General features: G+C 50.5%; 6 protein-coding genes and 1 non-coding gene across 19 annotated transcripts in view; 5 read left to right on the top strand and 2 right to left on the bottom strand.

Annotated features, from left to right (window-relative positions):
• Positions 1-13,175, top strand: part of PLIN3 (perilipin 3) — a 17,813-nt gene extending 4,638 nt beyond the window's left edge. For 10 of the 11 annotated variants that reach the window (XM_054582861.1, XM_054582864.1, XM_054582862.1 and 7 more), the window contains 6 exons: positions 264-462; positions 634-716; positions 2,534-2,831; positions 7,723-7,922; positions 9,495-9,623; positions 12,319-13,175. In XM_054582861.1, the coding sequence (XP_054438836.1) occupies positions 264-462; positions 634-716; positions 2,534-2,831; positions 7,723-7,922; positions 9,495-9,623; positions 12,319-12,705 (1,296 nt within the window). In that variant the 3' untranslated portion in view covers positions 12,706-13,175. The remainder of the gene's footprint in view (positions 1-263; positions 463-633; positions 717-2,533; positions 2,832-7,722; positions 7,923-9,494; positions 9,624-12,318) is intronic. The other variant, XM_054582872.1, reaches the window with a different exon arrangement.
• A 6,391-nt stretch (positions 13,176-19,566) lies between these two features.
• Positions 19,567-20,220, top strand: LOC129078187 (peptidyl-prolyl cis-trans isomerase A-like). The gene has a single exon (XM_054582883.1). It carries the CDS (start codon positions 19,576-19,578, stop codon positions 20,077-20,079), a length of 504 nt encoding a protein of 167 aa, XP_054438858.1. The 5' UTR covers positions 19,567-19,575; the 3' UTR covers positions 20,080-20,220.
• Positions 20,221-20,707: 487 nt separating this feature from the next.
• TICAM1 (TIR domain containing adaptor molecule 1) lies at positions 20,708-28,152 on the top strand. Its single transcript, XM_054582858.1, has 2 exons — positions 20,708-20,825; positions 25,631-28,152. Exon 2 carries the CDS (start codon positions 25,766-25,768, stop codon positions 27,890-27,892), a length of 2,127 nt encoding a protein of 708 aa, XP_054438833.1. The 5' UTR covers positions 20,708-20,825; positions 25,631-25,765; the 3' UTR covers positions 27,893-28,152.
• Positions 28,153-39,007: 10,855 nt separating this feature from the next.
• Positions 39,008-41,775, bottom strand: FEM1A (fem-1 homolog A). The gene has a single exon (XM_054582857.1). The coding sequence runs from the start codon at positions 41,601-41,603 to the stop codon at positions 39,612-39,614; it is 1,992 nt and encodes a 663-aa protein (XP_054438832.1). The 5' UTR covers positions 41,604-41,775; the 3' UTR covers positions 39,008-39,611.
• Positions 41,776-81,462: 39,687 nt separating this feature from the next.
• TRNAG-UCC (transfer RNA glycine (anticodon UCC)) lies at positions 81,463-81,534 on the bottom strand. The gene has a single exon. It is a non-coding gene; the product is annotated as a tRNA-Gly (tRNA).
• Positions 81,535-81,891: 357 nt separating this feature from the next.
• On the top strand, positions 81,892-118,573 carry DPP9 (dipeptidyl peptidase 9). Of its 3 annotated transcripts, none has more exons than XM_054582854.1 (21): positions 81,892-81,954; positions 85,159-85,247; positions 88,774-89,027; positions 94,249-94,361; positions 95,555-95,728; positions 95,811-95,979; positions 96,678-96,791; positions 98,464-98,592; positions 99,683-99,744; positions 100,985-101,085; positions 102,109-102,286; positions 102,493-102,655; positions 105,203-105,282; positions 108,106-108,258; positions 108,688-108,823; positions 110,333-110,478; positions 111,426-111,572; positions 112,362-112,514; positions 113,143-113,285; positions 114,504-114,615; positions 117,436-118,573. In XM_054582854.1, the coding sequence occupies exons 2-21, from the start codon at positions 85,192-85,194 to the stop codon at positions 117,988-117,990; spliced, it is 3,138 nt and encodes a 1,045-aa protein (XP_054438829.1). In that variant the 5' UTR covers positions 81,892-81,954; positions 85,159-85,191; the 3' UTR covers positions 117,991-118,573. The 3 variants fall into 3 exon arrangements, with proteins under 3 accessions (XP_054438829.1, XP_054438830.1, XP_054438831.1); XM_054582855.1 differs by having other exon boundaries at positions 117,459-117,629; XM_054582856.1 differs by lacking the exon at positions 117,436-118,573 and adding an exon at positions 115,631-115,889.
• Positions 118,574-123,839: 5,266 nt separating this feature from the next.
• MYDGF (myeloid derived growth factor) lies at positions 123,840-139,172 on the top strand. The gene is made up of 6 exons (XM_054582853.1): positions 123,840-124,043; positions 125,054-125,104; positions 133,828-133,889; positions 135,624-135,705; positions 137,052-137,124; positions 138,502-139,172. The coding sequence occupies exons 1-6, from the start codon at positions 123,867-123,869 to the stop codon at positions 138,579-138,581; spliced, it is 525 nt and encodes a 174-aa protein (XP_054438828.1). The 5' UTR covers positions 123,840-123,866; the 3' UTR covers positions 138,582-139,172.
• Positions 139,173-140,612: the final 1,440 nt, after the last annotated feature.

Below are 140,612 nucleotides of genomic sequence, written 5' to 3'. Positions count from 1 at the left end.
CTCTTGTCACTCCCTGGCACACAGCAGGTGTCAAAGACACGTCCAAACAAATGAACTGCAGAGCTTAAGACAAAGGAAGCACACAGCGGAACCCTGAAGTTCCCGGGTTGTGCAATCGTGTGGGCCCAAAGCAGGGGTGAGCTGGCCCATTTCCCTGGCCACAAGTGAGAGCGAAAGTACTGGCACCAGAGTTTCGGGCCCAGACCTCCAGCACCCCCCGTCCCAACCCTGGCCCAGCCTGCCTTAGCAGCTTCTCCCTGCAGCCCAGCGTGGTGGGCCGAGTGGCCAACATGCCCCTCATCAGCTCCACCTGCGGCATGGTATCAGCGGCCTACACCTCCACCAAGGAGAGCTACCCCCACATCAAGACGGTCTGCGATGCAGCAGAGAAAGGCGTGAAGACCCTCACGGCTGCTGCCGTCAGTGGGGCCCAGCCCATCCTGTCCAAGCTGGAGCCCCAGAGTGAGTGATGGCCCAAAGAACATGGAACATCCCTTCCTGGCTGTTTGGGGGAGGAGGCCTGCCCCACCCTTGGCTGTGCTAACCCCAAACCAGTAGCTGACCTTCCTGGGACTCCGAGGGATGCTCATGTGCAGTAACTGATGTATTTCTGTCTTGTTCCACCTCCTGTAGTCACATCAGCCAGTGAATACGCCCACAGGGGGCTCGATAAGCTGGAGGAGAACCTGCCCATCCTACAGCAGCACTCAGAGAAGGTAATGGACCTTCGCCATCAGGAGCCCCATAGGAACAGGGACCCACCTGGGTATTGCGTCTGTGGTCCACCTTAACCAGAATAGATAAATGGGACAGCTTACTGCCCGACCACTCTTCCAAATGCCCCCGACACCCCAGGTCTATTCCCCACTGGGCAGTTGGACGAATGTTCTCAGTGCCAGCCCGATCTGCTCAAAACCCCCTTGTGTCTCCCACCTTGCCCGGAGAAATATCCAAAGCCCTCCCAACACCCACATGGCCCCACCACCTCCCTGCCCTCATGACCCACGTCTCTTGCTCCTCTCCAATCACATTGGCCTTCCTACTCAGTGTTCAGTAACATCAGTGCTTGTATATACCAGGCTCAGTGGTTGCCCTTATGGAACTCATTCTGGGGCGGTGCGGGAAGCAAAGACAAAGAACACAGCCAGCTCAGTCCTAACCCAGGACCTTTGCACATGCAGTTCCTTCTTGGTGGACCAGGTTTTCAGGTCTCTGAATCTCTTCAGAGGCCTTCCCTTCCCTCTGAAAGATTCTAGCTCAGGACGACCCAGTAGAACTTTCTCTGAGGTACATGTTCTTTGTCTTCACTGTCCAATGTGGGAACCATCAGCCACATGAGGCTGCTGAATCTTTAGAATGTGTCCAGTGTGACTGAGGAACTCAACTACTAATTTTAATTATTGAAAATTTAGATAGCTACTTTGTAATCTTTGCCATCCATTTTAGAACACTTCAGCACCCCCAAAAGAAACTTCAAACACCTTAGCTGTTATTTTTCTTCCCATCAAACACCCCGACCTCCGGCAAGCACTAATTTATTCCTGTCTCTTTGGATTTGCCTGTTTTGGACATTTGATGTAAACGTGGCCTTTGGGGTCTGGCTCCTCTCACTGAGCAATGTGTTTTCAAGGCCCATCCGCCTTGCAGTGAGTGTCAGAGCTTCACTCCTTTTCATGGATGGACCACATTTTGTCTATTCAGTCACCTGTTGTTGGACATTTTAGGTTGCTTCCACGTCTTGGCCATTATGAATAATACTGCCATGAACATTTGTGCCCAAGTTACATTAGTGTTTTTTATAACATCAAATTTACCATCTAACTGCTTCCGAGTGTACAGTTCAATGGCATTAAGCACATTGACATTATCGTGCAATCATCGGCCCCATCCGTCTCCAGCACTTTCTCATCTCCCCAAACTGAAACTGTCCCCATTAAACACTAACTTCCCACCTCCCTCCCCCAGTGCCCAGCATCCACCGTCTACTTTCTGTCTATGGATCTGTTTCGCTGAGCATAATGTCTTCAGGCTTCATCCATGTGGTAGCATGCCAGAATGTTCTTCCTTTGTAAGGCAGAATAATATCCCATTGTCTAGATGGGCCACGTTTTGTTTATCCATTTGTCTGTCAATGGATTGCTTTGGGTTGCTTTTACTTTTTGACTATTGTGAATAGTGCTGCTATGAACATGGATATACGAATATCTCTTTGAGACCCTGCTTTCAATTGCATTTTATTTAGTTTTAATTATTTTAAATTTAAATAGCCACATACAGCTAATGGCTACTGTGTTAGACAGAGTGGCTCTGGGGGGACTGGGGCACAGACAGGGGGAGTGACTGGCCTGAGGCCATACAGCTGAGAAGGGTCAAGCCAGGGATCCTAGCCAGGCTGACAGACTCCAGAGTCAGTGGTCTTAACTGCGATCCTGGAGTCATGTCGGCCCGTGGGCCTCCCCGGAGGCTAGGGTATGGGTGGGGCTCCCCAGGGGTGGAGGGAGTGCAGAGGTGCTGATGCCAGCCTGCCCTGTAGGTCCTGGCGGACACCAAGGAACTCGTGTCGTCCCGGGTGTCAGGGGCCCGAGAAACTGTGTCCAACACGGTGTCCAGCGCCAAGGACACAGTGGCCACCCGAGTGACAGAGGCAGTGGATGTGACCCGTGGAGCTGTGCAGAGTGGAATGGACATGACCAAGTCCGTGGTGACCAGCAGCGTCCACTCAGTCATGGGGTCCCGCGTGGGCCAGATGGTACTGAGCGGAGTGGACACAGTGTTGGGCAAGTCAGAGGAGTGGGTGGACAACCACCTACCTATGACAGACTCCGAGCTAGGTAAGTGTGACCCATGGACCTGGGACCCCTCCCTGGATCTCCCAGCCTGGGCCTGAGCTCCTCTCAGCCACCTGGCATCTGTCCATTTGAATGAACGTTTAACTGAATAAATGAGTGCTGGGGGTGGGGTGGTGGTGGGGGGAACAACAGAGGAGAGTCTGGGCCATGTTCAGGGATTTAAGCGCCCTCTGAGCACCAGGCCCCCCTCTAGGCACAGGGACACAATCAGTGAGCAAGACGGAAGCCTCCGCTTTGTAGAATGGATGGCAGAACCAATGACCAGTACTTGAGAGAAAAGAAGAGCGTGCCAGGAAGGGGTGGAGAGGGTTTCAGGACACAATGCAGACGAGGAAGTTTGCATTCTTAGAGGTCCCATGGGAAGGTGGCCTTTGAGCACAGAGCTGGAGGTGGAAGGGAGTTATCCATCTGCTGTCTAGGGACAGAATGGTCCAGGGAGAGGGAATGGCGCATGCAAAGGCCCGGAGGCAGGACCTTGCTTGGTGTGTTGGAGGAACAGCTAGGAGGCCCCTGTGGCTGGAACATAATAAACGAGGGGGAAGAGAGAGAGAGAGCGAGCGAGCGAACGAGAAAGAGAAAGAGTGAACGAGAAAGAAAGTGAGGGCAAAGGGAGGAGACAGGGGCAGGTCGTACAGGGCGGTGTGGGCCAAGAGGAGGACTAGCGACCCACTCTGGGGAAGGCTGAGGGGGGCCTGAGGGCAGAGAAGGGACCCGGCCTGACTCAGGTACTCACAGGCGCCCTCTGGTGGCTGCTTCAGGGAGGACAGACTGGAAGGCAAGGGTGAGCGCTATGGGAGCAGGACAGAGGAAGCTGCCCGTCCAGGCCAGTACAAATGAAGACTGAACCAGGCTGGGGCAGAAATGAAGACAAATAGACAAACTGGAGATGAAACCACTGGAGACAAAGGAGCTGGTCCTAGTTGTGGTCTATACTTGTCCTCTTACTCCTGTGGCTCTTGCGGTGGGTCTTGACACCGCGGTCAAAGACAGCCCTCCCTTGTGCACATGCCAGGACTTTCAGTGTGCTGGTGTCGGCCTGCGATGCCCATGGCAGCGGGGCCCGTGGGGGCTGCACCTAAGTAGACACCATGCTCCATCCAGGATGCAGCCTGGCCCTGGCCCACAGGCCAGGGCTCATTTGTTTGAATGAGGAGCCAGGCATTTGGGAGAACAGAAAAGAGTTAAAGACAGGCTAGACAGGATTTCCCAACTGCAGCGTCACTCTCTGTGGAGCCATCCTGGGCACTGTGGGGGGCTGAGCAGCATTTCTGGTCCCTACCTAGTCGATGCCAGGAGCCCCTGAGTTATGACAACCACAAATGTCCCCAGACATTGTCCAGTGTCCCCTGAGGGGCAGAGTTGTCCTCAGATGAGACTCGCTGCTTTGCCTGTTCTGGAACTTATATAAATGGAATCAGGCGGCTCCCTGATGGGCGAACAGCTAATCTTTAGCTCCATCTCTTTTTCTGTCTGGGATTGCCACATGTTGTTCTTAAAAGTGTCACTTCTTTTTCTGTAGCTGGAACACTTCCCTGGAGAAAGTTCTCTGCCATTTTGATTACCCCGAGGTACAGTTTATTGAAGAAAAGCAGGGAAAATGGCGTATTTATTTTGGCACCATGGGCTGGTTCACCGGCGCCCTCCATGGGTCCATAGCAGTTTTTTCATCATACAGTTGAACATGTGGATTAACACAACGTATTCCAACCCGAAGTGTTTATTTTATTGACACTTCATTTGTCCCATTGTTTTCAGCCGCTTGGAATTCCTCTTGAGTTGGCTGTGAGTCCCCATGATCCTCCCTAAGAATTCTCAGTGGAAAGGGGAAGTCCACTGCTTTCTGGAGCATCCCAGTGTTCCAGGCAGTGCTGCAGCATGTGGCTTGAGTATAGCACGTCGCTTGTTCTTTGAGTTTCCAAAACCCAGCTCTGAATCTCTTGAAGGATGGGACCTGGCTGATGTCTTCCCTGCTGAATCCCAAGTTCAGTGCCTGCTGGCCCATAGCAGGTGCTCCGCCTCTGCAAAACTCAGTTGTGGGATGTGGCCCCTGAAGGCAGGAAGACAAAGCAGGGTCTGTTGCAGGGAGGCCTTGAGCCTGAAAGCCACAGCAGAGAACAGATGCATCTGAGCAGCTTTGATTTTCGGCATCTATCCACTGAGGATGAAATCCCTGTGCACACTGGTGCTTAGGGTACTAGGTGGTCTGTAGGTGAGGGTAAGAGGAACTGCTGCAGTGCCCTGTTAGAACTAGGCATGTTAGTCGGGGGCTTGGGCTAGGAGAGCAGCCCTCCACCCCCGACTTGAGGGCTCTCCCCTTTGCCAAGGGCCCCACCCCTCCACAGGGCCTTACCAGCTTGCTCAGACATGCCAGGACTCTGCCAGATATCCTTGGCCTAAATTACAAAGCTGTTTTCACTTCCAAGGGCAGAGCTCAAGGGCTTGTGGAGAGCCGTGGAGAAGTAGACATCAGCAGGGTGGCTTCAAAGTGTTGCTAGTTTTGGTTAGTCTTTGCAAATCCACTTTTGGTGGGAGAATAGGGAGGAATCCATTTTTCTCCAAATGCTTTTATTTTTGCTTTCTCAAAGTGTCCCATGTCTTTTTGTACAGTTTTTTAAATATCAGCATGGAATCATTCTTCGAGGACATCTCTTCCCTAGCCGACCATGAGGCCCCATCTGGCCTGCCACCTGCTTTTGTAAATAAAGTTTTATTGGTACACAGCCACATCCATTTGTTTACATTTTTGTCTATGGCTGCTTCACATTGGTAATGGTAGAGCTGAGTAATTGAGGCATAGTACAGCCTACAAAACCAAAAATATTGGCCCTGGCCAGATAGCTCAGTTAGTTAAGAGCGCCGACCTGATACACCAAGGTGGTGAGTTGGATCCCCAGACAGGGCACATTCATTCAACCAGTGAGTGCATAAATAAGTGGGACAATAAACCAGCGTTTCTTTCTCTCTCTGCCCTTCTCCCCCCGCCTCTAAAATCAATAAGTAAAAAACCCCCAAAATACTGACTGCCTTAGTCCTGAACAAAAAACGTTTGCCAATCCTTGGATTGGAGTGTGCTTCTTCCAGAATTTCATGTTTATTCAAATAGCTGAATTCCCCTGAGTGAAGGCTTACCATGGTTGTGCAACAGGTCAGTGTGGGATTTCATTGCTTTATTTTCCTCTAAGACATTCACTCCTGAAACGGTGCCTGACCCAGAGGAGGTGCACCAATACGTGGCTCACGTGATCTCACTTTATGACCAGAACAGCTCTGCTGTTCCTGGCTGACCAGAGCGCATCTCTCACCTTACTTTCATCGTATGTTTGTATTCCCTGTACTCTTTATTTGATCATCTTCTTTTAGAAAGGCAACTTTCTTTCTAATAAATAAAAGCTATATCGTCTGCTATAATTAATAAAAATAGCTAAACATTCATTTGTGTGCCTTTTTGGAGTACAGGGTCATCCAAATTTCACACTTGAGGCAGCTCTGACTTGGGTGGTGGTACAGAAGGAGGAACCGAGGCTCACTGGCAAAATCACTTCTGCAGAGACCACGGGGTGGCAAACATTTTCTTAACAGGCCAGATAGTAAATATTTTTTGGCTTTTGGGCCTCATAGTCTCTGTTGCAAGTATTCAGCTCTGATGTTGTAGCACGAAAGCATGGACAACTGGTAAATGAATGGCTGTGACTGTGTACCAATAAAACTATAAGAGTAGGTGGCATTTGGTTCAAGCCATAGATTGCAGCCACCTGCCATAGGGTGGTACAAAGCAAGTAAGTTAGTAAGTCTGGATTCAAACCTCTATCAGTTTACTTACAAAGGGCCAACTTTTAATCATTATGCTGAAGTTTAAAAGGAGCAGGGTAAAATGATCAGGATAGGCAGTTTTCCATCCTATGTCTCATGACTTCATGAGCACTTTCTGAACTAGGTAGCACTGACTTATTAAGGTGCTTCTCCTATGGCTCAAAATTCTCCTTTCAGGTATCATGGTTGAGAACATGGAGTCAGATGGCCAGGTTTCAAGTCCTGATTTGCTACTTTCAAGCTGTGTGACTTTGGACAAGTCAGCTGACCTCTCTGAGGCCCAGTTTTCTCAACTATAAAAATGGGAGAACAGTGCCTTCCTCACAGAGTTGTTAGTGTTTAACAAGAATGCCTATGAAGCACCTAGAACATTATGAAATATTAGCCCCTATTACTATTAATATGTTTCAGGCACGCCCTGGCTGGGTAGCCCAGCTGGTTACAGCGCAGGCCCTCTGTGCCAGGGTTGTGGGTTTAGTCCCCAGTCCCCAGTCAGGACACATACAAGAAGCAAGCAATGAATGGATAAATAAGTGGAACAACAAATCAATGCTTCTCTAAAAAAATCAATTAAAAATTTAAATTAAAAAAATATGTTTCATGCACTAATACAGGATCAGCTGACTTTTTTCTATTAAGGACCAGACAATAAGTATTTTAGTTTCTGTTGGGCAAGAGGCCATGTACTCCACTGTTGTAGTTTGAAAGTAGCCAAAGACAATATATAATGAGCATGCGTAGTTGTTGTATCCACCAGTTGCACAAAACCGGAGGCCACTTCGATGTGTCCTGTAGGCTATAGTTGGCAGACCCTCATGCTAGTTTAAGACCTCTCAATCCTGGGAAGTTTGGTTCTCGACGTACCCATTCTGCAGGTGGGGGAAACAAAGGCTGGGAAATCCTTCACTCCAAGGCCTCAAAGCTTGCAAGCATCAGACCCACATAAACTTGAATAGTCTGTGCAAAACAAAGGGCCATCTGCTGGTGTGTGCCAGGGGAGCCTGAGCTGCGTGCTCTGTATGCATCCCCACCTTCATGATGCTTCTCTTGCCTCCCCCTGCAGCCCACCTCGCCACGCCTGTGGAGGGCTCCGACACGGCCTCAGTGCAGCAGCAGCGGCAGGAGCAGAGCTACTTCGTGCGTCTGGGCTCCCTGTCGGAGCGGCTGCGCCAGCGGGCCTACCAACACTCTCTGGGAAAGCTGCAGCACACCAGGCAGAGGGCCCAGGAGGCCCTGCTGCAGCTGGCGCAGGCGCTCAGCCTGGTGAGGCCCTGCCAAAAATAAAACCCCCGGCGCGGAGGCATGGCACGGCAGCGTTCGCTTTCAGGAGCCCTCCCCAAACCTAGTGCTTATACCTCACCAGTCTGCGCATCCGCCTGGGCTGCTGGTTCATGGGGCTGTGGTCCTGGATGAGTTGGCAGGGGCCTCCATAACCAAGTCCCATAACAGAGTTCCTTTTCAAGGCAGCTTAAACAGCAGACATTTATTGGCTCAGTTCTGGAGGCTGGAAGTCCAAGATCAAGGTGTTGGCAGGATCGGTTTTTCTTGAGGTCTGTCTTTTTGGCTGTAGATGGCCATTCTCTTCCTGTGGCCTCACACGGTCATCCCTCTGTGAGTGTCTGCGTCCTAATCTCTTCTTATAGGGACACCAGTTACGCTGGAGTAAGGCCCACCCTCATGAGCTCATTTCATCTTGATCACCTCTTTAATAACCCAAACTACAGATACAGTCACATTTTGAGATCCCGGGGGTTAGGGCTTCAACATACGCATTTGGATGGGACATAGCTCAGCCCCTGACAGGTGGGCTGGAAGCGGGGCCCCTCGTTGTGGGCTCCTCCTTCAGCACGACCCGCTCTTCCTCTGCACGCGGTCTGAGGGATCCACGTGCAGTGAGAACACATGAGCACTTTTTTTTGTTTTTAAAGTCAGTTTCGTAGTGGTGTAATTTATGTACAATAGAAATCACCCTTTTTAAAGTGTACCACTTGAGGAGTTTTATAAATATAAATGGACTTATCACTACCACCCCATAAAGTTCCCCCTGCCTCTCTACAGGCAAATGCCCCCACCCAGGGGTTTTATGTTTGTATTCCCTAAAGAGCTAAATTGCTGTTATTACCTCTGCTAAGTGTATCTCCTCTCTTTTCAAATACTTTTAGTTGTGGTAAACCACAGAACATAATTTACCATCCTAACCGTTTGTAAGTACAGCCCAGTGGCATTAAGCACGTTCACACTGTTGTGCAACCATCCCCACCGTCCCTCTCCAGAACTTTCTCATCTTCCCGAACTGAAACTGTCCCCGTTCAACACTCCCCATCCGCCTACCCCAGTCCCCGACACCCATCATATACCTTCTGTCTCTCTCAACCTGACGCCTCTAGGGACCTTTTCCGAAATGGAATCGCACAGTATCTGTCCTCTGTGTCTGGCTTATTTCGTTGAGCGTAATGTCCTCCAGGTTCATCCCCATTGTAGAAGTTGTCAGCATTTCCTTCCTTTTCAAGGCTGAATAGTGTTCCATCGTGAGCACTTTTGAAGCCTCTGCTTCTGGTGTTCTGGTGGCCAAAGCCAGTCATGTGGCCAGGTCCAGGTGCAAGTGGGGAGAAACGGGCAAAAACAGGAGGAACTGCAGAACATTTGTGGCTGCTTTTGTAGCTATGGAAACTGTGAAAACAGTGTCCCTCCCACCTTCCCTCCCCTTATCTCAGATAAAAGGTGGAGTCCCAGGGCTCCCTCTGCAATTCCCCGTCGCTTGGGATACACAGGGGCTCTGCTGGCCTTGGGCAGACACTAGAGGCAGCTCTTTCACCGCCCTTTCTCTTGCTCCAGATGGAAACTGTCAAGCAGGGAGTTGATCAGAAGCTGGTGGAGGGTCAGGAGAAACTATACCAGATGTGGCTCAGCTGGAACCAGAAGCAGCAGCACCAGGGCGTGGAGGGGGACCTGGCGAAGCAAGAGGTATGCATTGTGGGGGTGGAGGGGCTTGGGGCCCCGACTTCCCTTTCCGTACCTCTGCCCAAAGGCCTAACCTGCCGGAATGCTTCCTCCAGCCTCGCCTCCCTGTAGCTGCTTTCAGGACTCCCCGGCCTAGTTTTCTGCTCTTGGGTATGGGCGCTGCTTCTGAACCTGGGACGCTTGGTAGTGATGCGTCTCAACCTGCTAAGCTATGTCTTGAAACTCTTGTAACCTTCCCTCCCCCATCGTAGTGTCCCATCAAATCCTTCATATTGACTCGTCTGGCTCCAAGTAACTGCTAGCTTTCTCTCGCTCCTCCAGCCTGTCCCGAGCATTGGCCTCTTGCACCCTGCTCGGATTGTTGGCCGCCTGTTCCTTCCCTCGCCTCAGCTTTCATTGAATCAATCAATGCCTTACACAATTCTCACACCTCTTTCTGAACGATACTCCCCGCCCCCCACCCCGAGTCTTAGGTCTGTACTAACACTACAGTTTCTCATCTTAACCTCTCTCAACCTCAGTTCCTCCATCTGTGAACGGAATATAGGACCCTCTGCAGGGTTGTTAAGATGAAATTAGCTGAACTTGTACACGAATGTTCACAGCAGCATTGTCCGCAATAGCCAGAAAGTGGGAACAGCACAGATATCTGTTGATGGGTAGGTGGATGAACAAAATGTGACCCGTCTATACAATGGAATGTTACTCAGACAAAAAAAGGAGTGAGGTGCTGACACTTGATGTGACATGAATAAACTGCAAGTATATTATACTCAGCCATACATACCACATACTGTATGGTTTCATTTACATGAACAGGCAAATTTATGTCCATTTATGTCCAGAACAGGCAAATCCACAGAGACAGAAAGTGAATTGGTGGTTGCCAAGGGCTAGGGGAGAGAATTCCATTTGGATGTGATGGAATGTTCTGGAATTAGATGTGGTGCACAACCTCATGAATATACTAAAAACCACTGAGTGGCATACTTAAAAGGGTGGATTTTCTGATATGTAAGTTAGATATATGTCAGATCAAATGAGTTCATAACTAAAGCACATATTGCTACAAAAGTGATATTTATAAAGACACCGTGAATCTCTCTATAAACGCACGGCTGCTCAGCATTGAGAACCAAACTGCAGAAAACCATCTCCTTTCCCCCCATTGCTGAATGCAACAGCCGGAAGGTACAGATTGTGACTCTCCTCAGTACCTCACTGGCAGGGCCAACTCCAGAGCCCTCTGCCGCCAGTGCTCGGCCAGGCCCACCCTGACCCCCTGCTTGCCTGCAGAGGTTTTCAAGGACCCAATCTAAACTGCTTACAATGTCTGCCTAGAAAGTTCTTCCAGATATTTTTTTTTTTTGACTTAAAGAAAACACAATTTTGAGATACAAAAATGTCTTGTACTTTTTAAAAAAAGTTTTAATTATTGAGATATAATTCACATCTTGTACAGTCCACTCATTTAAAGTATGATTCAGTGGCTTTTAGTACACAGATGCTCCTTGACTTACAATTGGTTATGTCCCAATAAACTCATCGTAAGTTGAAAATAGCCTAAGTCGAAAATTCATTTGATACACCTAACCTCCTGAACATCACAGCTTAGCCAGGCCCACTGTGAACACGCCCTGTGGTTGGACAAAATCCTCTTGTGCAGCCGTCCAGCGCCATGGGAGAGTATCCGACCATACATTGCCAGCCCAGTATAAGATTCAAAGCATGCCTATCGCTTTTGCACCACCTTAAAGTTAAAGAATGTTAATTTGAACCATCCTAAGTTGGGGACCATCTGTACTCACAGAGTGTGTGGCTCTCACCACAATCCATTTAGAACCTTCTAATCACCCCCAAAAGAAACCCTGTACCCATGAACAGTCAGTCACTCCCCATTCTCCTTCCCTGACCCCAGGCACATACTGTCCCATCTGTCTGTGGACTTGCCCATTCCGGACATTTCACATAAGTGGAGTCACACACTCTGGCTTTTTCTGTCTGGCTTCTCTCACTGAGCACCAGGTGTTCAAGGCTCATCCACGTTGTAGTGTGTGTCAGAGCTTCTCTCCTTTTCACGGCTGAGTGATACTCCAATGAGAGACCGCATTGTGTTGATCCATTCACCAGTTGGTAGGCATCCAGGTTGTTTCCGCTTTGGACTGCTGTGAAGGGTGCCCCTAGGAATACTTGGGTGTGGGTTTTTGTGTAGACGAACTGCTGGGTTACATGGTGACTCAATGGTTTAATATTTCGGGGAACCACCAGTCTGTTTTCTACAGTGACTGCACCACTGGCCAGTCTAAGGGCTCCAGCTGCCCCCCCCCCATCCTTGCTGACTCTTGTTATTATCTTTGTGATTCTATTAGCCACCCCAGTGAATGTAAAGTGTTTCATTGTGGGTCTGAGCTGCGTCTCCCTGATGGCTAATGAAGTTGAACACCTTTTCACATGCTTTTGGCCATCTGTGTGTCTTCTCTGGAGAAGTGCCTATGCCTGTTTTTCAATTTGACCAGTGTATATCTCACGGTTCAGAACTGTAAGAGCCAGTATTCCGAACCACAGTGCTAGGCAGCCTCTCCTGTGGAATGGTTTTCCCGAAGGCGGTAGAACTACTGTTTTCTTTTCCCTGCCTTTGGATCCATTTTCCCCCAGAGCAATGGTCCTGATTGCCCTGCACCCCACTCTGCCTTCTCAGCAGGTCGAGTCCCAAATGCTCACCATGTTCCGGGACATTGCCCAGCAGCTGCAGGCCACCTGCACCTCGCTGGGGTCCAGCATCCAGGGGCTGCCTACGCACGTGAAAGACCAGGTGCAGCAGGCTCGGCGCCAGGTGGAGGACCTCCAAGCCACCTTCTCTGGCATTCATTCCTTCCAGGACCTGTCCGGCAGTGTCCTGACACAGAGCCGAGAGCGCGTTGCCAAGGCCCGGGAGGCCCTTGACCACATGGTCGAGTATGTGGCCCAGAACACACCCATCACATGGGTGGTGGGACCCTTTGCCCCCGGAGTCACTGAGAAAGTCCAAGAAGAAAAGAAGCAGGATAGACAGGAAGGGGGCTCTGTGGCTCAGTCCCCCCTCTAGGGGCCGGCACGGAGCCCTGGACCCCCTGCCCTCCAGCTCATCTTAGCTACTACCTTGGGAAGTTGGGGTCCTCCAAACAGACCCGTCCCACCCCCTCTTGGAGCCTGGAGGAAGCATGTTCGGAGCCTTATTTCATCAGTCATTAATGTGATATTTCTGGAAATTTTTTTCTAGAATGTTTTGAAACAACTGTTTTAGAAAAAGGTTCCAAAATTTTGTTTTCCTCCTTAAAAACTAAGGACATAGTTCCCCTATCCCACTTCCTTTTCTACATCAAGGGCCCCAACCAGCAGTCTTTAGGTACTGGACTCCGACCTCTGGCCTGGGAAGTGGGCCTCCCATGACAGGGTGGGGGGTGGAGCTTCCCAGGCGCGTCCTAGAGTAGAAAGGGGCTGAGACCTGCCTGGGAACTCACAGGTGCCTGGAGCTTCAGCGTTGCCTTAATAAATTTTACCTGCAGCTAAATACAAGCATGTGTGTGTGTGTGTGTTTTCCCGGCAGCTGAGCAATTCCGCGGGTCTCTGTGTGGCCACCTTGGCCCCATCTTTGCTTTGCTCACGTGGGCAGGACAGGTCCTGCTCCTGAACTTGAAGTTTAGCACCCATGTTGGTTGTCAGCAATGTGCTCACCATACTTGCTTGGCCTTGAGTCATCGAATTTGGCCCTGGATGTTACAGAAAAGAGCAGGGTGCGAGGGCCTTTCATCCCACCCTGGCATGCCGGAATTTTGTCCCCTGGGTCAGGTCAGGTCACAGGTAGGTATGTAGCAGGAATTAGAAGCTTGCTGTTTCTTTTTTTGCAGTGGAACTTCTTAGGTATGTGGGGAACAGTGTGGCAGGCCTACCCCTTTGAAACATCCACATCCCGATCCCTAGGACCTTCCATGCTTGACAAAGGGGACTTTGCAGACGGGATTCAGTTAAGAATCTGGAGATGAGAGATGATTCTGGATTACCCAAGTGGGCCCTAAATGTCACCACAAGGGTTCTTAGGGCTGAGGGAGGCTGGAGGGTCAGAGATGGAGGAGATGTGAGGACAGAAGCGGAGATGAGAAGATGCTCTGCTGTTCTCCTTGAAAATGGACGAGGCCACAAGCCAAGGGTGCAGGCACCTTTATTAGCTGGAAAAGGCAGGAAACAGATTTTTCCCTGAAGGTCCCAGAAAGAACCAGCCCCACCAACACCTTGATTTTTGCCCAGGAAGACTCGTTTCAGACTTCTGACCTCCAGAGCTGTAAGATGATACGTTGTGTTTTTTCAGCCTGTAAGGTTGTGGTCAATGTTTGCAGCAGCTGCAGGGGACTCACACCAGGTACAAGGAATTCAAGTTGCCACTGAACAGAAAGCTTGTCCACTCATGTCACGGGCCATGTTCCCACTGCTGTGCTGCCCTTGTAACACTGAAGCCAAATCCTTTCCTTGGTGACTCTGGCCCGAGGCTGTTCCCCTCACTTCGTGCACATACCCCTTTAACCTCCTCAACCTTGCAGGTTAGGTCTCCCCACTTTAGAGGTGACAAAATGGAAGCGCACGGCCGGGGAACAGGGTTGCTGCCTCTCAGCCATGTCCTCAGTGCCGCTAATCTGTGCTCGTTCAATTTGCTGTGCATTCCTGAGGGCCAGGTGTCCTGTGCTCTCCTGGGTGCTGGCTGGGCATCGCTGGGCCCAGCTCAGCGATGGGACATGGGTCTACTGGCCAGCTGCCCTGTACTTGGTGTGGGACCCTAGGTGGGGGCCATTGTTTCCCTGTCCCTCAATGTCATCGCCTGAGACCCAGCTTTGGTATAGTTCCGGCACAAAGGCTGCATGGGATTGTGTGTTTAAGAGCCTGGCACTTGTGATATCTCAGGGTCTGTCCCCTGTGACACAGTGCACGTTTGGGGCCAGATCATCTTCCGTCAGGGGTTGTCCTGGGCACTGTGGAGTGTTGGGCATCATCCATGGCCCCCATTCACTCGATGCCAGGAGAATGACCTGCCATGATGACAACCTCAGCTGTCCTCAGACGTTGCCCAGTATCGCCTTAGGGCAGACTCACTCCTGGGTGAGAACCAGTCAGTGAGTTAGTTGGTTTCCTCCCAAACACTCATTTTCCTGCCTTTTGCTTAAATTAGTCACTAAAGTTCCTCAGACAGGGCTGGCAATCTGTCAGGAAGCAAGTCTCTTTTTGTACTAATGTCGCTAAGCTACAGCATTGAGCATGGCTGTGAGTCGGGTACTTTTCTGAGCACTTGGTGGATGTCAGCCTCATCCTCATCTCAACCCTCTGAGGTAGCTGCTACTAATCTTCCCATTTTATAAGTAGGGGAACTGAGGCAGATAGAAAACACATAATTTGCTCAAAGTCTCCTGGTGCATGAGTGGTAGAGCTAGGTCTACGAGCTGGGCAGGCTGGCACTGGTGCGCACAAGGGCCTGGCGAGCAAGCCGGGGCCCTTGTCTTCCTGCGTGCGCCCGGACCTGCTGGAGGAGCGGAGCGGGGCTGACTGGCTCCCCCCGCGACTCATCGTTCTCTCCCCCCTGGTAAACCGGATGTATTAGTTAGTTATTGCCATGTAGCAAGTTTCCATGAACTTAGTGGCTTTCAACATACTTTACAAAGTTATTTTGTTGAGTCAGTTGTGATGTAATGAAACTGCTCTTTTGTGTTCATTCTTATTCTGATGGATGAGCAGACTTTTCTTTGTAAAAAAAAATACTGATGGTGGCCTTGGGGAAATCCCCTCTGTCTTAAAGGGTGGGATGGCAAGAGGGAGGATCTCTTTTTCAAAGTCCATGGCCCACAAAGCCTAAAATTTTTACTATCCCATCCTTCGCAGGAAAAGTTTGCAAGCCTCTGCTTGGGATTCTGTGTCCTGCTATGTCTTATTGCTTAGACTTCAATATTCCTCCTGGTAGTTAAAAGCTGCAATGCATTTTGCCATAGTAGCTGTAAACATCATCATGCCACACTTACGATGCCAAAACCAACAGCGTGGCACGTCTCCAGCAGTGGCTTGCAATGACAAGGTTGGGGCGCAGGATATTCAAGGCTTGATGCTGGAGTGATGGGATGAACCAGCACAATGTCTGCCCCCAGCTGAGGCATGAAAGTGAGAGAGGGACTTCGGCTCACACCCTCTGGGTCCCCTAGAGAGCTAAAACCCTTCCATGCTTTCTCATTAGCAAGGGCAGGGCAATATAGCTTTCTCCTGAGGGCTCCAGGTCTAATGGGGAAGGATTTACAAAGTATTATTTAAAAAGCAACCTGGGACACCTCTCCTATATTCTAGCAGCCCCATTCCTGTGTTTGTACTTGAGCTTGGCGCAGACATCCACACAAAGGCTTACCCCTAAATGTTCACAGCAGCGTTAGTCACAACAGCCCCCAACTGAAACGCCACCCAAGTGGGCATCCAGAAGAGAACAGATAAGCAAATTGAGGTAGATTCACTCTGTGAAATATTGTGCAGCAAGGAACAAGGATAGATTACCAATATTTGATACTTAGGACCACATGGATGAAACTCATGTGCATGATGTTGAGTGAAAGAAGCCAGACAAAAAGAATCCATACTCTGATCCCATTTCAATGAAGTTTCAAGACAAGCGTAACTAAACTATGATGAGAGAAACCAACCCAGTGGCTGCCCAGAGGGTAATGATGGAGAAGGGGCCAATGGGAAGTTCTCGAGGCTGAAATGACCTACAGCTTGATCTGGGTGTTGGCTACAGGGAGTGTGTGTGTGTGTGTGTGTGTGTGTGTGTGTGTGTGTATGCAAACATCCACTGAGATGTTCATTTAAGATTTATATACTTTAGGGCCTGTAAATTACACTTCAACGCAAATTAAAATGAAAGTAACATGCGGTGGTGATGGAGGAAATGCACCCTTTTATTCACTTCCAGTGGGAGTGCAAACAGGGAGCGTCGATTTGGAGAAGAAGCAGTAGTATTTAGTAAGAGTGAGAATGTATCTTTTCCACGTTGTCAGAGGAGAAGTCCCAGAAGTTCCCCTTTTCAGCAGCTACCCTCCAGAAACCCTGCTGACAGGTGCTGTTATCACCCCATGTTCCAAGGGAGGGAGACTGAGGCAACAGTCAGAGGACTGGCCCTTAGCCCCGCTCACAGCTAGCAAGGGGCAGAGCACGCAGATTTCCCCGCACCTGGGCACTGCATTCACAACTACCACCTCGTAAGGCGGCAATGCCTGTTGTGGGGGAATAGTGGAAGCAACCAGCATGTCCAATGGCAGGGGACTCGACAATGGCAATACAGCCATGCTTAATGAGACCGTAACACACTTAAAAAAACAACAACAAGATTAGGCTACATGTATTTGATTAGAAGAATGTTAGAGATGTCAATGGAATAAAGCTAAATATTGATGCCATCTATGACAAGAGTCAGCAAACTATGGCCAGTGTCCAGTCCACCACCTGATTTTGTAAATAAAGTTTTATTTGCACACAGCCATGCTCATTTTTTGACATATTATCTGTGACCGCTACGACAGCAGCGTCACATAGTTGTAACATAGATGACCAGGCCAGTAATGCCGACAGTAATTACTATCTGGTCCTTTATTGAAAAAATGTTTGCTGACTTCTGGCAGATATGAATTAAAAAGCCAAATCAGACTGAAGAATACTAAATATCATATTCATGGGTATGTGTATACATGTGCAAAACTGAAGGAATGGGCACCCAAGTGGAGGGCCCCCTCCCTGCCGCAGGAGGAAGAGGAATTGGATAGGAACGTGGACCTCAACTCGAATGTAGTCTTTCTTTCACTGAAGCAGGGAGGTGTGCAACCTGTCTGCAGGTGGTCAGACTTATCCTTCCGGAGCCCAGAGCTTCCCCTGGAAGATGTCACGCTCCAGCTGTTACTTTCTCTGAGCTTCGGTTTTCTCACCTACAAAATGGGCACGCTCAAACCTCCTGGAAAGGTTAAGTCATGGGTCAGATGTATTAGGAACAGGCACCAAAAGTTGGAGACTATGGGTAGCAGGGAGAGAGGCATGGGGAGGTGGGTTTAATGCACTCTCCCCCTCCAGGTTCAGAGCCCCCAAAGGTGGGGACTACTTCTTTTTTCCTGATGTATCCCTGAAGCCTGCTCATGCCTAGCACACAGTAGGTACTCATTAAAATTTCTCCCTCACCAGAGCCAGAGGCAGGCATTAAGTAAGGGCCCACTGGGGGGTTACTTCCATACAACTTCCATTTGCTACCCCACCCCCATGAACCTTCAGGTGAACTTTGCCCTGAGATCCATGGACATCTTGTAGGAATTGATGACAGAGTTCAGGGTGTCCATGAACTGCTGTGGGAAAAAAATGCACATCTTTCTTTTCACTGACTCAGATATTTATCACTTCCTTAAATTATTAACAAAGGCAATAGCAGGACTTGTGACTTTACCGCAGGTATTTTCATATTGGACTGCATTGCTGCAGATGGCTCAACACACGGCTGACACTCATCACCACCACGAAATCACTGCAGCTATTTGATCTTTTTAGTTAATACAGTGATAAAGGTGTATCCCTAAGTGTTTGCTTCCGAATAGCTTTATTCCAAAAGTATATATAAAGTGATTGTCTTACAAGGTTTTTTTTTTTAAGTTTTAAAAAATTGTGGTAAAATATATGTAACATAAAACTTAGCATCTTAACCATTTCCAAGTGCGCAGCTCAGTGGCACTAAGCATGTTCACACTGCCGTGCAGCCACCCCGACCATCCGACTCCAGACCTTTTCCCTCTCCCCAAACTCAGACTCTGTCCCCAAGAAGCAAGAACTCCCCATTCTCCTCCTGGGTCACATCGTCTTTCTGCCTCTCTGAACCTGACTCCTCCAGGGACTTCATATGAATGGAATCACACAGTATTTGTTCTTCTATGTCTGGCTTATGTCACTGAGTGTCTTGGCTTCAGGTTTCATCCATGTGGTAGTGGGTGTCAGAACTTCCTTTTCCTTGCTCAGGGATACGTTTAGTGATTTTAGAGACAGAGGTATGGAGAGAGAGAAAGAAACACTGGATGCCCCAGCCTACACCATGTACCCCAAATGGGGATCGAACCTGTAACCAAGGCATGTGCCCTAACTGGGAATTGAACCTGTGACCTTCTGGTGTACAGGACGATGCTCCAACCAACTGAGCCACCTGGCCAGGGCAGAACTTCCTTTTTAAGGCTGAACAATACATGGCCCATTGAATTGACATACCACACTTTATCCAATGACTGATTACTGTTTTAAAAAATATTTTAATAAATGCAACTCAACATAATATCCTTGTAATGTCCTGTATTTTGTTTTATGAATCTACAAATGGTATTTTGAGAAGAGGCTCCTCAATTCTCCAGGCAGACACAGAAGCTCAGAAGGCATTTATAAGTTGGTAGGCCCCTTGCTCCATTAGAATAAATAAACAAATAAATACTACATTTTACAACTGCATTGCTATAAAGGTGAATATAATCCAGGCTGGACTGTATTCATTTTTTTCTGATTTTAAAAGAGATGCAAATTTTTTGTGGGCCCCTACAATTCTGAGGGCCCTGAGAACTGTGTCTTAGCAGACTCTGGAAACTGCCTGGGCCTCTTCCCTCCTCTGACGAAGGGGCATTCATTACATCTCCAGCAAACCTTTATGGAGCACCTGCTGTATGCCAGGAGACACTGTTGAGTATGCTGGGCACACAGTAGGGACCAAGTGGTGCCCTCGTGGAGCCCACAGTCAAGACAATAAGCAACAGATATGTCCCTACTGGGTCCAGGACACCTGAAAGGTTAGGCCCCCTGCAAATTCTAAAACATCATGTTTGCAGTTTCAAGATAAGCCATCTTGGCCTTGCAGATGCCGCCGGCCCAGAACTTCCCAGGCCCAGCCATGATCAACCCCACCGTGTTCTTTGACATCGCTGTCCAGGGTAAGCCCTTGGGGCGCATCTCCTTCGAGCTGTTCGCAGACAAAGTTCCAAAGACAGCAGAAAACTTTCGTGCTCTGAGCACGGGGGAGAAAGGATTTGGTTATAAAGGTTCCTGCTTTCACAGAATTATTCCGGGATTTATGTGCCAGGGTGGTGACTTCACGCGCCACAACGGCACAGGCGGCAAGTCCATCTATGGGGAGAAATTTGATGATGAGAATTTCATCCTGAAGCACACGGGTCCTGGCATCTTGTCCATGGCAAATGCTGGACCCAACACAAACGGTTCCCAGTTTTTCATTTGCACAGCCAAGGCTGAGTGGCTGGACGGCAAGCATGTGGTCTTCGGCCAGGTGAAGGACGGCATGGGTGTTGTGGCAGCCATGGAGCGCTGTGGGTCCAGGAACGGCAAGACCAGCAAGAAGGTCACCATTGCTGACTGTGGACAACTCTCACACATTTGACTTTTGCCTTATCTTAACCACCTAACCATCCCTTCTGAGGCTCAGCAGAGCACCCCTTCACCCCCATCTGCTTGGAATGTCCTATAATCTTCGTGCTCTCGCCCAGTTCATTGGGTTCCGTATTTTCCTTACCCCTTCCACGTTTAGCCAGATTTAAGTTTATGATTGTGAAATAAAAACTAAACAACAGAAAAGACATGCCCTCTGGCTTCCCTTCATCCTACTACCCATCCCCAAATTCATCCCCAAATTCCTTCTGGATGGTCATGATTCCCATTCCTCCCAATTTGGGGACACCTCAACGCCCATTTTCCCAGCCCCTGCTCTATTTCCTGGACATCAATGATCACTAATGGAGATGCTGTGATTTTAAATTGTAGCTCTTCTCTCACTAGACTGTGCCCCACCTGGCGCAGGGCAAGACTTGGCCTTTTTGTTCCCTGTTGTGGTTCCCAGAGCGCGGACTACCACAAGCGCCCAAACTGCCGTGGGGCAGCGTGCAGAGCGGAGGAGGGAGGCGCTGCGGGGGCTCCCGGGGACTTTCCGGTCCGCCAGGGAAAGTGTGACCTCATCCAGCAGGCCCCCGCCCCCCATACACGCCCCGGCCGCGGAAGGAGGCAGACCCGCCCACACGCCCTCCGCGCACGGTCCTCTTTCCGCTCTGCAGCTCGGCTGTCTGGCCACAAACCTAGGCCCGGAGGGCGCGAGCGAGCGGCGCGGACCACCACCCCACCACGGGAGCCCCGGTAAGTGGAGAAGGCGCGAGGGCCGGCTGTGTGTCGTGGCGCCTGCGGCGGGCCGGGCGCCCGCGGCGCCTCGCCAGGGCCTAGGCCAGCTGCCCCAGCCCTCGGAGCTTCCGGCGTCGGTGCGCCGCCGCAAGCTTGGTGCCCGCTCAAGGCTGCAGTTCCCCTCACGGGTAACTCAGGTGCTGCCCAAAACTCGTTCCTCCCGCACCCTGAATTCCTTTCCACCACCCCGATTTTTTTCCCAGTCCCTCAGATCTCCTTTAATTCCACACCCCGCCCCCGCCCATTTCTCCCCCCTTGTTTGTGATTCTCAAATCTCAGAGCTTTCTCTGCCGTAGCCCCTGTTCCTCCTGCCCCAGGGGCGCTGCCTCCGCTGCCCCCGCCGCTTCTCCTCTTAGCCCCTTTCGAGTCCTGAATCCCCACCTTTCCTAGGGACCACCCCCCTCCCATGGTCCGTCCTGGATCAGCTGAAATCGGGAATCTCCAGCGCCCGCCCCAACCTCCTGTCATTTTCCGTGGGGGCCGGGATTGGTACTAAGAACTGCTGCAAGCTTGCCCCGTGCTGGCGCTGGCACCTGTCAGAGCCCAGGTGGCCCCGCGACCACATGCCCGTCTTCCTTCTCACCGTGGCTAAAGCAGGGGGTTGGGGGAGGGGCGACTGCAGTGTGACCCAGGCAGGCTGGGGGTTTGGGGTGTGGGTTCCAGAGTTTGGGGGTGGGTAGGAGAGTGAGGCGGACTCCCGAAACTGCCTTGGGCCTCTTCCCTCCTCTGATGAAGGGGCATTTATTACATCTCCAGTAAACCTTTATGGAGCACCTGCTGTGAGCCAGGCGACACTGTTGAGTATGCGGGGCACATGGTGGGGACCAAGAGGCGCCCTCATGGAGCCTTCAGTCAAGACAACAAGCAACAGCTGTGAAAGGTCACAGCCATGTGTGCCAGATGCCAAGAGGGGATATCAGGTGGCTTTCTCACTGTCCTGGTGTGAGTGTTCCTCAGAGCCAGGTGTGGGAAGGGGCCTGCACATAGTAGGTGCTCAGTAAACACTTATTGAATAACTGCCTCTTTGGTTTCCTGTACAGCTTTCAGAGGCAGTCTGGCTGTGTTTTACTTTGCAGGTCTTACAACATTTCTTAGTTAGCCAAAAGGAGTGAAGTGTGCCCCTACTACGCTCCAGTCCTGGTGAGAGCAGATTAGACTCATTGTCTTCTTGGGGAGAAAGGAGTCAAGCAGGAAACGTTTTTGAGCACTTTCTATGCGCCAGATGCTGTTCTGTCCATTCGTTGATGTATTCAGTCAGTAAATACTTACTAAGCATGTGCTGTGTGCCAGTCACCAGAGACAGAATGGTGAACAGGATGGACAAACATCTCTGCTTCAGTGGAGCTCACTCCAGTAGAAAGCGATACATACTCAGCCAAACAAGCAAATGAAAGTGAGTGTCAGGTGCTGAGAAGTTGAAAGAAGGAAAAAAAGAAAAGAAAGAAAGGGATTGTGGGGGAATGGGGCTCAGTGTTAAGTGAGGTAGCCAAGGTGTGACCCTGATGAGGAGGTGACATTTGAGCAGAGAACTGAAGGAGGCAAGGGAGACAGCTGTGTGTATATCTCGGGGAGGGCGGGGTTCTAGGCTGAGGGAACAGCCAGAGCAAAGGCTCTGAGACAGGATCCAGCGTGGAGTATTTAATGAACGGTGTGGCTGGGTCAGAGGGAGCGAGGGGGAGAGTGGAGAGAGGTGAGGGCAGGGAGATGACAGGGGCCTAGAACAACTCTTGATTACTCCTCCTGACCCCAAGTCAGCTTCTTCCACATCGCTCCAGTCTCCAGCATTCATGCCAAAGCCCAGGTCCTCCTGCTCCCTTGCTGTCTCCGAGTTATCCATAGACCCACCGTTCCCATCCCTCACTGAGACCACTGCCAGGTCCGGCATCCATCACTGCTTGCCTGAACCAGTGGTCACCTCCACCTTGGTCCCCAGCACTTGTGCTCCCGTCCTTGCCCCCAACAGTCTGTTCTCCCCATAGTAGCCCCTCTGGACTGTGAGTCCCTGAGTCAGGTCCTGCCCTCTTCTGGCCACAGACCTCTAGGGCTCCTATCTCAGCGGGGTAAAAGCCCGAGTCCTCCCCACCATGCACAAGGTCTGGCACGACCTGCCCCCATCCCCCGCCCTCTTCCCCTACCCCAACCCACTCTGCTTAGCCACGTGGGCCTCCTCACTGTTCCGCTAACATTCCATGCACAGTCCTACCCCAGGGCCTTTGCACATGCTGTTTCCGCTGCCTGAATTATGAATTTTATATATATAATATGAATTACATCTGTAATATATAATTAATATACTCATTAGACTGTGAAATCCAAGAGAGAAGAATCTATATCTATTTTTTTCTTCTTTCTGTCCTGGTATGTTCAATGGTGCCCATTACATGGTTGAAACTGAAACATTACTGCTTGAATGAATGAATACTATGTACGTATCCCTTCCTTCTCCTCACACACTTCATTTATTTATTAAGCAACAAATATTTTTAGCCCTGACGGCTGTGGATCAGTGGTTTGGGCATCATCCCATAAACTAAAACATCATCGGACTTCCCTGGAATCCCCGACCTCGGCCCTAGTGCCCCAGTGGACCATATGGCATCTGCTTAAAATTAATTTTTTTAAAATCTTGAATCCTAGCCCTGGCTGGGTAGCACAGTTGGTTAAAATATCGTCCCAAGGTTGTGGATTTGATCTCATCATGGCTAGGTACCCAGTTGTGGTTTACCCCCAATACAAGAATCAACCAATGAATGCATAAATAAGTGAAACAACATATCACTGTCTCTCTGCATGCCCCACTCTCTCTCTCTTAAAAAAAAAATCAATAAATAGCTTTTTAAAAAATCTTGAATTCTAGACTAGGGTCCCTCAACATCAGCATTGAGCAACATTTGGGGCCAAATCATTCTCTGTGGCAGGCTGTCCTGGGCACTGTGGGGTGATGAGCAGCATTTCTGGCCTCCATTCACTCGATGCCAGGGGCACCTTTACCCACAGTTGTGACAGCCAGAAATGTCCCCAGACTTCATCCAGTGTCCACTGGGGAGAAGGGCTGTCCTCGTTAAGAAGTACGGCTCTAAGCTACTCACCATGGTGCTCGGGAAGCACCAGCAGCGGGCTCAGCCCCGCTGAGCTGGGGGGCAGGTGCAGTGTTCTTGGTTCCCTGCAATGGACCGAAGGCTGTGTTTTTCCCCAGTCTGAACGTGACATGCTTTGAGCACCTGGTGACTTAAATGATGGGGTTTGGGATACCATCTTTGTTATGTGCCCTTGGAAAGGCCTTCTCCTTGAGCCTGTTTTCTCCACAGCATTGGGAGGATATGAGTATGAGGCTGATTCATTCATCAGCAAGTATTTGTTAGGTTTCTGTTTTGTGGCTCAGTGTCCCAGCAGCGCCCAGGAGAGACTCACCCTGCACCCTCGTATGCCCACTGGCCAGAAAGCAGATAGTACATCCAAAAGGTTTAATACACAGGAAGAGTTCTTCCAGGGGCAAATTCTGTTGAGGGGGGAACAGGTGAGGTGGCAGAGACAGACTGGGATGGGGGCTGAGGTGGTTGTGGAGGGCCCCATTGTACCTGAGGTGGTGTCATTGCCCCTGAGAGCTAAGCGATGAGACTAAGGTCACCCAGGCAAAAGTCTGGGGATAAGGTGCTCCACACAGAGGGAATGACACCTGCAAAGAGCCTGAAGTGGGAATCAATGTGACATTTTTTGAGAAATAGAAGAGGACATATCCTCCACATGGCTTGGCAGTGCTGTTAGGCATAGAGCCAGCACATGGTAATGATTAGTGTACCGAACTAACAATGCTACTTATATCAGTTAGCTACATATGTAGCTGTGTAACAATACACCCCAGAACTTTGTGGCTTAACATCAACAAACGTGTGATCTCACACAATTCCTGAGTGTCAAGCATCTGGGGGCAGAGAGGTCACGGGTTCTGTCTTGGAGTTTTTATGGAGGTCACAGGCAAGCTGTCAGCTCAGGCTGCTTCATCTGAAGACTTGACTGGGGCTGATGTCGATGGGAGTCCAAGCTTGCCTCCCATGCGGCTGGTGGCAGGAGGCCTCAGTTCCTCACCACGAAGGCCTCTCCACGGGACTGCTCACAATGTGGTTTACCCCCAGCAGTGTGGCAGAGAGAGTGGCTTAGAAGAAAGCCAGTGTGTTTTGTAGCTTAATGTTATAAATGACACCCCGTCATCTTCTCTCAGTCACAGGGGTTGACTTGGGCACAGTGTGGGAAGGACTCCCCAAGGCTGTGAATACCAGGGTATGGGACTCATTGAGGCCATCCAAACATGTACTGAGCACCTGCCGACCTCCAGTCAGTGGACCCAGAACTTTCCATACATTAACCCAACTCAGTTCCCTGAAACAATGCCCCAAGTGGGCTCATTATCATCATAAGAGGCAGTGTGGTCTTATGGTTAGGCACACATCCTCTGGAGCCAGTCTGCTTGGATTTAAATCCCAGCTCCGTCACTCACTCTCTACATGACTTTGCGCAAGTGACTTCACCTCTCTCCACTTTCTTCATTTGCAAATGAGGGAAATAGTGTCTACCTCTAGGGTGACACCAGGAAAGTGTCAGCTGCTGTCCTGTTGCCAAGGAAGAAACAGGTTGGGGGAGATGACACGTCTTGCCCAAGGTCCCCCTGATATGATAGGTCACGGTGGCCTTTGAAGGCTGGGGTGTCTGGGCTGCTTTCCAGGGCTTCCCCCTTTCTGGTGGTAACGTATTTCCTTCTTCCGCAGGTCTGCTCCAGTAGTCCCCTGGAGTCCGGTATGGCAAACAGGTAGGGGACGCTGGTCGTGCAGGAGGGCAAGTGGTGTGGAACATGCCTCCACCAGCCGGCGCTTCTGCCATCAGAGGCCACACCCATCTTGCCCATGGCCTGCCCGGGCCCGTCGCTCTCCGGCGCCTTTGACATTCTAAGGAGAGCAGACCAGAACAAGCTCCTGCGTCTTAAGCACAAGCTGAAGAGCCCGCGCGCAGGCTGGCGGGGGACGGACCTCCTGCACGCCATGGTGCTCCTGACGCTGGGCCAGGAGACCGAAGCCAGGATCTCCCTGGAGGGCCTGAAGGCAGATGCGGCGGCCCGGCTTGTGGCCCGCCAGTGGGCTGGCATGGACAGCAGCGCTGGGGCCACGGAGGAGCCCCCAGACGTGTCCTGGGCTGTGGCCCGGGTGTACCACCTGCTCGCTGAGGAGAAGCTGTGCCCGGCCCCGATGCGGGATATGGCCTACCGGGCAGCCCTCCAGGCTTGCAGCTCCAGGGATGACCCCCAGCTCAGGGAGCTCCAGGAGGAGGCCCGGGAACGGTGCGGGTGGGACATCGTCAGGGACCCCGAGGGCTTCCAGCCCCTCCACTCTGCTCTGGGCTGCCTCCCGCCATCCTCAGCATCGCCCTCCGGGACCCGCAGCCTTCCTCAGCCTATCGAGAACCCCTTGGACTGGAGCAGAGGCTGCTCCCTGAGATCCACCGGCACCCCAGCCTCCCTGGCCAGCAACTTGGAGATTAGCCAGTCGCCCACCATGGCCCTCCTCAGCCAGCCCCGCGGCTCCCATGGGCCGAGCAGGCTGCGTGATGTGCCCCCGGTGCATGAGCCTGTCCCCACAGGCTGCCAGGAGCCTGAGGAGATGAGCTGGCCTATGTCGGGGGAGATGGCTGACACCCTGGTGCCACCCAATAGCCCAGGTCCCAGGCTTCCTGAGGTTGTCTCAGATGCAAGCCCTGCTGGCCCATCCAGCCCCTCTGAAGCTCCAGACGCCAGCACCCACTACTCGGTGGAGTGTACAGAAGTGTCACCAGCCCCCAAATCTCTCCCCTCACCCTCCAGAAACACCTGCCCCGTCAAGGACCAGAAGCCACTACAAATTCCCGTAGAAGATACCATTTCCCCGACAGCCCAGCCATGCCCACCACCGCCCTTGGCCTCAAAGACATCCCCTTCCCACCCGCCTGTGTCAACTCCTTGGACAACTCAAGCGGCCTCCGTGAACCCGTGTTCCCCTCCTGAGTCAGAGTCATCAGAGCAGAAATTTTATAACTTCGTGATCTTGCACGCCAAGGCGGATGAGCACATTGCCCTGCGTGTCCGGGATAAGTTCAAGGTCCTGGGTGTGCCCGACGGGGCCACCTTCTGTGAGGACTTCCAGGTGCCTGGGCGCGGCAGGCTGAGCTGCCTGCAGGACGCCATCGAGCACTCGGCCTTCACCATCCTGCTGCTCACTGCCAACTTCGACTGCTGTCTGAGCCTGCACGAGGTGAACCAGGCGCTGATGAACAGCCTCACACGGCATGGGTGGCAGGACTGCGTGGTCCCTTTCCTGCCCCTCGAGAGCTCCCTGGCGCAGCTCGGCCCTGACACATCCAGGCTGCTCACCGGCCTGGTGTGGCTGGATGAGCACTCTGAGATCTTTGCCAGGAAGGTAGCCAGAACCTTCAAGCCCTGCAAGCTGCGGGCTCGCAGGGCCAACTGGAGGAGGGAACAGGACGCTCGGGCCCTGCGGGAACAGCGCCAACAGCTAGAGGGTGAGCGGCAGCAGGCAGCGGCATTGAATGCCGCATACTCAACCTACCTCCAGACCTACGTGTCCTGGCAGACACAGATGGAGCAGCTCCAGGTAGCTTTTGGGAACTGCATGACATTTGGGACTCAGTTGCCCTCTGGGGCTCAGGTGCCCTGTGAGGGCCAGGGGCCCCTGGGCGCCCAGCCACCCTTTCCTACCTGGCCCAGCCACCAGCCACCAGTCTTGCCTCCATGGCTGGCCAGCACCCCCAGACCAGCCTTCCCGCAGCCTCCAACCTTCCCGCAGCCTCCAGCCTTCCCGCAGCCTCCAGCCTTCCCGCAGCCTCCAGCCTTCCCGCAGGCCTTGCCTGTGCCCCCTCAGAGCCCGGGGCTGCAGCCCCTCATCATCCACCACGCACAGATGGTGCAGCTGGGGCTCAACAACCACATGTGGAACCAAAGAGGGACGCAGACACCTGAGGACAAGACACAGGAAGCGGAATGACCAAGTGATGAAGCTTATAACCTTGACCTTCAGACCCCCTTGGGCTGGACCTTGGAGAACCCTCATCTCCAGGGGGTGCAGTGGAAGATGGCGTCATCTACTATTTTCAAGACACTGCTGGGGATGCCTTTACGTCTCAGGAAATCGTGCAGAATGGGCCCCAATGACTTTCTAGCTCTTGTGAAGGCCAGAATGAGATGTGGTGTTTACAGACTTTCTGGATGGTGGGGGTGGGGAATGGGCTATGGGATATTAGTACAGTGTTTTAATTATAATAAATATTTATTGAATGCTTCTCTCACACCGTTCTCTGAGAAACGGCTGGGCAATTTGTTAAGATAAGAAAATGCCTACTCTACCCCCCCCCCCCCAAAAAAAGGGAAACTGAAGAGAAACTCACTTTTCTCCATGAATGGTATAAACTGGACATTTCCTGTATTTGCTCGTTTCATTGGCCAGAGCAGTCACAGGGTTCCTCTCCGGCTGCACCGGGAACTGGAAACGCAGTCTTCCAATGGACCATGTGCTTTGCTAGAAGTGGTTCTAATACTAGAAGTGGATATTTAGCAGTTTCTGCTGCAGCTCTTTTGAGGGGTTGTGGGAGTGGGGGGGTCTGCCTTCAGGCGTTCACCCAGGCTGGGCTTAGATCCCATTGTGTGATTTTCAGCAAGTGTCTCCACCTCTCTGAGCATCTGCTTTCTTCGAAGTGGGTTTATGAGTCCAGTGTGTCAAGGTCACCAATAAATCGTCCTGTAACTGAAACACCAAGGGCAGTGGAAGGGCTTATTAACGATGCATGCCTGGCAAGGATGGGATTCATCTTTTCAGAAGAAAAATAGAGTTAATTTCTGAGCACTCACCACGTAACAATTCTGAAGGCTTTACATATCGAAACATTTTAATCTCCCAAAATGACCCCTGAGGTAGAAGCTTCTGTAGTTGAGCACATGTATAGGTGGGGGAAACTGAGGCCCAAAGCGGTGAGTTCTGGACGCAGAAGGCCCTCCCACCTGCCCGTCTGACTCGAACAGTCACTTTGTGTGCCCTTTCCTCCAGTGCCTGCCACCCTGAGGGCAGGCCTGGTGTGAGTCACCCAGCCCAGGCTGCAGTGTACTACTCGCTTTCAGTGGCTGACTCATATTTTCTTAGGGCTCTGCTCCCAGCCTCCAGCTGCGTTGAAGTGAAACCTGGCGGAGGAAATCCTAAGATTAGATTGCAGGGTAGGGTAGTGTAGGGAGGGGTTTTGGAGATACCCTGTAGTAACTGGACAGTGGCAGCAGGTATTTGCTTATCTGACCAACATTTACTGAGCGCCTGCCAGGATTTTCCCAGGCAGTGGGATATTGTAAGGGCAGACGTGATTGTCCCTCGTTCTCTTTTCAGTTGGAGGTAGAGGAGGGAGGGGACAGTGAATGAGTCATCACATAAGGAAGCCAAGATAACAGGGCCAAGCAATGGGAGTATCTCAGGAGAGAGACCTTTTGCCCAGGTGCTGGAGAGGGCCTCTCTGAGGAGGTGGTGTTGGAGCCAAGACTGGGAGGAAGAGAAGGAGCTGGCCATAGAACAAACGGGGTGGGATGAGGTGGGCATGCTCTGGGCAGAGGAAACAGCCAATGCAAAGGTCCTGGGGTACGACCATGTTTGGCCTGTTGGAGGAACAGCTAGGAGGCCCATGGGGCTGGAGGAGAGGAAGGGGGGGAGGGAGGAGGCGAGGGCTGGCAGAGGCAGGTTGTGTAGGGCCTTCTGGGCCACATGGAGGACTTGGGTTCCCCACCCCCTCCACCTGCTAAGGGAGGCGGGAGCCATGGAGAGCTGTGGGCTGAGAAGGGCTGGGACCTGACTCAGATGCTCACAGGTGCCTGTGGTGGCTGCTGTGGGACAGACTGGGAGCCAGGGTGGGAGCCAGGGAGTGAGGGCAGGTGGGCCTTTGTCATTCTCCCAGCAGCTCCAGGAGCTGGATGGAGACCGTCATTGTCCCCAGTTTACAGATGAGAAAACTGAGGTCGAGAGAGGTGAAGTTACTTATACAAGGTCACACAATGCGTAAGGAGCCTTCAGGGGCAGGAGAAAGAGCCAGGTTTCTCTCTTCTACCGGATTCTAGCTCCTACAGAGACTGAATAGCCTGTTCATTCATTGCCTTGACTTTTAAATTATTTGAAATATTTGTGTTAATTTCTTTATTTGTTAATTCATGGTTTCTCCACCCCACCCTGAGAGGGCTGGGCACAGGTCTGTCTTGGTCACTATGGTGTTTTCAGAAGCCAGTATGAGGCATGGCACATAGTAAGTGCTTGGTCATTGAGTGATTTTGATAGTCAGTTACTGAGCACCTGCTGTGTGTGAGCCTGTGGGGGTTCTGGGAGCACAGACCTGTTACTGGTAAGGAGAATGTCGATTCATCTATCCACTTATCCAACCAACATTTATTGAGGTCCTACTGTGTGCAGGCCCTGTGGGCACAGTGATGACTGAATGGCACCCTGGAGGTGACCTAGGACAACCCTGTTCTGTCTTTCCAGTGTGCATGGCCCAGTGCCAGAGACAGAGACTGTTATGGGGTAATTAGGGTTGTGATGGGGAAGACTAGGGAGCTGCCAGAGCTCAAAGGGACCCTTGGCCAGCCTGGGGGGACTGAGAAGCTTCTGGAAGGAGCTGAGATCCGAGGAGTGAGCTATGGGCTGGGAAAAGTGTTTCTGGGTGTGGGAAGAACATAACAAAAGCCTGCAGGGGAGGCCACATGGGATATGGTAACTGGGTGGGAGGGCACAGTTTCCCACAGTTAGGGGTTAAGCTATCATTCCTGCTGCCCCAGCGCCCCCTGGCGGCCACCACCAGCTCCCTGCCCACGTGGGCCTGGGTATTCACCGGGAAAGTCCCACATCCCTGCTTGGCCAAATAGCCTTAAAGAAAAACAGAAAAATTTTCTTGAAAATATTCTCCTTTAAAAACTGTGAAGTATGAATAAATAATAGATAATTTGTTGTTTTGAAGGCAGATAGCTATGTCCTGCTTGGAATGATGTCTTTCTGAGATGGTTAAATAGTGCACGAATGTTCTCCCACCCTCTTGGCCCAGAGAGGGGCGTGCTTTGCCCAGGGTCGTAGCATATGTGCAGCTGCAGCTTGATTTGGGCAGAACAGGGGAAGGAGAGGTGGGCTGCATCTGAATCTCACAAATTTATGTCTCCAGAGCAGGCTGGTTGTCCCGTTGCCTGGCAAGACAGAGGAGATGACAGATCTCTTCCTCCCATCCCCGGCCTCCCTAGCAATCAATGTAGCACTGCCCACAAACACGCAATCAACAGACGTGTATTTAAAATTATTTTCTGTTGAATGAGGAATACATTCCCATGGTTCAAAATTCAAAAGGCACCGGGTAAAGCCGCCCTCTGTTCCCTGTCCTCAGCCGCCCAATTCTCCATTCCAGAGACCATACTGATTTGTATTCAATCCCTGCCCCCCGCCCCAGTGTGTTCTCCCTAAAGCAGCCAAAAGACACATCTGAGTACCCATGTCAGGTCCTGTCCCCCCAACCCCCACTGACAGCCCTCCAGGGCTCCCTCCTCCCTCTCTCAGGATAGAAGCCCAAGCCCTCCCAGAGGCCCACAAGGCCCTGCATGACCTACCCCCATCCCCTCCTTGCCCTCACCTCCTCCTTGCCCTCACCTCCTCCTCTCTCCCCCTTGCTCACATTCCACTCCAGCCACACAGGCAAGGCCTGGACCTCTCCCACTGATCCTTTAACACACAAGGCCTGGTCCTGCCCCAGGGCCTTTGCACAAGCTGTTCCCTCTGCTTGGAATGTCCTTCCACCAGAAACCTCCATAGTTCCTGTCTCACCTCCTCCAGATCTTTGCTCAAATGTCACTCTCTCGATGGGGGGCTTCTCTGAGCACACCATCTAAAATTCATCAACAGTCTCACCCATCAGACCCCCCCCCCCCGAATCTGCTCTATAAGTCATTTATTCATTGGCCAGATTGTCATTCACCTTCTCCAGGAGGATTTGAATTTTGCCTGTTGACTTCACTGCTGGATCCCAGTGCCTGGCACACAGCAGATGCTCAATACATGAATTTGAATTACTGTTCAAGTCTGTTTTTATTTTTAAAACAGCTCTTGATTCCACGTTTCCTTCCTGCCTGCTGGCAAGCAGTTCATTCATTCTGTCATCCATCCATTCATTCATTAAACAGTATGTAATGCACACCTACTGTATGCCAGAGATGGCTTCAGACTCAGGGGACAACAGTGCTGGCTAAAGCGGACTCGGTTACTGCCTTCATCAAGCTCACAGCTCTGTGGGGGAGTCAGACTTAAGACTAAGTGTTTACAACTTAGGTAGTCCTGGGTGTGATAGGCACATGGGAGTTCCTGGAGGGGGCAGTCCAGGGAGGAAAGGTTACAGCCCAGAAAGGCCCTGTGATGGGGAGGAGCTCGGTGGCTCCTAGGGACAGAGAGGAGCCAGTGTGGTTGACTTGGGTACAGGACCTGTGTCTCCCTAGCCTGGAAAACAGGATGTTTCATTTGTAGGGACCCAGGTGCTGTGATGAACACTCAGTGCCACCAGGTGGTGCTAAACATCAGTGCTTCCATCCTCTCCACCTGCCAGGGCTGGGTGGGGGAATCCTCCCAGGAGAAACCTGAGGGGCAGGGATCCCCTGAGAGGGCCAAGTTCCAAGCCACATCAACAGCCAACAGCCCCCCCCCCCCCCCCCCCCCGCCAGCTTACAGCATCCATATAACTCTCCCCCTTAACTGGGTCTTTGGAAATCGTTCAGCCTAATGCTGTTGAGAACCAGAGGCCAAACAGAGCACACACATGCCTTAAGTCACAGAGCAGGTCCTACCCCTGCCCAGCCTACACAGTATCTCCTCCTGGCCCCAAGTGCTCCTGGGTAGGGATCTTTTATTTTTAACCTGGTCAGCGGACACAGCCTTATTATAGCCCTGGGAGGCACCCAGGGTTTCTGATTTCCAAGGGAAGTTAAAAAAAATTGTTTTCTTCTCAAGAAAAGGAGCTGCCTGAGATCTCTTGGGGCCGGGGCAGGGGATGGCCCAGTCTCCTCGCCCCGCTCAAGGCTTCCCTGGGGTTCCCCAGATCCCTCACCCGGCTCTGTGCCTGTCCCCGCCCTGTAAACCCTGCCTCCTTCTCTACCAGCACCTGGCTCTGGAGGCCAGCAGGCTGGGGGCAGGGTGGTGTGCCTGACCCCATCCCTTGCTGGATCTGAGAGGCCCCTCTTGTCATAGGGAGCTGTGATGCTCCTTGGCATCCTCCTGCTGAACCCCAAACTCTGCTGACCTATCCACTGTCCTCGTGATCATTGCCAGCCACCTGCCTCTTATTTTTTTTTCCTATTCTTTGAGTCGTGTGATCATTTTCTTTAAGCAGGCTTTAAAATGAACCTTCTCCCCCTACCCTGGGAATTAGTGGTGATGTTACACAAGAATGTGACTACAGCAAAAGCCACTGAATTGTATACTTTGCTATGGTAAATTTTATCTTAGTAAAAAAAAAAAAATTGTATAAAAATACAAACTCGTCTTTATTTTTAAACTTGCAGTATTAACAAATGCGTACTCCCATGCTGGGCAGAGGAGCTAGCTATGGTTTGTTCCTTAAGACACACTCAAACAAATATATAACTATTTTAAAACTTCATCCATGTATTAATGTGCAAATGGGCATGTGGACAGTAGGTGCCCTATGAGAGCTCGACTGAGCACTTACTGTGTGCCAGGCTGTTTTCATGAGTAAACTCATTTAATCCTTCATACAATGCCAGGATGCAGCTGCTACCGTTACCCCATTTTACAGATGAGGAGACTGAGGCACAGAAGGGGAAATGATGGCCCCAAGGTTATGTGGCCTGTGTCCTAACCACTTAGTCCACACTGCCCAATGAGCATGCCTATTTTCTCAAAGAGGACACTGGACTAAATCAGAGAAATGACAACAAGTTGGGGGCCTTAAAAATGTGAAAGAATAAAACAGCTTTTGTAAATAAAACCTTATTTACAAAAAGCAGGCTGAATTTGGCCCATGCAGACTCCTGCCGTAGATCGTGGATTCTCCATTTTTACTCTCCTCTAAGCATTTAAAGCTATGCACTTCTCTCTAGCACTGCCGTATTCCACATATTTCCTATGTTGTGTTTTATGCTCATTTCAAAATATTTTCTAGTTTTTTTTTTGTGATTTCTTCTTTGACTGAAGCTGGGTCACAGCTGCCCACCCACCTATGCTACCTGCTAGCCCCAAATGACATCTGAATTGGAGGTCCTTTAAAGGTCAATGCTAAGCCACTTGAGCAACTCAAAGGCCTACCTTCTCTGGTACTGAGAGCCTTCAATTAGTCAACAAATACTGATTGAGCGCCCACTATGTGCCAAGTACTTTCCCGGGTATGGCGTATACAGCGATGAACAAGGCAGCTATGTGGGACGCCCACGCGGCCCTAGAGCCACCTCAAGCCCAGAACTCTGCTCTGTTTCCCTCCATCCCATTAAATAGCTCCACCATCCATCCATCTACTGGCTCAGGCTCAAAAACTAGGAGTACATTTTTTTCTTTTTTATCCTCACCCAAGGACATGCTTATTGATTTTAGAGAGGGGAAAGGAGGAAGAGGGAAACCACCATGAGAGAGGAACACCAATTGGCTGCCTCTTGTACATGCCCTGACTGCTGACCAAATCAGCAACCCAGGCATGTCCACTGGCCAAGAAATGAACCTGTGACCTTTCAGTTTATAAGATGATGCTCCAACCAATGAGCCATACCAGACAGAGCTAGGAGTACATTTTTGACTCCTCTCAATTCCCAGTCTCCAAAGCACATCAACAACAGCTTTTGCCAGCCCAACTCCAAAGTAGGTCTGACAAATACACATCCCCTACCCATGGCATGACTTGGTCCAGCCCCCTTCTACCCAGTGCTCACGGGGCACCTGCATAGCTTCTCAGCACCGTGGTCTCTAGATCTATCCCAAACCATCCCTCCAGCCTCACCCACAGCAATCTCAGCCCAACCAGTTTATTCCGCCCCCGCCCCCACCCCCCCCACCCCCGCCCAGCCTGAAACTGCCACAGCTGCCTGTCTCCCTAAGGATAAAACCCAAACAGCTCACTGGGACCTAAAGGCCCTGTGCCATCTGCTTGCGTCTCCCAGCTCCTCCAGCTCTCCCTGTTACTCTGATCTGCCCACGCAGACCTCCTCCCTCTTCTTAGGAGCCACAGGAGTTCATTTATTAATTCAATAAACGTTTAAAGAGCTATTATATGTCAGGGAGAGAGAAAGAGAGGGAGAGAAACATCAATGTGCAAGAGAAACATTGATTGATCGCCTTTTCTACCAGGCCCACAACCCAAGCATGAGCCCTGGCTGGGAACTGAACTGGTAACCTTTCAGGTTTGCAGGCCGGCTCTCAACCCGCTGAGCCACACCAGCCAGGGTGTCAGGTCTTTTAGGTGCTGGGAACACTGCAGGGAATGAGCTTGTGTAGTCGACATTCTAAGGGAGGGACACGATGAGCAAAAGAAGCAAGTAAAGAAAAAGATAATTATAGGAGTTAAGGTTGTAAGGGTTGAGAAGGAAACACACAAAGGGGATGCAGTGGAAGATAGCTAGGGCTGTGCCCTTGATGATCGGGGGCGGCGGGGGGCTTAGCAAAGTGACATTTTATGAAGATCATTGCTTGATAGGCTTTCAGTAGAGGACATTAGAGCATAGGGTGGGGAAGAGGGTGGCCCTGGGGGGTCTCAAATGTCTTGTTCAACACCTAGGTTCAGTGTCTCTTTTGTGACCTACAAAAACCACAGGTGCTGGGGTCAGGGGCAGGAATATTTCTCTCCCAGCCTTGCAAGAGTGGTGGTACTGCCTGAATTTGGGCTGGGAATTGCCTAACACGTTTTGACAACCACTAGATGGAATCACCCTCTGTGCAGTCCTCACAGCATCTCCCACAGGAACCCACACCCCCACCCATCCTTTTTCTAGGCACATGGAGTTAGTGACCTGCTGTGCCAGCGGTCCCAGGGGTTGGTCATCTTACCTTTCTGGACTGTGATGTGATTTGGAGCTGTGCTATCTTTAACTTCAGCCCGGGACATGCCGCTCCCCTCCCATAAACACTGCTCAGATGACAGTGCTGGAATCCCATGGGGGCGGCGGCTCTGTGCATGGCCAAGCCATCAGGGCCTGCTCCCTCTGTCCCCTGCTGCTGCCCCAAGTAGTCCAAGGACTGGAATTCTGGGAGTTCAGAAGCATTTGTCCATTTCCTCACTCAACCCATGGGAGCTAAGGTCAGGGCCGTGACTAAGACAGACCCTCACAGGGCTCTGGAAAGTCTGAGAAAGGCGTTAAGCAAGTAGATGAGCAAATAAGCAGAATTTCAGACCCAAACTTCAGTTCCGTGGAGGCAGAAAGGTGGGAAGTGACAGTGGGGGGGGGGGGCAGTGGCTCCGAATCATGAGGTGGGATACATGCTTCCTGGCTAAGCTTGAGCAAACCTCTACTCCTCTCTGAGCCTCAGTTTGCTCAACTATCAATGAAGTGGGTCATCATCCTGGCTGTGTGGCCTTGGGCAGACTGCTTGGCCTCTTCTGAGCTTGTTTCTTCACTGATAAATTACAGGTAGTAATTTTATCATGGTTTTTTTTTGTTTTTGTTTTTGCCCTCCTCCATGGAGTCTGTTCCACTTTACAGCACCCCAATTTCACTAGGGGTACAGATGTTTTGGGCAGGCAGCCTCCTTCTCCAGCCTCAATTCCAGGATAGTTTGTCCAATCCAAGTGAAACTTCAGACTTGGCAGAAAGATGCCTTCCATTCTGTTGGCTGCCATCTCAGGATACCCAGAGCAACCAGGTCATTCCTAACAGTTTCAAGCTGCTGAAACAATCCTCATCGGAACCTGCCTGAGCTTTGTTTTAGGATGGCTTTCACTGGGAAGTCTGAGCTTGTAAAGCATTTGGCACAGAGCAGCTTTTCCCTTTGGTGAGCCTTGTAACACCTCTTAATAGTCTCAAAATAGGAATAACACCTACTTCACAGAACCATTGTGAGCAGTTAATGGGGTGGCCAACTTAAGCACACAGAATGGTGCCAGCATACAGTCAGGGCTCAATAAATGCTTTTGCTACTGTTGTCTCCTGGAAGAACACAGCTCTGAGACATCTGCTGATCTGAAATCCACGCCTTTAAGGCAAGGATAATACTCATGCTGTAGCTGAGTGGGTGTTAGCTGGGGGGGGGGGGGGGGGGTGCGCACTGGGTGGAGGGAGGCAAAAGGTAGAAAAAACTGGGACAACTGTAATAGCATAAACAATAAAATATAATTTAAAAAAAAGTTGTTGGACATCCAATGAAATCAGAAAAAGAACCCTCCAGCCCAATGAACTACTGGAGGGAAACATCACCAGGGCACGGCCTTCCCTACTGCCACAGGGGAGAACATGGAGAGATCGTCCACCTCAGGAATAAAGAAGGCTCAATCCTTATCCCTAAGGGGACTTGGAACGTGCCTGGCAAACAATGCATGTAGGAAACCTCAATGACCACCTAATGGGGCAGTGCTTTGGGGAGGAGTTTGACTGTGCTAGTGTGGAGAAAACCAGAATTTCACAAGTGAGATGACAGTAGAAACAAGAGGGGAGCCAGCTCCAGGAAACCCACCAAGTTCCTGTTAAACAGACCTCTTGGGCCACAGCACTGCACTGTTCCCGTCAATGGGTCTCTCTCTGAGTCAGGGGGCCTTCCTATTTCCTTAGTCCTTCCTCGCCTTTCAGAAGGGTCAAGCCGCCCTCTTTTCCATGGCAACACTACTGCAAAGTGGGGAGTCTGGACTAAGTCAGTGGTTTTCACGTTTTCTTTTTATGCAGTAATACTCCATGTCCAAATGAAATCTTACACAGAGCCCCAGCACATAGAGAGGCTCATCCCTCCAGTCAGAGATGGCAGCCCAAGGGCTGCTCCTTTGACACCATGGCCTCCAGCTCTCAGGAGCACCCTCTCTCCACCCTCTCCCCCGTCTACTCAGCAAGGAACTGTCAGGTGGTTCTCTTCGAATGTTGTCTTTTTAATGACAAACACCAGCGCCAGGACTCACAATTTAAACAGCCTCTTTTTTTATTCCGTGCTGTTTCCTGCCGTGACGGAAGGTAAAACCTGGTAGTCAATAAATAACATCCTAAGCAACACTGCAAATGAGACCCAGTTTTCTAGGTCTCATGCATACGAGACCTAGTTTCCTCAGAGGGCGGAATATCCAGGGACCTGCTGTGGTGTCCAAAGGCCTCCGTGTAGCTGTCACTTGACAAGGCTGCGGGAGAGGCATGAGATGAAGATGCTGTTGTCCTGAATGCGACCTTTCTTCTGAGCTTCTGTCCCCTTCTGCTATTCACTGCTGTCCAAAGAGGCCAAGAACAGTCCCCTTCTGCCAGGGCATATGCAGTACCACCCAAGAAAAATCTCCCTGCACTGGTTTTTGTTACACAGGCACTTCATACCCTGAGTGATGGGAAGCCAAGATTTTCTATCACTTCAGCTCTCGGCATTCACTGTCTCATCCAGCTATCTCACAATGCTGCACTTAGGATTTCCTCAGGAAGTCCTGGACTCAGGTGCTTGAGCAGTGGTAGGAGTACAAGGGCTACTTGGGGTGGCTACGCCCACAACAAAACTATGCAGTTGTACATGATCTGTGGTGCTGAAGCGGCCTGCAGTTCTGACTCAGAATCTATAAAAACCAAGCCCCAAATCAACCTTGCTAGTTCTCACTCAATGGGAAACTTACACCAAGCTTAGCTCCTTGGGCGTTTGGCCTGAACCCGTCTAGAAAAAGATACTTCTCTGATGAGGATGGGAATACAGGAGGCCCAAGTAAAAGGCAAATGAGTGAAGTTTTAAGAAATGTACAGCCACTTGCGTTTTAGGAATTGATACCATGGTTTTCTACCTCCTTCACCAAATTCTTCACACAATGAAGCTCACTCCTGAGGGTGTCAGTCACCTCAGGCATGACAAAACTTGCTGCACACAATTAACTTATCAAGTTTTAAAAGAAAATTTCAAATTCTTAAGAAAAAAAAATAGCAGTAAAACCTCAGAACTCAGGCCTGTAGCCTGCCCACCTACTAAATAAACAGAACACCAAACCAGCCAAAGCTATGCAAGTGGCAGGCTGCCCTGGCACACCAGCTATGGCAACATGGGGAGGGAGCAGGGTGCAACTGTGCTGGAAGAAGTGAGAGGTGGTCTTGCTTCTTGAGTTTCTAACTTTCCACCTTGGGAGCCCCTAATCCTAACACTGCATTTCATGGCTAGGTTTATCCCGCCACATTAAGGGGCAAAGAAGGAAAGACCCAATCCTCAGTTTCTTCCTGTTTCTAGCAGGGGAGAAAGGCAATGGCTTCAATCCCTCTGCCTCTCAGTAAGAAGGCAAAATCTTCTGAGACCCAGGCAGATAGGATGTTGGAAGATCGTGCATTCCCTCCCAATTAAGGATGGGTGTGTGCTCCTGAGAAAGACAGTTCTCTGAGCACATGATCCTGAAGGCTTCTAGCACCAAGAGCTGACTCCTATCCCCACTCTCTGCAGAGGTGAAGGGTTGTGGAGGTGGGAGAGCACTTCACTCATTTCATGACACCTAAAGTGCTCACCAAGAGAGGGCGAGGACTGGCGTGGGCTACACCTCTCTGGGTTCTCCCCTCTCAGAGCCCTGTCAGTGCAGCTCGATGAACGCCTCCAGCTCTTCAGGGATGAAGCCCTTGTAGGGAATCTTATTCTTGTCCAGAGCACGGGCTGCAAGGCACTGCAGGGTTATGTAGTTGAAGGGCTGAATGGTGCTCTTAGCCAGCAGCTTCTCATCCAGCAGCTCATAGGCCGTTTTCTTGAAGGCATTGGTGGCGTCCATGTGGGCCCCCGCTTCTATCAGGGCATTCATGATAGCCGGGCAATTGTTGTGGGCCGCTATGTGCAACGGGGTGTTGTTGTCAAAGTCCCGACTGTCTGGGTCAGCCCCACAGTCAAGCAGTACCTTGACCACCTGGAGGGAGGGGAATCTGCCCACTGGGTATCGGCCTACGTTCGTGGTGTCCTTGTCCACGGCCATGTGCAAAGGGGTGAAGCCATTCTTGCCCCGGGGGGCACACTTCAGCAGCCGGTAGACGGTCTGGTGCTTCAGATGTTCCTGGTCTGGAGTACACTCCACTTTCTCCAACAAATAGAGCAGGTGGAGGATGATGGCCAGGGTCTTGGTGAACTGGACTGAGTCCCCAGGCTCCTTGGGCAATTGCAGGGCCCGTTCCACTTCCCGGACCCCTTTACAGAGCACCCCCATTAGGTCTGCAAAGCCGATTTGTGTGCCCAGGCTGCCCTTGGCCGTGCGGTCCTGAAGCACGTAAGAGAAGAGTTCAGCAAAGGAGAGGAAGCTGCTGGCCGTCATGGGGCTCAGAGGCTCCAGGTTGTTCTGTTGCATGTCTAAGGCATATTTCCACAAGCGGATACAGCGCTCAAAATTGCCTGAGTCAGCGTATACCGCGCCCCTGTAACGGATGTAATAGGAAGTGTCTGGGTGAGAGGGACCAAGGATGCGCTCTCGGATCAACAGGGCCTGCATGCGCATCTCATCGGGGTCGGTTATAAGGGCTTCCAATTCCTCGGCAGTGTTTACCTCCCTGGAATAGTCATAGGCCAAGACCAGCTGCGGGGGCTCTGGTTTGGGCAGATATGCGCCCCCCTGGTGACGCAACTCCATAGCCCGTCTCCAGTGTTTCAGGGCCCCAAGCAGATCACGCTTCTTATCCACATACGTGGCTCCCAGCAACTCCAAGGCTTCCACTGCAGCTTCCCGGCTGGTAGGGCAGCAGCTCTCATAAGATTCACTAAGGGGTTCCTCTGGGGAGGAACTGCAACAGCTGGCCCCCTGGGACATCACGCATCCCGGACTGGTGGAGGGACCTTTTGGGGCCAGCCCTGGCTGCACTTCCTTCCCAGCAGGCTGCTCCTGGATAAGGTACTCCACGATGTTGGTGTGGCCGGTCACGCTGGCCGCCAGCAACGGGGTCATGCCGTAGCCATCGCGTTCCATGCGGGCATTGCATCCGAGCAGCAGCTGCAGGATCTCCAGGCTGCCGGACTCCGCGCAGTCGTGCAGGGCCGTATTACCCTTGGCGCTGCGACGGTTCACCTGGGCGCCCTGCTCCAGCAGGTAGCGGGCGATCTCACGGTGCCCCTTGTAGCAGGAGATCATGAGGCACGTGTGCCCATGCCGGTTGGCCACTTCCAGGTCGGCTTGGTGCTCACCCACCAGGTAGCGTACCACTTCCAGATGCCCATCGAAGCAAGCGGCGCGCAGGGGCGTGGAGTTGGTACGCGTGGTGCGGTTCACCGAGGCCCCGCGGCGCAGCAGGCTCTGTACCACGTCCAGGTGTCCAGCGGCCGAGGCGGCCCACAGAGGCGGCGCGCCCTCGATGGTCTCGCCATCGAAATGCACCGAGCCGCCCGCCTCCACGCTCGCGCCGCACCGGTCCACTAGATACTCGACCACGTCCAGATGGCCGTAGCGGGCTGCAATGAGCAGCGGCGTCCCCTCACCGGCCACTTCGCCCGTCAGCTCATCCAGCTCCTCCTGGCTCCGACCGCTGAGCAGCTTTTGAAGCAGCTGAAGCTTGCCGTCGCGGGCGGCGTTGTACACGGCGGTGCGGAGGTCCATGGTTCGAGCCTCTGCCAGGCCATTGGCTGGCCTCCGGGGAGCGGGGAAAGGCGGGCTAGAGCCCGGAGAGGCAGGGTACAACCTTCACCGTCTCCCCCGCCGCCATCTTAAGGGCTTCTTGGGCGAAACAAAATGGTTGCGGCTGCCTGATGGCGTTCGCTAATGGAAGCGCGTAGAGGAATGTAGTCCCCTGAGCCTGCCTACTCTGTAGGATAGAGAAGGAACTGTGAGATTTGAAGACTATATCTCCCAGAAGTCTGCGGACTAGCCTCAGCGAACTTGTAGCACAGTGCATGATGGGAATTGTCGTTCCACTTGCTGCCGATTAGCGCTGAAACTCAACAGAGGACTACAGTTCCCGAGATGCAATGTCATCGCAATAGCTTATGGGTCCCTAAGAAAGTTTGGTGGATGCCTCAATGTCTGTGCTAACAGGAAACGCAAGCGGGAGCCAAAGACTACATTCCCCAAAAGGCATTGAGAGCAATTTGGCGCCAATTATCGGGAGTGAAGGCTGGCGAAACCGGCCAAGTGCTCTGATTCAGGCTTCCGACTGACAGGCGGCGCTCTGGAGAGGCAGGAAAGTCCACAGGGCCAGGATGTTAGGGAGGCAGGATGTAGAGGTGGCCCTAAGGGTCAGTCTCTTGCACCCACTTCTCATTCATTTATTCTTTTGTTCACTCACCCATTAATACTATCAACTGAATATGGTTGCTGCCAAGTCAATGCCACTAGAAATCCTGGGGGTGCGGCAAAGAGGGAGACTAGTGCGAACAGCTCAGTTGTGGTGTATTTTGGGGGTGGAATGGCTGGGCTGTGAGACAGCTTAGATGTGGGACAGCTGAGTCCAAATAGCTCCAGTGAGGGTCTCTTGCTGCTTCAGTTCTGATGTTACAGCCCCTGCTGAGGAAGCTCAGTCTGGGAGGGAAACTGAGTGGGCGCTCCATTGAGACAGAGGAAAAGCTGGCTTATATAGAGAAGAGTCCCGATCCATGTCCCTGATTGGTTTATTTCTATGCAAAGGCAGGCTCCAAATTCTCAGTTTGATTGGTCCCTGACACTCCTACTATGACAGGGGAGGACTTTGTCCCCCTTCCTTGAGTGTGGGTGGACTTGTGGCTGTTTTTGTTAGGTAGGATAGATGGTAAACCAAAGCAGGGAAGAGGAGGGAGACATGTCTCACCCGCCAACTGAGCCGTCCTGAGCCTGGTCCGATAATATTGCCAGATGTTCCAACATCACAAGAAACACCCTGCTAACACCTTGAAATTCTGTGTGTGGTTTTCACTATCTGGGAAAGAAAGCCTTTGAAACTATTCATCCCAAGGTGTAGAAGGTGGAAGAAGAGGGGGTCCTCAGTGCCCATAGAGAAAGCCCATAAAACAACTTTGGTAAATTGCCTACCTCTGGTCACTGTTTTATGAGGGAGTCCCTAGTGCTTAAAGAGCCCATAAATACCTTTGGGTAACTGCCTCAACTTTAATTCACTGCCTCCTGTCACGTATCTATTTTACAACAAGATGAACAAATGGAGTCTGGAGCAAGATAAGGATTCAGGCTAACAGACCCCCACACATACCTGCATTTGGGTAGTCACATTCCCCCTGGGAAAGCTCACACCACCTTTACGTGTCAATCAATATGTAACCTCTTCACCTCCATCCTGCCAGCTATGTAAGTCCTCAAAACAAAGGACCTGATGCTGTTGCCACCCTTGCTTTTTGCCACCCAAGCTCCTGGCTTTCACCCTCACCTTGGAAAGGCCCATTCTCTTCCATGAGAATGTATCACTAATAAACCCTGCTTACCTGCCAATAGACTTGCTGGTCTGTAGTTCTTTACCATGTTGGCAAGAAGAACCTAGTTTCTCCCATAACACTTTGACCACTGGCATTGGGATTTCTGAGTTTAGGGTTAAAGAGGTCACCAGATTCCCCTGTTTCTCTCTCTCTCTCTCTTTAAAGGTTCTGAAGGAATTTTTTATTCAATTGGATTATAGGAAAATCTTTTTCTCAATTTCGGTACTAATCAGAAGTACTCATTATCAATTCTGTGGAATCCACTGTTCTCTGGAGATGCCCACTCTTGGAAAACCAACCACCATAAAGGAAGTCAAGCTGGACATGCTGGACAGACCATGTGTAGACCCTCTTGCCTACTGTCCCAGCGGAGCCCAGCCTTCCAGACATCCCCTCTGTGACGTCTCCTGTGTAAATGAAATTGTTTTGGACCTTCCAGACCAGTTACCACCAGCTGACACCACCCACAGGTAACGAAAGAAGCTCCCTGCCCCACCCTCAAGCTGAACCCTGCCCAAATTCCTGACTTACAGAAACCATGACATATAAGAAAATGATTGTTTTAAGCCTGCACGTGTTGGAGTAATTTGTGATGCAGCAATAGTAACTGGAACCATGTTAAATGTAGCTGTGGCTTCAATTTGCCTGTCTATAATTGCTAACCAAATCACACAGTTCCCCAAGAGTTTGTTTACTATGTCTGTTTCCTCCCCGGGGAACTGCCTGTTCATTGGGAAAATATGCCATGGTTTAGTTTCTAAGAAACAGTCTCAATGTGGTCTTAATGGGACTAAATAGATCTTTGCTGTTTAGCTCAGCCTGAGGTATTGGTACATGTCTTTGTTTCATTCATGCAGCCATATTTATTGATATTCTAAGCACCTACTCTGTTTTGGGTCATGTGCTACAAGCTGAGGATGTATCAATGAGCAGGCAGACACTGTTCTCAAGAACTGAGAATCTGATCAAGGGAGGTAGCTTAAATCAGGGCATGTGGTCAAGGATGTAGGAGCTCAGAGGATGAATGGATCGTATCTGTCTGGGGAGGTAAGGAGGCAGATGGGAGATATTTCACTGATAGGTAATTTTTCAGATAGTTATTGAAAGAAGCAGTGTTTCACATCATTCTAGTTATCTATTTTAGCTTAACAAACTACCCCAGGCTTCCTGGCTGCTGTGAACTGAATTTGTTCTACCAGAATTCATATGTTGAAGCCCTAACCCTCAATGTGACTGTGTTTTTGGACAGTCTTTAGGAGGTGCTGTGTAGCCTTGAAAGGCACTCAGGGTAATTTCTACCCCATGCCATTTTCTGGGAGAAGCTCACTAAATCTGGCCCACTTCAAGGGAAGAGAATCCGATGCCACTCTCTCAAGGGAAGAGAATTAGATGTAGGAGAGATGTCAATAAGTTTGGAGATACGTTTTAAAACCACACACAGGAGCAAAGACCCAGGGGATACACCATAGGGTAGGCATGGTGCATTCAGTATCTCATTGAATCACTCACTCCATGCCTACAAGAGAACATTTCAGGGGAATTCTTTGCCAACAATGAGGGGACACTCCCTTCTCTTTAAAAGTCCCTAAATCAATTATGCAGTTGGTTCTTTTTTATAACATATTGAGACAGAGCTAAACAAATCTATCAAAGGACATTTCAACAAAGTCCTCTTGATTTTTTCCTTTAAGATAAAACACTGCTGAGTAACAAACATTGTCCACACTACTTTCTTAGCTCACTGTGGTGAAGTGCCCTCTTTTTTAATAGGAGAAGTTTGACTTGTGAGGATACCCACACACACTTGAAGTTTGCAGAAGGGGAGAGGAGTCTGCCACGGGAGACTGTGTGGAGGCATTTTAGCCACTGCTCCTCAAGCAGAGAGGATTGACATTGGTAGCATTCAATGATATGTCTTTCTTCTTTCTGAGGGCCTTAAGAGGTGACTGACCTTCACGCCTCTGTAACAGAAATGTTATTGAGTAGCAGGAGTCCACGTTTCCTTATGACAACAAGCAAGAAAGAAACTTTCCTTTGAGTTAGTAATTTAAAAAATTAAAGTAAAATTATCCATACTAACATAAACAACTCAGCACACTTAGTACCTTCACAATGTTGATCAACCGTCACCTCTATCGAGTTCCAAAATACAAGTGTGGGCAGAAGCTGGTTTACAGTTGTGAGTATGCAAGGCAATTTATTCTTGTAGTACTATTTATTAATTATTGTATTATTTTCCATACAAAAAACGGCAAACCTACTTTTGCCCACCTCTGTATTTTTATCGCCTCCAAAGGAAATCCTATCCCTATGAGCAGTCACTCCCGATCTATATAATATATATTATATATTATATGTATATAAATATTATATACAAGAGTATCATATGATATGCAATGTTCATATTATATAATAATATATAATTTGTAACAGAAGATAATGTATTACAAATGTTACATATATGTAAAAATATGTAAAATAACAATGTATAAAAATATGTTATAAATTCCTTTGACATATAAAATAAAATATAATGCACATATACACACACAATGTATGGATAATGTTTTCTGAATAATTTGAGGAAGTGATTTGGAGTCTTGACAACATTTACTCTTAATTACCTCAGTGGGCATTTCCAAAAAACGAGGGCACTCTCTCACAGACACACAGTTCAGTGATCAAAAGTGGGAAATGTAACACGGATAAGCCCTATCATCTAATCCACCATCCAGATCCCAGCGCTTTCCATTGCTCCAATAGCATCCTTTATAGCTACTCTCTGTGGAAGTCAGAGATATTCACAAGCCTTTCGTGCTTTTCTCCTCCTGACCACTGTTTCATCGCTGAGTCTGGGCCAGGTGCAATAAAACAAGGATGAATTTTTCTCCACTAATTGCCTCCCCTGCTTTCTGGCAAATCTCCCTTCTCTGCCCTGAGGAGCACATTCTGTAACCTGACTGGTCACTGCTGGTTAAAAAGCCTTACCCTGTCCAGCCCTGTTAACAATTTCTATCTCAGAGCTTTCTTCAACTGCTTGGCTGATTGGTGATGTGACCGGGAAAACTTGGGGTGATGTGGAGGCCCCTGGGACCCCCTTCTCTATGCCCAGTCCCTTCTGCCTCACTTTGCCCATGTGTCCCATGTATTCTGTTTCTGCCCATCTCTCCATCACTTATCTGGGGCAGGGGCAGGGAGAGGGGTCTCTAACTGTACCAGCGGGTGTGAGCTCTGACAACCCACTCAGCTGCTCTCTCTGGGTCCAGAAGACAGACGTGGATGAGAAGAGATCCCTGAGCCAGATGTGGGTTGTGGGAGGAAACTCAGCTATTTCCTTGTGATGCTGCCTGCCTGTTGTCATGGAAACCCAAGCCGCTCTCTTTTGAAGGACCCATTAAGGTACAGGATATAATCAGTGCCCTCTCTGGCAGACCCCCCACCCTCCCCAGATGATGCAGCATCTAACTTCTGCCCTCATCACCCCTCTCCCGCCCTGGCTGGAGATGACTTGTTCTGGGACCACAAGCCTCCATTCCTATCTACATCTTGGTCTCTTCCCCTGTGGAAATGACAGAGAGACATGTCACAATTGCCACATTGTCTGTGTGTACCAAACTATGAAAAGAATGTAAGATAGGGGTTCAAAACGCAGACACTGGATGCACACTTGCAACATGCAAGTCCCGGCTCTGCCACCCATTAGCTGGGCAACCTTGAGTGACTTGTTTCACTTCTCTGAGTCTCGGTTTCCTCTCCTATAAAATGGGGTATAACAATGGTACCTACCTCATAGGAGCTAATGTATCTAAAGTTATTACAACAGTATCTGGATTTTCTTTTTTTAAAAAAGCCTAGTATATCCATCCAATGTAATATTATTCAGCCATATAAAAGGAATGAAGCACAGATGCACACTACATGTGCATCCCTGAAACATGGACGAACCCTGAAAACATGCTGCTTGGTGAAAAAAGCCAGACACAAAAGGCTACATAGTCTGAGTCCATTGATATGAAATGCCCAGAACAGGCAAATTCACAGAGGCAGAAAACACATTAGTGGTTGCCAGGGGCTGCAGGAAGAGGGGGATGGGGAGTGAATGCTTAATAGAAACTGTGCTCCTTTGGGGTGATGGAATGTTCTGGAATTAATTAGGTAGTGGTGATGGTTGCAAAACTTTATAAAGTACGAAATGCCGCTGAATTGTCACTTTAAGACCATTAAAATTAAAATTTTATGCTCTGTGTATGTTATGAGGTTTAAAGTTTATTTATGGAGGAACACAACACAATGACACTCATGTACAGGAAAGGCAGAAATCTTTGTTACTTGGGCCTCCAAAGAAGAGGATACAAGGCTTACACCAGGGACAGGGTGACAGTAAGCTGGAGCTGTATGGGACAGCTAATGCAGGGCAAGCTTTTTGCATTAGCTAGTTTTGCATTAGCTAGTTTCCCAGGCTTTCTGGCATTGCTAATTTAAATAATTTTCAAAACTCCAGGAAAATAGGGCTGTCCCTAGTTGCCTGGTTACTAGCCCTGGGGCATTCAAAGCAGGTGCCTAGAGGCCCTTGAGTATGAGAGCTGATAAGGAAAGTGGACCAGGTGTGGACTTCATCAATTACTCAAGAGAAACAAATCAGGCTCCCTCCCTCCTTTCTTTCCTTTGTTCTGTGGAAGTAGATATTCATTTCTCGTCTGTGTAAGTCTCGGCAAGGAGTTGCTGAGTCAAAGGGAAGAAAATAAACTTCCTTTTGTTTAAGCCACTGCTATTTTGAGTCTGTTAGAGTAATTGGGCTATATCCCTTTATATCAGTGCTTCCTGCTTCTTTGCCTCACTTTCTGGTTCTTTCGTCCCTGGAATCACCTCTCTTGTCTCAGACTCCACTTTCGTGGAATCCCAAATGAAGCTAATTGGACACTGACCAGATGTAATAAGAAAGCTCAATGGGTTGTCCCATCAGATCAGATGTTCTCAGCTTCACTGCAGTTGATGGCTCATCTTTATAGGTGCACATGGCCTTCGTGTTTCTATATCTGACAGAGGGTCTCAGACAGCAGTGTTTATTTCAACTGAATATTTATTGAGTGCTAACACTGATCTGGGCATAGTAGGGGGATAATGATGAAACTGGTGAGATTAAATGAGGTGCCCCCTCCTAGAAGTATTTGGGAGGAATAAAGGTTGGTGGGTTTTTTTGTAATCTTTTTCTAATCAAAGGAAAGATTCTCTTGAATAAGAATTAGCCCTGGCCAGGTAGCTCACTTAGTGAGAGCATCATCCTGATACACCAAGATTGCGGGTTCAATCTCAGATCAGAGCAATGCAAGATAAATAATGCATAAATAAATGGAACAATAAATTGATATTTCTCTTTCTCAAATCAATAAATAAATAAATGTAAAAAAAAGAATCAGTGGGGAAGCCAGTCAAAATGCAGATGCTGGGACCTACCCCACCTCTGGCTTATTGAAACTGGGAGGGTCCTAGGAATCTGCATGCTTTATGAGCTTCCTAGAGAAATCCAAGATGGTCCCGGTTGGGCTAGTTGTTGAGTGTAGCTGGTGGGAAAATGATAGGCAATACTCTCAGCTGGGATGGGCCATGCTGCATTTGAAATCTGAATTTCATCCTTCAGGCAATGGGAGTCTTGGGAGGGTTAAAGGCAATGATGGGACTTGATCAGATTTGTTTTCTAGAAAGACCCCTCACTGTATGTGGAGAATGAATTGACTACGTGTGTATGTTTTGGGGAGGAAAGAGACCATGAGACAACCAGGCTGTAACGGAGGCAGAGGGCTGGAGAAGAGAGTGGATTTTCCCAGAGTGACTTGCCTTGGTGAATGCAGGGTTGGGGAAATGGATGAGGAGGGGAGGGACTCTGGGATGTGGAGAGGCTGCCACATTAGTGGGAACATGAAGGGAGGGTGAGGTGGGGTCAGGTAGATTGGGTGTTCAGTTTGAAACAATTAATTTGGAGTGATTGTGAGGTGCCCAGGGGGAGATGTTCATAGAAATACCAGGGCAGAATCTCTTATTTCAAAGGGATCCCTAAAGAGTAGTATCTGGGTGTCGTTTTTTTTTTTTAAACCAGAAGCTCTCCCATGCCCAAAGGGCAATTCTATATATAACAAAATCTCTCACAATTAGCCTTAACCCAGACATTGAACCCCCTCTCCCCACCCATTCTCAAAATGCCTCAGGCATGTAGGTGTCTTCTAATTGTATTTTCTCTGCTTGTTAATGAACTCACTGAGGCAGTACTCCTGGAGAGAGGAAGATTTCATTTGTCTGGGGCTGAGAAGGGAGACGGGGGTTGCCAGAGCTAATGAGGAATCAATGCCTCATAATTGCTAATTAAATGAGCCTGGTTCTCTCCTGGGGCTATTAGTTGGCTGGCTGGCCCTTGAGTGTCCACAAATTGAATCACACTCCCCAATAAACACCTGCAGCACCCTCTGGTATCTCTCAGGGGAAGACCAAAGAGAAGCAGGATCTTCATGTGTGTGCCGAAACCATCAAGTCACTTATTAATTAATGCATTGGTTCATTCTCTGATGCCTTTATTGACTCAACCAACATTTATTGAGCATCTGCAGTGTGGCAGGCCCTGGTTTGGGTGCTGGGGACACAGCAATGAAAAAATACAAATACAGTCTCTGCCCTCATGGAGCTCACAGTGTAATGGGGATGACAGACAGTTTTTGTTAAGTTAACAATAATTGAAGTTAAGTGCTAGAGAGAAGGGATCCAGGTCTATGGGAGTATACAGACTTGATGATGGGGATGGTGAGGCAACAAGGAAAGTTTCCATTGATGAAAAGGAGCTTGGATAAGAAGTCAGAGGGAGCCATGGGGCACTCTGGGAAGCAGAGCATTCTAAGATGAGGGAGCAGCAAAGGCAAAGGCTCTGAGGCTGGCATGACTTTGATGTAGTGTCTATGCTTTGATTAGGATGTCACAGAGAACTGGGAGTGAGCCTTGATGATACCACAACCGACCTACCAGGCACAAGTTTATACGTGTCCTGTAATTGGCCCATGGAACTGATGGGAGGGGGAATAAATTATTCCTGGAACATTTATTGAAAAGTCTCAGTAGAATCTTGGTCTAGAGGGGGCTTCAAACACCGTTCCTTCATTGATTCCACAGAAAAGTGTAAGGAGGTGGTTAAAGCCCTGGGTTCCAAGTCAGATATTTTGCATTTTCAGGCCTGTGGGTGGCATATGAGTGATATGGCCAATACCATGCATGGCACATTACTATGTGTTCATGGGGTGCATGTCCCTATTTTATTCCCTCCCCTGTTCTTGTCCCATGAAATTAGCCAGCTCATCCCCTGAGTGGAAGTTATCCTTCCTGGCTCCCTGCCCCCTACATTTCTTGTCCATCTTGGGTGGAGGTTGATGGGAGTCCACGCTATGAGGAAGATGTGACTTGTTGTCATAGTACACCAGAACAACAAAATCACTAGTCTTCCACACAGCACTAGACCACAACCGCTCCAGTCTTCTTTGCTACCCTTTGCCCTGTGTCTGAGATCCCCCAGCCCAGCTTTTCCTCTCACCTGAGCCAAGTTGTAACACGTGGACTTCTTGCTTCTCCACTGTCCCCTGTCTTCCATTCTTGGTCCTCCTGGGGAGTGGAAGGGTGTGATCTTCAAGGACCCAACTCCCACTCATGAAACATAGAATTTGTATTTGGAAGGATGTGAGATTGACTTGCAGATTCCCTCTTGGCCTGATACCTCTCGGGCTAGTTATATACCTGCCTCTCTCTGGTTCTCAGTTTCCTCAGTTGTCACCTGGATGTAATAACCCCATGTCCTAAGGTTGAAGATGGCATGATATCATGTATGTAAAACACTTGACACAAGGTTTCTCACAGAAGTCTAGAAAGACCACAATAATGCCATTTTGGCAGGCACTTGTTCCCCTACAATCCTATGGATTGATCATTTTACCTGCTGGGAATTATAGGGTTCTGTGTGCAGTTTCATCACATCTGTAAAATAATGCGTTGAAAAATCCGGCAAATGAGGGGCAAGTCTCCAGAAACGCCAGACACCTGAGACCACATTCTGTTCTCCCAACAAGGTACAGGGGCTCTCCGTCACCTGGGGCGGCGGGGGGGGGGGGGGGGGGAGCTGTCCGGTGTCCGGGTGCTGAAACGAAGCCGGCCGGGGCCCCGGCTCGGAGCTGTCCAGAACCCTGTGCTGAAGCAGATCGCGGTTCCCTTCCAGGACCCCGAGAGGCGCTGTCCGGAGACTCGGTGCTGAAATAAACAGCAATTTTCTTCCCTGGTCATCGGACAGCTGTCCTCAGCCTCCGTGCTGAAGAAAACTTAACTTTCCTCTCTTCCTCGGCTCAACCCACTCCCCTCCGTTCTCTATTCCTCTGACTCTTGGGAACCCCCTCCTCAAAATTTCTCCGGTCCTCCTCCTGGGGCTCTTCATAATGGCAAGGGGGGAGACTCGGAGAGTTAGCAACTAAGACTCACACCTGCTCCTTACCTCGTGGCAGGTCCCCAGGACTTACCTACCAGGTGATCACCCCGGCTGCTCTCTGCTTTCCAGACCATCAAACTTCGCCGTCTTTGTCGCTTTCTGGGAAGATGTCCAAGCGCTGACCTGCAAGCCAGCCCGATCCCGGGGTAACGGATCTCCCAGACCACCCTTCTTCCACGCGGCGTAAGTTCTTCCCTTGTGAGTCTCACCTCTTTCCAGTTTTGTAGGCGGATGCAGGTGTCCAGTGACTGCCGAGGCGGGGACTGCGCTTTTATGGGCTTTGGGGAAGGCGGGGCACTGGGAACCCGGGGAGGGGCTTCACCAGCTGGCCAATGGGACTTCGCCTCGAATGCAGCTCCAAAGATTACCTCATAGGTTGTGGCCTCGGCTTCAGAATAAAAGACTGGCATCTGCCCAAAAACTGGGTTGAGGATTTTCTGAAGAGGGAGGGGACACTCATTGCAGTCCGCAGGATCTCCCCACTTGGCCCAACCCCCTCCTGGACCTCTGAGCTCCCTGTCGGTTTAGGAGCTCTGGCTCAGTCAGTACCTGTTTCTCCCCATGTCCAGCTTGTGCTATTGCTGGATCAGGAGAGAGAAAGCTGGTAACTTGTGTTGGGGGTGAACAGGTGAGGGTCAGAATATTTAAGTCCAGTTCCAGATTGGGAAACTGAGGTCTATGTGAGTGTGGGGCTCAGAGGAGCCTGGAGCAGAGGTGGGACTCAAGTCTAGACCTTCTGATTTCCTGATTCATAACACCCAACCCATAACTTAGTTTATTGTCTTGCTTTACTGAGTAGGCTCTGTGCCAAAAGAACACCCAAACTTGGGTTCAAGTTCAGATTTTTCTCCTCCTTGCTGTGGGACTTTGGGCACAGTTGAACCTCTCTGTGCTTCAGTTTCTTCAACTGTAAAATGGTGATAATGGTAGTATCTTCTCAAAACATTAAGATGAAAAAATAATGCTATGGTGTAGATTGCATGTTGGAAATAAATAATCAGGGCCAAAACTAAGGTGAGGGAGGCACTTGCCTCAGCTACGAAATTTAAGGGGACACAAAAAAACCCCTCAGTAATCAAAATAAATAATGTTTCAATGCAAGCCCTGGCTGGTGCGGCTCAGTGGATTGAGCACAGGCCTGCGACCTGAAAGGTTGCCAGTTCGATTCCCAGTCAGGGCACATGCCTGGGTTGCGGGCTAGCCAGGTCCCCAGCTGGGGGCATGTGAGAGACATCTGATCAATATATCTCTCACATACATCGATGTTTCTCTCCTCTTTCTCCCTCCCTTCCCCTCTCTCTAAAAAATAAATAAAATCTTTTTTTAAAAACACAATTCAAAAATAAAAATATTTCAATGCAATGTTTAAAAAAATAAAAATTAATGCACAAAATCCACAATGAACAAAATATCAATGTTTTAAGTAAAGACAGGATCTGCATTCCTTATTTTTCCCTTTTGCCTCAGGCTCCAATGCAGCTTGACATGACATTAAAAAAAAATGTCTGGACCTGGTGAATTTTCCAACACTGTAGCTATTGTTATTTTCTGAGACATTCCACCCATTTACCCAAAACAACTTTATTGTATTAGGCACGGGGCGGGGTGGGGGGAGGCACATTTACAAATTCAGCAACTAACCTTCCTTTAGGAAGGGTGAAGACATGAAAAAGAAATTCTTCTCAAATATAGTATGCATGACAATAGAGGGATTTGCGTCCTAGCTTGTGCTCTCCCCAGCATGAAAGTCCCTAAAAGTGCTGCTTATTTTGTGGAATCTGAACTCACAAATGAGCTGCTTGCAGATCACCCATGAAGCCAGGAATGTCAGATAAGGTTTGTCAACAAAGATACGCAAACAAAGATTTACCTCTGTCAATGCACTGGGGAAAAGTTCAGTCAAACCCATGGGGAGTAGGCACAGAAGCTATTTGGAATTCTGACACATAGTAGGTACTCAACAAATTCACTGTCAAGTGTATAACTAATCTGAAACACTCTAACTTCTGCGTTCTGCCTCTCACACAGAGGCTCATTCTGGCTTCACAGTTCCAAAGGAGGAGCAGAGAACTTGCTACCAAGAGAGAGGATGAAATGGGAAGGTAGCCTGGAAATGGCTGCTTCGTTTGTTCATTTCTTCCCCTCCTTTTCCTCTTAGCCTTTTTATTTTGAAAAGAAAAAAGAAAAAAACTCACAGGAAAGTTGCAAAGCTAGGGCAATGAACTTCCATATCATCTTTACTTAGATTCACCCACCTGTTGTTAACATTTTGTCAACATTCACTTTATCTGTGCCTTTTCCTCTGCATATATCTTTGTCTCTGTTCCAACCACGTAAGTGGCAGACAAAACTTCCCCTTCATTCTTAAACACTTCAGCATGCATTCCCCAAGGTCAAGGACAGTTTCCTATGTACTATAATGAGATCATCACAACCACGAAATTAGAATTATGACAACACTACTGTCTAATCCCTAGTTCACATTCCGGTTTCACCAGTTGCCTCAATACTGTCCTTTATGGCATTTCTCCCCAAATTGGGATTCACTTCAAGATTGTGCGATGCTTTTCACTGTTTCGCATTTCCCATCTCTTTGGCTGAGAGGTGGGCTTGTAGTAACAAGACAACTCTAGCTATCAAGAGGCAGAGGTGGGATTTTTAAAAAAGACTTATTTATTTCTTTATAGAGAGAGGGGAAGGGAGGGAGAGGGAAAGAAACATCAATGTGTGTTCACCTCTTGTGTGCACCCTACTGAGGACCTGGCCTGCAACCCAGGCATATGCCCTCACTGGGAATGGAACCAGTGACCCTTTGATTCGCAGGCTGGCACTCAATTTACTGAGCCATACCAGCTAGGACAGAATTCACTTTTAAAGCCAGGTATATTGGGGTATAATTTATATACAGTAACATTCATATTTTTAGGTGTACAGTTGTATAAATTTTGACAAATTCAGTTATGTATCCAACACCACAGTCAAGATACAGAACAGTTCCTTCACCCCCAAAAAGTTTCCTGTGTCCCCTGTATAGTCTATCTCCACCCCATCCCTAATCCTTGGTAACTGCTGATCTGATTGCCATCATTATAGTTTTGTTTTTTCCAGAACATCATTTAAATGGAATCACATGATGTGCAGTTTACAGTGTCTGGCTTCTTTCACTCTGCAGAATGCATTGGAGATTCATCCATGTTGTTGTGTATATCAGGAATTTGCTTCTTCTTATTCCTGTGTAGTGTTCCATTATGTGGGTGGAGTATAGTTTGTTTAGTCATTCACCAGTGCAGGGACACTGGGTTCAGGGACATCTCTAGGTTTGGGGGATTATGGGTAAAGCCGCTATAAATATTCACATACAGTTGTTTGTGTGGATGGTATGTCTTTATTTATCTCTGGAAATACCTAGGAGTGGGATACCTGGGCCATATGGTAAGGGTATGTTTTTTTAAAGATTTTATTTATTTTTAGAGAGATGGGGACGGAGAGAGAAAGAGAGGGAGAGAAATATCAATGTGAGAGAGAAACATCAGTTAGTTGCCTCTCATATGTGCCCCAACCAGGGACCTGAACCTGCAACCTAGGCATCAAACTGGCAACCTTTTGCTTTGTGGGACAATACCCAAAAAACTGAGCCACTCGGGTCAGGGTGGGTATGTTTGACTTTTAAGAAACTGACCAACTCTTTTTCCAAAGTGGCCGCACTACTTTGCATTCCTGTAAGCAGTGGATGAGTGTTTCTGTTGCTTGGAATCTTTGTTAGCACTTGGTATTGTCAGCTTTTTTTCCCTCCACCATCTAAGCAGTGTGCAGTGTCTTCTTCCCCTTTTAATACATAAGGTAGCATTATACACACATCTTGAAAAACATACCGTTTTTCACTTAACAGTATATATAGGAGAACACAATCTTATGTAATCCTCTACAAAAAATCTAGTTGAAGAGACAGATACTCCCGGGCTACTACAGCTCAGGGTGAATAAAGCTGTGATGGAAGAGACTCAGAGTACTGTGAAAACCCAAGGAAGTCACCTGCCCCAGTCCAGGTGGAGGAAGATGGGGGACAAACCAAGGAGGGCTTCCTGGAGGAGGTAACACTGTATAAACTGAGAATTAAGACTGGGAAGGGGTGAGCTGGGTGAAGTTGCAGGGAGTGTGTTACTAATAGGAGGAACATCATGTGCAAAGGCCAAAAGAAGACTCTGGACTTGGCATGTTGAGACTCAAGACCACTTGGTTGCAGAGTCCTTCCTCCTCTTGCCTCCTTTGCTTACCTTTGGGTCTAACTGGTCCATTTAAACAGAGGCAAGTGACTTGCCCTTGCAAACACTGGCCCCTTAGGAGGCTCGATTCTGCTTTCCAGAATAATCATAGCTGGTGTTTTTTAATTATTTACTGTGCCCTTGCTAATCTGGGCTCTGCCCTTGTCATCTCACTGGGAATCTCAGCTTCACAGAGGATCCTCTTTGCTCTGTTTTCTCCCTTATGGGTCCCTAGGATCTGCAACATTTGCCTGTGTCCCAGGAGAAAGGCAGGTGCAGGTGGGCAGAAATGAATGAGTCTCATTAAAGAACGTCCCCCACGAGGGCTCCAGTTAGGAACAGTAGCTAATCACCTCCAGGGATAAAAAGCCAGCAATGAGTATTAATTAAAAGCTCATCACAGTAGAAAAAAAGGGTCAGAATAAGGGTCTTGGTGATTCTTCCTCCCTGTTCCCTGCCTGATACATGCGCACACACACGCACAGCCCCTTCCTCAGCCGTTACTATAGAGACCTCTTTCCTGCCACCCTCATGAGCATTTATAAATCAAGACTGCACAGATGGTGGCCTCAGCAAGCCTGTTGTTCTCTCTTCTAAGGACAGTTTCTGGAGCCCTGAGGATTAAGGAAACAGGGCTACTCTGGACAACATCTGCCTGGGCCTGAAACCTGACCCTCCAGCCCAGGCAGGGGGAGATTAATGGAGGCATTTACCCAGAAGGGGCAGAACACACAAACAGGACCACACATAGGCCACCCTCCTCACCTGAGGCCCCCGGGGAATCCCTAATGAAGGTCTCGGTCCCCCACCCACAATGAGAATTACCCAGGCACTGCAGACCTGGAGAGAGATGAGTGAATCTCACAGTGTGTATCCTAGAATTATTGTACTAATACCAGCTAGTGTTTCCTGAGCATCTATTTTGTGCCAAGCACTGCACATTTTATGTATAATAAGTGCATACTGAAAAACTATGTATGATAATTATTATAATGCTGATGCTCATTTATTTGTCTGAGAGCTTTATGTATTGCCCAAGGGCAAGGATCTTGCCCATTTTAATCCCACTGTATTTCCCAATGCCTGGAATTGACAGTCATTGAATGAATGAATGAATGAATGCTCTAGTTTACTTCTCACAGCCATTCTGCAGCATAATTAATTACTGAATCTCATTGCTCAGATGTGGAAACCAAGGCTCAGAGAAGTGGAGACATTCCCCCAAGCACACTCAGCAAGTAGAGGACAGAGGAGGGACCTGAAGGGAGGTCTTCCTATTACAGAGCTCCCGATCCCTCATTTGGATGAAGCCGAGAGATGGAAAGCAGCCTTCTCTAGTTCATAAAGCCTGTCAGGGACCCAGCCAGGACTAGAATATGGCTTTCCCACCCCTCTCTCCGGCACTTTTTCTTGGCTCTCCCATATTCTTTTGCAGCCCTAACAACAAGCACAATGTCCCACAAACACTGGGCCCTAACAGTAGATATTAATGGATATTGCTGTATGTACCAGGTTCAGGCCTTCCAGAACCTTCTGGGACCCTTTTCAGGTTATCTACTTTGATCTCACATCTGCCTAAGAGGCCAGGACATGGAGTTTTGTCCTTGAGAGGGAAAGGGAAGAACACTGAGGTCAGATGGCTAGCTCATGGTCACACCGAGAGAAGGTGGCTGGCCAGGGCAGGGTGCTTCCCCCTCGCCACCCTGCTGCTCCCCTGCACAACTCCTCTCTCACACCTGCCAGTTTCCAAAACCAATTTTCTAGCTTTCCTGATGGTTGTCTGGCCCTCACCACATCCTTTCAATAAACCCCCTTTCTGTTTAAGTAATAATGCCAGCTACCATTTATTGAGCACTTACTAGGTAAGGGCTCTCTCTACCTTGTCTGATCCTTACATTAACTTGCCAAGCTCGGTGCTATCAGCCCCATTCCCAGAGGTGGGAGCGGGCACAGAGAGCCTGAGGCACTTGCCCAGGCTCACACAACAGAGAAGGGAGAGCTGTTGTTTGAAACCAGAGCCCACACTTGTAGCCATATTGTGTGGTTAATGTCTGTGTCCTGAGTGGGACCAGCCTCCAGTCTCCAAAGGGTGATTTTCAGGCTGTATAGTCCATGAGGAAAGCCAAGCCTCTATGGACTTAGTTTCCTGTTCAACCTGAGTCCTGGGAGGACCTTGAACGAACACCGAACAATGTGTTCTCCCTTCTCAGCTTTCAGGGGTGCTTCATGTATTAACAAAATTCCCGGTACAACCCTCCCCAGCAATCGTCCTTCCTTTGACTGCCCGTCCCAGCTGTGAGGGAAGGGACAGGAACAGAATTATTGGCAGCCACAGTGGTGGAAGGGAATAAGATGTGCATGTAGCAGGGAGGCAGCTCAGAAGCTGTGCCATTTGTGTAGGGAAAGGAAGGGTGGGAAAGAGCTGATCAGTGAATAAAGCCTGCCAGGCAGAGGGAATAATAGGTGCAAAGGGAGTGGCAGTTGCAAAGGCCTGGAGGTGGGAAGCGGCTTTGGAGAAACTGAAAGAAGTCCAGGTCCGCCCTCTTGCCCACTGAGCTCCTGGGCCACTTCCTGGATGTGGTCCATGATAAAGGTGGTCCTTGGAGCCTATGTCCTCTGCAAGGACGCTGAGGACTCAGGCTCTGAAGGCCAGGTGCGCAGTAGGTGTTCAGTTAATGTTTGTTGATGAAAGAATGAATAAAGCAAAGAACTGGGAGGGATTTAAGAGACCAGCCAGTCCAGGAATCAAAAACTCAAATTCATGTAGGGGTTTTTCACATGGAAGTCCCCAATTTGGGCTCTTTTTAAAAAAATCGTATGATGGGACAAAGCCCAGTGGCTGCCAGTTCAGCATACCTACTTAATCTCTTCATTTTATCTGTGGAGAAAACTGAGTTCAGAGCTGTTAAATGACCCCTGAAAGTCTCACAACTCTTAAGTAAGAGCAGGGACCATGATGATGGTGATGAGCGTCTGTTTATTAAATACCTACTGTATGCTTCATATACATTCTCTCAATAAATACAACCCCCACGAATAAATATTGAGATCCCTCTATTTCTTTGTGTTTTTAATAGATGAGGAATCAGAGGCTCAGAGAGGGTAAAGGACTCATCTAGAGTCACAGAGAGATAAATGGCAGAGGCTGGATTCAAACCCAATCTGCTCAGAGCTAAGTCTTTTTATATATGCTCCCTTTAAGAGTGTATTTTTCGTATTTTTGTGTAGGAGGAAACTGAGACAAAGTGGAATGTGGTGTGTGTGTGTGTGTGTGTGTGTGTGTAAATCAATACAGCCAACAGTTGATTGAGCCATTCCTTTGAGACCCCAAATGTTAAGAATTAAACTCATTGATCTGATTCGTGCCCCCAAATTCAGATTTACCCAGGCCTGGGCTACGGTTTCCCACTCATACTGCAAGTGCTTCAACCCTCTTCTCCTACAATAAGTGTACGCAATAGGCGCTTAATGAGCTCTTTGATGGAGGTTATGGAAGCAGTGGCGAAGCTGCAGGAGGAAAAGGGTTCTGCTTCCCTGCCCTCCCCCCTCAGCTCCTCAGGGCCTGCCCAGCGCCCAGCCCCCAGCCCCGGCTCCCGCGCACCCGGAGCTCTCCCACCGCAATTACGGTAATTAGCTCCGAGCCTCCAGCCAGGGCGGGAGGAGGAAGGGAGGCGGACTTTGGCCCAGGCTGACCTGCTTCCAGGCGGGCTCTCTGATTGGTCCACTCCGAGCACGTGACGTGCACGGCGGACTTGTTGCTGGGCATCCCTGTGTTGCCGGGGCAACGTCTGCGGCGCGTCCTCCCAGACAAGTGCTGGGGAGAAGTGTCTGTGCAGAGGGTCTGGAGACTTGGCAGGAGAGTGAGGAGAGGGGATCGGGAGAGGGAGGCAAGCTGCTTCCCGCCCCTAGCTCTTTCCCTGCCCCAGGCCCTCAACCCAGGCGCCATGAGGCCCCTATGGACCTGACGTCCAGGTGGGTGTACACACCAGGTTTAAGGTCACAGACCCAGACAGGGGATACACACTCTGCCAGCACAGACGGGACCCATGCCAGGGAGGGCGTACAGAGAGAACACAGATGCACAGATATTGTATAACAAATACTTGCTGAAAAGCCCACCAGGCTCAGAGCCTGTGTTCAGAGAGGGATGACACTGGACAAGGTAGAGGTGAGACAGTCCCTGTCCCCGAAATCATCCTCCTCATTACAGGTGCCCCTACACCTGACCAGTCTTATGTGCAGTGCCTCAGCCAAGCACTTCACATGCATTTCATCTTCATTACATCCTATATAAATCCCATTTTAAAGATGAGGAAATTGAGGCTCAGGATGAGGCCAGCACCCAGCTAGGAGGCAGGGACTCTGCCCTCCAGGAGTGTCTATTAAAGCCCATATACTAGTTCACTTTATAAAACTAACTCTAATAATCAAAGTAATGATAATAGTGTATTAGTTAGCTATTGCCGTGTAACAAATTACTCTAAAACTTAGTGGCTTACAACAACAATATTTAACATTTTAGTATACGAGGTCTGTCCAGATGGTATTCAGTCATGTAATGTGAAAAATAGAGACATTTATTGAAGAACATACAAGACACAAGAAACATTGTACATAGGACAATGATGCCTCAGTTCCCTTTAAAGTAGGTGCCTTGGCACTTCACACAGTTCTCCCAATCGTCATCAGCTGCCCCATTGTAGTCTCCCGAATCTCATCATTGGTGTGAAATCTCTTCCCTTTCAAAGGTGATTTTAGTTTTGGGAAAAGCCGGAAGTCTCAGGGTGCCAAATCAGGACTGTAGCAGGGCTGAGTCACCTGGGTGATTTGATGTTTTGCCAAAAACCTTTGCACAAGACGTGATGCATGAGCAGATGCATTGTCATGATGGAGCTGCCAGTCACCAGTTGTCCACCTCTGCGGCCTTCTGAATCATTGAAATAGTTTCCATGGAGGAATATTCAAGCTTAACACAAAATTTGATGCAGATTCATTGCTCTACCTGCTCAGTCATTTTATATGCGACGACCACACAGTACACGTGTTTGCTCAGCAGCATCTACCACCCCCACTGACTAGTATAGTGAAATCATCATTGTTCACACATGCGCATTCCAATCCGCTCTCCTTGGCTGCCAGTGTATATTGATGTCATGCAAACCATTCGCATTATATTAACAATAGCTGGGCTTTTTCCAGACAGACCTTGTATACATCTTGTCATTGTCACCTTGTCTTACATAATTAGGATACAACAAATGCATGAAATTGAACATTGATTCAATGTTATTATTCAATATATAATTCATATTCAAATTTTGCTGACCTTTTGCATCATATTCTTTACAGTACTTTTCTTTTTTGATCTGGGATGTGATCAGAATCATATGTTGCATTTGGTGTTCCTGTCTGAATTCACTCTCTTTGTCTGCCATGACACTTAAAGAGAGCAAAGAAGTTGTTTCACAGGTGCTTTTGGTTTGGATTTGTCCTATGGTCTCTCTAATTCATTTCATTCATTCAACAAACACTTATTTTATCTGGCATGAGCTCCTACTACATGCCAGATACTGAGGTCCCAGCAGCAAACAGGACTTTCTGGTTGTGTGATAAAACCATCAAGTGGATGGGTGGCAGTGATGGTTTGAGATGTCCAGCCCTTCCAGGCCAAATATCCAGCTCTACTGTTCACTGGCTATGTGACCTTGCATTGGACAGTTTTCCTTGCTGGGCTTTAGTTTTGTCATTTGGAAAATGTGGCTGATGCCAGTCTTAACCACTTACAAGGGTTCTGAAAGTTTATTGGCACACACATGGCTAGACGGGTAAATAGCAAATATACAATAAACAAAGTTAACTCTTCTGATTTTTATTATTCTGTGAACCTAGTTCACAGTTTCTCCTCCTCTTTGGCATTGTTGACACTGGGGCCAGGTTGCTCTCTCTGGGGGCTGTCCTGTGCATTGTAGGATGCCAAGCACATCCTGGCCTCCACCTATCGATGCCAGTATCATCCTACCCGATGTTTGTGACAATTACAAATGTCCCCAGATATTGCAAAGTGTCCCTCGGAGAGGAGAAGCACCCCCAGGTGAGGGTATGTGATCTACGATGTATGACTTTAAAGAACGATGATGATTGAAGCAATGTGTCGTTAGGAGAACAAATACTCCATACCCACACAACTCAGGCTGGAGGGATGCTAATGAATCTAAAGCCCCCTTTCTAGACATCTTTGAGTTTAGAGTGTCTGGTTTCACAAGGGTAAGATTTCCCAAGCTGGGAGGGTCTGTGAGGGTTACTTCATTTGCTGCCCAGCCTGCCTGGGCCCCTGGAACACCACCCCTGGCTTATTCCCTGTCTTGTCTCAGTGGATCCAGGTGCGCCCAGCTGCCCAGCCTCTGTCGCCAGCCCAGCGCCAGCCCGTGGTGAGAACAGGGTCTCAGGTTTCAGCTAAGGGCAGCTGCTGGCAGGCCCTTCTAGTCAGGTGAAGGGCTTGGGAGTGAGTGCTCCCTGATGAAGACTGAGCCTCATAAACCTTGTGTCACTCTGGCCCCTTGCAGAGTGTCCTAGCTCACCTGTAGCAATTAGCGCAGGGGCCCAAGAAATGGAGATTCCGGGTGGGTAGCCGGTCATGCAGTGTTGCGTTCCATGTGTCCACCTAAACCAGTGGCACTCAGCTGGGTAGGGGGATTTGCCCCCAGGGGACACTTGACAATGTCTAGACACATTGTTGATTGGAGGTGCTCCTGGCATATAATGGGTAGAGGCCAGGGATGCTGCTAACATCCTATAATGCGCAGGATGGCCCACCTACACGCAATACACACCAGCCCCAGATGTGAACAGTACTGAGGGAGAGAAGCCCTTGTTTGTGTTAGGAAACGGGTCAGGACTGCATCTCCATACACATACCTGTTTTCAGACATGCGCACGCACACACAACCATTTACCCCTGCATTCATTTCGTATTTTCAAAAGGGAATGTTTTTGCTGTCTTTTCCTTATTATATGAGTGCGTGTTCCCTGCAGATAGTTTAATAATGACAGAAAAGCACCAATGGAAATTAAAGTCACCCACAACAACCCCATGCAGAGGAAATTGCTGCTGACAGTTTTTAATATCCTCCCCCGCCTTTTCCCCAATGCATCTGTGTCCTCATTCATATATTTACAAAAATGGAATCATCCAGCACATTATTTCACTTAATAGATGGGAAACAGCTTTTTATGTCTTAAAATTCGCTCCTATATGATATTTTCGGGTACAGCGGTCCCGCAGTTTCAGTGACAAGTGCCCCATCATTGTCCTTGCTGGTTGTTCACAGTTTAAGGTTAAAGCAACTTTGTGATAGAGTTTTTTGGGACTAAATCTTTGTGTACATTCACATTTACTTACTTAAGGTGAGTGTTTGGAGGCAGAATTGCCCTATCAGCAAGTGTGTTCATTTTGAAGTATTTTTTAAATGACAACTTATCTACTTCCTACAACTGCAAGTTGATAATTGAAGATGCAGTTTGTGAAAGAGCTTAAAGAAGGATGTGAAGAAGAAACTAAAGGGTTCCGTTATTCCACCACTTAGGGCAACGTCTCTTGAGAGTTTGTAGCACACCCTGGCAGAGGTTTTTCTACAGGGACACAAATCTATGTTCATGAGTTTCACTTCCACAGAATAGGAGGTCGCTGTTCTTAACCATAAAATCCCCTTCCAAATGAGTAAGAACATCTTTGTTCCTCCTTTTTTTCCATTCTAATGACTTTAAAAGTCTGGGCCTGCCTGACTCTCATTTTCCTGTTGGTTGTGCGAGTTAGGGTTGAAAATGTCCTCGTTCATTTGTTCGTTCAGCACAGGTTCATTGAACACACACACACCTGCTGTGTGCCTGACGGCACACTTATTGTTCCAGGTGGGCAATGAACAAGGCAGACAAACACCCTTGCCCTTATGGAGTTTATAACATGAAAGAAAGGGAGACAGACCCTAAACAGGAAGAATTCTAACACATGGTGGTGGAGAAAAGTATAGGGCAACATGAGTGAACATACAACAGGTGTCTGGGGGAGGTTTCCCTACAGACATGAGAGCTGAGACCAAAGGATGGATCGACACTACAGAGAGACACAGGGAGGAAAGAGTGTTATGGAAGGCGGGCACAGCATGTGCAAAGGCCCTGAGGTGTGAGGGAACGTGGCCCATTCTGGGCACTGCAACCAGGTCTGTGTGGAAGAAAGTGAGGGAGAGGGTATCCCGGTTGGAGATGTCCCTGGAATGGCTCAGATTCTGATGCTGGCTGGGACCAAGCTGGGTGTGAGAAGGTGGGATTTGGGGTAGGAGCAGAGAAAATGTCAAGGGGACTCCCCAAGATTCTGGCCTGTGAGGCAGGATGGATGGTGGTGAGGCTTGATGAGGGTCAGGTTTTCAGAGGATGGACCGTGAGTTCAGGTTTGGAGGCATCAAGGTATCTGTTAGTGTTGGGGAGCTGAGAGGTGTCAAGAAGTCAGGTGCAGGAAGTGAGTGAGAATCTGGGGGAAGAACTCAGAGTTTCAAAGTGCCACCAGGGGGCAGGCTCAGGTGAGGGGAAAGGACCAAGCACCTGCTTTGGGGCCTGGTGAACTAGCCCCAAGTTCCCCACCCCCACCCCGGGACCCCCTTCTCCAATACGAGAATAAGACAGAGCCTGGGGAGGGGTCTGTGAGGGTTACAACCGCAGGCCTTGGCACAGCCTGCTTTCTCTCCTCTTCCAGAGCGGGGGAGAGAAAGAGAAAAATTGACAAGGGCAGACAACATCCTCCTGAAACCGTGGTGATCAGTACAACTTAGAAGGGGGGATGTAATGATATTAATAATAATTATCTATGTGGATTTTTCCAGCATGAGTTATTATATGGGCAAGGCGGCATGTGTGTGTGCATGCGCGTGCATGCATGGTTGTGGCTCTGTGTGCCTGCTTACCTAGGTGTCTGAATATGTGTGTGACTGTCCACACATAGGTTACAGGTATGATTCTGGATGTGTGTGCTATGCATGGGTGTGACTACGGGTGTGTGCACTTTTCCATAGCATGTGAGCAGGTGACGAGTCCCATGTGTGTCCAGTGTCCCTTTACATGTGTTTGTGTAGTCAGCTCTGTGCACCTGTGCATCTGCCCATGTGCTTGCATTTGTGTAGGTATTTGAGTCTGCTTGTACATATGTGTGCATATTGTGAGGAAGCAACTCGTGCGTTTGGATGCAGGTGAGTGTTTCTATGCACACATGTGTTAGTCATGCGCGTGCTGTTCCAGAAATGCGTGTGCACACATTTCGGTGCATGTGCATAATGGGGGCTCAAGCTAAAAACTGGGAAGTGAATATCTATAGTCTAATGAACAGCATTGTAGCCATGTTAATTTCCTGATTTTTAGAATGCTTTCAGAGTTCTGCAAGATGTTACTATTGGGGAAAGCTGGGGGAGGATACAAGGGACCATCTGTGTTGTATTTGCAACTTCCTATAGAACCTCTACTTATGTTTAAAGTAAAATAATTTTAAAATCTGGGACTGAGAATCACAGATTTCACACACTTTTGTGTCTCCTTAAAACAAGCTGGAGGAAATGCAAAAAAAATCTAGGCAGCCAAATCTATGATTTTTTTTTAAGTAAGATTTTTAACTGAGAATATCATTGATGCCCTACGGCTCCCAGGTGGCGGATGGGAGATCAGGCTCTTTGTGTGTGTTGGGGAGCAGGGGGCAGGGTTAGGGGTGAGGAGACTGAGACTCAACTTAGGCAGGTGCAGCCATGTGGCCGACTGGTGACTCAGGAGGACCTGGGAGGGGATCAAGCGCATTAGCAAACGACCGGGACTTCATAGGTAAAGATGAGGAAATTTAATCAAGATGAGGTGGAAACGTCAGCGGCATCCAATCTCTTGGGGTGCCAGGGGAGTGAGGGGCAGAGCGGCTAATCCCCAGGGGTGTCAGGTTGTCTGAGCACCTGCCGCTGTGGGGGTCCTTCTCAAACCCCAGGGCCTGGAGTTGAAGCGGGGTGGGGAGGCAGAGAGAGAATGAGGCAGGGAGGGAGAGAGACAGAGGCCAGGTGGAACAGAGACAGACAGACATAGAGACTGAGACATAGAGGCAATCAGAGACAGAGACAGAGAAAGAGAAACAGAAAGGGAGACAGATGCAGAGACAGAGAGGGAGAGATATAAAGAATTGATTTAAACATTTACTGTCTCTATTAAACAATTGTCTGCTTGCTTAAAAGGATGGGTCAGTTAATTGGTCCACTCAGTGGTCTTCTCTCAGCAGGCCAGTAATGGAGCAGTTACCTATTGCTGCGTGAAAAACCACCTCAAATTGAAAGGCTCAAACAACTTATGCTTTTTCACTGGCCCTGTAGTGTGACTGAGCGGTTCTTGCCTGGGCGCATTCATGCAGCTGCATACAAAGGGCAATTGAGCTGGGCTAGGAGGTCTAAGATGATCACATCTTTATGTCTGGGGCCTTGAGGGGTGGCCCGAAGGTGGGGGATCTCTCTCTACATGCTGCACTGCTGGGGCTGGGTGCCTCGAAACTACGTGTCCCAGAATCCCCTGCAACTAAGCTCTGGCCACAGCCAAGTTCTGTTAATAGAAGATAGTCATACAATGAGTGATGCAGAGGCTTTGTTTCTGGCATATCTGTTCTGTATTCCTAGGCAGGCATGGTGGAGTTATGGTATAAACAAAGGTGTGAGTGTCCAGGTATCATTTTTGGAGGACATTAAAAGGCCAGCACATGGGGGATCCAGTTTGGTTGCTGTCCTTGGCAGTTGCCAACCAGTTAAACCTGTTTGAGACCCGTAGTCTGTCCCTCGCCACTCAAAGGGTCCTAAACAAAGGTGAAGTCTGCACGGATGGATGTTTTATGCAGAAGAAAGCAGAGAATTTAGTTTAAGGAAAAGAAGTCCTGTGAGGTCAGGTTCCCAGCTCAACCACAGCAAAAAAAGGAATAACGCTGGAGTCACCAAGTGTAACAGCAGAGCCAGAATGGCCCTCAGAAAAACCCTCATTGAACCACAGTAAACTGACCCAGCAGGGGCAGAAGGGCTTGCTCAGGGTCACACAGTGGTTCCAGATGAAGCTCTTTTCTTCCCAGTGCCTGGGCAGGGGTGCGGTGTGGAGTAAAGTGTGGGAGGGAATGGGGGGAAATTTCTGGGTGTGCAAGATTGCAGTTAGAACAGGAATAAAAAACGAGTCATCAGCAAGATGGCTGAGAGACAGAGCCCTAAATTATCACTCGTCTGAGAAAGCTGTCTCTGAGAAAGGGTGGAGATGTGCAGACGTCTGGGGAGACCGTGGCATGGGCGGAGCTTTTTCAAGCCCTCAACTCACTCTCGGTTTCGGGATGTAGAGCACACAGTGGCTACTGTTGCCAGGGTCCTGGGCCACAAAAGTGACCCCAGCTAAAATGTTTATTTTTTCATGAAGCTTACTTTCAGCACGTTAGGATTTTTGGACACACCCCCATCCTATATTCGCAGCCCTTTTTCTCTGCTTTATTTTTCTCCTTAGCATTTAACACCATCTAATATATAGTTTATGTACTGATAGTTTCCTAACTACCTCTCCCACTACAGTGTGAACTCCAACAGAGGGGTGATTTTTAATCGCTTTGTTCAATACTGCGTCCCAGCTCCTCTAACAGTGCCTGGTGCACTGTAGGCACTCAATAAGTATTGATGAAATGAGTGAGTATTATAAAATATATGTATATATAAATATATGTGTGTGTATATATGTGTGTGTGTGTGTATCTGAGCCATGAGAAAGAAGGAAAATCCTGCCATTTGTGACAATATGTAAGAATCTTGAGAGCATTATGTTCAGTGAAATAAGACAGAGGCAAACACTGTATTATCTCACTTATATGTAGAATCTGAAAAAGCTGAACTCATAAGAACAGAGTAGAATGGTGATTACCAGGGACAGGGGGGTCGGGGAGACTGGGAAGGCATTGTCTGAAGTCACAAACTTGCAACCAGTAGATAAATAAGATCTGTAGATCTAAGGCACAGCAGAGTGATTATAGACAACAATACTGTATTATACCCTTCAAAATTGCTAAGAGACTAGATCTTAATTTTCTCAGCACAAAAAAGAAATGGTTAACTATGCAACATGATGGAGGTATTAGATAACTGCGGTGGTCATCATAGTGCAATATATAAATGTGTCAAGTTAACACTTTGTACACCTTGGACTTACACAATGTTACTTATCAATTATATCACAATAAAAAAAATTTAAAAACCTTATTCAAATTTCACTAATCGTCCCATTGATGTCTGGCACAATACATTTCAAATGAACTATAGATCTTGAACTCAAAATTTCATCAGCTTTTCCTCTTAAGGGGATTAATACTATTAAATTATTAATCATCTTATTAAAATTAAATTTAACACATTGTACAATTAATCCTATTAAATATTGATAGCGTTCTGGTCTAGGATCCCATGTAGCATTTAGTCTCCTCCAGTCTGAGACGATTCCTCAGTCTTTCCTTGTCTTTCATGACCTTGACACTTTTGAAGAAAACGAGTAGGTGTTGCACAGAATGTTCCTCAGTTTTGGTTTGTCTCATTAGATTGAGGTTATGCATTTTGGGGAAGGAAACTACAGAAGTGACGTGTTCTCAGTGCATCATTTCAGGAGGTACAAGATGTCAATATGTCTCGTCATCAATGATGTTAACCTTGATCGCTTGGTTATGGTGATGCAGACCAGGCATCTCCACTGGGAAGTTACCATTTTCCCCTTTGTAATTCATAAGTATCTTGGGGGAAGTACTTTGAGACCATGCACGTATGTGCACACTTAATCTTCTGCTCACTGATTTTTAGCTTACAATAGATTTAGAAGGTCAAGCCAACAGAATGACTCCCAAGTTTCTCATTTAGATACCCCACCTGCCCATGTCCCCTCAGACCCCGCCCCCAGAGGTCAGCTGTTGTCAGTTCCTGACTCTTGCAAGCGGAGGCTGCTCTCCGGTCAGTGCACTGAGCTGGTTAGTGTGTGTGTGTAGGGGTCCGGGGACTGCTCCAGGAGGGCGTCTCAACCAGTAGGACATGGCAATTGATGGATAAAGGGAGAGGAAACTCTGAGAACTCACTTTGTGGTCTCCCTGAGTCACCAGCAGGCTTGGGCCCCTGTTGCCATGGTGATCACCTCCTGCATCCCCACCCTTCCGTGTCTGGTCTCATTGCCCGCCCTCTCCCTGGGGATTCTTCTGCTCCCACTTCCACTATCTGTTCCCAAACCTCTGTTTCAGGGGCTGCTGCAAAGGACCGTTGTTCGGGGCACTCTCATGAGTTCCGGCTTGGATTTGGGGATTTTTAAAAATAGCTTTGTTGAGATACAATCCACATACCATGTAATTTACCCCTTTAAAGTATACAATTGATACTGGTATTTTTTTTCTGTCTGTTTTTATTATAGTCACAGAGTTGTGCAATCATTGCCACAATCTAATTTAGAACATTTTCATCTCCCTGAAAAAGACCCAGTTCCCGTCAGCAGTCACTCCGCATGCCCTCCCCCGGCCCCTGACACTCACTAACCCACTTCCTTTCTCTGTGGACTTGACTGTTCTGGACATTTCATATAAACGGAATCACACACATACCGTGTGACCTTTTATGTCTGGCTTCTCTCACTGAAAATTTTATTTACTTATTTTTAGAGAGGAAGGGAGGAAGAAAGAGAGGGAGAGAAACATGGATGTGTGAGAGATACATCGATTGGCTACCTCCCACATGCCCCCAACTGAGGACCTGGCCCACAACCCAGGCATGTGTCCTGACTGGAAATCGAACCAGCGACCTTTCAGTTTGCAGACTGGCACTCAGTCCACTGAGCCAACCAGCCAGGCTGAGTATTATTTTTAAGGTTCACCCGTGTTGTAGACAGTGTCCGTGCTCCATTCCTTTTCATGGCTGAGTAATATTCCAGTGTCCAGATGAACCACATTTATTCGCTGATGGACATTGGGCTGCTGTACATAGTGCTGCTATAAACACGGGTGTACACATTTTCACGTAGTCTGGGGCCATGGATACACTCATTCCAGGAGAAGTGCCTGAGGCCACGTGCAGAGGTCTTCACACAAGATCTAACCAGAGAAACAACGCACATTTTCATTTGTCTTGGGTAGAGACAGGAGTGGAATTGCTGGACCACGTGGCAACTTCACATTTAATTTGTTGAGAAGGGGGTGCTCTTAGCCCCCAGTTGTAACCATTGTCTCACATCTGTTTCTTAAAGAACTGGTGGTTCGCCTTTCTCACTGGAAGGTCAGCTCCACGAAGACAGGAGCTTCTCTCTGGTTTTTCACTACTGCAACCCCTAAGTCTAGCCCAGCGCCTGGCCTGCAGCGGGTGCTGGGTAAATATTTGTAAACGTAAAGAAAGGAAGCAAGGTGGAGGGCAATACCTGTAACTGCTGATTATACTGCCAAACGTCCTAGGTGGGGGCGGGGGTGCCGGAATGAGTGCCTGAGCTCGGACCTCTTCCTTTTTTAATGCTTGGTTGTTTGGGCCTTTCTGTGTGTCCCTCCCTCCCTCCCTCCCTCCCTCTCTCTCTCTCTCTCTCCCTCTCTCTCATACCTCTCGCATCTCACTGCCACCGACCTTCATCTGTCTCGGCCTCTCTCTCTCTCATTGCTCTCTTCTCCCCCTGCCGCTTCCATTTCTCTGTCCTGTCTCGGTTCTCCCTGACTCCATCTCAGCGACTCTGTGCCTATTCACTGTCTGTTAAGTATCTTTCCTTTCTGTTTCATTTCCCTCTCTCCCTCCTCTCTTGACTTTCCTGTCTTGAGCACGATCTTGTTCCCTCTGTCCTCATCTCTGTCTCTCCCTTTCTGTCCCTTTGCATCTCTGTCTTTCTGCCGCTGTCGCTGCCTGTCTGGGGCCCTCCCTCTCAGCTGCCTGCCCACCCCCCGTGCCCTTTAAGTGCAAACAAGAGAGAGCTGCAGCCCTGTAGGTCTGGGGACACCCCCCTTGGTTGCCAGGGCACTGGGGCCAGGGAGGGGCTGTGGGTTCATTACCCTAATGGTGTCTGCCAAAGCCACCCAGCCACCCAGGAAATGGGCCACTTAAGCCTTTTGGAGCTAATGGCAGCCCCTGGCCATTTCTCCTGGCTGCCTTTGAGGCTGGGCTGTGAGAAGGAAGGGAGGGGAGGAGGATGGGAGATAGCAGAGGTGGGGTGTGGAAGTGAGAGGGGAGGGAGGGCTGCATGGGAGGGGGCTGCAGCTCCATTTCAGGTCTGGGGTGTCTTGGGAAAATGCACGGGACTGGGTGAGAGGGGCAGGTAGGCTGGCTCCTGAACCCCAGGGGCAGGGCCCCCGGCTCACACTTGTCCGCCACACATTCCCGCTCAGGGGCCCCCCAGAGCCACACAGACCTTGGCCACAGGCACCTCCTTGCTGCTCAGGCCATCCGTGGGACCTCCCCCCCAGGCCCCTGGGACACTGTCTTGCAGAGTCACAAGGGTATACCCCAGAGCCACAAGCATGCAGGCTGGGGCCATGGATTGTCATCCCAGGAGACCTGCCCAACGCCACATGCGAGGAAAGGTCTTACACAGGATTCAGGGCAGAGAAGCAATATGCGTGCAACACAGCTCAGCGCTCACATCCACACAATGCTCTCACACACGCGCACGCACTCATGCAGTCCCAGACACACAAACACATGTCTGCACACTCACACAGCGCCACGGGCACACACGTGTCTGCACACATGTTCGCACGCACCTTTACTAGGCCACAGGCACATGTACAAATGAACACATATGTTTACATGAGCATGGCCTCATGTAATTGTTTCCAAGCAGGGCTCTCACACATGTATACACAGGCACAGGCACATGTCCACATGCGGTCACAGACACATGCGCACATATCCACACACAGATGGTCACAGAGGTATGTCACAAGCACACACAGGGACACACACCCACTCAAACACGGTCACAGACACATGGCTCAAATACAACCACACACACACTCACAGGCACGTGTCCATGCACACATAATCACAGATGTCAGAAACACAACTGCACACTGCGACAGAGGCCCGGAGCCCACCCCTATGGTCCCAAACAGACCATAGCACACATTCACACTCACAGAGCACAAACAAATAGCGCTTCAGGCACACTGCACCAAGAGGCACGGAAAGCACAAATGAGTAAACGGTCGACGCGCAGCCACACACCCGCGTACAGGCTGCGTGTGCACGGACAGCGCACAGCTACCAACCACCGCTGCACGTGGGCTGGGAATTCACCTTTGCACACCTTCACACCCATGGTCAGACACGAACGGTCATGAACACGCACACAGACTCACAGATTCACAGGCATGCAGAAATACACGCAACAGTTACAATGGCACATGCAGTCGCAGCCAGCCATTTTAGGTCCGGTCCAGCCTCAGCTCAGGGCCGCACGGGGCCAGGCAGGAAAGCCAGCCCAGCGCGGCCTGAGCCGATCATGTTTTTCTGGAGAAGCTGGCCCTCTGGATTTTAATGTGGGCCCATTTACAAGGAAAAAGAAAATAAACAGTGTGTAGCCCAGACCAGCAAAATTGATGATCTAGATCCCAGCTTCCAATTGCCAAAGGAACCCCAGCCACAAGCTTCTCTTCCGATCCTCCACCTTCTCTTCTAGAAAATTTGGTCATAACAGTCGTCCTTTCGAGGGCCTGCTAGGGAGGCTGTGGCATGTTGCCAAGTCAGCCAGCGAACAGAGGGAGGGCCCCGGCCCCCCCGCCCCCGATTTCTCTCTCCTTCTGCCCTGTGGTCTCCCCCATCTCAGACTTCCTGTCACATGCACACGCATCGTCCAGGAGAAGGCAGGGAGAGCCCTGGGCTGAGCTGAGTTTTCACAGGAGCTTTGATTCTGAAGAGTCAGAAATGGAGTGTGTGCGCGCATGTTGGCGTGTGCCTGTGTGTGCACTGGCTGGACTGGCAGGGAGAGTTCTGGGTTTGAGACCAGCCTCCACCACCCCAGGAAACAGAGCTCTTCATTTCTCTGAAGGGTCTTTTATGTTGAGCTAGAATACAGGCCTCTCCATCCCTCATCTATGGGTGGAGCCCCCAACCGAAGCCCCACCCCCGTCCAGTCCTCTGCAGTCACACTGACTTGACTTCCAGCCTCGACTGTGACTTTTCTTTGTTCTGTGACTTTGGGCAAGTCATTGCCCTCTCAGTGCCTCAGTTTCCTCATCTATATTCTCCCAATAGACCCTATCAGGCAGGGTGGTCCCCTTCCTCCTTTCTCTCCATTCTCTCCCCATCCCTCATGGCTCACTCAGCCCCCTATCATCTTTAATTGGCTTTTATGATCCTGAATCCATTGGGTCTCTGCACAGCCCTGCAAGCTGGTGATGGGGGGTGAGGGGGGCACAGCTTCCCCCACCGCCTCCTGCCTGGCTAATTGGAGGGCTCCATTGTGGAGAGGCGGCCCCCAGGCCCTGCCCCTCCCTGCCACTACCAGCATGCTCTAGCACACAATGCCCGAGCCCGCTGTCCTAAAGGGCTGCTGTAATTTTGTCTAATTCAGCCAAGGAGACAGCAATTAGAGCTAATAAACGGACCCCTACTCTGCTTAGTCTCATGCACCCACCACCCGGCTCGTCCCCGCGGCACCCGGCTTCTCTGCCTGCTCCCGAAACACAGGAGGGTGGGAAGAACAGAAAGGCCCTCCCAGCTCAGTTTTGCCACCTGGGAAGTGATTATTGAATTGGTCCCCAGACTGTGTCCACCTGTCTGTCCTGCACTACTGGGCTGGGCAGCCCGCTGCTCAAATCAGTCCCCTTCCCATGACCTTGAGACACACCTGACCCCATCCTTCCCTCTGGCCACCCTACCTTCTCTTCCCCCAACCCAATCTCCCTCGAATCTGCCTCAAATTCAAGTCAAGGTTTATGATGCGGTTTGGGGTACGTTCCTGGTGGGTCAGGGTCCTGCAGGATAGAGCTGACCTGCCCTAAGGGGGGACTGGAAGAGAATCCCACACAGGGCTTATTCACTTGGCGGTGACTAAGGGGAGCCAACACCCCCCCACCCCAGACAGGGGCAATAATATAGGGAAGTGGAGGGTCATAGGGGTGAGGGGAGGGAACAAATAATGACTCTCCAGGGAGAATCCTAGGAAAGGGCTCCATGTGATACCTGGGCACCCCATGGCCCAGTCAAGCTGACAAATAAGATTAACCCTCACATAAAACCACTCTTCATGAGGACTAGCTCGTTCAACCCCTCACAACACCCAGACCTCACAAATGAGAACCCGAAGCAGAGAGGACTAGGGGTTTATCTGATGTAGTACAGCAATGAAACGACAAGACTGAGATTTGAACCCAGGTGCCAACGCTTGTGTGCCTAAACACTGGGCCACAGTGCCCTATGCTATGAATATCGAGCAGATGCAGGAGACTCTTGGGCAAGTCCACCTTACTCCCTCAAATGAAGGAAAGAGATTTCTAGAAGGGAATCGAGAAACTTTTAATCATTCATGCATTCATTCATACGCTTAATGCCTTTCCCGATCACCACAGGTTGTATATTATGGACAGGCCAATGGCTGAGGCACGTGGACCTGGTTTGGGAAAAAGCAGAAATAGCGAGAAGATTCCTAAAGGAGTGGTCTGTAGACCTTAGTGTTTCTCTGCCTGAGTGGAGAGAGGTAAAGGGACAACTGGAGAGAGGGCCAGGCTCAGCACCATGTGAAAGGACAAGTCTTCACACCGCTGGCTTGCTAAGCGCCATGTGCCTGCCCTGGGAAACGCTTCCTGTGCATTATTGCCCATCTAGTGCTCAAGGCAACCCCAAGAGAGAGGTTCTGTCATAACCCCCACTTTAGAAAACTGAGGTCCTCACCAGGTGCTGCAATACTGCGGCCCGGGATCGCAGGTGACCCTCAGCAAGTGTCACCTGTGATTGCTGGAATGTCTGTCCTCTTTATTTGCTGCATGGCGCTCCAGTGGTGGGCAGCTGAAAGGAGCAAGGGCCAGCAGGTCTGGTGCACAGACAGCGGGAAGCAAAGGAACCGGAATATGTGGCTGACGATTTATAATGTGTGTTGTCGCCTGATAGATCCGCCTGGTCAACCGTTAGGTGTCAGAGTCTTTTTCATGGTAGACTCTAGGAAGGCCTCAAAGGTGGGGACCCCACATGGGATGTGAAGCACTAAGAAGTGTCCATGGGACAACACTGACAGTCAGTGGCAAAACCCACACTAATGTCCTCACCCAGAAGGGCCTGGGGCCAAATAAAAATCACCATGAATGTTCTGTATTTGGGCCGAGCCCCTTGGTTAGCCTTTCTTTTGTTTAATCCTACCATTACCCTCCATGAGATAACACTGTTATTATCCGCACTTCCCAGATGAGGAAGTTAAGGCTCAGAGAGGGAAAGCTACCTGCTCAGCATCACACAGTGAGACTGAGTTTACCAGGCCAACCAAGAGAGAATGAGAAAGAAACCTGATCCTTGGGAAATTCCAGTGGTTCTATGTGTGTGAGTAAAGGCGGGGGTGGGGTGGGGTGGATAGTTGGTGTGGAGACACGGATGTGGGGAATAAGAAGAATTTTCTTATGTCCCTTCTATCACTCCCCCTCTGATGTCCCATCTCTCCCTACATTTCGCCTTTAGATGGATAATGGTTTGATTGTGCAGACCTAAGGACACAATGCAAAGTGGCCTCCAGATGCATGGAGGTGAGCGGTCAAGAGAGAAGGTGGCAGGGATGGAGGAAAGTCTCACCCCTCACGCACGTCCTCCACGTCTCCCCTTTCTGTAGCTTCTGCCAACTGTCTTCTTTATCTACCATTCCTGCATCCCCGTGGCAAAAAATAACAAGACTACTTTGTCATCACTCCTTGATTGAGAACGCCATTTCTGAATGTATAAGCATTGGTTAATTGTGATGAGGTTTAGAAATGTGTGTTCTGGAGTCAAAATGCTGGGGTTAAAATCCCCGCTCGCTAGCCAACTGTGTGGCTCCATGTTTTGGGGCCTCAATTTCATCACCCGTATAATGGAATTAATAATCACACCTCATAGGGTAGTTGTGAGGACAAAATGCTTTAGAAGACTGCCCAAGAGGTCTTCAGTAACTGTTATCTATCATGGTGGCTATGGCGACTGAGGTGTGTGAGGTAGAATTTAAGGATCCCTAAATGGCAAAGAGCAGGGGTAGACTCCAGTATGGCCTCAGACAAAAGACATCCTGTGTAAATCAATGAAAATGACAAATATATGGTGGAGTTGGGAGTTTCCCAGCTACTGCAAACTTGCCTGCCTGGAAATCAGTAAAAGAATTGCCACCATGGCATTGAGAATAAACATGATTATTGTTGTTTTTTTAAAAAAAGATTTTATTGTATTTATTTTTAGAGAGAAGGGAATGGAGGGAGAAAGAGAGGGAAACATCAATGTGTGGTTGCCCCTCGCACACCCCTTACTGGGGACCTGGCCTGCAAACCCAGGCACGTGCCCTGACTGGGAATCAAACCAGCGACCCTTTGGTTAGCAGGCCAGCACTCACTCCACTGAGCCACACCAGCCAGGGCTAGCCAGGGCTGATCATTGTTGTTTTGACACCGAGGGAACAAATAGTTTAATTTAAAAGTATTTGTCAATAGCAAAAATTCCTCTTTGATGATGTAGGGCTGTTGGGGAGGGCCAGCGAAGTGAGTGGGATCATTAATGGAATCTCTCTTGCTGTCCCTCTCTGCTCTCTCACTCTCTCCACTACACAGCTCCTAGGGTAACTGAAATGTGAGCCTTGGTTTCCCCAAGTGCAACATGGGCATGTGAGTCCCAGTCCCTACAGAGCTGGTTACAATAAAGAAGTGATTAAAATACCCAGCAGTGACCCAGCACTTTAGCTACTATCATTATCCAACTACTAGTTAACTACCTCATTAATATGGTTATTTTCTTAACTTATTTTTCACTGAAAAAGTGACACCAGTTCACAGAAGACATCAACTAAATCAGATATGCCTTATTTATTGTTTTTAAAAAGACTCAAAACAAATATTCTATATTCTTAACATTTCTAATGGGCTTTAATTATGTAATGAATGCTTGAGTCATTCAAATCCAACCTGACAAAAGGGTATATCATGAAAAGTGAGGCTCTTTCCTACCTGTTTGAAAAAGATTCCATGGCCTTTTATTTTATTTTTAATTATCTTGATTACTTTGAACTTCATCCAGTCTGGTCACTGCTACAAATGACCATCCTCACAGTGTCTCCTATATTTGATTCTAGCAATTTCCCTCCCAAGTGTGTTTTCACGTGTCTGCCCATGCAAAGGACAGCCAGCCCCATCTGTTGTTTGCCTTTTTTTTTTTTAAACTTTGTCTTGTGGGAGGGCTCTTCCCACATCAACACATCCCTCTTGCTCCTTCCCTAACTGCACCATAGTGTGCCATTCTTTTTTTTTTTTTTTTTAAGATTGTATTTATTTACTTTTAGAGAGGGGGAAGGGAGGGAGAAAGAGAGGAAGAGAAACATCGATGTGTGAGAGATACACACATCAGTTGCCTCTCACAGGCCCCCATCTGGGGACCTGGCCAGCAACCCAGGCACTCGCCCCAACCGGGAACTGAACCAGTGACCTTTCTGTTTGTAGGCTGGTGCTCAATCCAGTACACCAGCCAGGGCTGGCGTGCCATTGTTTATCTAGATGAATTGCAGAAGAGAAGAGGTTTTAGACTTAAAGCCATGGCTCTCTTACTGCACATGCTTTTCTGTACGTTTGTCATGGTTCAGGAAGTAGAAATGCAACTTGCATAAAAGTAGATGAATGGAAAGTCAGTCTGCTCTACCCTGAGCCCCCACGCCCCAGCCCCAGGTGCCTCAGCCAAAGGTCACAACTGCCCACCCCTGCTCTCCGTTTCATGGATCCCTTTCAGAGATGTCTCATGCATACGCCCAGCCACTTTTATGTCTGTCTGTCTGTCTATCTATTTATCTATCTATCTCCTTTTTGGATTGTGATTACTGTAAATAGCTGCATATGAAATTCATCTCCCCAAATTGCTCCAGCTCAGAACACAAAGGGCCTCCTCATGCATTTTATGGTCTCTCCAAACTGTGGGTGGACATTTGGGCTGTTTATGCTCTTTTGCCTAGAAACCTGTCAGGCTGCTATGTCTTATTATACTCATGATGCTTAGAAGGTCCAGGTTGATCGTCTAATGGTTGGTTAGGGCTCATGGCCTTAATTTTATTTTTGGGTCTCTTGATTACCTTGAACTTCATCTATGTAGTAGGTAGTCTAGTCTTGTGCCATGGACTTTGGAACCAGACCACGTGGCTTTGTATCTCGATTCTGTTACTTATGAGTTTTGTGACCATTGGCAAATCACTTAACTTCTCTGTGTTTCCTTGAGCATGTTACTAACCTCTCCGTTACTAACCTCGGTCTTCTCATCCATTAAAAGGGGGTTGATGATGCTGATAGCACCTGTATCATGGGATTGATAGGAGGACTCAATGAGTTAAAAAAAAAAAGTAACATTTTCTTAGAACACTTCCCAGTATGCGATACATGTTATTCTCAGACATACACAGGGATGTGATGAAGCTGTTCTTTGCAAGAAAAGCTCCCCAAACACTTGCTGAAGACTCCTAGATTGGCTTGACCCTTGCTGAGACAGGCCAGGACCCCTGCCTGCTGAGATAGCCTGCTTGGGGACAGAGTCACTTTGCAAATACTGGGATGTGTGTTGGAGGAGGGAAGTGTCTGACTTTGAGATACTGAGGCCTGGGGCTCAGAGTGGAGCTGGAAGGGAGGATGGGGTGGGCAGCAGAGAGCGGGTAGTGTCGGGGGTGGGAGCCCTATGCCACACTCTGCCCGCCAGGCTCCTGCTGACACCTAGTGGAAAGATGGAATTAACCTCCTTTTCATCCAAGGTACCTCTGGGTGCACAGCCTCCACCAGAACATCTCACTGACCTTATGAGCCCGGACACAGTGTCCATCTTTGGGCTACCATGAATCATGCTGCTGTGAATATCTATGGGCAAGTTTTTGTGTGGATGTATGGCTTTTATTTTCTTGGGTAGATCCCTAGGAAGGACTTGCTGGGTCAGATGGTCATTCTATACTTAAACCTTTTGAGGGATTGCCAGGCTCTTTTCTACCTCAGCTGCACCACCCTTCACTCCCACCAGCCATGCATGAGGGTTCCAGTTCTTCCACATCCTCGCCAAAACTTGTTATTGTCTGTCTTCTTGATTATAGTGATGCTGGTGGGAGTAAAGTGGTAAGTCTGGTCCATATTAGGTCCTAAATGTCCCTCAGAACAGCCCCCTTGCTGCTGGCACCAGCTTGAATTGATGCCCTTGTCTCTTCCCCACCTCTTCCAAGTTCACAAAATCGATGGTCAGTAAATACTTGTTCAATGAACAAATGGATGGATGGACAGTTGGAATATTACGTAGCTGTCAAAAGTAATGTTACAGAAGAATGTGCAATGAGGAAGGAAGTTATGGTCAGCAGGATAATGCCATCTCCCCAAGTCCACATCTTGATCTGCAGAACCTGTGACTGTGCTCCCTTAAATGGCAAAAGGAACTATGCAGGTGGGGTTAAATTAAGGACATTGAGATAGAGGCAATTATTTTGCACTGTCCAGGTGGGCCTCATGTAGTCACCGGGGTCCTATAAGACAAAGACAAGAGAGTCAAAATCAAAGAATGAGAGTGACAGCGGAACCAGAAGTCAGAGTGGTGCAGGGGTACAAGCCAAGGGGTGCAGGGGCCTCTAGAATCTGGGAAAGGCACGGAAAGGGGCTTTCCCCTAGAGCCTCCAGAAGAAGCCAGCCTTGCCCGCACTGGGACTTTACCCCCTAAGACCAATTTTTGGATGTCTGACCTCCAGAACTGTAAGATAATCACGATGTGTGGTTTTTTTCCAGGCAGTGCTTGTGGTAACTTGTTACAGTAGCTATAGGAAACTAATACAGAAGTATTAGTATTTGAGGTCTGTCCGAAAAAATTCCAGCCATTGTTAATATATGAGAATGGTTTGCCAGACACCCCTGGCAGTCAAGCAGTGTGGACTGGAATGCGCATGCGTGAACAATGACAACTTCACTGTACTAGTGCGGGGGGAGGGGCGGCAGTAGACACACTGAGTGAGCATGTGTACTGTGTGGTGGACACATTCAAAATGAGCAAGTAGAGCAACAAATCTGCATCAAATTTTGTGTCAAGCTTGAACATTCCTCTGCAGAAACTATTTGGATGGTTCAGAAGGCCACAGCTCTGGACAACTGGTGGCTGGCAGCTTCATCACTACAGCGCTCCAGCTCATGCATCACCTCTGGCGCAGAGGTTTTTGGTGAAACATCAAACCACCCAGGTGACTTAGACCTGTTACAGCTCAGATTTGGCACCCTGTAACTTATGGCTTTTCCCAAAATTAAAATCACCCTTGAAAGGGAAGAGATTTCACACCTTCGATAAAATTGAGGAAAATATGATGGGACAGCTGATGGCAATTGGGAGAACTGTGTGAGGTGCCAAGGTGCCTACTTTGAAGGGGACTGAGGCTTCATTGTCCAACGTACAATGTTTGTGTCTTGTATGTTCTTCAGTAAATGTCTTTATTTTTCACATTGCATGGCTGGATACGTTCTGGACAGACACAGCTAATGAAACACTGGTTTCAGCATGGGTTTGTTAGCAATTTTTTTAAATTGTTTCAATAGGAAGTGTTTTAACGGTAAAGTAATAAATATATGTGTTTACTGGATGTTTTCCTCCTTCCAGCAGCCACTACATCAAACAGAGTGATGAGTATATAGGAAAGGCGGTAATCACCAAGGTGGCAACCAAATGATACAGTATTCTTTTTGGGAACTCCAAACGTAACAATTTTTTATAACAGTGTCTGTGCATAGTAATTACAAAGAATCCACACTCCGCAAGTTTCTGTAGTGGAGCGGTTTTCACGTTTGCCTCACACGCGAAAGGCCTCCGGTTCGACCCCGGGCGGAAACCGTAGACTGTCTTTTTCCCCCCTGCGCCCCCCGGCCTTTATTACAGCATTTTGAAATTTACTTCAAAGTAACTGTAATGGAAATTCTAGTTCAGTGATTTTTTTTCCTCAGGCCTGCTGTCTTTTTAGAAATTATTATAAAGTTAAAATTTTTTTCAGTAATTTAAATTCTACGTTGATTATTTTGCTACGAAGCTTTAGGACAGTCAAAAGGAGACAGGAGAAGAAAAAGCCTGACAGCCTGCGTTGGCCGGGAATCGAACCCGGGTCAACTGCTTGGAAGGCAGCTATGCTAACCACTATACCACCAACGCCGTGCCGGCCGGGGTTTTTCCCTGGCGCCCTTAGAGACAGACTCAGCGCACTGGCTGGGCGATACCAAACTCCGCAGGGATGTCTCCCCCTGCCGTCCCTGCGCGCACCCGGAGACACCGCCCAAGGGATGTTCCCCGCCCGTGTCCACGAGGGCCGAGCCCGCACGTCCCCCCCAGCGCGCGGACGCCTTGGTGCTGGCCGGGTGGTGGCCAATCCCAGGCCGCCGCCTGGGCCGCTCGACTTCCGGGTCAAAGGGGCCTGAGCCTCCCGAGTCCCCCGTGTCCGCCGCCTCCGCTGTCCCCCGTGCTCGCCACTTCCGGGGCCGCAGTCCTGGGCATGGAGCCGCGATCCTGAGGCGCCTCCGGCCCCGGGACGTCCTGGCCAGCCCGGCCGCCGCCCCGCGCCAGCCCCGAGCCCTGGTGAGCAGCGCCTGCGGGCCCCGTCCCGCCTCGGCCGCGACCCCGAGCCCGCCGCTGACCCGCCCGGGCGCCCTCCGCCCCCGCCTGCTACCCCCCGGCCCCGCCTGGACCGCACTCGGGTGCCCCGGCCGCCGTGTCGATTTCCTCTCCAGCGCGGCCCCTCCGCACCGCTGCCTCCGCCCCCGCCCCTTCTCTGCCCGGGCCACCTCTCAGTCTCTCCCTGTCCCGGCCTCGCCCGCACCCATCCCGTCGCTGCCCGAGCCACCGGGCTCTGGCCCCTGCTGGGGGCGGCCGCACCCAAGGGCGCCCTCCTCTCCTTGCAGGCTCTGGAGGTCCCCGCCTTCTCCAACTGCCCCTGCAAATGTGTGGGGCTGAGGCCATCTCCCTGACCCGCGAGCTTCCTCCTTCCAGCCTTTGGCCTCCCTCCTTCCACATCCCCGCAGGGTCCAGCCCCTTTTCTCAGCTTCCCCCGACCCGCCCGCAGACCTGTCCAGCCGCCCACCTTCTTCCTAAGCGTCTCAGACCGGCCTTAACACTTCCCGACATCGATGCTGCGGCCGAGCCATCATCCTCGGGAGCAGCCCCTTCCCTTTGCCACTACCCCTGTCAACCCTCCCATCCCCCGCCGTAAGGAAGTCCCTTGCCTCAGCGGAAAGAACCAGCCTGCTTTCCAGGAGCTGGGACTAAAGCCCAGATGTGCCCTGTGGTCACCAGCCCCTGTCTTCCCTGGCCATGCCCTGGGGGAATGGGCCCCGGGAGGACTTTCCTCCTAGGTGTGGTTCAGGACAGACAGGCTGCACCGCAGGACTGGGAGGCGTGGCTAGAAACGGCCAGGTAGACGGAATGAGGCACACAGCCGGGACTCCCCGGTGGAGGGAGAGCGACTGGTTAGCCGGTCCCTTCACTAACCCACCACATTATTGACACATTCACTCTGTCAAGGTCTTGTGTCCCACACCTGCAGCCAAAATGGAGGCTTTCTCGACTCCCTAGAAGGTCAGTCGGGCGGAGGCGGGGCAGCCAGGGAGGCTGAGTGTGGGCTGGTGGGATTCCTTTGCCGGCTCCAGGACACAGAAGTTGGCAGGAAATGCTGTCTACAACCCTGGGGTCACTGCCCGTAGGGACAGCTGGCTGGGACCCAGGCCAGTAGCAGCAGCTTTGTGTGCTCCTGCTGAAGACTTTCCTTTCCATCCAGCATTCCCCTCCAGCTGCCCTGGTATGAACCCCCTGAAAGACCGGGGGTGAAAAAGGGGAGGCTGCTGATTCTGGCTGGGTTTGGTGGAGGTGTGGCTGCACCCTCTCACACCTACAACGGCGCCTGGCATTCGGTCAGTGAACAGGGTGGATTCTGGCTCTGAAAGGGACTTTAGTCCCATTCTCCCTTTGGTATAATTTTAAATAACTTGCTTAGTCAACAATATTAGCTGTCATGTAGTTTCTGCTATGTCAGGCACTTTACTTGTGCGATCTCATTTAATCCTAACAGCAGTCCTACTGCAGGCCCATTTTATAGCTGGGGAAATTGAGGCACAGAGAAGTTAAGTGACTTCCCCAAGGTCATAAAGCCAGGAAGTGGCAGAGCCAGTATTTGGACCCATGTCTCTCTGACGCCAGAGCCCACTCTTTTCACCATGGCACTGAGAGTGAAGCCAGGGCTTCTTTATGGTGACATGTTGCTTCACCTCTTCATGTGATCTCTGTCCTGCTTTCTTTTTCTTTAAGCATCTGGGACCTAGCTTGTTAAGAAGGTGGTCTGGTGCTGACGAAGCCAGAGGTCCCTTTGACTTTAGATAGTGTTCGTGAGGACAGGGACAAGTTCGCTCAACCTCAAATGTTAATTGAATGCTTCCTATGTGCTAGGCTCGGGTCTGGGTTGGGGTACAGCCGGGACAGGACAGATGTGGGCCTGCCCTGGTAGGGCTGGTGTCCCAGTGAGGGGTGCCCACTCACCCCAGGGGTGCCAGAAGCGGCTTCAGAACTAGTGATATTTGGGGCCAGGCCATTCTTTGTGGGATGGGGGGAGGGTGCCATCCTGTGCTTTGCGGGATTGGGCCTTCACCAACCCATTGGCTAGTAGCATGCCTTCTCGTTGTGACAACTGAAAATGTCCCCTGGGGCCAGAATCAGCCCTGATTGAGACCCCCTGGGTTAGGAGATTCCGCTGACCACCAGGAGACACTGCGTTTTACAGCCATTTGACTTACTGAGGTCCTAGGATGCTGCATACTTAAATACGGGACTGAGTGGGGAGCGAGAGAGGAGGTGGCTCACAGGCACTGGGGGCCATTCTGGTTTATACCGTCTGACCGTCAGAGATTTATGTTGGTGTCTGTTGTGATCCTGAGGATCAAACTCAATTTTTTCCCCAAGTAACGAATGCAGAGTTTTCCCCTCGACGCTGCTGACTTTGGGACCACATCATTCTTTGTCATGGGGGACTTTGTCCGGGGCACTGTCGGGTGTTGAGCATCATCTGTGACCTTCACCCATTTGATACCAGTAGCAACCCGGCCCCCATCAGTGGTGACAACCAAAAATGGCCCTCAGGGAGGCGGAACCGCCCCCATCGAGAGCCCCTGACCTACAGTGAGTTCCATGCAGAAAGCCGGTGTTGTGACGGGGGTGATGAGGTAGCAACTTAGGATTAGATGCCAGGAAAGACCTCTGAAGGGGTGACATTGGGACCCAAAGGCTGAAAGGAGGCAGGTCATACAAAAAGCCAGGGAAGGGTGTCCCAGGCAGAGGGACTGACAAATGCAAAGGCCCTGGAGTGGGAATGAGCAGTGTCTTTAGGGAAGAGGAAGGCCAGTGTGCTGGGCAGAGAGGGCAAGGGCAGGGAGAAGGTGGGGTCAGGAAGGCCATCAGGGAACAGTCACAACTGGGACTTTGGTTTTATTCCATTTCTGGCAAGTGTCTGTAGGTGGCATCCTCAGAGTCATTTGATACTCCCATCTTCTCAGGGACTTCTCACCTTGGGAGAACTGCTCGACAAAAAGATGCTAGTTTCTGGCAAATGCCAGGTGTCCTCTCAGGTTTCATGGCAGGGCCTGAGCCATCTGCCTCATCAGAGTGCCCTTGGCCTTGCGTATTCCCTGTAGGCATGGAGGGCTGCCTGGGAAAGGGGAGAGGGGACAAGGCGGGTGAGAGCTTGCACCCCTGCATTTGCTGCTGGGAGGTGCAGCCCTGTGGTCTCTCCCGTTGCAGGCTGTCCCACCCTCCTGATCGGCCGAGTGGTTAATGCGGACGGTTAAGAAGCTACGCCTGGACAACGTGAACACAGGAAATTGGAGAAGGTGAGGGGCACGACCTAGGGAGCCGTGACTGCGGGGAATGTTGCACAGTCTTAGGTCTGGGAAGATCCCTTTGCTTCCCCACACCCATTTCTACATTTCTGCATTTCCCTAAGGTGAAGTTCTGGCTATTTTGCGTGAGGAGGCAGTGTGGGCTAGTGCAGGGGTTCTCAGCCCTGGCATTGCTGGCGTTGGGGCCGGATCGCTCTCTGTGCGGCCGTCCTGGGCACTGCACAGTGTTGAGGAGCATCCCTGGCCCCCACCCAGTTGATGTCAGGAGCCATCCCCAGTCATGAAAACCGCACGTGTGCCCAGAGATCACCCAGTGTCCCCTGGGGACGGGATTAGCCCTAGCTGAGCACTGCTAGCCTGGTGGTTAGGACTTGAGTTTTGAGTCCAACACACTTGGGCTCCCTTCCCTCCTGGGGTGACATTGGTTGGGCCATTTAACTTCTCTGAGCCCACATTCCAGTCTCCCAGATGGAGCTGACCCTGGAACTCAGCGCCCAAGTTACAGTGAGGATTAAAGGTAATCACACAAACAAGATTCATGCATTTGGCAAATTCCAAGTCTGGGGCCTGACGTGAATTGAAGAGACCATAAGAATTCCTAGACCAAGCTGACCTATGTCACTGTCAGTTTTCTCACTATCTCGGCCTTACTTACTTTGAGCAAGCGCAAGCGATTGGGGAGTCAGGAAGAGAATCAAAGATGATTCTGGAAGACAAACATGATGCTAAACATGGTGATCGTTCCCAAGACGGAAGCTCTGAGAACGTGCAGTCCCCATGTCTGATGGGCGAGTGTCTCAGGGGCTCAGTTACTGATGGGAGCCCATGTCTCTCCTGGGTGGGCACAGGCTGGGCTGCAAACTCTCTATGTAAGGCTGGCTATAAAAGCTGGAGGCCCCAGTGGTGCCAGAGCAGCATGCACAGGGAGGAGCATGGCCTGCTGTTTCCTAGGAGCCCCCAGCTGCAGGGACACAGCAGGTGTTCTGAAGGGCCCTCCCTCGAGAGCATGGGCTCTCCGTTCCTCACCTCCACTTGCCTGGCACCCAGCCAGTGACCACCTTCCTTCCTGTCTTGTCATTCTGTGGTTGGCCTGAATGCTCCCAGACCTGTAGCCAAGCTGAGAATCCGCAGCTCCTTCTTGCTTTCTGCCTGCTTCCCTCATCACAGGCCCCCCTTGGCGGATGCCCCAGAGGGTGGTGGCCCCAGCTTTTGGAGCACCAGCTCAGACAGAGATCACAACTCCCATCAGGCCTTGACAGTGACTGGACGGGGAGGTCCTACACTGTGTGCTGCTGGCGTCACGAGCTGTGAGGTTGCCCTACCGACTGGCAGAAGGAAAGTGTAGGTGGACCTGGCCTAAGAGGCCTGCAGTCTGCTCTCATTTCCCAGCTGGGTAAACTCTTGACTGAAGAAGCCGAGGGTAGGCCGGCACTGAGTGGGAAGGGCTGCGCAGGCTGCTTCACCGGGGCGTCTCGTCCCCTGTCCCCTTTCCGCGGCCTCTCCCTGCAGCCAGGGCTTTGCCTCTGTGGAGGAGAGAAGAGAGTGGAAGACCAGCCACCAAGCCTTAGCCCGTCTGGGAGCTCATGCTGTCCCACTGCATCTAGAAGAGTCTTAGAAGTTTCTCGCGATGTTTCATTTTATTTCTCATCTCCTGGATCGCGTTTTTGCTCCTTGGGCTCTCTGTAGTGATTGGAGGCAAGATCATTTTTATCACTCTTTGCTGTGGAAATAAGCCGTGTGATTTTGTGAGTGCTTTCCCTAGGCTCTTGGCTTCTGGGGTCCCCTTTGGGAGCCCTGGGGTCACGATCTATTTTTCTGCTATGAGCAAGGCTTGTGTTGTGGTGGCAGAGTTTGGGAGGGTTGGGAAGTTCTGTTTTCTGGGGTTTTGCCGGCAGTGTTTGGGGCCGTGTAGGCTCTGGAGTGCTCAGCCGCCCGCCGCGCAGGACACGCCAGCTCCTTGCACACGCCCAAGCTCCGGCAGGGGTAGGGAGGACTGAGCAAGGGGAGGCATTTCTCCTCCCATCTGTTACGGAAATGAGTTAGAAAGAGAACTTGGAAAATCAGTCTGCGGTGGAAGCTCAAAAGCCATGGGTACTCCTCGTGTCTCTTTTTCCCCGTCTTTCAAAGCAGGCAGGGTCCTTGGTCCTCTGGTGGTTACTCTGTGGGATCTGCTACTGGCAGGGGTCAAAGCTCTCTGGGAATCAGAGGTCACCTGGGTGAAGGGAGGCTGGACAGAGACCTGCCTGTTACTTCTCTACCGTTGGCCTGTGCGGTTCTGGCCATGAGTGCAGCAGTAGCTTCCAGTCCCACTCTGACAAGTGAATGCAGACTTCAGCCTGCAAAGCTGCTAATCCCAGAGCACGCGCTCCCAGCATCCAGCAAGGCCTTCTACCCTTTGGTGCCTGCAGAGGAAAGCAGGGCAGCCTGCTCTCTTTGGCTGGCCCCATGCGATGACCTTGGCTCTCCCACAACCGGATCACCATGGCTGTGTTTAGACTTCCCTAAAACAAATATTTGCCTGGCCAGTCCAGTCTGGTAAGAAATGTGCTCAGAAGTGAGTGTTGGAGAGGGGAGGTGGGAGTCCTTGCGCAGCTGCAGCTGCTCCCGAAGCGGGGTGGCCTCCGAGGGGGCGAGTGCGCCGTGCTCTTACCCAGAGGTCTCGAGTTCCCAGGGAACATCCACTCTTCTAAGTGCCTCCAGTGAGGCGCATGTTTACCCTGCTGGACAGCAAGCTGACGGCACAGGGGACAAGGTCTAGTGACGAATTCTCTGTGCTCAGGCTTCTGTGCGTGGGCGAGTGTGTCTTCCGTGGCTCTCTGTGAAATGCCCACTGAGCCAGGACTCCACGAGAGGTTCTGGGGATGCAGCCCTGGGGACACGGCTGTGAAGAGGACAAACATGGAGGAGACGGGCGCTCGACAGACAGCCATTGTGATGAATTCCCTGAGGGTGGGGCAACCGGATGCCATGTGGAGGGTTAACGGAGAGCCGGCTTTGGTGGGGATCATCGTAGAGAGTTTCGAAGGACCTGACAGATGTTTAAGCTGAGATCTGATCAGAAGTTAGTTGAGCAATGAGAGGGGGGAAAAACTGTTCCAGGCAAAAGGGACAGCATGAGCAAAGGCCCTGAAGAGGGAAGGGGTCTGGCCGTCAGAGAAGCCGCGGAAAGGCCGGCTTGCCCGGGTGTAGTGATGACAGGGAATGAGGCTGGGGAGCCTGGCAGAGGTCAGAGTGTCAAAGGCCATGGTGAGGACTGGTTTTCACTGTCGGGAAAACCAAGGAAGGGTTTGAGTTGGTAGACGGTAGGCATCGTCAGCTGAGAGGCGACGGAGGCCTGGATTTCAGCAGTCATGGTGTTGGAGAGAGGAGTAACAATGGAGGAAATAGAGGCAGGGAGGGAGCACGGCGTGGGGCTCAGCTGGGGAAATCAGTGTCTGATGAGGAGGCAGCTTGTGCGTGGAACTCATGTACCACTCTCCTCCTCATTTTCTTCCCACATGTTCCTTCCTCCTCACAGCTTCTCGCTGAATTCCGAGGGGGCAGAGAGGATGGCCACCAGGGCACCGACGTCCGACCAGGGCGACACGGTTGAGATGGAGGACCCAGCATCCCGCTTCCAGGTGCAGAAGCACTCGTGGGAAGGGCTCCGGAACATCATCCACGGCAGCCGCAAGAACTCGGGCCTGATCGTCAACAAGGCTCCTCATGACTTCCAGTTCGTGCAGAAGACGGACGAGTCAAGTCCCCACTCCCACCGCCTTTACTACCTAGGTAAGCCCTCCAGTGTCCCCTTGGGCCCTCTGGGCTCCAGCAGACCGTCTAGGCTCCCACAAGCCCTCCAGGATCTTTTGGGCCCAGCAGGCTGCCCTTGTGCAGAACAGTGTTTCTGAGATGGCAATTACTAAATCCTCTAGTTTCCAGAGGTCCACCGGTCCTCTTAGGAGGTCCAAATAGATGGGCATGGTCCCGAGCAAATGGTCATGCCTCATGCCACCCACAGTGACATCTGTTTACAATGAAGGTCTGGCCCAAGGGTCCTCGAGAGCATCAGATGATCAGGTGAGGGGCGCAGAGGGCAGTGCTGCCCATCTGTGATGCGCGGTGCTGTGGTTTGGGCCTGATACATGGGCCTGGGCCACTGAGATTGTTTCCAGTATCAGTCAGTTGAGCCTACCCCCGGGCTGGGTTGGGCTGGGAAGCTACGGGACGCCCTCAGCAGTGAGAGTCACAAGTAGAGAGTCACAGTAGTCTCTGCCTGTGGAGAGAAGTGTTAAGAAGGATCCTGTGGCTCGTAGAAAGCTGCCGCAATTGCATAATGGTGTACCTGGTAGACTAACAACAAAGGGTGACCTGCCACATTTTTGCTGTGCCTGCCCTAGATACCTGGATAAACAATAACTAATTGCTTTCTCCTCCTGGCGTGTGCCTCTGCAGCAGCACTTGCCACACATTTGTGGTTTACAGTTCATGTTCCCTGCTGGGCCATGTGAAAACCTTCCGGGCAGGGCATAGGCCTTGTACACCGTGGCCTCCTGCATTTGTAACCTCAGCAGCCAAGCCATGACCTGGCTCCCGGCAGGTGGACAGTCAGTATCTGCTGAGCAAATGAATGTTGCCCTGCTTATCTAAAGGTCCCATAGAATAGATAGGAAAAGTTCCAAGCATATTTGAAAGCAGTGTGACATATGATTATTGACCCAAGGCAGGTTTTCTTTCTTAGCACTCAACTTCTGGGGCCCAGGATCAGTCTCTCAGTATCCTCGGCCCCTGGGACTGCACCTGTTCCCGGTCATGCCCTCAGTCACTATTGGAGTGAACTATGGAAGGAAGGAATGAAGTTTATTCGGCCTGAGGCTAACCTCATGCTAATGATTGTGACTGTGACCAAGATGGACACCAGGTGGCTCTCCCCACAGTCGATGCAGACCCTCCTCTTAAACACCCACCTGAAAACTGGATGGTGGCTTGGCACGCATAGAATCAGAAAGAGGAATGGTCAAGGATGGGGGTCGTCAAGCAACAACCGACTGATGTAGGAAATTGAGTTTTACTCACAACCAGCATGCCCGCTTGTTTATTTCTGTCTATGGCTGCTTTTGAGTATAGTTACATCAGAGATCATATGGCCTACAAAGCTGAAAATATTTACTATCTGACCCTTTACAGAAAATAGTTTGCCAGCTCTAGTTTAGGAGATGTTAGGGCTGAATGTACTTCACGCTTCACTTAGCCAAGGAGGAGCTGGGCTGTTAGGACTGAAAGTAGCCAAGACTCATACGCTGGTGGGCTGCTGCCTCCCTGTTTTCCTGGTTTTGTGCCTCCCTCCCCCCACTGAACTCCTTTTTCCCGCTTTCTTTGACTACTCACTCACTCAAGTTCAGATTTCTATCCTGTTCAAGGTACTTGTGTAAGTTTCCTAGAGTTGCTACTCCACCAAATCTCTGTCCGTTAGGTGGCTTTAAACAACCAAAATTTATCCTCTCACAGTTCAGTATTCTCACCAGAAGTCTGAAGTCAGCTTCTCTGGGCTGAAACCAAGGTGTGGGCAGGGCTGCGCTGTGCTTCCTGCGGAGGCTCTAAGGGAGAAACCATTTCTGGCCTCTTTAGCTTCCAGTGGCTGCTGGCATTGCTTGGCTTGCAGCTACATCCCTGTGGTCTTTGCCTTTGTGCTCACATCACTTCTGGATCTGAAATCTCTCTCTGCCTGCCTCTTAGGAGGCATGATTACCTGGAGGGCCTGTCTAGATAATCCATGCTAATCTCCCCAGTTTAAGAGCCTCAACTTAATCCCATCTGCAAAATCCCTTTTGCTACAGGTTACATATTCACAGGTTCTGGGGATTAGGATGTGGACATTTTTGGGAGCCATTGTTCAGCTGGCTACAGAGCTGCTAAAATGGGCAGAAATTCCCTAAGTTCCTTTGAGCCACCAAGTGTACTTCGTAGTAAGGTCACAGGGCATCTCAGGGAGCCCCTCGCCTGGACCTTATGATATGACACCCCAAGCCTTGTGGAGCCTAGGCAGCTGCCCTGTGTATATTCTCCATGGGTCCACCTTTGTTGCCCTCCTGCCTTCTGCTCATGGGGTTGCTTGTCTAGGGATCTACCCACCAGCAGAAATGGGTGAGCTTTTTCCAAATTCCTGGGAGAAAGAATCAGATCGGCTTCACATAGGTCAGATGTCCACTTGTCCAGTCGGCTATAGCCTAGTGTGTGTGTGTGTGTGTGTGTGTGTGTGTGTGTGTGTGTGTGTGTGTCTGCGGCTGGGGTAGGCAGTCACCCCAAGTCCACAGGAGGCTCTGAGGGCCCACTCCAGAGGATAGGGATGGCTCCAGACCAGGGCTCTGGACCTGGCAAAGACCCCGATGTATGCCTAGAACAGTTGAGATCTGTGATGCTGCTTTGGGAGGGTGACATTCCTCACCCTTGAGCTGATTCAGCCTGCATCACTCAACACCCTCAGGGTACCTGGACTTGACTTTATGTCCAAGTTGCTGGGTCAGCCTCTTCTGGAGTTCCCGTGTATTTATAATATGGCTTTGCACCAGCCCAGCACCTAGGCGAATGCTGGCAGCCAGCAGCTTTGTGAATAGAATAGAAGGGGCCTCCAAGGGCGATGCCTAGCCTGCCGCTTTAAGCGCCACCTGCCACCCGCTCCCCCTGGGACCCCGCCTCCTCAGTGGGCACGAGGCTTTGCCGTTTGGGGCACGTGGAGCCAGTCACCAGGTCCTCAGTGGAGGCTCTTGCCGATGCACCTGATGAAGCCCAGTGCACTCGAGATGGAGCACAGAAGGGACTTCGCCGGCCACTGCTGCCAGGAAGATGGGATGGCAGTGGCTCAGGTTGCACGGCTCAAACTGCAGCGTCAGGAAAGCTGCTCCTTCTGGCTCTCCTGCTTCTCCTGCCTATGGGCATCTCATGTTGCACAGGGAGGGCGCAGGGCCCCAGACAGCTTTGGGGGCCCCTTAGATGGGAAATGCAAGATCGCTGTGTCCTTGTGTCCTATGTCCAGATCCAGGCTCCCATGCGCCCACCGCACCAGTCACCCAAGCCACAGCGCATGGGGTGGAGATGGTGCTTGTGTTGGAGATAGGGGCGCTGTCCTTAAAGATGGGGCAGATGTGGAACGGGAAGGCAGAAATCAGCAGTAGTCGTCGGTCACCTCAGACCCCTGCCTTACATGCTGATCATCACCATCACAGGGAATGTGCTAGCTTAGGCTGTTTGGTGTCTTCTCTTACTAATCAGCTGGGTAGGGAGGCAGCCCCAATGTCCTTGGCAAGGGCACACCCTTGACTTCCCATTTGGAAAGCTCCAGCTGTCCCAGAGAGCCCTGCAGACAGAGGCTGTCCAGAGCACACGCATGGGCAGCATGGCCGGGCGGTGTCATGTCTGTGCCTCCAGCTGGGAATGGGACACATCGAAGCTGCCGAAAGGGCCCTTAGAAGTTGAATTTTGAGTGTTTCCCACCTGTACCTCTGGGCTAACTTTGCATGCTCCTTAAATCCACTTTAAAAGGAACCCTTAATAGCCTAATAATTTTCTTTAAATATGCCCTTATTTTGCAAACTGTACAAGCAACTTAATCATAAGTGGAAAATCCATGTCACTTGCCATTTCGAAAAGCTACCTATAAAAAGAGCGGAAAGCGGAACAGGTGTTACTTATTAAGCTCTAGCTCCAGAGGGGCCTGGCGGGGGGCCGGCTTGTTCTCCCGGTAATGGAAGCGTGAGTGCGAGTGAGGGGGTGCGGAGAAGAGGCCAGATCTGGCAGCGCCAGGTTGGGGTTCCTCCTGGGAAAACTCAGGTTGAAAGGGGATCAGAGAGGGGCTCGGCTCTCCTGACCGATTGTTAGCTCACGGCGCATGCCTGGGCCACCAAAGAATATCGTGTCTGGGGGGGTCCCACACTGGGTGAGTGCTGCCCTGGTGTCCCCCACCTCATTGCACAGAGTGGCGGAACCCAAGACTTAGCAGAGAGAGTTGTACTGCTCTACCGTTAACTTTACTAATAACAGTTTTACTGTTGTCCATCCAAAGACACTACCAGTTAGATCCGCAATTATTTTGCCACTAAGAATAGGACAGCACCTGTGACATAAGACACGTCTCGATTTCAGAGATGTGAGAATGTGAAAAATTGCAACTTACTGGAATTACACTGCTATCTGTGAGTGACGTATCCTGGGCATTGTGCTAAGTGCTTCGTTTTTCATACCTCCCTTAATCCACATTGAATCCTCACCGGGCAGCTGCTCTCATTTTATAGGTCAGGTTAGATCAGTGGTTCTGTCAGGGAGGTTCTGCCCTTCCAGGGGACACTACACAACATCTGGGCACGTCTGTGGTCATCACGACAGGGGGTGCTTCTGGCATCGAGTGGGTGGGGCCAGGGATGCTGCTCAACATGCCACAGTGACCAGGACGTCCCCCATAGAGGATGACAAGGCCCCAGTGTCACCAGTGCCAAGGGGAAGAAACCCTTGATTAGATGTATATTTGCTCTAATCCTAGATTAATTCATGGCCTTTATAAAAGCCTTTTTTTACCTAATTTAATCTTTTTTTTTTTTTTTTAGTCCCCTTTTACCTCCCTCCCCCCAGCAATCACCACACTGTTGTCCATGCCCATGAGTCCTTTTTCCTTTGCTAAAGCCTTTTAATAAAGGACTTGGAAGGCTGGAGCCTCGCCTGTTGAGTGAGATCTGGGTACCCTGACCACCCTCTTTTTGTTCATTTGTGTGCTGTTTTTTCAGTAACTTAGACCAAGATATTCAGCACAAACACCTCAGTGATGGAAGACGCTGTACTACTGCTGACATGCTTAAACCCGGGGTTGTAGCCCATCTGGGGAGGGGTGTGCAGCCAGGATACGCTTGCAGGATGACGTAGAAGCAGAAGGAACCAGCTGAGCCCTGCCTTGGGGAGCCTGGGGCTGGCCCCCACCCTGTCCTGGACCAGGTCACCCATTCTGGTTTTTCCCTCTTTCCCCAAGGGATGCCTTATGGAAGCCGAGAGAACTCCCTCCTCTACTCTGAGATTCCCAGGAAGGTCCGGAAGGAAGCCCTGCTGCTCCTGTCCTGGAAGCAGATGCTGGACCACTTCCAGGTGAGCAGTGCCTGCCGAGTTCTGCCTGTGGGCGAGGGAGGTGGGCACAGGCCATGTCATCAGGCTGTACGCCATTTCCGCAGGCCCTCAGCTCCCAAGGGGCCTAGGCCGCCACACAGTTCACACACACCCTGCAGAGAGGAGCTGCTGGCTCCCCGCAGCCCTCCCGCCACCCGCAGTCTGTGCGCCAGCCCCCGAGTCTAGGCTTCCGATGAGGATGCTCATCGAGACATCCTTCCTGTTAAATGCCTCACCAAAGGGTTGAATTGACTTGGGCCCAGGCCTTTTCACGGAGACTTGGATAATAATTAATGTCATTCAGAGTTGGTTCAATTCCAAGGAGACAGATGGCAGGTGAGGGACGAGAGTGCACTTTTATTGCTTTATGTTTAGTTCTTTCTGACTGTAAAAGTAATATGACAATAGCAGGGTGTGGGGGGAATGACACCCTAAATTTCTCCACGCCAGCACAGCACCTCCCCCTTTTGCCTGCCTCATCTAGTCCCCAAGCTGAGGAGCTTGTGTTCACATAGCTGCCTTCTCAGCGTGGGGGGTAATTTTGCTTTTGGTTTTGCTTTTTTCTAAATGCATCTCTTGTCATTAACAGTCCTCCGCATCTCTGTATATTCTGAATTCTTGAGACAGCTGCGTGGTGGTGCCCACGATAGTTTAGCTGCCCGGACCCGCCATTGTTGGGGGTTTGGGGCGTCAGGCAGTCCTGAACTTGCCCTGCCCTCTACCCGTGCAGAAAACCCCCTTAGGTGTGCAGGTGGTGTTGGGTAGGTTCAAATTCAATGCTTTTGGCAGGAAGGGTGGTAAAAAGGGCAAGGGGTGTCTGTAGGATTGGCTTTGGGGACCAGGGAAGATCAGTCCAACAGTGTCACTCCACGCTGTGGGGCAGAGGACAGCCCAGTCTTCCTTGGAGAGATTCCGTGGGGAAGGTGGTGCAGGGAAACCCAGAGGTGGACCGAGAGCAAAGGAGCTCCATGTAAGTCTCGGAAACCTGCCAGCCAGCCCTGGGCACCCCTGGCCACCTGGTCAGGGCTCTGCTGCCCGCTCTGCTCGGTACAACTCTATTCGCCTGCGCGTTTTCTCTGGCCTGGAACCAAGTCAGATAGGTCCCTCCCAAGAGTGTCCAGGTTGCCAGGGCCTCTGGCTACTGACACTGGCATCTGTCTCCTGTGTGTCCCCAGGCCACTCCCCACCACGGGGTCTACTCTCGGGAGGAGGAGCTCCTTCGGGAGCGGAAGCGCCTGGGAGTCTTTGGCATCACCTCCTATGACTTCCACAGCGAGAGCGGCCTCTTCCTCTTCCAGGCCAGCAACAGCCTCTTCCACTGTCGGGACGGGGGCAAGAATGGCTTCATGGTAAGTTCTGGTCCTTGGCTGGGGGACAGGCAGGCAGGTGGGTGGCATCCTGCCCTCCTGAGCCAGGTCTCTCTGTCCCCAGGTGTCCCCCATGAAGCCACTGGAAATCAAGACCCAGTGTTCTGGGCCTCGGATGGACCCCAAGATCTGCCCTGCTGACCCCGCCTTCTTCTCCTTCATCAACAACAGCGACCTGTGGGTGGCCAACATTGAGACGGGCGAGGAGCGGCGGCTGACCTTCTGCCACAGGGGTGAGGCGGGCAGAGGTGCCAAGTCCTGGCTGGGGGGGACAGGAACCTGCACCCAGGGGCGTGGTCTGTTGGGCCAGACTCAGGCCAGCACTTTCCAGGAATAGCCATCAAAGCCACCAGTACAGCTTCTAGAAAATACCCTGCCCCCATTCCACTCACTGTGACCCGTGGGAACCTGCCTGCACCCTGCTCCTGGAGCCCGCCCTCCCGTGTGGCCCTCTGTGGCTTCTCCCACTAGGCACTTACTCTGTACCTTCGCTCACTCGGCCCCTCCCACCTCCACTCTCCTTTCTGACTCCATGGGGTCAAGCTCAGATCTCACTTGCTTCCCGAGTTTTCCCTCATGCTCCTCCTCCTTGGAAATAACCTTCCCCTTCTGCACGTGTCTGTGGAACTCCGCACCCGACGTGGCCTTAGTCCTGCCTCCCTGTCCTGCCCTTGCTCTAAACCTGAGCATCTCAGCCAGGGGCAGCTTGGACACTGGCCATGTCCAGGGACACTCTTACTTGTCATAGCTGGGTCAGGGTGCTCTTGGGATCGAGTGGGTAGGGGTTCAGGGATGCTGCTCAACACCCCGCAGCGTGCAGGACAGCCCCCCATAGAGAATGTGCCAACCCCAATCTTAGCAGTGCTGGGAGGTGGGGGGACCTGCTTTAAACTAGACTTCTCATCTCTTATCCTGCTTTCTCCTTCTCCAGGCTTATCCAATGTTCTCGAGGACCCCAAGTCTGCAGGCGTGGCCACCTTCGTCATCCAGGAAGAATTCGACCGCTTCACTGGCTACTGGTGGTGTCCTACAGCCTCCTGGGAAGGTAGGTCCCTTTCGATTTTTAAAAAATGCTTCTGTGGACTTCTTTTATTAATAGAGTCTAAGCACTTTTCTACTCTTTGCACTTTTCACTTAAAGAAACCTCAGCAATCTTTCTGTTGATATCAGTGTCTCAGTCCATCAGTACCACAGGGAGGGGCTTATAAACAGCAAACACTTATACTTCATGGTTCCGGAGGCTGGAAGTTCAAGATAAAGGCACCACAAGTTTGGGGTGTGGTGAGAACCTCTTTTTGATTCATAGATGGCACCTTCTTGCTGTGTCCTCATGTGGTGGGGTCTCTTTTATAAGGATGTTAATGCCACTCATGAGGGCTCCACCCTCATGACCTAATCACCTCCCACAGGCCCCATGATGTAATGCCATTATTTTGGGGGGTAGGATTTAATATTTGAATTTGAAGGTAGGAGGTACAACATTCAGTCCAGCGCAGTCAGCACACAGAGAACTCTTTAATGACTATAGTTGACCCTGGAGTGTGAATGTGCCATGATTTATTGAACTAGTTCCACATGGACACTTCGGTTGACTCTAGTTGTGGGTTTTGGTTTTATTTTGTTGTCATAAGCAGTACTCTGATGAACATCTTTTATATACGGATCCTGGTGGGTGGTCTTCTGGGAGTATATCAGCGGTTCTCAGCTGGGATGAATCTGCCTTTAGGGGACATTTCACAATGTCTGGAGACATGTGTGGTTGTCACACCTGAGTCTGAACCACTCCCAAACCACATGGCCTCAAGCCAGCCACTCAGCCTGTCAGGCTTCCAGGGCTCCACCTGTAAAGCAGCTGTGGACCAGGCTGGATGTTTCTGGAGAGGTCTTTGGTCTGTCCACAGTGAGTCACAGGTGAGGGTGCAGATTGCAGTGGATGGAGAAGCTTCTCAGTAGCTTGTTGAAGAAGGAATGGCCATGGGCTCTGTCCTCGTGACTTCAGCATTGACAGTCACCATGCTCCTTTCTGGGCTGTTACCACCCAGTGATTAACTTATTCTCATAATGATCTTTATTATAATTCTTCTTGAGCCACGGGTTAATCTGCTTGGGCTGTTGCACCAACTCCCACAGACTGAGGGCTTAAACAACAGGTGTTTATTGTCTCACAGTGCTGGAGGCTGCCAGTCCAACTTCATGGTGTCAACACCTTGGCCCACTCTCCTTGGCTTGTAGATGCCGTTTTCCCTGTGTGTGTGTTTGTGTCTTAATCTCTTCTTATAAGGACACCAGTCCTTGGAGCTCTCTGTCATGACCTCATCTTACCTTAATCACCTCTTTAAGGATCCCATCTCCAAATACAGTCACTTTCAAAGGTCCTGGGGATTAGGGCTTCAACATAGGGATTTGGCAGGGACATACGTAGTTCAGCTCACAAACCCCCCCACATGGCCATCTCCCATGCCCTGCTTCCCGAGCTGGGAAGTTCTTCTTTGTGTTGGGAGTGGCTCGGTTCTCGTCCCCACTGTGCAGGTAAGGAAACTGAGGCCCTAAGAGGAGACACGACTGGCTGAGGGTCTAGTAAAGGGCAGTTGCCAGGGTTCCAGCCCCAGGGCTCGATCTCCTGTCTGGGCCAAGCTGCTGCAGAACAGAGTCCTTCTTACATTCTAGATGGGGTGGGGCTCCCGGCACCCTCAGTAGTGTCCCCTTCCCCCTCCCAGGTTCAGAAGGCCACAAGACACTGCGAATCCTGTACGAGGAAGTCGATGAGTCTGAGGTGGAAGTCATTCATGTGCCCTCTCCTGCACTAGAAGAAAGGAAGACAGACTCGTACCGATACCCCCGCACAGGTGAGTGCCCAGGACAGGTCTAAGGCCCCATAGAGCGAAGTGAGTCCCCAACGAGGATGGGCCCACAGGATCCAGAGAAGCAAACCAGGCTTGGGAACAGGAGCCGGGCCAGTGCTGCCTTGGGGCCCAGGAGACAGAAGGGGGAGGCGGGGGGAGGTTGTGAGGGGGTGTGGGCCCCGCCCTAGGGCGCATCAGGCATTTGTTGCCTTGTGGGAATACAGACTCAAGTTTGCCTGTTTCTCAGGAGAAACTGGAAATCCAGACTCACTTGAGAAGTTACCCAATTCTTAAATGTTACCTGAATTATTTAAAAATACTCAGTGAGCTGAACAGAATACACAGTGGGCCAGGTTCAACCTGCAGGCCTCTTGTTTGCCACCTCCATGGAAGCAAATGGAAGTCATTCTTGCTAATAACCTGCAGTGGGCGCCTACTGAGTGCCATGCTAGACGGAGCCTTCCTGGAGGATATTCCCAATTCCCAGGGCAAACGGGAAAAGTCTGTCTTACCCCTCCCCACTTGTAAAGGCGAGAACACTGAGGCTTAAGGACATTCCCTGCCTGGGGTGCTAGAGCCCTGAGTGCCAAAGTTGAGATTTATCATAGAAACGCCTGAAGCCTGAGCCAAATCCCCCCTCGGACACATTTTAGTCATCCCAATCCATAAGGCCCCTGCCTTCCAGTGGGTGGGGCCCTGGCTGTGTTACATGGGACATGTGCCGTCTTTCTGCAGTGTTGGTGGTTTTATTATGGATGTATCCCATCATCACAGCCAGATTTCAAGCTCTCCAAAGGCAGGCAGGTGTCTTCCTTGTGTGTGTGTCCCCTAGGAGCCCCCCATCAACATAGAAATTGTTACGTCACTGTCTGGAATGAGGTCCTGGCCCAAAGTCAAAAAGTCCATGACTTTGTGCCTTGACCAGAGTGGGTGACATGCTCGCGGAGAGACCTTTGGACACTCTTCCTCCCCTCCACCAGATGCCAGCTGTGTCACCTTTCTGTAGGCATCACCCTGCACCTTCCACCCCGATACCTGCTTTCACCCTACATGGGCGACGGCTGCCTGGCTCACGTCACTTTCATTTCTGCAGGTAGCAAGAATCCCAAGATCGCCTTGAAGCTGGCCGAGTTTCAGACTGACAGTCAGGGCAAGGTAAGAGAGGCTGGCGAACCCCAGAGAAGCTTCTGGATGAGAAGGGGCGCTGGGGTGTGTGTTGCGTGCCGGGTAGATAGTTGGGCGGCATCAGCAGGCTGCGCGCCCCGCCCCAGGGGCAGGCGCTCCTCTTGGCCGGCTGAATGCAAAGACACGGGCCAGGGCCCCGCCCCCAGCCTGGGCCCTGCCGCCCCTGCTGCTCTGCACCTCACTCTGAAGTGACAACAGGTCCTCCTCATTTCAGGAGTTGTTGCTCAGGCCTCCCTAGTGCCCTCATGTACTATCCTCATGTATCATGTACATAGTGTCATGTACTATGAGGATAGGGACATGATCAGAAGTTAGAGTTCAGACAAGCTGAGAAAGCCCTTGCATATTTTTGCCAAAATGCATCCTTCTAGAATGTTTCAGAAAAAAGTGTACAGTAAAATACACTTATATTTGTAATTTAGGAGTCTTTTTCATTTCGAGCATAATTAGGTCCCAACCAAACCCCTTCTTCACTCTTGTCCAGTGTATTCTTGCTGATTTGACACCAATCTGCTCTAAGGCGTTTTGTTCTAAGCCGCCTCTGGCTCTGTCAGATGAACAGGGGCCTGTGGTGGCGGGGTCACACCAACCGAACAGGCAGCTGGGGGTGTAGTGGGGGCAGCCCGCTGGGCCGTAGGGCACGCTGAGGCCCTGCCTGCCTTTTCTCCCTCCATCCTTCTGGGGAGATGCTGTGCCAGCCCCATTTAGGCTGCCTGGCTCTGCAGTAGCAGCGCACACAAGAACCCTCGGTTTCCTTGTCAACGGGCTATCATAGTGAAGTCCCGCGGCCTGGGTGACTTAAAAGAGCAGAAATTTATTGTCTCGCAGTTAAGGAAGCGAAAAGTCTGAAATCGAGGTGTCAGCAAGGCTGGTTTCTCCTGAGGCCGTGAGAAAGGACCTGTTCCAGGCCTCAGTCTTCCTGTGTCTCGTCTCAAGGCACTACCCATGTGACGCCTGCGTCCACATCTCCCCCTTTTATAGGAACACGAGTGCTGTTGGATTGGGGCCACCCTACTCCTGTATAACCTCATCTTAACTAATTATATCTGCAGCCATTTTATTTCCAAATAAGGCCCCATTGCGAGGTACCAGTGGTGAGATCTTCATCCTATGAATCTGAGGGGGACACAGTGTGCCCCTAACAGTGGCCATCTACTCCTGGGTCGCACATGATCAGGCCGAGTGTGACCCAACTCTGTTTTCCCTTTAGATCATCTCAACCCAAGAGAAGGAGCTGGTGCAGCCCTTCAGCACGCTCTTCCCCAAGGTGGAATACATCGCCAGGGCAGGGTGGACCCGGGACGGCAAATAGTGAGTCTCTCTGATAGGACGTAAGTCGCTTCCGTTCAGAAACCCGGGGGGCCACTCCCCGCCCTCTCGTGTCCTATGATAAGAATCCTGAAGTCACAGGAAAGAAGGATTCTTGTTTCACTTGTTTTCCAGCCCTTCTGCTCACATCTGGGACAAACGTCTCTAACCAGAGTCCTAAAGCACGGCCCGCGGGCCAGGTCCTCACCGCCTGCCTTTTTCTGTAAGGCCCAGGAGCCAAGGAATGGCTTTTATGCTTTTAAATGATTAGGAGGGGGAAAATCTAAAGAATAATAATATTTTATCACACACAAAAATGATACAAAATCCTTATTTTGGCGTGTATAAATGAAGTTTAATCGGCACAGGGCCACACTCGTTCATCGCAGCTTCTCTGTGGCCACTTTCGCACTGTGAGGGCAGGGCTGAGTAGCTGTGAAGGACACGGTGGCCGCAGAGCTGAAGTGCTGACTCACTGGCACCTGTACAGAAAGGGTGTGCCTTCCCTGCTGCAAACATGTGCGGGGCGCCTTCGTAACAGGAACAGCTAGGCCCAGGCCTGGCGCCTTGTTGGGCCGCAGGCTCGCTCTGGGACCCCACGTCCCTGATGTTGCTCTTTGATTTGGAGTTAGTTGCTCCCTGTTTATGTTGAGATGCTGCCTTTCCACTTAGAATACTGATAGGTCCCCATTTAAAGTGCATTTAAGTTAAAAATAGTCAAGTTACAGCAAAGCATGAAATCAAGGATGCTGTATGTGGGTGAGGATTTGGCAGAAATCATGGCATTTCAAAACACTCCTGTAAGATTGAATGATGCGAGACCTTTCCAGAAGTCAGGTTATGGAGGTCAGTCAGCCCTCCTGTCCTCCCCTGAGCACACGCGCCAGCCAGGAAACCTTTGTGTGCTGTGGGGTTACAGTCAGGTATTGGCAAGGCTGACCAAGGGGTGGGGGTGGGGGGCAGCGTTAGGCACTGGCTTCCCGCTGCTGGCCCCTGAGGCCCCCGGCTTCTCTTTCACCTTCTCAGTGCCTGGGCCATGCTCCTGGACCGGCCCCAGCAGCGGCTGCAGCTTGTCCTTCTGCCCCCGGCCCTGTTCATCCCCACCACTGAGAATGAGGAGCAGCGGGCGGCCTTCACCAGAGCCGTGCCCAGGAATGTCCAGCCGTACGTGGTGTACGAGGAGGTCACCAACGTGTGGATCAACGTAAGGGTGGGGAGGTGCTGGGTGTGCACTGGGTCCCCTGCACAGAGAATCGAGCTCAGGCAGGCCTCCCCCTGTCCGGGGAGCGCGGGAGTCCCTGCGGGACCGGGTTTGGCCTCAGTAAACCCAGCCAGCTGCCAGGGCCTCAGCTTCCTCGGCAGGGCGTGCCCCCCACCTCCTGACGCACCTTCTCTCTTCTGCCCTGACAGGTTCATGACATCTTCTATCCCTTCCCCCAATCAGAGGGAGAGGACGAGCTCTGTTTCATCCGTGCCAACGAAAGTAAGACCGGCTTCTGCCACTTATACAAGGTCACCGCCGTGTTACAGCCCAGCGGCTATGACTGGAGCGAGCCCTTCAGCCCTGGGGAAGGTGAGCAAAGTCTGAGTAGCGCCACTGCTCATCAAGGCAGCCCTCTGTGGCTCAGTGCCCTGCTTGTCCACTGGTCCCATCCTTTGCCTGAGCCGCCCGAGAGAAAGAAGCCAGCCTTCGGCCCCCGTTATGCATGGCCTGGCAGGGACTATCACAGCAAGCTCTCATTCGTTCAGTCAACAGTAGTTACTGAGCGCCCGCTAGGTGCAGGCCCTTCTCATACCAGGGGCTGGCAAGCTGCAGCCACAGGTCAATGCCAGCTCGCTGCCTGTTTCTGTCAAGTTTTATGGGCACCTGGTCACACCCATTCATTTATGGGTTCCCTGTGGCGGTTTTTGTGCCATGATGGCAGAGATGAGTAGTAATCCAAAACCAGTGAAAGATGCTGTCCCATAAGAGATGAGCATGAGAAGGAAACCGCAGCAGAATAAGAGGTTAGAGAATAAGGGGCATTCTTTCTAGAATGGGTGGTCAGGAGGACGTCTCTGGATAGTGCGCCATGGAGCAGACCTGGAGGACATGGTAGAAGTGGCGAAGGCAGCCGCACAGGACACTCCAGGCCTCAGGAGCAGCCCATACAAGGGTCCTGGGGCAGGACCATGCCCAGCGTGTTAGGGGACCAGCAAGGAAGCCTGTGTGACTGGAGCAGAGTGAGCGAGGGAGAGAGAGGGAAGTGGTGATGGCGAGGAGGGGATGGGCAGGTCATGCAGGGCCTTGTAAGTCTTGGGGAGGGCTTAGGCTTTTGCCAGTGATCTTATACAAGCTTAAAATGATTCCTGGGTTTGCTGCATGGAGTGTAGCCTCTGGAGTAAGAAGGGAAAGGGACTAGAGCCTGGCAGTGGGGCTGGGCTGACCCCGGTTATTCAGTTCTGTGTACACTTTGACTACTGGGCAGACACAGTTGGCCAGTGGATTTTGGATGTGGAGTCTGAGAGAGAGAGAGAAAGGCATGGGCACTTGGAAGAGTTTTGAAGGTCTAGTCTGAGATAGAAAGACTCTGAAAGGGACAGTTTTAGGGGAGAAAAGTCCAGAGGTGGGTTTGAATGTGTTCACAGTAAAGAGCTCAGTAGTGGGAATGCTGCGCAGGCAGGTTCGTGTACTGAGAGCTCTGGGGAGCAGAATGTGTTTATGATGGGAGTGTGACCATCCTTCTGTTCGGGTGGGTTCCCAGCCCCAGGACAGGACGGAGCGCCAAAGGGCCAAGCCCGGGGAGGGACACAGTGTGGTCTGAGCGTTCTGCCGGACTCTTCAGGCTTGGAACAGGGTCTGTCCCTGGGCACTGCCGGCGTCAGGGCTGGGCCATTCTCTGTAGGGGTGTCCTGGGCATGGGGAGCGGGCGGGGTTGAGCAGCATCCTTGATCCCCACCTACTCCCCAGTCATGACAACCGTAGGTATTTCCAGATGTCACCCAGTGTTTCCTGGGGCTGAGTCACCCCAGGATTGCCCTACAGGTTAGAGGCAGAGCCCACAAAGGAGCCTCAGGCAGCCACCAGGGGACAGAGACCCAGGTGAGGGGATGTTCGGGGTGCCAGGGGCTGAGGGGAGCCCTAGTGTCAAGAACAAGCGAAGCCAAAAGCTACGAGGGGCTGAGTCAGGCAGGGGCTGAGGAGTGACTCCTGTCTCAGGGCATTGTCACTTGGGGTTTAATGCGGCCACCACAGGCCAGGAAAGCCACGTCTGAGGATAGTTTTCTTTGGCTCCTTGGTGTTTCTGCTTTTTGGTTTGTGTATTGACTTACCTGACCCCACCTAGCCTTGGGAAATGTCACTTGAAAAGTTCTCATTTCTGCCTTGAGATGGGCCGACTAAGCACCCGGATTTTACCTGTTGGTGGCTGAGCGGAGCTCACGGCAGGTGCCTCTCAGGAGACTTCCGGCTTTGGAGTTGGGCACACCCATTTTCCCATGCCCTGGGCGGGGGAAGGGCCCAGCTGCGTCCCCTTGTCACACTACCTGCCACGTGTCTCCCACCTGCTTGACGGCAATTGAACAGATGAGAAGGCAAGACCTCGTTCACTTCAGATCATAACCTTAAAGGCAACATCAAGGTGTCCTGGTAAAGTGGGAGTGAGGCCAGGAGCTGGAGGGACATATGTGGGACAGGGACGGGATGGCGCTGGCAAGTGAAGTGTGCAGTCGTGCCAGACAGGGCCCAGCAGGTGTGGCCGGCAGGACCCTCTGGGCCAAGAGAAGCATGGGCTTGAACCCGGGCGGCGGAGGAAGAATCACGGGCCTCTGGAGAGGAGCAGCCTGGGTCCCCCTTGGGTTGCCGGACAGGGCTCAGAATGGCGGGAAGCAAGGCAGGGGGCCCAGCCAGCTGAGCCGTAGGCCAGTGGGAGGCCTCTGGGGCGGCAGGAAAATTGAGAAAGGACAGAGCTGGCCTAGGACACAGAGGCTATAGACTGGCATTTGACAAGTTGGTGGGGGCCAGCCTGGAAAATGTGGGCTCCAGGATAAGACTGCTGGGGTGAAGCTGGGTCTCAGTGCTTTGTGTCCCCATCACAGCTTCCTGGGCCCCCTCCACCTCTTTCCCTTTCCTTTCTTCCAGATGAATTTAAGTGTCCCATCAAAGAGGAGATCGCGCTGACCAGCGGTGAATGGGAGGTTTTGGCCAGGCACGGCTCCAAGGTACTGGAGTCTCCATGCACGCTTGTACACACATGTGCACACAGATACACACACATCTGGTCCCTGTCAAGACCTCTTGTGCTGGTGGCTCGTCCTGCCCCCACCTGGTCACTCCTCCCTCCTATGCTGCTCCCTCCCCAGCCCCAGCGTGCCCAGCGCCACAGGGACTGTGGTTTTGACCAGCTGGAAGCACCCTGGGTCCAGGATGCAGGGCCTGCTCTGAGTGCCAGTTATTGGATCCTGCTGGGTGGGGCCTGACCCATTCCTAGGGCCACCTGGAGCTTTCTGTTGTCCTCCTTCCATTCCATGAAACCACTTGCCCCTGGAAGAACAGTTTGTGGGACACTTAGGGTGCCCGCCTTGGGATTGTCCTGCAGCTTCTGACCAGGGCCCACCCCAACACCCACCCCTGGAGAGGTTTGGGAGCAAAGGATATGGCCACAGGGAGACAAGAAACGTACCTTGCATTCTTCCAAATGCACCATCAGAAAAACATGGCAAGACTTTGCCTCTGGCTAGGGTGTCTTCACTGGGGTCCAGGTCTACAAGATTCCAAATTTTACAGAGGACCCCCTTGATCAGCCTCCCTGTCTCTGCACCTCACACCAGCATAAGTGCCTCCCAGACCAAAGACAGGCATTAGAGATGTTAGCACATGCGTGAGCCTCACAGCACTCTTTGTGGGGTGAGGGGTAGCGGTCAGCAGATGCTTGAATGAGTGAGCCAGGAGTGAGGCAGGTAGGTCCAGGCTCCACAAAGAACCCTTTGGATTACAGTGTAACCACTCCTGACAGAGTGCCCTGTCACCAACTTGTAAAGATGTCACTACAAATTGTTGGGAAAGAAGCGAAATATAAAACCATGGAGCATAGTCCTAAGTCTGTTAGATTTCATGTTTGCATTTTTATGTGTGAGGAGGGAGGGCCAGAAGGTTAGGCACCCAAAGGTTAAAGGGCTGTTGCTTACTCCTAGTGGCTATGCTGTGGTTGCAGCCAGTTTTGCTGGAGCTGTTGCCCCCCGCAACCCCACTTCATAGACTAGCCCTGCCCCTTAGTAGCTGGGTACTAAGGCTCAGTTTCCTCATCTGTGAAGTGGGACCATCTAGTAGCTCTGATTCTTTCGTCTTGACAGCTGGTCTCTGCCCCTCGTAACTGCTGACATCGGGGTCAGATGATTCTCTGTGAGGGTGTCCTGGGCACTGCAGGGTGTTGAGCAGCATCCTTGGCCCCCACCAGGAGCACTCCCAGTTGTGACAACCACAGATGTCCCCAGACATGACCAGGTGTCCCCTGGGGACAGAAATCACCCTGGGTGAGGACGCTGCTGTATAGAACTTTGAAGCCTTTGGCATACGGAACGTCTGGCACACACATAAGCCCACATCATCATCACCTTCGTCACCCTCGGCGTGCCTTATCCTTTTACTCAGAAATCAAAAATCAAAAGCAGCAGCATTTTAAAAGTTAAAAAAGGGAAGGAGTGTTTCTCTCACGTTTCTGCCTGAGGCCGTGTGCCCCCAGCCTGTTCAGGCAGCACCTCGGACAGGGGCCTTAGCGGGGCCCCTTGCCTGGAGAGCGCCTCCTTCTCCATTTGCGCGCCTTCTCACATCGTGCTTGAGACAGAACTGGCTTTCAGCTCTGCGCTCTTAATCATCCTCTATTTCTAGAAACCTTTATTTAAAAAGGATGCTAACACTGAATGCATCAGTGTTTGTTACAGTAACTGAATCGTTCTAGATAAGACTCAGATTGGAATCCCCTGCAATCCTCACCCTGGGCCCTGCAGCCGCTTCCCCTCCTTGGAGGTGCCCAGAGAGGGAAAGCACGCAGACCTTTCCTATTTGTACACATTGTTTGAGGGGATTTCTAGAAAAATACAGGTTTGGGGTTTTTTTTGTGGACACAGAGAACTGTGCCATAATTATAAGAATCCCACCTTTTTGAACATTCAAGCTTTATTTATTTTTAGAGAGAAAGGGTGGGAGAGAGGGAGGGAAGCATCAGTCTGTGGTTGCCTCTCAGGCACCCCTTACTGGGGACGTGGCCCGCAGCCCAGCTATGTGCCCTGACTGGGAATCAAACCAGCAATCCTTTGGTTCGCAGGCAGCACCCAATCCACTGAGCCACACCAGCAAGGGCCTTTCTTTAGTCTTAAGAACACTTTGAGCATCTTTGTCCTTCCATTTTGAAATCCCCCTCCTGGGTGGAGTCCTCGGTAACGCTTCCCAGGGGCATAATGGCCAGGTCAGAGGATGCACCTTTTTAAGTGTTCTGTCTCTGTGCTGCAAGATTGGCCACTGAAAGGCAGTGCCTGTTCTCATCCTCAGAGCAGTGTTTTTCCTTCCCTCCTGAGGACATCACCTAAGAACCACACAGGGCCGGATGGGGGTTCCACCAGGAAATACGCAGGGCAGGGAGTGCCACCTCTTAACCCCATGCATCTGCGTCGCAGATGTGCGCTGATCCCATTTGGGCCCTTGGCCCAAGATGGCCCCTCCCTCTGCCTCTGTCCAAGACACTGGACCCTCAGATCCTACCCAAGGGCTCTGGGCACGCCCAGGGTAACTGTCTGGGGTTCTGATTCTAAGTCGCACCAGGATGTGCAGTTAGCCCAGCTAGACTGGGATCGCCTTCTGCTCTGCAGGGTCCGAGAAGGGCATCTCTCCCAGACACTTCTCCAGCCAACCTAGGGGAAAATAAGTTCCCCTGTTCACAGAACACTGGGCCCTCTCTGCAGGGGTGGGGTAAAGGGTGGGGGGCATGGGAAGGCAGGCATGGGAAGCATGGGGCGGCATAATAAGGAGCCCCTATTATGTCCCCACAGATCTGGGTCAACGAGGAAACGAAGCTGGTATACTTCCAAGGCACAAAGGACACGCCCCTGGAGCACCACCTCTATGTGGTCAGCTATGAGTCAGCCGGTGAGATCGTGCGCCTCACCACACCTGGCTTCTCCCACAGCTGCTCCATGAGCCAGGTGGGCACTCCCCTGAGCCCTGATGTACTCAATGGCACTGTCCCTGCACCCCATCCCTTAGCCTCTTGGAACATTCTAGAACATCTGGCAGCCGAGCACCAGGCCACTCCCCATCCAAGGCAAACACTTGGTAGCATTTTGCTGGCTGTAGAACCGGAGAGATAAGTGGACTCTGGCATCAGAAGGACCTGGGTCTGACCACATGGGGCTCTTGGCCAGGGGACGGACTCCTCTCAGTCTCAGTTTGCTTATCTGCAAAATGGGGATGATGGTAATAGCAACCACCCCATGTGGTTGGAGTTTGAGGTTTAAATGAACACTCGCACAGGGTAAAGATGATAAATATTCAGTGAAGGTTGGTGGGTGATGGGGCAAAGGCGGAGAATTGGAGGCAGGGAGAGGTGCTCAGCGCCCCCGTCCTACCCGCAGAATTTCGACATGTTCATCAGCCACTACAGCAGCGTGGGCACACCGCCCTGCGTGCACGTCTACAAGCTGAGCGGCCCTGACGACGACCCGCTCCACAAGCAGCCTCAGTTCTGGGCCAGCATGATGGAGGCGGCCAGTGAGTAACCCCAGATCCTGCAGGGCTTTGACCCAGTCCTTCTCCTTGGGAGCCTCGGTTTGCCCGTCTATAAAATGGGATGGGGTCCCATTAAATAACACTAGTGAGAAGAGGTTGTCCTCGAGGGTCATGCCCAAAGCCCTGCCTGATAGGCCTGCCCAGCACCCAGCCCCTCACAGCAGCTCCGAGAGCTTGTCATTGAACATGACCACTAGCCCCAGCTGTCCTGTGGGCCCTTCACCTGGGACAGACTCTCATTTCTGCGCTGCAGTCAAGGACTGCACCTCACAGAGCAGACTCTGTTCGGGATCCAACTCTACCTGACAGAGGGGTCCCTGCAGAGAGCATCCCTCTCCTCAGGGGATGCTGTCTCCAAGGGCACAGAGCAGACGCCCCGAAGCCTTAGTGGAAGAAGCCCAGAAGTCAGTCTCACGTGAAGCCTCGGGAAACAGGAGGCAGCTTGTCAGTTGTCCCGGAGCCTGGAGGGCAGCCCGGGCTCTGCTGGGGTGACCCCAGGTTCCCGCCTGGCTGCAGAACCATGTGCAAGTCAGCTTGCCTCCCTAAAATGCTCTTTTATCTACAAAATCATACAATATCCATTTTTAGGATTAAAATCAAACCCTCGGTACCCCCAAGAATCTCTCCCAAAGGACAGCCTTCCCTGACTGCAGCCCTGCTGCTTGCCAGATTCCAGATGTTTTAGGAAATAAGAAGCCGTGGCATTTGTAGAGTATTGTATGGGTTAAAAGCATCTTGTTATATCTCCACCCCTGGAACCTCAGTAGATGCAAGTCCTCTCCATCCAATAGCTCAGCCTGTGACTTTTCACGTCACCGTAGGACGTGATGGAGCAGGACCTTCAGCCTTGGTTTTACAGATGAGGAATGGAGCTGTGCAAGATGAGAACTTGCCGTCATTGTACGGTGATGGGAACTCGAGTGTCCTAATGCGGAGCCCTGGGTGCGCGGGCATGTCTGCAGACAGCTCCTGTGAGCAGTCGGCCAGCTGTGGGCAGCTCCCACCTCACCCCATCGTGTGTGTCGGCCGCAGCTGCCGTAAGGCCACAGCTGCAAGACTGAGTTGTTACTGCAGAGATACATGTCTCCTTGGTGCTTAAAGCCCAAAATACCCTCCACTGCTTTCCAGAAAATATTCGACAACCCCTCAATTACATTACCACTTATTTAACTTTTAAGTCTGCACCCTGTTTACCCGAATAAAATTATCTTAGAGAAAGACTTCTCTTCACCATCATGATCCAAACACCAGTGTTGCTTTGCAAAAATGAAAGTAATTATAAAAATCGGAGAGGAGCAGACCATGAGAATTGGCTCTTAGTCAAATCCCAGAAGTGTTGTTACCTTCATGGGGGGTAAGCTAGCATCAGGGGCTGCTGGGATAGGGCACCTCCAACCCGCCCTCGGCCGCTGGGGGCCAGGCAGTGGGGCGTGGCTGTTCAGCCAGCTGTGGGTTCCTGCCTGAGTAGCCATGGCTTCTCTGTCCCTGCAGGCTGCCCCCCTGATTATGTGCCCCCAGAAATCTTCGACTTTCACACGCGGTCTGATGTGCGGCTCTACGGCATGATCTACAAGCCACATGCTGTACAGCCGGGGAAGAAGCACCCCACCGTCCTCTTTGTGTACGGAGGTCCCCAGGTGGGTGCCGGTCTACTCCTTCCACCCTCTCCCTCCATGCCAGGACTTGGGTGCCCCACCCCATCCCCACTGACCACACTGGGTTCCTGGGCTCCTCGATCTTCCGTCTGTGGCTTTCTGTCACCTTATCTTCCCCAGTGACCACCCACTCCCTCTCTCCTGCTGATGCTCCCTGTCCCTTTGGGACATCTCCTTCACACCCATGTGTTCTTTTGGGCCAACTGCCCAGTAGTGATCCACTCTCACCAGCATGGGGACAGAGGTGGCCTGAGCCGGGGACCCAGTTCTCTGAGAAGGAAACAAGGCCAAGCCAGCAGGTCCATCTAAGACAGTGATTCTCACTTGAGGGTGCTCTTTCCCACTGGGGACACTGGACAATGTCTGGGTATATTTGTCGTTGTCCCATCTTGGGGGAAGCACTCCTGGCATCGATGCTGTCTACATGCTCCAGTGCCGAGGGCCCCCCCTCCCAACACACCACACAGATGAAAGGCCCAAGGAGTAACAGTGCCAAAGTGAGAAGCTGTTTTAAGTCAAGTCCCTCAGAGAAAGCAACCAGCCGCACCCCCCACCAACTTTTATGTCTGCTTTTTAGAGATAACTGAAAGGTATAAAAGGGGCAAAAAGTGGCTGAAGAAATAGAAGATTCCAGGGAGGGCCAGCTGAGACGAGAGCTCGATTGAGGCCTTCCTCTCTGCAGCACATTGTAGGCACCAGGAAGACCGGGGCCCCTTCGTCTTCCACTACCTCGCCCCCAGGACCCGTCCAGGCCGTTCCTAGTCTTCACAATAAAGCACAGGGGCCTTGATTAGGCTGTAAGACACGCCCCGCCCCCCGACCCTATCCTGCTGGCCTCTAGGCCATCTAGCCCATCCTGTCTTGGATCTCACGCAGGATTCTCGCCACTTGCCCAAAGCCCCACATCTTCTCCTTGCCTTCTCCCACAGGTGCAGTTGGTCAACAACTCCTTCAAGGGAATCAAGTATTTACGGCTCAACACGCTGGCGTCCCTGGGCTACGCCGTGGTTGTGATCGATGGCAGGGGCTCATGTCAGCGAGGGCTTCGGTTCGAAGGGGCCCTGAAAAACCAAATGGTAACTTCTCTTCCCAGTCTCTCTGGACCCTTCCTGTGTGGTGAAGGGAGATCTTGATTTGTTGGCTCAAGGTTTGGGGTGGTTCTGGGGTACCTCCTTCAAGGACTGTCCTGGCCAAGATGCCAGGCATAAATGGAGTGGCGTTTTGGAACCAAGGGGAACATCTGCTTTGCTGCTCAGTTCTGAGCTTCGCCCTATGAGAGGCAGGTACCCGCCCATTCCAGCTGGTGCCTGAGACCAGACACAGCCAGACATGTCAGTACAGGCCCAGGTGGCAGGGGTGCCAAGAGCGGGGCCAGGCTGGGACTGGTGACCATAGAGGTGGTGCTAATGGTGATGGTGGTGATGATGATGATGTGGAGGAGGAGGAGGAGAATGATGATGGAGACGATGACGGTGATGACACCAGCTGGTCACCAGAGCCCTTGTACGTGCCAGGCCTCTGAGTGCAGGACACCCACCACCTCGTGTTGTCCTCTTGTCCACTGTAAGATGGATCCTGCTTAGGGTGACGTCCTCATTTTGGGGATGTAAAAACAGGCTCAGAGAGGGGGTGTGACTTTCTCAGAGTCACTGAGCCCGGACATGGCGGGGCAGGGTCGGTGCTGGGCCTGTCCGATCGCTGCCCTGGGAAGCAGGCAGAGTGTGGACGGGGCCTGGAGAGAGGGCTGTCTTCCGGAAAGCTGCTTCGGTCAAAGAGGGAGAGGGCTCCCCACAAGGGACAAAGGTGGGACGGCAGGGTGCACACCAGGAGAAGGCCACTGAGAGGTTCCCGGCCTCATCCCCCAGGGCCAGGTGGAGATTGAGGACCAGGTGGAGGGCCTGCAGTTCGTGGCTGAGAAGTACGGCTTCATTGACCTGAGCCGGGTGGCCATCCACGGCTGGTCCTACGGAGGCTTCCTCTCGCTCATGGGGCTGATCCACAAGCCCCAAGTGTTCAAGGTGGGTCCCACCCCAGCCCCACCCCCTTGTCTACCAGCACCCACCCATGCCCCTTGGAGCCCCTGGGGGAGGCATCTTGGCAGGGGCTTTGCCACGTGGCTGTTTCTCCCTGCAGCAGCCCCACGGGGCCGAGCCCCCCTCCTCATTGCCCGCCACTGCTGACCCCAGGATGGCATCCGGCTGCACAAAACCCCACCAGCAGCTCTCTGTGGGAGGCTGAGCCTGGGACCCCGGCCTCGGATGGGCAGAGGTGGGGCATGGTGTGAAGAGCATCGGGGGAGGGGCCCCCAGGCCGGCGGCACTGTCCGGGCACCGCGGGGCGGCGATGAGGAGGAGGAGGCAGAAAGGCAGTGGGACCAGGGAGGGGCCGATCCCGGCCTAAACATGCCCATTCAATTCACCCTCCCTCAACAGCGCACAGTCCATGGGGACACACGGTCAGAGGGCCCCTCCTTGCCAGCCCCCCGTGTGCATGCCGTCCGCGGGAGGCCCTGGGACAGCGAGTTGAGCAAGGGCTCTTGGAACCTGACCCGTGTGCATGTGTCTCTCCTCTCTCCCTCTCCCTCCCTCCCTCCCTCCTCCTGTCTCTCTCTCTCTCTCTGCCCTATTCATCCACTGTGGTCCTCAGGTGGCCATCGCAGGTGCCCCAGTCACGGTGTGGATGGCCTACGACACAGGGTACACGGAACGATACATGGACATCCCGGAGAATAACCAACTTGGCTATGAGGCGGGTTCCGTGGCCCTGCACGTGGAGAAGCTGCCCAACGAGTAAGGCCCCTACCTGCCCAGGAGATCCCGAGTCACCAAGGCCCTCCTGCCTCCGACGCTGTGCTCCTGTGGCTCCCGCTCCTCCCTTTGTCTGCTTGAGCCTTGCCTCCCCTCCTGCAGCCCTGTCTCCTCTCCACTCTTCCTAGGACGCGGGCTTCTGGGCGCTCTGGGAGGGAGGCCCTCAGAGAGCTGGAAGGAAGGTTCTAGATTTGTACCACTGCACATGCAGGCTACCCTCGCTACCGAAGCACATAGCCCGCCATGGACCTGTCCGTTGGTCTGCAACCTGAACAGCCTCTGTCTTGTGGGTTTTGACATGTTTGTACATCAGTTCTATCGGACCAGCTCAGATGTCCCATGTCACATTTTTGGCATTGGCATCTCATTTTCTGATTGAAAGAAATCAGTGTTGCCACTTTCTGCTGTGGCTCTGTCTGAATGTATGCCGGGGTCCCATGTCTTTCATGCTGGGGTTCCCATTACCATATACCCGGCCTGGGCTCCCTGGGGACGCCAACATACAGCCAAATTTGCAGCCTCCTGCTCTAGATCTGTGCCATCCACTTAAATTTAAGTTCACATTCGCTCACATCCATTGGAATAATAAATCCATGGAGGCAGACATAGATGGCTGGTTGCCAGGGGATGGGAGTGACTGCTGATGGGCACGGAGTTTTGCTTTGGGGTGATGGAATGTTCTGGAACTAGGTAGAGATAATGGTTGTACAATCTTGTGAATGCACGAAATGACCCCGACATATTCACTTTAAAATAAATTGACTGTAAACTATGTGAATTTCACCTCAATAAATTACTTTTTAAAATCAAAAATTTTAAAAATACAGTTCATTGGCCACTCTTGCCTCATTTCAAGCGCTCAGTAGCCACATGTGGTGGCAATGGTGGTGGTTTTAGGGCCCGGCAGGTCTAGAACATTCTGTCATCCCAGAGTGCCTTGGGGCAGCACTGTCCTAAAAACTTACTGTAGTTCGGGGCATTGCACACACAGCTGAGAACGCCCTTCTCCCCTCCTTGCCTGGAGGAAGTGAGGAGGTCTCTCTGACCCATCCATTGTGCCCTCCTGTCACTTTCAGTTCTGCCACGGGCTCTTGCTTTTGTCCTCGCTACCCCTGGGCCGAAGAGGAACCCTGGGACTAACTGCCTCGGAGCAGGAAGCGGGGGACCCGCTCCAGACCATCACCCCATTTTGTCTTCCAGGCCCAACCGCCTGCTCATCCTGCACGGCTTCCTGGATGAGAACGTGCACTTTTTCCACACAAACTTTCTCGTCTCCCAACTGATTCGAGCCGGAAAACCTTACCAGCTCCAGGTGGGTGGCTCCTGGACACTGTGGGCCCATCCCAGGAGCTGGCAGGGTGGGCAGTGGCAATTGGGGTGGCATCTCCTCCCCCTGCACTTGCTGCCTCTCTGAGGGCATCTGTGGTCATGCTGCACAGCCAGCCTCCACCCCCACCCTGGGCTCCCTCTATCCAACGTTCATTCACCCTTTATTGGGCAATCGTGGGTTGACTCCAGGTCTCTGCTGCCTTCAGTGCTAGGAGCACCAGGGGAACATGGCCGAGCCAGCCCTGGCCCAGAGCCTGGTGGAGGGAGGTCAATGCTCCCAAAATTATCACACAGACATAGGTTTTATTTTAAACGAAGAAATTTGCTTTGGAGGAACTGTGCAGTGTTCTGGAAGCATCTAGGTGGGGTGTCACCTTAAAAGGGATGTCAGAAGAATTTCCTGAAGAGCTGACACTTATGGGTACTAGAGACTGAGTGGGAGTCAGCGAGGCCCTGGGGGTGGGCGGAGGTGTGGACACCAGACATGGGGAACAAGTTGGAGGGAGCAGCTCAGGGACAGGAAACTAGGGTGGCTGGTGGAGTAGGCTGGTGGGGAGTTAGAGACAGGGCAGGCCCCGCTGGCTGGGTCTCAGGTGAAGAGTGGGGTATTGGGAAGGCGGTGGTGCTTTAGTAGTAAGGGGCGGGGCCTTGGTGGAGGGGCTAGACTTTGGCAGTAAGGGGGTGGGTCTTGGGTGAAGGGGCAGAGCCTTGCCTGAATTTGTCCTAAAGATGAGGAGAGGTGTCCGGGCCTGGGAGCAGGAGTGTGACTGTTGTGCCTGCCACGGACCAGCACCCCTCTAGCCCCCTGTAGACGAGGGCCAGTGGGATATGAGCCACGTAGTCGGTTGTCCCGGCAGGAGTGGGGTCAACAGTGGGAAGCGAGAGGCTTGGTGGACTGTGGAGCTGTCCTGGAGGTGAGGGACAGATTTTACCACGTGCTGCTGCCACCATGTCTTTCTGCTTCCCAGCACCTCCTGATGCTCACTCTGTCCTGTCAGGGGGACGCCATAGCAGAGGGTCACAAGGCAGGAGGCACTGGCTTTAGGGACCTGTGACTGGGCACACACTCGCCAGACACGGCAGGAGGTAGGCAGATGGAGCCTCGGTGGGGTGAAGAGCTGTTGGAGTGCCTCTCAGCAGCCCCATCCCCAGCTGCACGCGCTTCCCGCAAACAGGCCAGAGGCAGCTGCAGACCAGGGCAAAAGTCCGGCAGGGCCAGAATGGAAACTCAGACGTCCCTCTGAACCTGAAAACCTGAAGCAGGTAGCTGGGGCACAGGTGGCCACAGGTGGCAGGTCTGTTAACTTTGGGCCTCTCTCCCTCACCTGTGAAAGGTGCACGATAACCCCTGGCTCCCGGTGAGGCTGCGAGGGCCAGGCGCTCTCTCCCCGGGAAAGCGTTTACCACACGGGGTTTTCCCTGAGCCTCTGCCCCGCCAGGAGTGTGAAAGCGAGATAGCACACTCTGTTGGGGGTGGGAGCAGGGCACCCCCTGAGGGAGATGAATGGCACCCCCTTTCTGGTTCAGACACCCTGAAACAGCTGGACTGGGAGGCTGGCAGCCCCAGTGTCCTCATGCATCAATTTGCCATGTGTCACTCCCTGGACTCGGGCTGGGAGCAAGTGGGAAGCCAGACAGACCCTCCCCCCGCCCTCACAGCCCAGGAGAAGGAAGCAACCAGGCAGCCACAAGTCAAGGTGGTGTGAAAGGACGAGGGCAGCAGGGCCTGTCCCAGGCAGTGCTGGTGCCCCAGGTGGGAAAGCGGTGGGGCCTGTGAGGCTGTAGGACCCAAGAGGCCGAGTCTTGAGGTCAGGCTGGCAAGGCCTTGCAGAGCTCTGAGCCGGGGTCAGTCTGATCAGACTTACAGTTCATCCAGGGATGGATAAAAGAAGGCAGGAGTGGAGGAAGGGAGAACTCTGGGCAGTCCGCTGCATTTCCAGAGTCATGGGCGAAGGCAGTGGCCACGGGCCGAGAGAGGGAGGAATAGTTTGGTTTAGAAACCCAGCTCACCGGCAGAAAGAGGCGAGGAGTGGGCCTCTTGGCCCTGGTACTAGCCACATTCTTTGAGAGTGTCTGGAGCAGGGTCGTGACTATCCCATGAGCCCCTAGGACCCATCCAGGAACTATCAGAGTGTGGGAATGGGGCAAGAAGCAAGACCTGCGCCTCTGTCAGTGGTCCACCTGGGCATCACCTCAGCCAGGTCTCAAAGACTGGGTGGTTCCATGGGTGTGGCCCTTGGTACTGACATGTCGCTGCCCCTCTCTGGGGATGATCCCCTTTGCAGTGATAAGGGGACCCAGGAAACCACTGGCAAAGCCCGGGGAGGCTGTGCTGGGGGCCTTGCTGTGTGCAGCCCAGAGGCGGCCCTTTGGTGAAGTGGAAATAGCTCCTGAGGTTTGAAGTTCCGCCCGCTCCACTGACATGGGTTCATTGCGCCTCCTTAGACCTGGGGACAGAGTGGCAGTGCCGATCCCTAAGTCTTTCATGGGTGCATGTGCTCTGTGTTTTAGCGACCCTCAGAAAGATCCTGCAAGGTCCAAAATCTTCACTCCATTTTGAAGGGGGGTGGCCGCAGTCAGGGAGGCGGTCACTCGCCTAGTCACACGGCAGGCTGATGGGCAGCAGATGGGGTCGGAGTCCGGTCTCATCAGCTCCAGAGCTTGTGTTCTTCTGTCTCCACCCGGGGGCAGGGGGTGGCATAGCTGCCCTCCCCAGGGGAGACACCCTGAACCAGAAAGGGGGGGGGGCTCCAGGGTTCAGGGGTAGGCCTGTGACTGCAGCAGGGTCCCTTGGTGTCACCAGCCCTGCCTTCTGTATCCACCCAGATCTACCCCAACGAGAGACACAGTATCCGCTGCCCTGAGTCTGGCGAGCACTATGAAGTCACGCTGCTGCACTTTCTACAAGAATACCTCTGAGGGCCCGTGGGCACTCGGCTGCACATTTAGAGCACAAGTGGCTTCGCCGCCGCCGCCGCCGCCACCACCAGGGGGACCAGGCGGGAAGGAACGTGTGGCCTCACAGCCACCAACCCTGCAGTGCCCTCTCCTCAGCCCCCGCTGGACCACCCCGGGCCCAAGAGCCACCGCCTTCATGTCCCAACGCCTTTTATCATTTTTTAAAATGCTTCTGGATTCTTTGCCTGCTGCTTCTTGGTTGCCAAGATGGAAAGATAAGGCCGACATCCACGAGGCACTTCCTAAAGCCATCCTCTCCTCTTCCCGTTGTCCGGGAGCAGGAGGCCTGAACTCCACCGGCCACCAGACAGGCTGGGTCTGCCTCCTGGGCCCTGACCCACTGCTGCACCCAGCGCAGAAGCATGCAATTGCCTTTTCTCCCCACCTGCCCCATTTCTGATCCACATTTTGTTTTCGGGGACATTTTTCATAATTATTTAAAAGACAGAAAGCAAGGGGTGCCTAAATCTAGAATTGGGGTCTGCCGCTGAGGAACAGGCTTCAGCCCAGTCAGCGCCTGGTGAGCCCCACCTCTTTCGAAGCCCAGAGTGGGAAGTGGTGGCCAGCAGGTGTGAGCGGGGCACATGGTGCAGGGCAGGCCCCCGAGGCCGCCCCTCCCCAGCTTTCAGGTAGGGTCTGAACTCGTCCAGCTTCGGTCTCTGCTGGCTGGTGGCTGCTGCCCACTGCCCAGCCCTCCGGCCACACGTCTGCCTGGCCTGCACAGACCGGTTTCCGGGGTTGGGAATGGAACCATCCCCGCCTCAGGGTTATCTTTACTCCTTCCTTTCCCTCCCTGCCAAGAGTTCGGCCAGGGGCGGGCAAAAAGAAAAAGAAGAAGAAGAAAAAGAAAAAAAAAAAAAAAGCCCACCAGAAACAAACCACCTCTACATATTACGGAAAGAAAATATTTTTGTCGATTCTTATTCTTTTATAATTATGCGTGTAAGAAGTAGGCTCATTAAACGATTCCAGATGGAAGTGTTGCCACCTGCCTGAGGTTTCTTCTAAGCCCTGGGGGTGGTGATGAGGGCTTTTCTGAGTGCAGCGTCCAGATGGTAACAGAGCCAAAGACATGACGGTCCTAGCTGTCAGCCTTGGGCACCAGGACACAAAAGGGGGAGGGCGCCATGCCCTGGCTGGAAGATGCTGCACTCCTCATCAGAGTGGCCCCGTGAGGATGGTCCTCACTGTCCTGATGTGTCACTTGGGAACCCAGCATAGGATGTGGCAGGTGGCCTATACGGTCTGCCCACCTTTCTCAGGGCAACAGCACAACCCAGGATGCAACACCCTTCTCTGGGCCACCATTAGTTCCCTTTGCAGCTGTGCGTGCACAGAGGCTCGACTTGGTGGTTCCAAGGTCAAGAAACCCCCCTTTTGATGTTTGTCCCAATAGCAGAGACCTGGGGAGACTGGAGTCTGTGCCTATATAGATGGCATGTGTGAGCTTCTGACAACAGGATGGCCTTGCTGAGTGCAATCACCCCTTCCATCCTTTGAGAAGCTCCATCTTTATTTTTTTTTACCCTCACCCACGGACATTTTTTCATTGCTTTTTAAAGAGAGGAAGGGAGGCAGAAAAGAGAATGAGAAACATCGATATGAGGGAGAAACATCAATTGGTTGTCTTCTCACATGCTCCCTGACTGGGCATCTTACCCACAATGTGGATATGTGCTCTGACTAGGAATTGAATCTGCAGCCTTGTCTATAGGACGACGCTCCAACCAACTGACCCACACCGGCCAGGGCTCCACTTTTATTTTTAATGGCTTAATAAAATGAATTTAGATATAGAAGGGTATGGAGAGGAAAGACACCCTCCCTCGCACCCAAGAGGTAAGACCTCCTCAGTCTCTTTTTTTTTTTTAAATCCTCACCTGAGGACACTTTTTTTCTGCATTTTAGCGTGAGAGGAAGTGGGGGAGAGAAACATCAATTGGTTGCCTCCCATAAGCATTCCTGCCTCAGGATTATCTTTACTCCTTCCTTTCCCTCCGTGCCAGGAGTTTGAACTAGAGGTCAAACCCACAACCGAGGTATGTGCCTTGACCGGGAATCAAATCTGCAACCTTTCGGTTATTGGACAATGCTTCAACCGAGCCACACCGGCCAGGGCCTCAGTCTCTATTTTTAGTATCTGCATTCTATTCAGCTCTGTGAATATGCCATAACTAATTTTGCCATAAATTATAATGGGATAATACATTATTTGGGGCTTTTTGTACTAATCGGTATAAATCAGGTCAGCTGGCTTCCTCTGTAAAGAGATAGTAAATATTTTGGACTTTGTGGGCCAGATAGTCTGTTCCAATTACCCAGCTTTGCCCTTGTAGTTCAAAAGCAGCCACCAATGTATGTAAATGAGTAGGCATGGCTGTGTGCCGATAAAACTTTATTTACAAAACCAGGCAGCTGGCCAGATTTGACCCACAGGCTATAATTGGACCACCTCTGGTATAAATGATACTGCAGCCAATAGCCTTGTACATATTTTGGGCATATGTGTGAGTTTATTGGGTAAATTCCTAGAATATCCATTTTTAATTTTAAAGAATACTGCCAAATTTCCTTCCAAAGTGAATGCCTCAGTGTACAATTTGCCAAGAGAGAAGTGTGCCAGTTTCTCCATTCCTTCACAAGTGTTATGTGTTATCAAACATTTTTACCTTTGTCAATCTTAGAGGTGAAACATGGCATCTCACAGTAATTTGAACTCAAATTTCTTTTATGTGTGGGAATATTCTCACATGTTGAGACACTTGCTTACTAGTAACCCTATATATGAAGGAAATTTGTCCATTGTCATACAAGTTGCAAATTGAACTGTATTGCTGATTTCAAAATGTTTTACAGATAGGAAGCTCAGTCAATGAATGTTTAAAATCATCTCAGGAACAAGATGTCTTTTACCTAATTCACTGTGAAATGAATTAAGTGGAGATTCACAGTGAACTAGTCGTAAGTCACAGAAAGATATAAATTGGTGAGAAATGGAACACTGGAATTGCCCCAGGAGGCCTGGCAGCCGGCAACCCTCGATCATATCAAGTCAGGGACCCTTCATCAGAACCTCCTACCCCTGCCTCACTTAGGCAGCACTCAGATTGTGATGAGATAACATCCATTGGCCAAACTTCAGTCAGTCACGTTCCTGCCCCAACAGCGAGGTCAAGAAAGGGAAGTAGGGTGCCAACAGAAAGGGGCAATGAATGAGGGGCAGCTACAAAAGGACAAGTGTCTGCTGATGGAAGGTCTCAATATCAGAGGTGGCAGGTTAGAAATGTTTCTTCCTGTTGACACACGGCCACTTGTTTCCTTCACTGCTGGTGGAGGTCCCTTCAGTGGAGGGCCCCTCATGCTGCTTGAGGTTCCCCGTGCACATGCCTGATTCCTTTCCTGGTGGAAGTGCTCGTCTCTTCCCCAACTGACAAGAACCCATATGTGATAGACATAAAACCCTGTGTCATATCAGTTGCAGATATTTTCCTGGTTTATCATTTGCCTTTCAAACATGTTTATGGTATTTAAAAAAAAACCCAAAAACTAGACACATAGGAAATGGCAAAAATAACACAGAGAGTCCTGTATACCCTTCACCCAGCTTGCACCTTAACCATAGTACACTGTCAAACCAGGAAACTGACAGTACAATGCAATGAACTAGACTGTAAACCTTATTCACATTTTATCAGCTTTTGCATGCATTCATTTCTGGGGGGGGGTCTGTTCCACTTTGTCATCTGAGCAGATTCCTGTGACCACCCCCACAATTAGAGCACAGAAATGTTTACTCACCACAGCGGAGCTCCTTCATGCAATCCCTTTACATCCATGCTGACCCCATTTATGGTGTCCTGACACGATGAAGTCTGTGACATTTGTGTCATGGTCAGTCTTTTTTTTTTTTTTTTTTTTTAGGACTGCTGGATTTCATGTCATGAATAGAAAGCAGGATCTTTGAAATGATGGCTTCTTCTTTTAATTCCTTCAGTGTGATATTTTTTCTTTTTGAGGCAAAAAGGAAAAACAAGAGGCTTGGGGTTGTTTTTCTGAGCACATACACAAACAAAATATAAAATAAATAAAACAAATTGACCCCTTTGCAGTAGGAAACCTAGACAGCTCACAGTTGAAATGCAGTGTCCTGTTAGCAACAGCTCTTGGCCATTAATTGAGTTCTTCATAGTGACAGGCTGAAGGGCAGACACAGGGGTGGGAATAGGAAAGATATGAATGGAACCATGCTGTATAAAATACCAAAGAAACAGGACAGCAGTCCAATTTATGGAGTCAATTTCCAATGAGTCCAAAGCAGCCTGTTGCAAGGAGGAAATTTCTTAACACAAGCAGGTATCCCAATTTAGGACAGGCTGCTGCTGCCAAAGATCATGAATTCTGGAGTTAAGGTTATCTGGGGAGCAGTCAGCCTTCTACAGGAGCCTCCTGGCTTTCCTGAAACTGACCTTCATCCTCTGTGCGTGTTGGGGGGGGCGGGGACCTCTGTTGAGAGATTTGAGTTCCTTAAGGAGGGGAATACAGCCCAGCTCAGGCTGTACCTGTGACATTTTCTCTCTGCATTCTGTTCTTTCAAGTCAGGAAGGACTAGGAAAAGGAGCTTAATTTTGGACAATCCAGACATGGCCATTGATATTTTCTTGAAATTCTAAGCAATTTGTGATAAAAAAAAAATTCCTTCTGTAATTGAAAACCTGGAATTTCTTCATTGGCATCTAATGCTAGTAACAGCTAGAATTTAGTTTTTACCTGCATTCCCTCAGTTAATCCTTCTGGCAATCCCTTGAGGTAAGGATAATTTTCTTTTTAATTTTTTATTTTGAAATAGAGTTCCCTGATGTCCCTTGCTCATCTTTCCCTTATGTTAACATGCCAGAATCCAGGTTTTTGAAGCCAGGAAATTAACACGAATACAACTCTATTATACACATATCCAGACCTTATTTGGATTTCAAGATTTCTCCTGTAATGTAATTTTTCTGGTCCAGGATTATTAAGGACTGAATATTTGTGTCCCCCCAAATTCATGTTGAAACCTAACCCCCAATGTGATCGTATTCGTTGGAGTCTTTAGGGGTGGATTAGGTTATGAGGGTGGAGCCCCATGAATGGGATCAGTCTATGAACCAGGAAGTGGGCTTTCAATAGGCAAGGAGTCTGCCAGAGCCTTGATCTTTTACTTTCCAGCCTCCAGAAGTGTGAGAAATAAATGTCATTAAACCCTCAATTCTATGATATTTTTGTTATAGCAGCAAGAACTAAGATAAGGATCCAATTCAGGACTCCCACAGTGCGTTAAGTTTTCTTGCTCTTCTTATCCTGTGATGATTCCTCAGCCTTCGTCTCTTTTTTTTAGATTTTATTTATTTTTGGAGAGAGAGAAACATCAATGTGAGAGACATGGATCCGTTGCTTCTACACGCCTCCAACAGGGACCAAACCTGCAACCCAGGCCTGTGCCGCGACGGGAGTTGGGGGGTGGGGAATCAAACTGGGGAGCTTCGGCTTTGCGGGAGGACGCCCAACCAGTTGAGCCACGCCTGTAAGTGTTCCTTAGCCTTTGTCTTTCGTGACTTTTTGAAGAGTACTTCAAAACGTTTATCTCGTTATCTCAAAACGGTTATCTCATAAAACGTCCCTCAATTCAGCTTTGATGTTTCTTATAATTAGACTGAGGTCAAGCTTTTTGGGCAGGAATTCCAGAGGTGCCGCCGAGAAGGTACATGTTCTCAGTGCATCCTGTGGTGATGCTAACTTTCACCATTGGGCTGAAGTGGTGTCTCCATGGTAAAATTGCCTTTTTCTCGTTGTAATTAATAAGTACCTTGGGGTGGGGCGGAATACTTTGAGACTATGCAAATATCCTGTTTCTCACCATACCTTTTCCACCACCAATTTTTAGCATCCATTAACGGATGGATCTTGGCTGAAACAATTATGAGGTGTTTGCCCAATGGCCATCTTCCATTTCCCTCATACTGTCTATACTTATTAAGTTGAATTTTAATGGCGCTCTTTTATTTTCCTCATTTCTTGTACATTCATTAATTGTAAGAACTGAATGGTCAGTCACATAGTGAGGAACAACAGAACCAAGACCACCTACCCTACGGACAGACCATGGACTGCCAAGCCCCGCCCCGGGGCGGGGCGCCCCGGTCACGTGGTCGCGCTGGCGCTAACGTGGCCTTCGGGAGATGTCCAACGTGTCCCTCGTCGCGCCCCGTCCGCCGTTTGCCTCGCGGACCCGATTCCAACATGGCGGCGCCCAGCGGAAGGAGGAACCGTAGTGGCGGTGCAAGCTTGTGGGCTACGCTGTTCCTGGCAGCCGTGGCGCTGAGGCCAGTAGAAGCGGTGTCAGAGCCCACAACGGTGGCGTTTGACGTGCGGCCCGGCGGCGTCGTGCACACTTTTTCCCAGAACGTGGGACCTGGGGTAACTGCCGCCGCTGTACTGGAGGCTTGAGCGAAATGCCCGGGGGGACGGGGCCTGTGAAGGGGTTGCTACCACAGGAAGAGGACGCTCAAACTTGGGGAGCGGGGCCTGAGGATGGGTGCGGACTTGGAGGCTGGCAACCTTGGAAGAGCTGGGTCACTAGCCTCAGTGCCTGTGTCCTCACATGCCCAGCGTTCCCAAGCAGTCCTATTCCCCAGACCCAGGCGAGTTCCCAGCCATCGGAGGGCAGGGCGGACACAGAGGTGGGGAGAAGGGAGTTGGGGCCTGACAGCTAGGAGTCTCCAGGTCCCGCAGGAGGTTGGCCCTGTTGCAGCTATGACGAGGGTGGAACTGGACAGACATTGCGCTTTTCTTCTATTGCACAAGTTCCGCGTATCTTTTTCAGTGAAGTGTGGGGCTAGGCCCTTCTTTGCCTAGGCAGCAGGCCTGCATCTGGTCCAGCCTTGTCCCCAGCTTGTTGGAAAAGTCGCTGCCTCTTCCATTGTCCTTTTTCATTGTCGCTATTTAATGTTAACTTAACAGCCGGGCTTTGTGCTGAATGCTTTATATGTTAGGCCTATTTTTCAGATGAGGGAGTAGAGGCTTGGACAAGCTTCCACGTGTCCAAGAGCCACAGCAGCGCAGAAATGGGCCCCCAGCTGTTTCTCCTTGGTGTCCCAAAGCCCTAACTCCTAGAGGGGTAGGTGCTAGAGGGGGTGTGGCCTCTTTCCTGTTCTTTATTCCCTAGAAGCCACAGGGGTTGTTTGTCCTGACCCAGGAGCTCACTAGTAGGGAAGCAGGTAGGGGAATTCTAGGTTGTCAGACACCTTGTGGAGCTGGCTTCCAGGGACATCTGCCAGAGGTATCTGCCTCCTTTCCCTTTAGTGCAGATGTTCAAAAGCAGGATCTTCTGGATTCAGGTTCTCAGAAAGACATTCTGAGACCCTGCACCTTAAGCCCTAAGGATAACCTCCTACCAAGCCTTTTTTTTTTTCCATTCCATTTTCTAGGACAAATATACTTGCATATTCACCTATGCTTCTCAAGGAGGGACCAATGAGGTAAGTTGTACAAAATTCCCTGTAATTTAGTCTGGCAATATCTGTTGTCATACAGAGATGCTCTCCAGGGATAGAGGGGTTGAGTTATACATGGGTTAATTTAAACTCATTGAATTATTCTTACTTAACCATTAAAAGTGAGAGTGCTTAAGTTAAGTAGGGATGGTATATCCACTCAGTTTCGCAGAGTGAACAAATGTCTGGACAGAAGAAGAGAAGTGAGATGTGAATCTGCTGTTCCCATGAGCCTCTATTTGTTTTCTATGTTGCCTAACAAATCACCACATACCTAGAAGCTTAAAACAACACCCATTTATTATCTCTCAGTTCTGGAGATCAAAAGTCCTGGCAACTCACGTGAATGTGTCATAAGCCAAAATGAAGGTGTTGGCCAGAATGGGCTCCTATCAATTTATCAGCATAATTCAATTCCTTATTGTGTTAGACTGAGGTCCCCATTTCCTTGTTGGAGGTTTCCCCCAGCAGGTTGCAGAAGAGGAAGTAAGAGAGATTTCAAGCAACAGAAGGGTGCATTGCACCTTTATCTGCTTTGAGGGGACCACATGACTAGAAGTGCAGGTGGCCTTTAGGTGGTAAGAACGGCCCCTGCTGGCAGCAAGGAAACAGGGGCTTCAGTCCTACAACCACAAACAACAGATTCTGCCACACCACAATAACTGGAGGAAGTCTCCAAGCTCCAATGGGAACTGGATTCTGACCAACACCTTGATTTGGCTCAAGAGACAGCGAAGGACCCAGCCCCACCATGCTCTGCCAGACTTTTTTATTTTCTTTTCACCATCTACCCCATCCCTTCACCCTTGGTAACTCAGCTCATTCTCTGTATCTGTGAGTCTTTTACTGGTTTGTTTTGTTTTGCATATGCAATTGGTTTGTTCATTAGATTCCACATGTAAGCAAAACCGTATGATATTTGTGTTTCTCTTTCTGGCTTATTTCACTTAACATAATTATACTCTAGGTACATCCATGTTGTTGCAAATGGCAAGATTTCATTCCTTTTAAGTGCTGAATACCATATCTTGTTGGGTATAATGCGCTCCCACGTGTAATGCGCACCCACATTTTTGGCCCAAACTTTCAGGAAAAAAATCTTTTCGTTTTAATTTTTTAATTCAGTTATTTATTTATTTATATTTAGAAACAAAACCGGTTATTGTATCCCAAGGTATTATTTTGCATATGAATATCGTTATTGCTTTCTAGAGTTACACTTTTTAAAAAATTTATTTATTTATTTATTTAGATGGGGTTGGGGAGAGGGGGGAAGAAACATCAATTGGTTGCTTCTTGCACGCCTCCAACGTGGGACCTCCACGTTGGCCCGCAACCCAAGCATGTGCCCTGACTGAGAATCGAACCAATGACCTTTTGGTTTGCAGGCTGGTGCTCAGTGCACTGAGTCACATTAGCCAGGGCTAGAGTTACACTTTTAATGCATAAGCATGAATAAAAGAATGAAAAACATTTATATGGGTGTGGAATTAGTACTACCCATGTATAATGTGCATCCTTATTTGTCCCTCAAATATTTAGGCAAAAAAGTGTGCATTATACATGGCGAAATACAGTAATATCCCATTGTGTATACACACCACATCTCTTTATCCATTAATCTGTGAATGGACTTGTAGGTTGTTTCCACATCTTGGCTATTACTAGTAATGCTGCAAAAAACATAGGTGTGCATAGATCTTTTTGAATTAGTGTTTTTGTTTTCTTTGGATAAATACCCAGAAGTGGAATTGCTGGATCTTGTGGTAGCTCTATTTTTAATTTTTTGAGGACTCTCTATACTGTTTTCCATGGTGGCTGCGTCACTTTACAATCCCACCAACAGTGTGCAAGGATTCCCTTCTCTCCATACCCTCGCTAACACTTGTTTATTCATTTATTGATGATAGGCATCTGACAGATGTGAGGTGATATCTCATAGTGGTTTTGATTTGTATTTCTATGACAAATAGTGATGTTGAGCATGTTTTTATGTCTCTTGGCCATCTGTATGTCCTCTGGGGAAAAATGTCTATTCAGGTCCTCTGCCCATTTTTTCATCTGATTGCTTGTTTTTTTGTTACCTTGTGTATGAGTTCCTTATATATTTTGGATAGTAACCCCTTATTGGATGTATTATTTGCAAATGTCTTCTATTCATTAAGCTGTCTTTTTGTTTTTGTAATGGCTTCCTTCATTGTGCAAAAGCCTTTTAGTTTGATGTAGTCCCATTTGTTTATTTTTTCTTTTGTTTCCCTTGCTCAAGGTGATATATCTAAAAAGATATTGTTAAGAGCAATGTCGAAGAATTTACTATATATATTTTCTTGTAGTAATTTTGTGGTTTCAGGGCCAAAATTTAGGTCTTTCATCAATTTTGAATTTGTTTTTATATACGATATAACAAAGTGGTCCAGTTTCTTTTTTTGGCACGTATCTGTCCAGTGTTCCTAACACCACTTATTGAATAGACTGTCATTACCTCAGTGTTGTATGTTCTTGTCTCATTTGTTGTAGATTAATTGACCATATAGGTGTGGGTTTATTTCTGGGCTCTCTATTCTGTTCCATTGACCTATGTGGGTTTTTTTTTTTATGCCAGTACCATGTTGTTTTGATTTTTATAACTTTGTACTGTAGTTTGAAATTAAGGAGCGTGATACTCCACCTTTGTCCTTCTTTCTCAGAATTGCTTTGGCTAGTTGTGGTATTTTGTGGTTCTGTATACATTTTAGGATTATTTGTTCTAGATATGAGATTAGTGTTATTGTTATTTTGATAGGGGTTGCATTGAATCTGTAGATTGCTTTGAGTAGTATGGACATTTTAACGATATTACTCCTTTCAATCCATGAATACAGTAAATGCTTTCATTTAATTTGTATCTTCAATGTCTTTTAATTTTTGGTGTACAGGTCTTTTACTTTCCTGGTTAAATTTATTCCTAGGTAGTTTATTCTTTTTGATGCAGTTGTAATTGGGATTGTTTTCCTAATTTCTCCTTCTGATTGTTTGTTATTGGTGTATAGGAACACAATGGATTTCTGTATATTTTGTATCCTGTTACTTTACTGAATTCTTTTATTAAGTAATTTTTGGTGGATTCTTTAGTATTTTCTATATATAGTATTATGCATTACAAATAGTGACAGTTTTACTTCTTCCTTTCCAGTTTGAATGCCTTTTTGTTTTCCTTGCCTGATTGCTGTGGCTAGGACTTCCAATACTGTGTTGAATAATAGTGGTGAGAGTGAGCATCCTTGTCTTGTTCCTCATCTTGGGGAAAGAGCTTTCTGCTTCTCACCATTGAGTGTGATATTAACTGTGGGCCTATCTTATATGGCCCCTGTCATGTTGAGGTAAGTTTCTTGTATACCCACTTTGCAGAGAGTTTTTATTATAAAAGGATGTTGAATATTGTCAAATGCTTTTTCTGCATCTACTGAAATAATTATATGATTTTTATATCAGTTTTGTTGATGTGATGAATCTATTAATTCATCACATCCATATATGGATGTTTACCAGCCTTGTATTCCTGGTATAATCCAATTTGATGGAGGTATATAATCCTTTTAATGTACTGTTGAAATCAGTTTTGCTAGTATGTCATTGAGAATTTTGGCTTCTATGTTCTTCAAGGATACTGGTCTGTAAATTTTTTTTTTGTTTTTTTTTTTTTGTAGTGTCCTTGTCAGGTTTCATGTCAAGGTATTGCTGTTAGAATGAGTTTGGAAGCATTCCTTCCTCTTCAACTTTTTTTTTGAATAGTTTGAGAAAGATAGATACTAATTCTCCTTTAAATGTTTGGTAGAATTAAACTGTCTGGTCCTGAGCTTTTGTTTGTTGCGAGTTTTGTGATTACTGTTTCAATTTCATTGCTCCTAATTGGTCTGTTCAGATTCTCTGTACTTCCTGGTTTAGTCTTGGAAGGTTGTATGTTTCTAAAAATTTACCATTTCTTCTATATCGTCCAATTATTGGCATATAATGGTTTATAGTATTCTTTAATGATTCTATTTCTGTAGTGTTGGTTTTAACCTCTCCTCTTTCATTGCTGATTTTATTTATTTGTGTTCTCTTTTTTCTTCATCAGTCTTGCCTAAAGGTTTGTCAATTTTATTCTTTCAAAGAACCACTTCTTAGTTTCAATAATCTTTTCTGTTGTTTTTCTGTTTTCTGTTTTGTTTATTTCCACTCTGATCTTTATTTTTTCCTTCTTTCAATTTACTTTGAGTTTTGGTCATTATTTTTTAGTTGCTTTAGATGTAAATTTAGATCGTTTATTTGGGATTTTACCTGCTTCTTGAGATAGGCCTGTGTAGCTTTAAACTTTTCTCTAATAACCGCTTTTGCTGTATCCCAGAAATTTTGTAAAGATGTTTTCATTTTCTTTTATCTCAAGGTAGTGTTTGTTTTCCTCTTTGATTCATTGGTTGTTTAGAAGCATGTTGTTTAATGTCCACATATTTGTGTTTTTTCTAGTTTTGTTTTTTTTCTGTAGTTGATTTCTAGTTTCTTGCCATTGTGGTCAGAAAAGATGTTTTAATATCATTTCAATGTTCTTAAATTTATTGAGCCTTCTTTTGTGGCCTAGCATATGATCTGTCTTCAAAAATGTTCAATGTGCGCTTGAGAAAAAAGTGTTATCTGAAGGTTTTGGATGAAATGCTCTATAAATGTCTATTAAGTCAAACTGGTTTAATGTGACATTTAAGGCCATTATTTCTTTATTAACTTTCTGTCTGAATGATTTATACATTGAGGTAAGTGAGTATTAAAGTACCCAACTATTACTGTTTTATATCCTCTTCTTGGACTGATCTCTTAAAATTATGTAGTCCTTCTTTGCTGCTTATTAGAGATCTTACTTTAAAGTCTATTTTGTCTGATATCAGTATTGCTACCCCAGCTTTTTATTGTTCCTGTTTGCATGGAATATCATTTTCCATTCCCTCACTTTTCCTCTGTATGTCTCTTTCAGTATAAAGTGAGTCTTTTGTAAGCAGCATATAGGTGGGTCTCAGACATTTACCATCCAATGTCTTTGTAGAGCATTTCCTTTACATTTGAAGTAATTATTGATAACCATGTGCTCATTGCCATTTTCTTAGTTGTTTTTGTTGTTCCCTGTTCCTTTCTTCTTGATTACTTTTGATTTGTTTTCTTTTGATTGGATTCTTTTCTCTATTTTGAGGGGGGTTTTTTTGGTATATTTTTGGTTACCATGAGGTTCACACATATCCATCTATGAGAATAGTAGTTTGTTTTAAGGTGATAGGCATTAAGTTCAATTGCATTCTAAAAGCACTGCACGCTTACTCCCCTCTCCACTCTTTGTTTTTGATGTTATGTCTTACACATTTTTGTTTTGTGTATCCCAACTATTTATTGTAGTTACAGTTAATTGTGCTACTTTTGTCTTTTAATCTTCATATTAGCATTATAAGTGGTTGAGTCACTATAGTTATTGTATATTTGCCTTTGCCAGTGAGATTTTTTTTCTTTCCAATATTTTCTTATTTCTGGTTGTGGCCTTTTCTTTTCTGCATAAAGAAGATCCTTTAACATTTCTTTGTATGGCTGGTTTAGTGATGAGTTCCTTTAGTTTTTGCTTGTCTTGGAAACTCTTTACTTATTTTTCAATTCTGAGTGATAACCATGCTGGATATAGTATTTTATGTTGTAGATTCCTTTCTTTCAGCACTTAAGTATTTCTGCCACGTCCTTCTGGCCTGTAAAGTTGCTTCTGAAAAAGTTGCTCCTAGCCTTATGGGGTTTCCCCTGCACGTGACTTCTCGTTCCATCTTGGTGCTTCGTGTTGTCGTTGAGATCTCTTGTACTACAATCGTCAGGTTTGTTTTGTTTTTTTTTAACATTTTATTTATTTATTTTTAGAGAGGGGAAGGAAGGGAGAAAGAGAGGGAGAGGAAAACATTGATGTGAGAGAGAAATATTGATCAGTTACCTATTGTACATGCCCTGACCTGGGACCCAACCTGCAACCCAAGCATGTGCCCTGACGGACAATCAAACTGGCGACCTTTCGCTTTGCGGGACAGTACCCACACTGAGCCACACTGGTCCGGGCCTGTCCTTAGTTTTTAAAATTCTTATCATTTTGCTCTTCAGATTGTGTGAGTTCCAGTATTCTGTATTCCAGGTCACTAATTTGTTTTTCTGTTTTAACTAATCTGATGTTGATTCCTTCTAATGTGTTCTTCATTTCAATTACCATGTTCTTCATCTCTGATTGGTTCTTTATTACATTTTCTATTTCTGTTGAAGTGTTATCTGAATTCCTCTAAAGTTTGTTGAGCATTATGGTCATTTATCTTTTTATACACACACACACACACACACACACACACACATTTAAGTAACTTTAATTTTTTTTATTGATTGATTTTAGGGGAGGGAAGGGAGAGAGAGAGAGAAAGAGAGAGAGAGAAATGTCAGTTTGTTGTTCCACTTACTGATGCATTTATTGCTTGCCTCCTGGATGTGTCCTGACTGAAGATGAACCTGAACCTTGGCATATCAGGACAGCACTAACCGACTGAGCTACCTGGCCAGGGCTATTTAGATTCTTTATCAGGCAAATTACTTCTCTCCATTTCATTAGGGGTTTTCATTTGTTGTTGTTGTTGTAGTTGTTGTTACTTGTTTTTTTTCATTTGGGACATATTCTTTTGCCTGCCCATTTTGTTTGACTTTCTGTGTTTGTTCCTATGAGTTGGATGGAATAGCTGTCTCTCCCAGTCTTGAAAAAGTGGCCCCTGTGTAAACCATGTGTTGGATAGTTTTGGCAGGCCAGTTATTGTTGGGATAGGTGCAGGTGGTGCCTGGTGTGTCACTTGGCTTATAGGAGTGGATTCTGGGTGGGGCAACCTGGTGTGGGCGGGACAGCTGGGTGTGTGCTTTGCGGGCGCCGTTGCTTTGTCTATTGGCAAAGCAGGGTCCCAGCAAGGCCTCTCTGTGTGTTTGTCTCAGTGTCCTGCTAGCTCTGCCCTTTCTCCTTGCAGGGGAGCCTGGCACAAGTGCACTGACTCAGCAGTGCCCACTCACTCTTCTTGGGGCAGTCCTGTGTGTGGGCACTGCAGCATTTTGCTAATTCCACATTTTCATTGGGCGGAGATGCGCCCCATGAACGCACAGTAGCAATTCCCTATTTCTGCACTTTCTTTGGACAGGGTAGCCCTGAAGGCAGGTACTGCAATATTTTGCTAGTTTTGTACTCCTCCCAGGTCAGGGGCTCCACATACACACAACAGCCCAGTGGATACATGAAGCCACACCTTGTCATACCTGCTGGATCACTCTCAGGTGGAGGGGCCCCTGTGTGCATGCTGTGGCGCCCTCCGGTTCTGCTGGATATGGCTGGAACTGGCTGAGGACCTGCAACAGCGCCTGCAGTTTGACCAGAGAACCTGGATGGAGCCCACCCTCTGTCCACGTGCGGGGGAACATAAACAGTGGCGCTCACTGGTCCCTCTGATCCTGGGTTCCTCAGTGCGCAGACAGCTCTCTCACCCTCTTCTCTGTGGTTTCTCTCTTGCTTTTTGTGCAGAAGCTGTTCAGTTGGCTCACAGTTGTCTCTCAGGAGGAAGTGCTCTAAGTATGACATCTGCTCTTGGGAGGGGCTCGCTCAGTGTCAACCTTCAGCCCCATCCTGGACTCGCCTTTTCAATTGTACACTTTAAATGGGTGGATGCTACAGTGTGTGTAAACCAGTAATTGGTTCCTACATCTGTGCTCCAGGCAAAAGGCATCTGACTATTTACTCCCATGATAATTAACATAAAAATGGCCTTGTTTCCATTAATGAAAAAGCTCTGGTGTTAAACCGGTAATTGGAGTCCGTAATTACTCCTGGGAGGGGACTGTAAACTCATTTTACCAACCGCCTGCGGAAGTGCCTCTGGCGGCCGGAAAGGTGGCTGTGGGTTTTCCATTTCCATTTGGCCGGGATTTCAGAGGTCATGGAAACTAGAATATACTAGTAGTGGTGTGTTTTGGAACTAGTTTAAAATTTTAATTTTAAAAAAGCTAATTCATTTTCATTATCCAAAACGAAAAACATACAAAAGGTGATAGCGCCTTCTACTTGTCCAGTTCCTGCCCACGGCCAGCGCATAACCACAGCTATTAAAATGTTGTATCTTTTCTGAGGACTTTCTAATGCTTCAGCAAGCATTGCAGGCATGAGTGCACTGTCTTCCCTTTTCATTTTGTTTTTATTTGTTAATAGACATTACATTTTAGAGCAGTTCTAGGTTCACAGCAAAGTGGAGCAGAAGGCATAGAGATTTTGATACATCCCCTGCCCCTCCCCACATGCACAGGCTCCCCGTTATCGACATGCCCTACCAGGGTGGGACATTTGTTACAGTCAGCGAACTGCACTGTTACATCATTGTCACCCCAAGTTCATAGTTGACATTAGGGTTCACTCTTGGTGTCTGTTTATTTTGTGGGTTTGGTCAAACGTAAAATGACATGTGCCCAGAAGTGTAGTTTCACACAGAGTAGCTTCACTGGCCCTGAGCAGAGTGTGGGGGCACCTGGGGTCCAGGCTCCAGCCAGGAGGCCCAGGAAAGCTCCACTCACCTTGCACAACTGGAAGGAAACCCGAGGCCCTCAGAGCTAGTCCGCGCACAGTCAGCCTGTGTGTCCCGAGCTGACCCATGGCTTTCTCCTCTCCCTAGAAGTGGCAGATGAGTCTGGGGACCAGCGAAGACTACCAGCACTTCACTTGCACCATCTGGAGGTGAGCTGTGGGTCCCAGCGGTGGGGTCTCCCGGGAGGGGTTGCCCTGGCTCAGGCTGCCGAGGGTGAGTGACTGCACGGCCGCTCTGAGGGGCACGCAGAGGGCGGGCCACGCTGTGCTGGGACTTGGCAGGGGCCAGCGGGCTCCCCAGGGGAGCACATGGCACTGAGGCCAAGAGGAGGTTGTAGAGACTGGGAAGGGCAGTCCAGGCAGTGGCCACGGCACCAAAGAGTGAGGTCGGGCTCCCCAGATGCTCCTCTGTCACTGTCACCCTCAGTGGCGTTCATGGTTCATGGGCTCAGTCTCCCCACCAGGGACTGATGCCTCGTTCCGCCGTCTCAGATCCCCACTGCCGGCGCCCGGCTCGGTGAGAGCATGGGAAGCCCAGGAAGGGCTGGGGAGGCAGCGCGGCCCTGGGCGGGGAGGAGGGTGATGGGGCTGCCTGGAATCATGTCCCTCCTCCCCGGGCTCCTTTGCCTGGAATGTGTCACCCCAATTTGGTGACAATCTGGAATGTGTCAAGAACCGATTTCTTGAGCATTTCTTGTGTGCCTGACAGAAAAAGTCCAGGCTGTGGCTCCACCCTTGGGACCAGGGTCCACACAGGAGACAGCTCCACAAACTGGACACAGTGGGAAAGCAGGGACTCGACATTAATTAAAGGACACAGGGTGTTTTTGTTTGTTTTGATTTCATTGGGGTGACATTGGTGAATAAATGACATAGGCTTCAGGGGTGCAGCAAGGACATGGCGTGCTTTAGTCACCCCTGCCGGCGTCACCCCATGGTCCCTGCACAAATGGCAGGCGTTTACCGAGGGCTCTTGGGGAGATTCTGATCCTTCTGCCGGGCTCCCCCAGGGGCAAGGAGCCCAGCGTCCTCATCAGGCCAGACCCTGCCTGTGTCACCTCTCCTGGCCCCAGAGAGAAGCATCACAGGGGACAGGGCCTAGGGTGCGCTCATTACAGGGGTCGCCTTCTACCGTGTGTCAGACGCCTCCTCTCATGGGGCACATGAACGCCAGCCTTCCGGTGGCACAGACCCCGGCCACGCAGGCCCGAGTATGCACTCATCCCCAGGTACCCGCTCAGCTGAGGTCTGGCCTAACGAGGCCCAGCCTCCGGGTCTCAGCTACGCACCAGCCCTCTGTCCCCGCAGAGGCCTGGACAGGCGGAGGCTCCCTGGGTGCCCCTCCCCAGCCCCGCAGCCGCCTCCCTGGCCCCTCTGCTGCCGTTTCTACTCCTGCCCCCACTGCCCTCTGGTTTCCACGCATGGCCTGTTGGAGCTTTTCATGCTGCAGACATCATCGTCCCCTCGCTGTCACCAGTCATCCTCTTTTGGCTCCTCTGCTCTGGCCATGCTGACCTCATGTTCCTTAACTGTGCCCACTTGCACCTCTGAGGGAGCTCTGCCGGGGCCAGTCCTCCCCCTCCCCCTCCCCCTCCAAGGTAACACCTGTGCTTCTCACCCTTTGGGATGCTGCTGTGGCCCCCTTGCAATACCCGGATGTCATTGGCACTCGGTACAAAGCATTCAGCGAACAAGCATGAGGGCCCCTGTCCTAGAACAGCTTCCCCCCAGAAGGGGAAGGAGGCGGTCAGTAAAACGCCGGAAGAGCATCTGGCAAGGGCAAGGGGGGATGATGTCGAAGGGCCCTGTCAGCACTTTGCGGAGTCGGCAGTGCCTGGGAACACGCGGCCCTGGGCTGGCACCTCACCCTACCTTTCTCTGCAGGCCCCAGGGCAAGTCCTATCTGTACTTCACACAATTCAAGGCAGAGGTGCGCGGTGCTGAGATTGAGTACGGCATGGCTTACGTGAGTAGCAGCTGTGCACATCTGGGTGGCTGCCTGGGGTGTCCCACTGGACAGCACCTTTCTGAGCCCTGGGGGGACAGGCAAGATGAGGAGATGGCCAGACCCTGCCTGTGCCACCTGTCCTGGAAGTGCAGAGGAGAACACGGTGTATTGCAGACCCCCAAGTCTGGAGGTGCAGCGGGAGAGGCAGTGGTGCTGCCCAGAGGGGCACCTGCTGACCCCTAGAAACCCGGCAGGTAGGCAGAGGAGGAAGTGGACACCCTGACCTCCTCTCCTGTTGTCCGCCAGCCTCCTGCTGGTGCCCCTCATTGGAAACGCCAACAGGAAGCTAGAGGGCAGGGTGGCCCAGACATTCAGCTTTGAGACAGGAACAGGGACAGCAAGGGTGGCAGTGGCCCCGGAGGGGCAGGTGGTGTGGCTCACTGGTGTGTGTGTGGAGGTCCACACCCCTTGGCCCCACGGGCCTGTGGTGTGTGGCCCAGGCTGCGTCTTCCGCTGCACGCACTCCCAGTGCCTGTGGCCCTTCCAGAGGCCGCGCCACAGAGCCCGCCGTTTCCACGTCAGGGGCGGAGAGTTTGGAAACCACGTGTGTCAGTCCAGGTTCAAGCAAGAAACAGAACCAGTAGGAAGCAGGCATTCAAGATTTATTGCCAGGAATTGGCTCTGTCGCGGGGGGTTGCAAGCAGCTCCAGAGTCCGCGGGCCAGGAGGGGCTGGCACTTGGGGCTGGCACTTGGGCGCACGCTGCCGCCACTGCCGCCGGGCGGGGTTTCTTCAGGGAAGCCACAGCTCTGCTCTGAAGGCCCCTCGCAGTGACTGAGGCAGGCCCAGCCAGGTTATCCAGGAGGAGAGTCAGCTCGGGAGGCGTTCCTCTCACACGCGCAGGAGACCTTTGCAGCAGCGCCGAGCGAGAGGGTCGTTGCATGACTACAGCCATGGCTGCTTCTGGGTGACACGACAGACTGACTGTCACACCTTTGAACTAATTACTCTGTAGGGTCCCTTCTTACTTTAAAACTATTATTTTAGCTGATTTGAGAGATGCAGAATTCTGATTTTTAAAAATTACATTCAGGAGACTGCTGTGCTTGTCCTATTTCCATAAATTAAAGAAAAAATTGAATTAAATACTTTCTTCCTAGGATTTGCAGGGAAGGCACAAAATTTTAAGCCACTTGACAGTCTCTTATGGGGATTAACGAGCCACTTCTGGATTCTCTTGTGTGCTCAGAGAAGTGTCACCTGGCTTTTCAGTAAAAGACGAGGTCTTTAGTCCTTGCCTTTTGGGAAAGCAAACCAAATCCTGTTCTTTCTTGATTAGCTAAGTTTCCACTTTTTTCCTTTCAGTCTAAAGCTGCGTTTGAAAGAGAGAGTGATGTTCCCCTGAAAAATGAAGAATTTGAAGTGACCAAAACAGCAGGTGGGTAACGATGGATTATGGGCATGGAACCCAGATCCGCGGGGGAGGTGGGTGCGAGGTGACAACAGAAGGCCATCAGGGGCCCAGGCGGTGCGGGTGGGCCGTGCTTCAGGCCACATGCAGACTGTCGGCCAGGCATCTGCGAACGGTTCCTGTGAAGAGCTCCATAGTAAATATTTTCAGTTTGGTGGGGCAGGTGGCCTCTGTTGAAACTGCTCAACCTGTCCCCACCAGGCAAAGGCCATTCCCTGTGGCAGTGAATGGTGTGGCTGTGTTCTAACAAAACTTTAATACTTTACAAACTTGGAAATGCGAATGTCATATTACTTTCCCCTATCACAAAATACCATTTTTTAAATCTTTTTGTTAAAGCTTTTTAAAAGTGTAAAAAATTCCCCTAGCTCAAGGGTGGTGGGCCACACTGTGCTAATGCCTGGTCGGTAGCTGACAGCACGAGAACATCCTCTGCTCCGCGGGAGGGCTGTGGCCTCCGCACAGCCTGGCTGTCCCGGGCTCTGTGACCAGGCACAGCTTCAAAAGGCTGGAACCTTGTGAGTTCCTGAGGGGCCCCCATCCCAGTGCTCTGAGCCACATTCAGCCACAAAGGGCAGGTACTGAACAGAAGGGCGGGGAGCTCCGGAGTCGGCGCTTGGGGGTCCAGAGCAAGGGCGGACAAGCCAGTGGTTAGGACAGTGGGCGTGGGAGCTAGCCGAGTGGGGAGGACCCCAAAGGCCCTTGGTTTCAGGGAAAGATGGGGTAAAGGAACCCACGTGGCTGTGGATGTCACCAGGCATGGAACCTCTGGGAAGGCGATGGCAGGGGCAGGGGCTTTAGGGAGGAGACTGGGTCTGGATAGAGCCCCTCCTGCAGACCCCTCAGGGTGTGGGTACCATTCAGAGTAGAGGTCAAGGACTGAGGGTGTTGGGTTGTGGGTAGACCCCGAGCCCCAGCGCACACAGTGCAAGGCGCTCAGGGAGCTGGGGCCCAGCTAGTGTGGCAGACGGTGGTTGCCAATTCCCTGACCCTGCTGTAGAAGCATCATAGGTTCCTCGGACAAGCCTGTTGGTGTGAGCAGGTGGTGATACAGCCCAGCTCCCAACCTCTTTCCTCCTCAGTGTGCCAGAAATGACCATAGTTCTTCCCACCCTGAGTTTTCCTGAGGAATCCAACTGCCCTCAGGACATGGCAGCCAACCTCTTCCCCCTTTTCTGTACTCTTACCATGAGACTTTCGGGGCTGGGGTCCTTGCTATGTGCAGTCTGCTTTGGGGACCACTCTCTGGCTCTGCCAGACTGACCACCCTACACTGGGCCTCCCCCTGTGCCCAGGAACACAAGTGTGTCTCAAGGGCCCTACCACGTGTTCCTTCTTTTGCAGTGTCCCACAGGCCCGGGGTGTTCAAGGCCGAGCTGTCCAAGCTGGTGATCGTGGCCAAGGCATCACGCAGTGAGCTGTGACCAGCAGCGCCTTCAAGGGCGGCTTTCCCTCATCTCCTCTAAAGGGGCCGGGCTCTGTGAGGACTGGCACATTGTTGGTTTTCCGCCCTGGCTGTTGTTGCCCTGCCTGGAGGGGCCCGCAGGATGGCTGTGGCCCTGGGACAGAGTCCAGGGGCCAGGAGACTGGGGGTGTCCTCGGTCTCCCGTGGCTCCTCGCCTTCCCCAGCCCTACCCCACACTCGCTCTTGAACAGAGTATGGGTCTAAGCCCAGCTCTTGTCCTGCCAGGAGAAACATCAGCACAAGGTGGGGTGGGGGGGACACAGCTTTTCTGAAGCCAGCGTGTCTCCCCGTGGGGTCAGGCTGGACTCTGGACGTTCCAGGGAAGAATAGCCCTGCTATCCTCTGACCCCAAGCTGACTGTTTTCTCACAGTTTCCCCAGGAGACCACTTTCAGACTAATTGGGAAGAAATGAAATGTTCTTTTGTATTTAAATAAAGAAATTGAAAAGGAACTGCATAGACTGGGCATCTCATGCTGGCGCCCACCTGGCCGGGCGTGAGGGGCCGGGGGCCTGGCCGCCCCATTCCCTGTTGGAAACAGGCAGGCTGTTCCCCAGGGCCCGTGGAATCCCTAGGCACACCTTTTCTGCGGGCACAGGAGCAGCAGGTCCTGAGGCAGGCGGCTGTGCACCTGCTCCGGGCTGGGCACAGCGCCTCCCTGAACACGTGGGGCAGACCCCGCCACTTCCAGCGCGTCACACAGGCGTCCCTAGTGGAGGGCCAGTGCTCCAGGGCAGACCTGCTCTTCTGACCCTGGTGATGCCTGCCTTAGTTTTGAAAAGCCAGGTTGCAGGATGGTGATTTAAAAACAACAACAAAACAAAGAACACCCACAGGCAAACAAAAATAAGGGAAACCCAAAAATACCCAGTCACTCAGAGGGGCCTTGGCTTTCCAGCAGTGTGGGGGCTGGAAGTCTGACCTCTGGCTTGACCTCCAGCCTGACCTCTGTCTTCATGAGCAAACAAGGGGAAAAGAAACTGTGGCTATGAAGTGGGGTCCTTCCTAATTGGAATCACCATGTTGGATCAATGGACGCCTCTAGGTTTCACTCACCTTGTGCCACCCTGAGGGCATTTGGGTTCCTGCCAGAAGTCTCACACCCGTGGGAAGCAGAGCGAGGCTCCCGTCTGTCCGCACCCTCAGTGGGCCCTGGAGTCAGGTCCGTTTCAGACCGAGGTACGCAAAGAATAACTGTTCTCAGAGCAGATAGCCATTGAAGAGGGGCCTCGGGCCCCAGCGACGTTCAGGGGGGAGACTCGGCCAGCCATAACCTGTAAGCCACGTGCACTGCCGCCTCATGGGACGCTCTGAAGGCTGCACACATCCACAGGGGTGGCCACTCAACTAAGAAGGTCCAGCCTCTAGGTCTGGTGAGCACAGCCAGCTGCAGGTCGCAGAAGGACCAAGAGATGATCACCCAGGACCTCCTGCCAAACGGGGCAGTTAGACACTGAGCCCTGAGTGTCAGCAGAGGGGAAGGGGATTTTTCCACAGTCAGCTCTGAGTCAGCACTACCAAATCCCTGGGTGTCACCAAGGAGACAGAACAGGGGGTGTGGTGCACCAGGACATGGGAGGGCATCCATGGACACAAAGATGCTTCCCCTTGCCCCCATGTGACACATACATGCACCTTCATGTAGCTTTCAGGTACTTTAAATAACAAAGCCACACCGACACCAGGACCTTCTCGCGAGGAGAAGCTGAACTAAACCCCAGTTTGGCGTGCAGAAGCTGAGCTCTGCCACTCCCTAGGCTATCGTCATGGTGCCCGGTACAACAGAAATCGAGCCTCCTGGCAAGGGCCACAGATGTGTGATGTTCACCTGCAACCTCGATTTAAAAGGCAAAAACTGGTCAAACTTCTGGTCAGATGACAGACTGAAGAAACACTACTACCCCCTCCCGTGACCACAACTAAATTACAGAAGAACCATTCTTAAGAACCACCTACCTGAAGAGTAGCTGAACACAACTCCTATTACTAA

The sequence above is a fragment of the Pteronotus mesoamericanus genome, unplaced genomic scaffold (genome assembly GCF_021234165.1).
Source record: "Pteronotus mesoamericanus isolate MK-2021 breed Mesoamerican mustached bat unplaced genomic scaffold, CSHL_Meso_final contig_726, whole genome shotgun sequence".
NCBI lineage: Eukaryota > Metazoa > Chordata > Mammalia > Chiroptera > Mormoopidae > Pteronotus > Pteronotus mesoamericanus.
Note: the sequence above shows the minus strand (reverse complement) of the source record. Positions and strands in the feature narration are given on the sequence as shown.

Coding starts and splice junctions, on each gene's coding strand:
- LOC129078187 (XM_054582883.1), top strand. CDS start 19,576: ATGATCAACCCCACCGTGTTCTTTGACATCGCTGTCCAGGGTAAGCCC.
- MYDGF (XM_054582853.1), top strand. CDS start 123,867: ATGGCGGCGCCCAGCGGAAGGAGGAACCGTAGTGGCGGTGCAAGCTTG. Junction 135,706..137,051: donor TTGAGTACGGCATGGCTTAC/GTGAGTAGCAGC, acceptor TTTTCCTTTCAG/TCTAAAGCTGCGTTTGAAAG. Junction 137,125..138,501: donor TGAAGTGACCAAAACAGCAG/GTGGGTAACGAT, acceptor CTTCTTTTGCAG/TGTCCCACAGGCCCGGGGTG.
- TICAM1 (XM_054582858.1), top strand. CDS start 25,766: ATGGCCTGCCCGGGCCCGTCGCTCTCCGGCGCCTTTGACATTCTAAGG.
- DPP9 (XM_054582854.1), top strand. CDS start 85,192: ATGCGGACGGTTAAGAAGCTACGCCTGGACAACGTGAACACAGGAAAT. Junction 85,248..88,773: donor AACACAGGAAATTGGAGAAG/GTGAGGGGCACG, acceptor TCCTCCTCACAG/CTTCTCGCTGAATTCCGAGG. Junction 105,283..108,105: donor TGGCCAGGCACGGCTCCAAG/GTACTGGAGTCT, acceptor ATGTCCCCACAG/ATCTGGGTCAACGAGGAAAC.
- FEM1A (XM_054582857.1), bottom strand. CDS start 41,603: ATGGACCTCCGCACCGCCGTGTACAACGCCGCCCGCGACGGCAAGCTT.